This window comes from Pseudophryne corroboree, unplaced genomic scaffold, assembly GCF_028390025.1.
Source record: "Pseudophryne corroboree isolate aPseCor3 unplaced genomic scaffold, aPseCor3.hap2 scaffold_1123, whole genome shotgun sequence".
Lineage (NCBI taxonomy): Eukaryota > Metazoa > Chordata > Amphibia > Anura > Myobatrachidae > Pseudophryne > Pseudophryne corroboree.
Window position 1 is genome coordinate 1 of NW_026967749.1, and position 138,964 is coordinate 138,964.

A 138,964-nucleotide genomic window follows, 5' to 3' on the forward strand; every position below is an offset into this window, starting at 1 on the left:
CTGCTTGGATAACATCACCATATGCAAATCCATCTGCTGCAGGCCTTCCCCAGGAATGCTTGCACTAGTTGTTGCATTTGGTTTGTTGTTTGGGGGTGCTTCAGTATTAGGCAGCCTTCTGCCCTCCCATGTTCATCTGAAAAATATGTGTTCTCCTGCAGTTGTTGTCCCCAGATGAGAGTTCCCTTGTGCTGCCTCAGTTGAATCTCCTTTACTTGACAGAGATGTGCCTGAGCAGCGGCCCTCCCCAGCCCTATCCCAAATCATACTTATTTTGCATAGGAGACACCATGGTCATGAAAATTGTTCACCCAGGGTGAGTTTCATTCATTGCATTCTGGGTATGCTGACCCCTGTGATTTCCCCAAATGTGGAAACTCGCCTGCATTATTTGTGGTAGTGGGGGACTGTGTTTGTGTTTTCCGCTGGTCAGCTCTGGTAAAAGTCAGATTTCTTTGTCTCAGATCTTCCTCTAGCCTTGTTCTTCTTTCGAGAGTTCCATTGTGCTGCCTCAGTTGGATCTCCTTCACTTGACAGGGGGGTGCCCGAGCAGCGACCCTCCCCAGCTCTAGCCCAACTCCTACTTACCTGCCAGGTGAGATACTATGATCTTGAAGGTGCTTCTCCCAGGGCAAGGCTCACCCATTGCACTCTGGGTGTGCTGCCCCTGCGATTTCCCCAAATGTGGGAAACTTGACTGCATAAGTTTGTGTTTCCCCTGGTCGGCTCTCGTATAATTCAGATCTCTTTGTCTCAGGTCTCTCTCCAGCCTAGTTTGCTGTCTGTTTCCACTTCTCTTTTCTTGAGCCGCTCCCTTCTATGCCCTTGCGCACTATCCTGACTTCTCCCGTCTGCTTACTTTGTGCCTTCCAACGCACAATGCGAACTACAGGTAGTGCTGCAGGGCCCACACCCTTTTATTTGCCTTACAGAGCAGCTCTGGAGCTGGTTACAGTGCCCAGCGCTGCTGCAAGAAATCAGCTTGAATGCTTCAGGGGCTGGGGCATAGCCAACATGAGCCCCCACACCGAAGGAGGGTGGAGGTGTTTAATGCGAACTAGGGGTCATCCAAGCGCCGCAAAAGGCCCGCCATGCCCTGACATAACCCTTTTCCTCTTTTCATATGCAGATGAGGGTTCCAGCCAACTTTGGCCCACTGCTTGGATGACATCACCGTATGCAAATTCGTCTCCTGCAGACCTTCCCCCAGGAATGCTTGTACTAGTTATTGCATATGGTTTGATATTTGATGGTGCTTCAGTATTAGGCAGCCTTCCGCCCTCCCATGTTCATCTGAAAAGATGTGGTCTCCCTGCAGTTGTTGTCCCCAGACGAGAGTTCCCTTGTGCTTCCCTCAGTTGAATCTCCTTAACTTGACGGGGGAGGGGCTTGCCCGAGCAGCCACCCTCCCCAGCCCTATCCCAACTCATGCTTATTTTGCATATGAGATCTCTATATCATGAAGATTGTTCTCACAGGGTGAGGTTCATCCATTATATTTTAAAATAGGAAGGTTCAAATTACATATTTGAATTGCATCTATGTGCTGGGATTCAAATGTTCCTCCCCCTTCCTTTCTCAATTGTGCCCGTCAGCAGCTATTCTAAGGTTGCTGCCAATGGGTGTGACACATTAATTTCTTCTGTGGGGTACACTGGACTCCACAACGGATTCACATTGGGGTGTAGAGTAGGATCTTGATCTGAGGCACCAACCGGCTCAAAGCTTTTGACTGTTCCCAAGATGCTCAGCGCATTCTCCTCTATAACCCCGCTTCCATGAACAGGGAGCTCAGTTTTGTAGTTGGTGCCTTCAGTAGCAGGCCACTTAACAGGGGCCTGCCTCAGGCAGCCTATTCTTAGCTATTAATTTTGACAAGAAATAAGAACTTTTTTTATGAGAATCTACAAGGGCTGCAGCAGGCTAGGTCTAATAGACATCTTTACTGCAGCTTCATCACTCCCAGCGGCGCTGTATACTCCCGTGCCCTGGTTGCTGGGTCACTGCAGCGGAGGCTTCCGGTTTCTTCCTAAGGTCAAGTCACACACACACCGCCCTTCCGGATCACGAGGCCGCTGATGAAGGGGAGCGTGGCCGTAGGGGGGGTGGACCGTGTGCGCACTGGCGTGGACACTGATTACTGGGCAGCCGCTCCACAAGCCACCAGGTACAGTTAAGGAGCACAGGTCTGGGGGTTTTTTCTCCCATATTAAACCAATTTTGTACTGCCCGCAGCGCATTGCGATAGGTAATAGGGCCTGATTCAGGTTGGATTGCAATCACAATAAGCGATCCAACTGCAAAAATTGCTAAGAGCATACGCAAGTGCCTGCATTTTCTGCGGCACCCCGCAGAGAATGCGATCGCCTCTGCCTGTCAATCGGGGCAGGGGGGGGAGAGGGGGGTCAGCAAAACTCCAATTCCAAGTCAGGGGATGGAGCGTGCTGCGGCGGGCAAGGCTTCAAAATGGGGTCTGCAACGGAGGAGACACAGGGGGCGTGGTCACAGCGGCTGTATGACATCACATTCAGCCGCTGTGATCACAAAAATGGTGGCGGCTTCCTGCGGCGCACATACAGTCTGCACCAGCAGAAGGCTACACCATTTTTTATGATCACGCTGAACTGCAGTGCGACTGCAATTACAGCATGGTCAAGAAGGGAGGCGTCATGCTGGGGTGGCCATGTCCTGTCACTGTGCAGGAGCCAGCACCGCTCACACACTAGTCCCCGGGTGCAGCCCCCAACCCCCGGGACACCCCGGAGCAACAAAATGTAGATTCAGGCCACCAGGCCACGCCCCTACCTATGAAACCATGCCTCCTTTTTACCATTGCGCTGCTTATCTGCGCGCACTGCATTACAATCTCCTTCGCCACCTCTCTGGGTGTCACCAGTGATAGTGACACCTCTGCCATGCTTGTAGCAGCTGGTCCTAAGATCTACGCCTCAAGCCCTGAGTGTTTGCCCTTGTGACTTGTTGATCATCATAGCGAAGCAGATGCTTACAGAAAACTGCAGGGGCTTAGATTGAAAATAAAAAAAATTATGGGTATAAGGTAGAGAGGAGCGGGTTCGGTTCTCCGAGAACCCGAATTCCCCACGAACTCCACGTGGTTTACACTGGTCCGAGGCAGGCTCGGTTGTTCCCGCCCTGACTCGGAAAACCTGAACAAGGGAAAATGTCATCATCCCGCTGTCGGATTCTCGCGAGATTCGGATTTCATATAAAGAGCTGCGCGTTGCCGCCATTTTTACCTCGTGCATTGAAGAGAGAGCGGAGAGGACGTGGCTATGTTCTCTCAGTGGAAATCCTCAATATCAGTGCTCATTATCAGTGGTTACTTATTGCTGCCTCAGTAATACTAGTAGTGTGTCTCTCCTGCTCAGTGTCAGTTCTCAGTAGTATCCTCATCAGTGCTCAGTATCACTGCTCATTGTCTTGTGCTGCATTGTGGTGCTCAGCATACTACAGTACATTACTAATAGTCCAGTGCTGCATCTTGCTGCTCAGTGTCAGTTCTAGTATCCTCATCAGTGCTCACTATCACTGCTCATTACATTGTGGTGTTCTGTATACTACAGTAACATAGTAATATAGTAACATATAGTAATATAGTTTTTGAGGTTGAAAAGAGGCAAATTGCCCATCGTGTTCAACCTGTTTTAAGTTGTGATGATTCTACATACTTGCTGAATAATGTTTTATGACTGGGAGTTTTTTTAAGGTCAGTGCGCTTAGTCTCGGCGTCCAAATATTCCTTTATAAGCAAAGGGTCGTCAAACAGGTTCTACTGTTTGGATTCAGTCAGTTGTGGATGCTCCGTCAGAAAACACCTCTCCAAACTTCTTTGGTGGCTGCTCAGTTCTTCAGAATATGACTTGGGTATGTTCAGTCATGAAATTCTGTGAAGGCAGGGGAGCAGAAGAACAAGCGCCATATGGTGTAGTATTTTGAATAAATTGGAGTGATAGATAGGTATATACGAAGTAAGTACCGGATAGATTCTTGAGATTAGGCCTGTCTGTCTCACTAAATTCTTTGTGGCTGTTCCCCACCTAGGAGACAAAAGATCATCGCCATATGGTGTAGTAACCTCAGATATATCTTGGGGTACCCTCCCCTCTATTTCATGCGTACCAAAAGGAAAATTCAATATAGCATATAGGATATATTTATATCCAGGTAGATCAAGTCGGTCCAATATGATGTAATGGCTGAATCAGTCGACTGTTGCTGCCTTATATAGTATTATCAATAAAAAAATTTAATCCACAAAATAATAATACAAATTCAGATAAAAAATAAATAAAACAAATCAGAAAATCTTAGCTGATTGGTGTAGGCAGTAGTTAGGTCAGTCTCAACGCGTTTCGCCTCCAGGGCTTCCTCAGGAGAATACATCATATCAAAAGATACACATATTTATAGTGCTTTCAGTTTCGTTTTGGCCAGCACTTCCGGTTCTAACCTAAACCGGAAGTGACGCGGCAGTGGCCGGGACGAGCCGCGTCACTTCCGGTTTCACGGAGCAAACGGACTCTATGTCCGTCTTGCGCTACTTATACAGACTGATCTAAAATTTATATTAACACTGCACCACCAATGCAATCTAATGTTAAATATCAAGCCACATATGCATTTAGTATGTAAATCGGACCGAGCACTTCCGGTTCCGGAAATGACGCGAACCGGAAGTGCTGGCCAAAATGAAACTGAAAGCACTATAAATATGTGTATCTTTTGATATGATGTATTCTCCTGAGGAAGCCCTGGAGGCGAAACGCGTTGAGACTGACCTAACTACTGCCTACACCAATCAGCTAAGATTTTCTGATTTGTTTTATTTATTTTTTATCTGAATTTGTATTATTATTTTGTGGATTAAAATTTTTTATTGATAATACTATATAAGGCAGCAACAGTCGACTGATTCAGCCATTACATCATATTGGACCGACTTGATCTACCTGGATATAAATATATCCTATATGCTATATTGAATTTTCCTTTTGGTACGCATGAAATAGAGGGGAGGGTACCCCAAGATATATCTGAGGTTACTACACCATATGGCGATGATCTTTTGTCTCCTAGGTGGGGAACAGCCACAAAGAATTTAGTGAGACAGACAGGCCTAATCTCAAGAATCTATCCGGTACTTACTTCGTATATACCTATCTATCACTCCAATTTATTCAAAATACTACACCATATGGCGCTTGTTCTTCTCCCCTGCCTTCACAATGTTTTATGACTAGTTAACTACTACAACTCATGTTCCCCCTGGATTAACCATGTTGATATTTTAAGTATTATAACCTTGGATAGCTTTTTCATTCAGAAATGTATCCATTCCTTTTTTAAATCCAATTACAGAGTCCACCATTACCACCTTCCCTGGCAGGGAATTCCACATCCTGATTGCCCTAACAGTGAAGATCATAGTATCTCACCTGGCAGGTAAGTAGGAGTTGGGCTAGAGCTGTGGAGGATTGCTGCTTGGGCACCCCCTGTCAAGTGAAGGAGATCCAACTGAGGCAGCACAAGGGAACTCTCGAAAGAAGAACAAGGCTAGAGGAAGATCTGAGACAAAGAAATCTGACTTTTACCAGAGCTGACCAGAGGAAAGCACAAACACAGTCCCCCACTACCACAAATAATGCAGTCGAGTTTCCCACATTTGGGGAAATCACAGGGGTCAGCATACCCAGAATGCAATGAATGAACCTCACCCTGGGAGAACAATCTTCATGACCATGGTATCTCCGATGCAAAATAAGTATGATTTGGGATAGGGCTGGGGAGGGCCGCTGCTCAGGCACATCTCTGTCAAGTAAAGGAGATTCAACTGAGGCAGCACAAGGGAACTCTCATCTGGGGACAACAACTGCAGGGAGAACACATATTTTCAGATGAACATGGGAGGGCAGAAGGCTGCCTAATACTGAAGCACCCCCAAACAACAAACCAAATGCAACAACTAGTGCAAGCATTCCTGGGGGAAGGCCTGCAGCAGATGGATTTGAATATGGTGATGTCATCCAAGCAGTGGGTCAAAGTTGGCTTCAACCCTCGTCTGCATATGAAAAGAATAAAGGGGTGTGCAGGGCATGGCGGCCTTTTGCAGCGCTTGGATGACCCCTAGTTCGCATTAAACACCTCCACCCTCCTTCGGTGTGGGGCTCATGTTGGCTATGCCCCAGCCCCTGAAGCATTCAAGCTGATTTCTTGCAGCAGCTGGGCACTGTAACAGCTCCAGAGCTGCTCTGTAAAGCAAGTAAAAGGGTGTGGGCCCTGCAGCACTACCTGTAGTTTGCATTGTGCGTTGGAAGGCACAAAGTAAGCAGATGGGAGAAGTCAGGATAGTGCACTAGGGTATAGAAGGGAGGGGCTCAAGAAAAAAGAAGTGGAAACAGACAGCAAACTAGGCTGGAGAGAGACCTGAGACAAAGAGATCTGAATTATATGAGAGCCGACCAGGGGAAACACAAATTATGCAGTCAAGTTTCCCACATTTGGGGAAATCGCAGGGGCAGCACACCCAGAGTGCAATGGGTGAGCCTTGCCCTGGGAGAAGCATCTTCATGATCATAGTATCTCACCTGGCAGGTAAGTAGGAGTTGGGCTAGAGCTGGGGAGGGTCGCTGCTCGGGCACCCCCCTGTCAAGTGAAGGAGATCCAACTGAGGCAGCACAAGGGAACTCTCGAAAGAAGAACAAGGCTAGAGGAAGATCTGAGACAAAGAAATCTGACTTTTACCAGAGCTGACCAGAGGAAAGCACAAACACAGTCCCCCACTACCACAAATAATGCAGTTGAGTTTTCCACATTTGGGGAAATCACAGGGGTCAGCATACCCAGAATGCAATGAATGAACCTAACCCTGGGAGAACAATCTTCATGACCATGGTATATCCTATGCAAAATAAGTATGATTTGGGATAGGGCTGGGGAGGGCCGCTGCTCAGGCACATCTCTGTCAAGTAAAGGAGATTCAACTGAGGCAGCACAAGGGAACTCTCATCTGGGGACAACAACTGCAGGGAGAACACATATTTTCAGATGAACATGGGAGGGCAGAAGGCTGCCTAAAACTGAAGCACCCCCAAACAACAAACCAAATGCAACTACTAGTGCAAGCATTCCTGGGGGAAGGCCTGCAGCAGATGGATTTGCATATGGTGATGTCATCCAAGCAGTGGGTCAAAGTTGGCTTCAACCCTCGTCTGCATATGAAAAGAAAAAAGGGGTGTGCAGGGCATGGCGCCCTTTTGCGGCGCTTGGATGACCCCTAGTTCGCATTAAACACCTCTACCCTCCTTCGGTGTGGGGCTCATGTTGGCTATGCCCCAGCCCCTGAAGCATTTAAGCTGTTTTCTTGCAGCAGCTGGGCACTGTAACAGCTCCAGAGCTGCTATGTAAAGCAAGTAAAAGGGTGTGGGCCCTGCAGCACTACCTGTAGTTTGCATTGTGCGTTGGAAGGCACAAAGTAAGCAGACGGGAGAAGTCAGGATAGTGCACAAGGGTATAGAAGGGAGGGGCTCAAGAAAAAAGAAGTGGAAACAGACAGCAAACTAGGCTGGAGAGAGACCTGAGACAAAGAGATCTGAATTATATGAGAGCCGACCAGGGGAAACACAAATTATGCAGTCAAGTTTCCCACATTTGGGGAAATCGCAGGGGCAGCACACCCAGAGTGCAATGGGTGAGCCTTGCCCTGGGAGAAGCATCTTCATGATCATAGTATCTCACCTGGCAGGTAAGTAGGAGTTGGGCTAGAGCTGGGGAGGGTCGCTGCTCGGGCACCCCCCTGTCAAGTGAAGGAGATCCAACTGAGGCAGCACAAGGGAACTCTCGAAAGAAGAACAAGGCTAGAGGAAGATCTGAGACAAAGAAATCTGACTTTTACCAGAGCTGACCAGAGGAAAGCACAAACACAGTCCCCCACTACCACAAATAATGCAGTTGAGTTTCCCACATTTGGGGAAATCACAGGGGTCAGCATACCCAGAATGCAATGAATGAACCTAACCCTGGGAGAACAATCTTCATGACCATGGTATCTCCTATGCAAAATAAGTATGATTTGGGATAGGGCTGGGGAGGGCCGCTGCTCAGGCACATCTCTGTCAAGTAAAGGAGATTCAACTGAGGCAGCACAAGGGAACTCTCATCTGGGGACAACAACTGCAGGGAGAACACATATTTTCAGATGAACATGGGAGGGCAGAAGGCTGCTTAATACTGAAGCACCCCCAAATAACAAACCAAATGCAACAACTAGTGCAAGTATTCCTGGGGGAAGGCCTGCAGCAGATGGATTTGAATATGGTGATGTCATCCAAGCAGTGGGTCAAAGTTGGCTTCAACCCTCGTCTGCATATGAAAAGAATAAAGGGGTGTGCAGGGCATGGCGGCCTTTTGCGGCGCTTGGATGACCCCTAGTTCGCATTAAACACCTCCACCCTCCTTCGGTGTGGGGCTCATGTTGGCTATGCCCCAGCCCCTGAAGCATTCAAGCTGATTTCTTGCAGCAGCTGGGCACTGTAACAGCTCCAGAGCTGCTCTGTAAAGCAAGTAAAAGGGTGTGGGCCCTGCAGCACTACCTGTAGTTTGCATTGTGCGTTGGAAGGCACAAAGTAAGGAGACGGGAGAAGTCAGGATAGTGCACGAGGGTATAGAAGGGAGGGGCTCAAGAAAAAAGAAGTGGAAACAGACAGCAAACTAGGCTGGAGAGAGACCTGAGACAAAGAGATCTGAATTATATGAGAGACGACCAGGGGAAACACAAATTATGCAGTCAAGTTTCCCACATTTGGGGAAATCGCAGGGGCAGCACACCCAGAGTGCAATGGGTGAGCCTTGCCCTGGGAGAAGCATCTTCATGATCATAGTATCTCACCTGGCAGGTAAGTAGGAGTTGGGCTAGAGCTGGGGAGGGTCGCTGCTCGGGCACCCCCCTGTCAAGTGAAGGAGATCCAACTGAGGCAGCACAAGGGAACTCTCGAAAGAAGAACAAGGCTAGAGGAAGATCTGAGACAAAGAAATCTGACTTTTACCAGAGCTGACCAGAGGAAAGCACAAACACAGTCCCCCACTACCACAAATAATGCAGTTGAGTTTCCCACATTTGGGGAAATCACAGGGGTCAGCATACCCAGAATGCAATGAATGAACCTAACCCTGGGAGAACAATCTTCATGACCATGGTATCTCCTATGCAAAATAAGTATGATTTGGGATAGGGCTGGGGAGGGCCGCTGCTCAGGCACATCTCTGTCAAGTAAAGGAGATTCAACTGAGGCAGCACAAGGGAACTCTCATCTGGGGACAACAACTGCAGGGAGAACACATATTTTCAGATGAACATGGGAGGGCAGAAGGCTGCCTAATACTGAAGCACCCCCAAACAACAAACCAAATGCAACAACTAGTTCAAGCATTCCTGGGGGAAGGCCTGCCGCAGATGGATTTGCATATGGTGATGTCATCCATGCAGTGGGTCAAAGTTGGTTCAAACACCTTTGCAAAGTTCTATAAGTTTGATACCCTGGCTGAGGAGGACCTCCTGTTTGCTCAATCAGTGCTGCAGAGTCATCCGCACTCTCCTGCCCGTTTGGGAGCTTTGGTATAATCCCCATGGTCCTTACGGAGTCCCCAGCATCCTCTAGGACGTAAGAGAAAATAAGATTTTAAACCTACCGGTAAATCTTTTTCTCGTAGTCCGTAGAGGATGCTGGGTGCCCGTCCCAAGTGCGGTCTACTTCTGCAAGACTTGTATATAGTTATTGCTTACATAAGGGTTATATGTTAGTTTTCATCGGTCTTGGACTGATGCTATGTTGTTTTCATACTGTTAACTGGGTAGTATATCACAAGTTATACGGTGTGATTGGTGTGGCTGGTATGAATCTTGACCTTGGATTAACAAAAATCCTTTCCTCGTACTGTCCGTCTCCTCTGGGCACAGTTTCTCTAACTGAGGTATGGAGGAGGGGCATAGAGGGAGGAGCCAGTGCACACCCAGATCAAAAGTCTTTCTTAAAGTGCCCATGTCTGCTGCGGAGCCCGTCTATCCCCCATGGTCCTTACGGAGTCCCCATCATCCTCTACGGACTACGAGAAAAAAAAATTACCGGTAGGTTTAAAATGTTATTTTTTTCTCTGCAACCCACTGCTAAATTGTGCTTCCTAGCTGTTTTTTATAAAATCACTTAATTAAATCTAACTCTGATTACGTCAGAGAAGGCCAGGTACCCTACACCATAAGAGGGGGTATGAAATTTTGACTTGTCTTCTTAAAGATCACCAAAATCTGTTGACAAGGTCAATTACATCCCTGGGTGGGATTGAACCACCAACCTTTTGGTTAATAGCCCATGTAAGTGCAAGAAATCCTGAAACACTCACTCATCATGGGAAAGTACCAATGTGTTTCTTACAAAAATTCTCCAGATTATTGACTTTTTAAAGTTTTTCTAGGAAACGTTCTAGATGAATGCTTATTAGCCTTTGTCAGTATTGACTTTTGCAAGGTGTCTCTGTGGCGCAATCGGTTAGCATGTTTGGCTATTAACCAAAAGGTTGGTGGTTCAATCCCACCCAGGGATGTAATTGACCTTGTAATCAGATTTTGGTGATCTTTAAGTAGACAAGTCAAAATTTCAAAAACCCCCCTTATGGTGTAGGGTACCTGGCCTTCTCTGATGTAATCAGAGTTAGATTTGATTAAGTGATTTTATAAAAAAAACAGCTAGGAAGCACAATTTAGCAGTGGGTTGCAGAGAAAAAAAATTATGCTGGCAGAAAAGTACAATTGAGTGATTAAACAGCTCTTCATTTTCTGATTTTATGTTTATGCTAACAAATTTGCTCTCTGAAAAGTGTCCACAAAGCCAAGTCTCTGATTAACACCTTTGTAGGAATGGTTTTTCACCTATTACTGAATTAAACTTGCTTCATTGGAAAGGCATCAAAGATGCATCCTCATTTCAATGTCTACTGAAATAATACAGGTTGACACCAGGAAACGTCACTGCATCATTGCTGCTTCCTCATGGGGAAGTCTGTTTAATGTGAAAACAAGGTGATATCTAATCAGCACACAGGTAAGGAATTAAGAAAATCTTTCTTTATGGGTGAAGATGTTTCTCACAAATTGTTGTCCCAATGCATCATTGAAATTCAAGATGGAAGATGATTTTCATATATCACTTGTACATTTTGCATTGCTCTTCTGGTGACAATGTAGTTTGTTTTTGTCAATTACCATTTCAGTAATAGGGTAAAGAAAATTAAGTGGATTTTTTAAAGAAAACAATGCTGTCAATATACTATTAAAACAAATTAAAATGATAAAAGTTATTGTACTTTAAGTAAAAATAAAAGAGCCAAAATATCAATCCCAGTTTTTGATTACTTTAATTATAAAAAAAAAAATGCACATAGCAGAGGATAGTTTCGATCAATCGACCTCTGGGGTATGGGCCCAGCATGCTTCCATTGCACTACTCTGCTGCTCATGGAAGTGTAAGAGATCCTGAAGACTAAATTGATTAAAGGCCTAAAAGTACTTGACTATAAGGAAAGACTTACTAGGCTGAATATTTATACACTAGAAAAGAGGTGCCTAAGAGGAGATATTATTAATATCTTCAAATATGTAAAGATACATAACAAAGAGTTATCAGAGGAATTATTTATTAAAAGAACACGTGGTCACTCGCTGCGACTGGAGGAAAGTTCAGAACGCAATGGAGGAAAGGATTCTTCACTGTTAGGGCAATCAGGATGTGGAATTCCCTGCCAGGGAAGGTGGTAATGGCGGACTCTATAATTGGATTTAAAAAAGGAATGGATACATTTCTGAATGAAAAAGCTATCCAAGGTTATAATACTTAAAATATCAACATGGTTAATCCGGGGGTAACATGAGTTATAGTAGCTAACTAGTCATAAAACATTATTCAGCAAGTATGTAGAATCATCACAACTTAAAACAGGTTGAACACGATGGGCAATTTGCCTCTATTCAACCTCAAAAACTATGTTACTATATTACTATGTTATTGTAGTATACAGAACACCACAATGCAATGAGCAGTGATAGTGAGCACTGATGAGGATACTAGAACTGACACTGAGCAGCAAGATGCAGCACTGGACTATTAGTAATGTACTGTAGTATGCTGAGCACCACAATGCAGCACAAGACAATGAGCAGTGATACTGAGCACTGATGAGGATACTACTGAGAACTGACACTGAGCAGGAGAGACACACTACTAGTATTACTGAGCAGCAATAAGTAACCACTGATACTGAGCACTGATATTGAGATTTCCACTGAGAGAACATAGCCACGTCCTCTCCGCTCTCTCTTCAATGCACGAGTAAAAATGGCAGCAACGCGCAGCTCTTTATATGGAATCCGAATCTCGCGAGAATCCGACAGCGGGATGATGACATTTTCCCTTGTTCAGGTTTTCCGAGTCAGGCGGGAACAACCGAGCCTGCCTTGGACCAGTGTAAACCACGTGGAGTTTGTGGGGAATTCGGTTCTCGGAGAACTGAACCCGCTCCTCTCTACCTTATACCCATCAATTTTTTTATTTTCAATCTAAGCCCCTGCAGTTTTCTGTAAGCATCTGCTTCGCTATGATGATCAACAAGTCACAAGGGCAAACACTCAGGGTTTGAGGCGTAGATCTTAGGACCAGCTGCTACAAGCATGGCAGAGGTGTCACTATCACTGGTGACACCCAGAGAGGTGGCGAGGGAGATTGTAATGCAGTGCGCGCAGATAAGCAGCGCAATGGTAAAAAGGAGGCATGGTTTCATAGGTAGGGGCGTGGCCTGGTGGCCTGAATCTACATTTTGTTGCTCCGGGTGTCCCGGGGGTTGGGGGCTGCACCCGGGGACTAGTGTGTGAGCGGTGCTGGCTCCTGCACAGTGACAGGGCATGGCCACCCAGCATGACGCCTCCCTTCTTGACCATGCTGTAATTGCAGTCGCACTGCAGTTCAGCGTGATCATAAAAAATGGTGTAGGCTCCTGCTGGGGCAGACTGTATGTGCGCGCAGGAAGCCGCCACCATTTTTGTGATCACAGCGGCTGAATGTGATGTCATACAGCCGCTGTGACCATGCCTCCTGTGTCTCCTCTGTTGCAGACCCCATTTTGAAGCCTTGCCCCCGCACCGCTCCATCTCTGACTTGGAAATGGAGTGTTGCTGACCCACCTCTCCCCCCCTTCCCCGCCCCGATTGACAGGCAGAGGCGATCACATTCTCTGCGGGGTGCCGCAGAAAATGCAGGCACATGCGTATGCTCTTAGCAATTTTTGCAGTTGGATCGCTTATTGTGATTGCAATCCAACCTGAATCAGGCCCTATTACCTATCACAATGCGCTGCGGGCAGTACAAAATTGGGTTAATATAGGAGAAAAACCCCCAGACCTGTGCTCCTTAACTGTACCTGGTGGCTAGTGGAGCGGCTGCCCAGTAATCAGTATCCACCGCAGTGCGCACACGGCCCACCCCCTACGGCCTCGCTCCCCTTCATCAGCGGCCTCGTGATCCGGAAGGGTGGTGTGTGTGTGACTGACCTTAGGATGAAACCGGAGCCTCCGCTGCAGTGACCCAGCAACCAGGGCACGGGAGTATACAGCGCCGCTGGGAGTGATGAAGCTGCAGTAAAGATGTCTATTAGACCTAGCCTGCTGCAGCCCTTGTAGATTCTCATAAAACAAGTTCTTCTTTTCTTGTCAAAATTAATAGCTAAGAATAGGCTGCCTGAGGCAGGCCCCTGTTAAGCGGCCTGCTACTGAAGGCACCAACTACAAACTGAGCTCCCTGTTCATGGAAGCGGGGTTATAGAGGAGAATGCACTGAGCTTCTTGGGAACAGTCAAAAGCTTTGAGCCGGTTGGTGCCTCAGATCAAGATCCTACTCTACACCCCAATGTGAATCCTTGTGGAGTCCAGTGTACCCCACAGAAGAAATTAATATGTCACACCCATTGGCAGCAACCTTAGAATAGCTGCTGACGGGCACAATTGAGAAAGGAAGGGGGGGGGACATTTGAATCCAGCACATAGATGCAATTCAAATATGTAATTTGTACCTTCCTATTTTAAAATATAATGGATGAACCTCACCCTGTGAGAACAATCTTCATGATCAAGAGATCTCATATGCAAAATAAGGATGAGTTGGGATAGGGCTGGGGAGGGTGGCTGCTCGGGCAGCCCCTCCCCCGTCAAGTTAAGGAGATTCAACTGAGGAAGCACAAGGGAACTCTCGTCTGGGGACAACAACTGCAGGGAGACCACATCTTTTCAGATGAACATGGGAGGGCGGAAGGCTGCCTAATACTGAAGCACCATATGCAACAACTAGTACAAGCATTCCTGGGGGAAGGTCTGCAGCAGACGGATTTGCATACGGTGATGTTATCCAAGCAGTGGGCCAAAGTTGACTGGAACCCTCATCTGCATATGAAAAGAGAAAAGGGGCATGCAGGGCATGGCGGCCTTTTGCAGTGCTTGGATGACCCCTAGTTCACATTAAACACCCCCACCCTCCTTTGGTGTGGGGCTCATGTTGGCCATGCCCCATCCCCTGAAGCATTCAAGCTGATTTCTTGCAGCAGCTGGGCACTGTAACAGCTCCAGAGCTGTTCTGTAAGGCAAGTAAAAGGGTGTGGGCCCTGCAGCACCACCTGTAGTTCGCATTGTGCGTTGGAAGGCACAAAGTAAGCAGACGGGAGGAGAAGTCAGGATAGTGCGCAAGGGCATTCTTTTCTCTTAGTCCGTAGAGGATGCTGGGGTCACATTAAGAACCATGGGGTATAGACGGGATCCGCAAGAGACATGGGCACTTTAAGACTTTCAAAGGGTGTGAACTGGCTCCTCCCTCTATGCCCCTCCTCCAGACTCCAGTTATAGGAACTGTGCCCAGGGAGACGGACATTTCGAGGAAAGGATTTATTGTTAAACTAAGGTGAGCATCTTACCAGCTCACACCTTAAGCATGCCGCAGAAAGTGGCATTCAACAGAACACAAGCCAACGGCATGAACAATTGCAGCAAAAAGCTGACCAGAACCATAACACAACATGTGTATAACCACAAGTAATAACTGCAGACACAGTATGGACTGGGACGGGTGCCCAGCATCCTCTACAGACTAAGAGAAAAGGATTTACCGGTAGGTATTAAAATCCTATTTTCTCATACGACCTAGAGGATGCTGGGGTCACATTAAGAACCATGGGGTTATACCAAAGCTCTTGAACGGGTGGGAGAGTGCGTACGACTCTGCAGCACCGAATGACCCAACTTAAGGTTATCATCAGCCAAGGTATCAAACTTGTAAAACTTAGCAAAAGTGTTTACTAAATAGCTGCTCGGCAAAGTTGCAATGCCGAGACTCCCCGACCAGCTGCCAAGGATGAACCCACCTTTCTAGTAGAATGGGTCTTCACCTACTTCAGTAACGGCAATCCTGCCGTGGAACGAGCATGCTGAATCTTACCACAGATCCAGCGCATAATGGTCTACATGGAAGCAGGACACCCAATCCTGATGGGAGCATACAGGACAAACAGAGCCTCTGTTTTCCTAATCTGAACCGTTCTGGTGACATAAATTTTCAAAGTTCTGACCACAGCCAGAGACTTTGACTCAACGAAGGTGTCAGTGGCCAAAGGCACCATGTGGAAAGATGAACCACCTTCGGCAGAAATTGTTGACGTGTCCTCAATTCTGCTCTATCTTCATGAAAGATCAAATAAAGGCTCTTGTGATACTGCATGGTTTGTACTGTTTTCCATGTGCTCCCAGATCTTTCAAGCAAGTAGCATGGTCAAGAAAGTTCTGTTTGAAAAGAAACAAACATTTACTGTCATTGTTATGCAAATAAACTTACATTAAAGCTAACAAGAAAGCACACTCGTTCTGTCTTTAAACTGATAAAAGAAACCCCAATAATATGGGGCATGCAAAAATTGAGATAAAACTCAGTTTTGCTCCTCTCCACGGAAATCTTTAATAAAAGGCGAAATATTTGTTAGTTCTGAAGAGAAACCAGAGCATGACCAAGATTCCACCTGTCGCCTGAGTGCCATGCCAGCAGTTCTCATTCAGATCAAAGTGAGCACCCAATTTGAATGAAAGAAAGCAGATTTCTCACCAGGCTTCCCCTTGCTATAAACATGGTTTGTACTCTTTTCCATGTGCTCCCAGATCTTTCAAGCAATTAGTATGGTCAAGAAAGTTCTGCTTGAAAAGAAACAGACATTTATAGTCATTGTTATGCAAATAAACTTACATTAAAGCTAACAAGAAAGCACACTCGTTCTGTCTTTAAACTGATAAAAGAAACCCCAATAATATGGGGCATGCAAAAATTGAGATAAAACTCAGTTTTGCTCCTCTCCACAGAAATCTTTAATAAAAGGCGAAAGATTTGTTCGTTCTGAAGAGAAACCAGAGCATGACCAAGATTCCACCTGTCGCCTAAATGCTGTGCCAGCAGTCCTCATTCAGATCAAAGTGAGCGCCCAACTTGAAAGAAAGCAGATTTCTCACCTGGCTTCTCCTTGCTATAAGCATGGTTTGTACTGTATTCCATGTGCTCCCAGATCTTTCAAGCAAGTAGCATGGTCAAGAAAGTTCTGTTTGAAAAGAAACAAACATTTACTGTCATTTCTATGCAAATGAGCTTACATTAAAGCTAACAAGAAAGCACACTCGTTCTGTCTTTAAACTGATAAAAGAAACCCCAATAATATGGGGCAAGCAAAGATTGAGATAAAACTCGGTTTTGCTCCTCTCCACGGAAATCTTTAGTAAAAGGCGAAAGATTTGTTCGTTCTGAAGAGAAACCAGAGCATGACCAAGATTTTCATCTGAAAATATGTGTTCTCCCTGCAGTTGTTGTCCCCAGATGAGAGTTCCCTTGTGCTGCCTCAGTTGAATCTCCTTTACTTGACAGAGATGTGCCTGAGCAGCGGCCCTCCCCAGCCCTATCCCAAATCATACTTATTTTGCATAGGAGATACCATGGTCATGAAGATTGTTCTCCCAGGGTGAGGTTCATTCATTGCATTCTGGGTATGCTGACCCCTGTGATTTTCCCAAATGTGGGAAACTCGCTTTTATACCCTTGTGCACTATCCTGACTTCTCCTCCTGTCTGCTTACTTTGTGCCTTCCAATGCACAATGCAAACTACAGGTAGTGCTGCAGGGCCCACACCCTTTTACTTGCCTTACAGAGCAGCTCTGGAGCTGTTACAGTGCCAAGCTGCTGCAAGAAATCAGCTTGAATGCTTCAGGGGATGGGGCATGGCCAACATGAGCCCCACACCAAAGGAGGGTGGGGGTGTTTAATGCGAACTAAGGGTCATCCAAGCGCCGCAAAAGGCCGCCATGCCCTGCACACCCCTTTTCTCTTTTCATATGCAGATGAGGGTTCCAGCCAACTTTGGCCCACTGCTTGGATGACATCACCGTATGCAAATCCGTCTTCTGCAGAACTGCCCCCAGGAATGCTTGTACTAGTTGTTGCATTTGGTTTGTTGTTTGGGGGTGCTTCAGTATTAGGCAGCCTTCTGCCCTCCCATGTTCATCTGAAAAAATGTGTTCTCCCTGCAGTTGTTGTCCCCAGATGAGAGTTCCCTTGTGCTGCCTCAGTTGAATCTCCTTTACTTGACAGAGATGTGCATGAGCAGCGGCCCTCCCCAGCCCTATCCCAAATCATACTTATTTTGCATAGGAGATACCATGGTCATGAAGATTGTTCTCCCAGGGTGAGGTTCATTCATTGCATTTTGGGTATGCTGACCCCTGTGATTTACCCAAATGTGGGAAACTCAACTGCATTATTTGTGGTAGTGGGGGACTGTGTTTGTGCTTTCCTCTGGTCCGCTCTGGTAAAACTCAGATTTCTTTGTCTCAGATTTTCCTCTAGCCTTGTTCTTCTTTCGAGAGTTCCCTTGTGCTGCCTCAGTTGGATCTCCTTCACTTTACAGGGAAGTACCCGAGCAGCGACCCTCCCCAGCTCTCGCCCAACTCCTACTTACCTGCCAGGTGAGATACTATGATCATGAAGGTGCTTCTCCCAGGGCAAGGCTCACCCATTGCACTCTGGGTGTGCTGCTCCTGCGATTTCCCCAAATGTGGGAAACTTGACTGCATAATTTGTGTTTCCCCTGGTCGGCTCTCGTATAATTCAGATCTCTTTGTCTCAGGTCTCTCTCCAGCCTAGTTTGCTGTCTGTTTCCACTTCTCTTTTCTTGAGCCGCTCCCTTCTATGCCCTTGCGCACTATCCTGACTTCTCCTCCTTTCTGCTTACTTTGTGCCTTCCAACGCACAATGCGAACTATAGGTAGTGCTGCAGGGCCCACACCCTTTTACTTGCCTTACAGAGCAGCTCTGGAGCTGTTACAGTGCCCAGCTGCTGCAAGAAATCAGCTTGAATGCTTCAGGGGCTGGGGCATAGCCAACATGAGCCCCACACCGAAGGAGGGTGGAGGTGTTTAATGCAAACTAGGGGTCATCCAAGTGCCGCAAAAGGCCGCCATGCCCTGCATAACCCTTTTCTCTTTTTATATGCAGATGAGGGTTCCAGCCAACTTTGGCCCACTGCTTGGATGACATCACCGTATGCAAATCCGTCTTCTGCAGACCTTCACCCTGGAATGCTTTTACTAGTTGTTGCATTTGGTTTGTTGTTTGGGGATGCTTCAGTATTAGGCAGCCTTCTGCCCTCCCATGTTCATCTGAAAATATGTGTTCTCCCTGCAGTTGTTGTACCCAGATGAGAGTTCCCTTGTGCTGCCTCAGTTGAATCTCCTTTACTTGACAGAGATGTGCCTGAGCAGCGGCCCTCCCCAGCCCTATCCCAAATCATACTTATTTTGCATAGGAGTTACCATGGTCATGAAGATTGTTCTCCCAGGGTGAGGTTCATTCATTGCATTCTGGGTATGCTGACCCCTGTGATTTCCCCAAATGTGGGAAACTCGACTGCATTATTTGTGGTAGTGGGGGACTGTGTTTGTGCTTTCCTCTGGTCAGCTCTGGTAAAAGTCAGATTTCTTTGTCTCAGATCTTCCTCTAGCCTTGTTCTTCTTTCGAGAGTTTCTTTGTGCTGCCTCAGTTGGATCTCCTTCACTTGACAGGGGGGTGCCCGAGCAGCGACCCTCCCCAGCTCTAGCCCAACTCCTACTTACCTGCCAGGTGAGATACTATGATCAGGAAGTTGCTTCTCCCAGGGCAAGGCTCACCCATTGCACTCTGGGTGTGCTGCTCCTACGATTTCCCCAAATGTGGGACACTTGACTGCATAATTTGTGTTTCCTCTGGTCGGCTCTCGTATAATTCAGATCTCTTTGTCTCAGGTCTTTCTCCAGCCTAGTTTGCTGTCTGTTTCCACTTCTTTTATCTTGAGCCCCTCCCTTCTATACCCTTGTGCACTATCCTGACTTCTCCTCCCGTCTGCTTACTTTGTGCCTTCCAATGCACAATGCAAACTACAGGTAGTGCTGCAGGGCCCACACAATCTTTTACTTGCCTTACAGAGCAGCTCTGGAGCTGTTACAGTGCCCAGCTGCTGCAAGAAATCAGCTTGAATGCTTCAGGGGATGGGGCATGGCCAACATGAGCCCCACACCAAAGGTGGGTGGGGGTGTTTAATGCGAACTAGGGGTCATCCAAGCACCGCAAAAGGCCGCCATGCCCTGCACGCCCCTTTTCTCTTTTCATATGCAGATGAGGGTTGAAGCCAACTTTGACCCACTGCTTGGATGACATCACCATATGCAAATCCATCTGCGGCAGGCCTTCCCCCAGGAATGCTTGCACTAGTTGTTGCATTTGGTTTGTTGTTTGGGGGTGCTTCAGTTTTAGGCAGCCTTCTGCCCTCCCATGTTCATCTGAAAATATGTGTTCTCCCTGCAGTTGTTGTCCCCAGATGAGAGTTCCCTTGTGCTGCCTCAGTTGAATCTCCTTTACTTGACAGAGATGTGCCTGAGCAGCGGCCCTCCCAGCCCTATCCCAAATCATACTTATTTTGCATAGGAGACACCATGGTCATGAAGATTGTTCACCCAGGGTGAGGTTCATTCATTGCATTCTGGGTATGCTGACCCCTGTGATTTCCCCATATGTGGGAAACTCGCCTGCATTTTTTGTGGTAGTGGGGGACTGTGTTTGTGTTTTCCTCTGGTCAGCTCTGGTAAAAGTCAGATTTCTTTGTCTCATATATTCCTCTAGCCTTGTTCTTCTTTCGAGAGTTCCCTTGTGCTGCCTCAGTTGGATCTCCTTCACTTGACAGGGGGGTGCCCGAGCAGTGACCCTCCCCAGCTCTAGCCCAACTCCTACTTACCTGCCAGGTGAGATACTATGATCATGAAGGTGCTTCTCCCAGGGCTAGGCTCACCCATTGCACTCTGGGTGTGCTGCTCCTGCGATTTCCCCAAATGTGGGAAACTTGATTGCATAATTTGTGTTTCCCCTGGTCGGCTCTCGTATAATTCAGATCTCTTTGTCTCAGGTCTCTCTCCAGCCTAGTTTGCTGTCTGTTTCCACTTCTCTTTTCTGGAGCCACTGCCTTCTATGCCCTTGCGCACTATCCTGACTTCTCCCGTCTGCTTACTTTGTGCCTTCCAACACACAATGCGAACTACAGGTAGTGCTGCAGGGCCCACACCCTTTTAGTTGCCTTACAGAGCAGCTCTGGAGCTGTTACAGTGCCCAGCTGCTGCAAGAAATCAGCTTGAATGCTTCAGGGGCTGGGGCATAGCCAACATGAGCCCAACACCAAAGGAGGGTGGGGGTGTTTAATGCGAACTAGGGGTCATCCAAGCACCGCAAAAGGCCGCCATGCCCTGCATGCCCCTTTTCTCTTTTCATATGCAAATGAGGGTTCCAGCCAACTTTGGCCCACTGCTTGGATGACATCACCGTATGCAAATCCGTCTGCTGCAGACCTTCCCCCAGGAATGCTTGTACTAGTTGTTGCATATGGTTTGATATTTGATGGTGCTTCAGTATTAGGCAGCCTTCTGCCCTCCCATGTTCATCTGAAAAGATGTGGTCTCCCTGCAGTTGTTGTCCCCAGACGAGAGTTCCCTTGTGCTTCCTCAGTTGAATCTCCTTAACTTGACGGGGGAGGGGCCGAGCAGCCACCCTCCCCAGCCCTATCCCAACTCATACTTATTTTGCATATGAGATCTCTTGATCATGAAGATTGTTCTCACAGGGTGAAGTTCATCCATTATATTTTAAAATAGGAAGGTACAAATTACATATTTGAATTGCATCTATGTGCTGGATTCAAATGTCCCCCCCCCCCCTTCCTTTCTCAATTGTGCCCATCAGCAGCTATTCTAAGGTTGCTGCCAATGGGTGTGACACATTAATTTCTTCTGTGGGGTACACAGGACTCCACAAGGATTCACATTGGGGTGTAGAGTAGGATCTTGATCTGAGGCACCAACCGGCTCAAAGCTTTTGACTGTTCCCAAGATGCTCAGTGCATCCTCCTCTATAACTCCGCTTCCATGAACAGGGAGCTCAGTTTGTAGTTGGTGCCTTCAGTAGCAGGCCACTTAACAGGGGCCTGCCTCAGGCAGCCTATTCTTAGCTATTCATTTTGACAAGAAAAGAAGAACTTGTTTTATGAGAATCTACAAGGGCTGCAGCAGGCTAGGTCTAATAGACATCTTTACTGCAGCTTCATCACTCCCAGCGGCGCTGTATACTCCCGTGCCCTGGTTGCTGGGTCACTGCAGCGGAGGCTCCGGTTTCTTCCTAAGGTCAGTCACACACACACCGCCCTTCCGGATCACGAGGCCGCTGATGAAGGGGAGCGTGGCCGTAGGGGGTGGACCGTGTGCGCACTGGCGTGGACACTGATTACTGGGCAGCCGCTCCACTAGCCACCAGGTACAGTTAAGGAGCACAGGTCTGGGGGTTTTTCTCCTATATTAAACCAATTTTGTACTGCCCGCAGCGCATTGTGATAGGTAATAGGGCCTGATTCAGGTTGGATTGCAATCACAATAAGTGATCCAACTGCAAAAATTGCTAAGAGCATACGCATGTGCCTGCATTTTCTGCGGCACCCCGCAGAGAATGCGATCGCCTCTGCCTGTCAATCGGGGCAGGGGGGGAGAGGGGGGTCAGCAACACTCCATTTACAAGTCAGGGATGGAGCGGTGCGGGGGCAAGGCTTCAAAATGGGGTCTGCAATGGAGGAGACACAGGGGGCGTGGTCACAGCGGCTGTATGACATCACATTCAGCCGCTGTGATCACAAAAATGGTGGCGGCTTCCTGCGCGCACATACAGTCTGCACCAGCAGGAGGCTACACCATTTTTTATGATCACGCTGAACTGCAGTGCGACTGCAATTACAGCATGGTCAAGAAGGGAGGCGTCATGCTGGGTGGCCATAAGAGATGAGCGGGTTCGGTTCCTCGGAATCCGAACCCGCCCGAACTTCACCCTTTTTTGCACGGGTCCGAGCAGACTCGGATCCTCCCGCCTTGCTCGGTTAACCCGAGCGCGCCCGAACGTCATCATCCCGCTGTCGGATTCTCACGAGACTTGGATTCTATATAAGGAGCCGCGCGTCGCCGCCATTTTCACACGTGCATTGAGATTGATAGGGAGAGGACGTGGCTGGCGTCCTCTCCGTTTAGATTAGAAGATAGAGACGAGTGACATTTGATTTACTACTAATTTGGGGAGCAGTTGAACTTGTCAGGAGTACTCAGTAGTGCAGAGTTTTGCTGATAGTGACCACCAGTTTTATTATTTATAATCCGTTCTCTGCCTGAAAAAAAACGATACACATACCATATCTGTGCTCAGCCTCAGTGTGCTGCATGATATATCATCTATGTATATCTGACTGTGCTGAGTGCTCACTGCTCACACAGCTTAATTGTGGGGGAGACTGGGGAGCAGTTATAGCAGGAGTACAGTGCACACTTTTGCTGCCAGTGTGACCACCAGTATATTGTCTGCCTGAAAAAGTTAAACACTCCTGTGGTGTTTTTTTTTTATTCTATAAACGCATTCTGCTGACAGTGTCCAGCAGGTCCGTCATACATATATTATATAAATATTTATCTGCAGTAGTGTTATATTTTTTTTTTCATCTTTATCATCTCTATATTAGCAGACGCAGTACGGTAGTCCACGGCTGTGGCTATCTCTGTGTCGTCAGTGCTCGTCCATAATTGTATACCTACCTACCTGTGGTGGTTTTTTTTTTTCTATCTTCTTCATACTAGTAGTTTAGGAGTCTACTGACAGTGTCCACCAGGTCCATCATTATATTATATACCTACAGTAGTAATATATTTATTATATTATCTATACTAGCAGACGCAGTATGGTAGTCCACGGCTGTGGCTATCTCTGTGTCGTCAGTGCTCGTCCATAATTGTATACCTACCTACCTGTGGTGGGGTTTTTTTTTTATCTTCTTCATACTAGTAGTTTAGCAGTCTGCTGACAGTGTCCACCAGGTCCGTCATTATATTATATACCTACAGTAGTAATATATTTATTATATTATCTATACTAGCAGACGCAGTACGGTAGTCCACGGCTGTACCTACCTCTGTGTCGTCAGTGCTCGTCCATAATTGTATACCTACCTGTGGTGGGGTTTTTTTTTCTATCTTCTTCATACTAGTAGTTTAGGAGTCTGCTGACAGTGTCCACCAGGTCCGTCATTATATTATATACCTACAGTAGTAATATATTTAGTATATTATCTATACTAGCAGACGCAGTACGGTAGTTCACGGCTGTACCTACCTCTGTGTCGTCACTCGTCCATAATTGTATACCTAACTGTGGTGGGGTTTTTTTTCTATCTTCTTCATACTAGTAGTTTAGCAGTCTGCTGACAGTGTCCACCAGGTCCATCATTATATTATATATACCTACAGTAGTTATATATATATTTTTTTATATCATTAATTATCATCTCTATACTAGCAGACGCAGTACGGTAGGCCACGGCTGTGGCTATCTCTGTGTCGTCAGTGCTCGTCCATAATTGTATACCTACCTACCTGTGGTGGAAGTTTTTTTCTATCTTCTTCATACTAGTAGTTTAGCAGTCTGCTGACAGTGTCCACCAGGTCCGTCATTATATTATATATACCTACAGTAGTTATATATATATTTTTTTATATCATTAATTATCATCTCTATACTAGCAGACGCAGTACGGTAGTCCACGGCTGTAGCTACCTCTGTGTCGTCAGTCACTCGTCATCCATAAGTATACTAGTATCCATCCATCTCCATTGTTTACCTGAGGTGCCTTTTAGTTGTGCCTATTAAAATATGGAGAACAAAAATGTTGAGGTTCCAAAAATAGGGAAAGATCAAGATCCACTTCCACCTCGTGCTGAAGCTGCTGCCACTAGTCATGGCCGAGACGATGAAATTCCATCAACGTCGTCTGCCAAGGCCGATGCCCAATGTCATAGTACAGAGCATGTAAAATCCAAAACACAAAAGATCAGTAAAAAAAGGACTCAAAAATCTAAATAAAAATCGTCGGAGGAGAAGCGTAAACTTGCCAATATGCCATTTACCACACGGAGTGGCAAGGAACGGCTGAGGCCCTGGCCTATGTTCATGGCTAGTGGTTCAGCTTCACATGAGGATGGAAGCACTCAGCCTCTCGCTAGAAAAATGAAAAGACTTAAGCTGGCAAAAGCACAGCAAAGAACTGTGCGTTCTTCAAAATCACAAATCCACAAGGAGAGTCCAATTGTGTCGGTTGCGATGCCTGACCTTCCCAACACTGGACGTGAAGAGCATGCACCTTCCACCATTTGCACGCCCCCTGCAAGTGCTGGAAGGAGCACCCGCAGTCCAGTTCCTGATAGTCAGATTGAAGATGTCAGTGTTGAAGTACACCAGGATGAGGAGGATATGGGTGTTGCTGGCGCTGGGGAGGAAATTGACAAGGAGGATTCTGATGGTGAGGTGGTTTGTTTAAGTCAGGCACCCGGCGAGACACCTGTTGTCCGTGGGAGGAATATGGCCATTGACATGCCTGGTGAAAATACCAAAAAAATCAGCTCTTCGGTGTGGAAGTATTTCAACAGAAATGCGGACAACAGGTGTCAAGCCGTGTGTTGCCTTTGTCAAGCTGTAATAAGTAGGGGTAAGGACGTTAACCACCTCGGAACATCCTCCCTTATACGTCACCTGCAGCGCATTCATCATAAGTCAGTGACAAGTTCAAAAACTTTGGGCGACAGCGGAAGCAGTCCACTGACCAGTAAATCCCTTCCTCTTGTAACCAAGCTCACGCAAACCACCCCACCAACTCCCTCAGTGTCAATTTCCTCCTTCCCCAGGAATGCCAATAGTCCTGCAGGCCATGTCACTGGCAATTCTGACGAGTTCTCTCCTGCCTGGGATTCCTCCGATGCATCCTTGAGTGTAACGCCTACTGCTGCTGGCGCTGCTGTTGTTGCTGCTGGGAGTCGATGGTCATCCCAGAGGGGAAGTCGTAAGACCACTTTTACTACTTCCACCAAGCAATTGACTGTCCAACAGTCCTTTGCAAGGAAGATGAAATATCACAGCAGTCATCCTGCTGCAAAGCGGATAACTGAGGCCTTGGCATCCTGGGCAGTGAGAAACGTGGTTCCGGTATCCATCATTACTTCAGAGCCAACTATAGACTTGATTGAGGTACTGTGTCCCCGGTACCAAATACCATCTAGGTTCCATTTCTCTAGGCAGGCGATACCGAAAATGTACACAGACCTCAGAAAAAGACTCACCAGTGTCCTAAAAAATGCAGTTGTACCCAATGTCCACTTAACCACGGATATGTGGACAAGTGGAGCAGGGCAGACTCAGGACTATATGACTGTGACAGCCCACTGGGTAGATGTATTGACTCCCGCCGCAAGAACAGCAGCGGCGGCACCAGTAGCAGCATCTCGCAAACGCCAACTCTTTCCTAGGCAGGCTACGCTTTGTATCACCGCTTTCCAGAATACGCACACAGCTGAAAACCTCTTACGGCAACTAAGGAAGATCATCACAGAATGGCTTACCCCAATTGGACTCTCCTGTGGATTTGTGGCATCGGACAACGCCAGCAATATTGTGCGTGCATTATATCTGGGCAAATTCCAGCACGTCCCATGTTTTGCACATACCTTGAATTTGGTGGTGCAGAATTATTTAAAAAACGACAGGGGCGTGCAAGAGATGCTGTCGGTGGCCACAAGAATTGCGGGACACTTTCGGCGTACAGGCACCACGTACAGAAGACTGGAGCAACACCAAAAACGCCTGAACCTGCCCTGCCATCATCTGAAGCAAGAAGTGGTAACGAGGTGGAATTCAACCCTCTATATGCTTCAGAGGATGGAGGAGCAGCAAAAGGCCATTCAAGCCTATACATCTGACCACGATATAGGAGGTGGAATGCACCTGTCTCAAGCGCAGTGGAGAATGATTTCAACGTTGTGCAAGGTTCTGCAACCTTTTGAACTTGCCACACGTGAAGTCAGTTCAGACACTGCCAGCCTGAGTCAGGTCATTCCCGTCATCAGGCTTTTGCAGAAGAAGCTGGAGACATTGAAGGAGGAGCTAAGACAGAGCGATTCCGCTAGGCATGTGGGACTTGTGGATGGAGCCCTTCATTCGCTTAACCAGGATTCACGGGTGGTCAATCTGTTGAAATCAGAGCACTACATTTTGGCCACCGTGCTCGATCCTAGATTTAAAACCTACGTTGTATCTCTCTTTCCGGCAGACACAAGTCTGCAGGGGTTCAAAGACCTGCTGGTGAGAAAATTATCAAGTCAAGCGGAACTTGATCGGTCAACAGCTCCTCCTTCACATTCTCCCGCAATTGGGGGTGCGAGGAAAAGGCTCAGAATTCCGAGCCCACCCGCTGGCGGTGATGCAGGGCAGTCTGGAGCGACTGCTGATGCTGACATCTGGTCCGGACTGAAGGACCTGCCAACGATTACGGACATGTCGTCTACTGTCACTGCATATGATTCTCTCACCATTGAAAGAATGGTGGAGGATTATATGAGTGACCGCATCCAAGTAGGCATGTCAGACAGTCCGTACGTATACTGGCAGGAAAAAGAGGCAATTTGGAGGCCCTTGCACAAACTGGCTTTATTCTACCTAAGTTGCCCTCCCACAAGTGTGTACTCCGAAAGAGTGTTTAGTGCCGCCGCTCACCTTGTCAGCAATCGGCGTACGAGGTTACTTCCAGAAAATGTGGAGAAGATGATGTTCATTAAAATGAATTATAATCAATTTCTCCGTGGAGACATTGACCAGCAGCAATTGCCTCCACAAAGTACACAGGAAGCTGAGATGGTGGATTCCAGTGGGGACGAATTGATAATCTGTGAGGAGGGGGATGTACACGGTGATGAATCGGAGGATGATGATGAGGTGGACATCTTGCCTCTATAGAGCCAGTTTGTGCAAGGAGAGATTAATTGCTTCTTTTTTGGTGGGGGTCCAAACCAACCCGTCATTTCAGTCACAGTCGTGTGGCAGACCCTGTCACTGAAATGATGGGTTGGTTAAAGTGTGCATGTCCTGTTTATACAACATAAGGGTGGGTGGGAGGGCCCAAGGCAATTCCACCTTGCACCTCTTTTTTCTTTTATTTTTCTTTGCGTCATGTGCTGTTTGGGGAGTGTTTTTTGGAAGGGCCATCCTGCGTGACACTGCAGTGCCACTCCTAGATGGGCCAGGTGTTTGTGTCGGCCACTTGGGTCGCTGAGCTTAGTCACACAGCTACCTCATTGCGCCTCTTTTTTTCTTTGCGTCATGTGCTGTTTGGGGAGTGTTTTTTGGAAGGGCCATCCTGCGTGACACTGCAGTGACACTCCTAGATGGGCCAGGTGTTTGTGTCGTCCACTTGGGTCGCTGAGCTTAGTCACACAGCTACCTCATTGCGCCTCTTTTTTTCTTTGCGTCATGTGCTGTTTGGGGAGTGTTTTTTGGAAGGGCCATCCTGCGTGACACTGCAGTGCCACTCCTAGATGGGCCAGGTGTTTGTGTCGGCCACTTGGGTCGCTGAGCTTAGTCACACAGCTACCTCATTGCGCCTCTTTTTTTCTTTGCGTCATGTGCTGTTTGGGGAGTGTTTTTGGAAGGGCCATCCTGCGTGACACTGCAGTGCCACTCCTAGATGGGCCAGGTGTTTGTGTCGGCCACTTGGGTCGCTGAGCTTAGTCACACAGCTACCTCATTGCACCTCTTTTTTTCTTTGCGTCATGTGCTGTTTGGGGAGTGTTTTTTGGAAGGGCCATCCTGCGTGACACTGCAGTGCCACTCCTAGATGGGCCAGGTGTTTGTGTCGGCCACTTGGGTCGCTGAGCTTAGTCACACAGCTACCTCATTGCGCCTCTTTTTTTCTTTGCGTCATGTGCTGTTTGGGGAGTGTTTTTTGGAAGGGCCATCATGCGTGACACTGCAGTGCCACTCCTAGATGGGCCAGGTGTTTGTGTCGGCCACTTGGGTCACTGAGCTTAGTCATCCAGCGACCTCGGTGCAAATTTTAGGACTAAAAATAATATTGTGAGGTGTGAGGTGTTAAGAATAGACTGAAAATGAGTGGAAATTATGGTTATTGAGGTTAATAATACTTTGGGATCAAAATGACTCCCAAATTCTATGATTTAAGCTGTTTTTTAGGGTTTTTTGAAAAAAACACCCGAATCCAAAACACACCCGAATCCGACAAAAAAAATTCGGTGAGGTTTAGCCAAAACGCGTTCGAACCCAAAACACGGCCGCGGAACCGAACCCAAAACCAAAACACAAAACCCGAAAAATTTCCGGTGCACATCTCTAGTGGCCATGCCATGTCACTGTGCAGGAGCCAGCACCGCTCAAACACTAGTCTCCGGTGCAGCCCCCAACCCCCGGGACACCCGGAGCAACAAAATGTAGATTCAGGCCACCAGGCCACGCCCCTACCTATGAAACCATGCCTCCTTTTTACCATTGCGCTGCTTATCTGCGCGCACTGCATTACAATCTCCCTCGCCACCTCTCTGGGTGTCACCAGTGATAGTGACACCTCTGCCATGCTTGTAGCAGCTGGTCCTAAGATCTACGCCTCAAGCCCTGAGTGTTTGCCCTTGTGACTTGTTGATCATCATAGCAAAGCAGATGCTTACAGAAAACTGCAGGGGCTTAGATTGAAAATAAAAAAAATTGATGGGTATAAGGTAGAGAGGAGCGGGTTCGGTTCTCCGAGAACCGAATTCCCCACGAACTCCACGTGGTTTACACTGGTACGAGGCAGGCTCGGTTGTTCCCGCCTGACTCGGAAAACCTGAACAAGGGAAAATGTCATCATCCCGCTGTCGGATTCTCGCGAGATTCGGATTCCATATAAAGAGCTGCGCGTTGCCGCCATTTTTACTCGTGCATTGAAGAGAGAGCGGAGAGGACGTGGCTATGTTCTCTCAGTGGAAATCTCAATATCAGTGCTCAGTATCAGTGGATACTTATTGCTGCTCAGTAATACTAGTAGTGTGTCTCTCCTGCTCAGTGTCAGTTCTCAGTAGTATCCTCATCAGTGCTCAGTATCACTGCTCATTGTCTTGTGCTGCATTGTTGTGCTCAGCATACTACAGTACATTACTAATAGTCCAGTGCTGCATCTTGCTGCTCAGTGTCAGTTCTAGTATCCTCATCAGTGCTCACTATCACTGCTCATTGCATTGTGGTGTTCTGTATACTACAGTAACATAGTAATATAGTAACATATAGTAACATAGTTTTTGAGGTTGAATAGAGGCAAATTGCCCATCGTGTTCAACCTGTTTTAAGTTGTGATGATTCTACATACTTGCTGAATAATGTTTTATGACTAGTTAGCTACTACAACTCATGTTACCCCCGGATTAACCATGTTGATATTTTAAGTATTATAACCTTGGATAGCTTTTTCATTCAGAAATGTATCCATTCCTTTTTTAAATCCAATTACAGAGTCCGCCATTACCACCTTCCCTGGCAGGGAATTCCACATCCTGATTGCCCTAACAGTGAAGATCATAGTATCTCACCTGGCAGGTAAGTAGGAGTTGGGCCAGAGCTGTGGAGGATTGCTGCTCGGGCACCCCCTGTCAAGTGAAGGAGATCCAACTGAGGCAGCACAAGGGAACTCTCGAAAGAAGAACAAGGCTAGAGGAAGATCTGAGACAAAGAAATCTGACTTTTACCAGAGCTGACCAGAGGAAAGCACAAACACAGTCCCCCACTACCACAAATAATGCAGTCGAGTTTCCCACATTTGGGGAAATCACAGGGGTCAGCATACCCAGAATGCAATGAATGAACCTCACCCTGGGAGAACAATCTTCATGACCATGGTATCGCCTATGCAAAATAAGTATGATTTGGGATAGGGCTGGGGAGGGCCGCTGCTCAGGCACATCTCTGTCAAGTAAAGGAGATTCAACTGAGGCAGCACAAGGGAACTCTCATCTGGGGACAACAACTGCAGGGAGAACACATATTTTCAGATGAACATGGGAGGGCAGAAGGCTGCCTAATACTGAAGCACCCCCAAACAACAAACCAAATGCAACAACTAGTACAAGCATTCCTGGGGGAAGTTCTGCAGAAGACGGATTTGCATACGGTGATGTCATCCAAGCAGTGGGCCAAAGTTGTCTGGAACCCTCATCTGCATATGAAAAGAGAAAAGGGGTATGCAGGGCATGGCGGCCTTTTGCGGCGCTTGGATGACCCTTAGTTCGCATTAAACACCCCCACCCTCCTTCGGTGTGGGGCTCATGTTGACAATGCCCCAGCCCCTGAAGCATTCAAGCTGATTTCTTACAGCAGCTTGGCACTGTAACAGCTCCAGAGCTGCTCTGTAAGGCAAGTAAAAGGGTGTGTAGTTTGCATTGTGCATTGGAAGGCACAAAGTAAGCAGACAGGAGGAGAAGTCAGGATAGTGCACAAGGGTATAAAAGGGAGGGGCTCAAGAAAAAAGAAGTGGAAACAGACAGCAAACTAGGCTGGAGAGAGACCTGAGACAAAGAGATCTGAATTATACGAGAGCCGACCAGGGGAAACACAAATTATGCAGTCAAGTTTCCCACATTTGGGGAAATCGCAGGGGCAGCACACCCAGAGTGCAATGGGTGAGCCTTGCCCTGGGAGAAGCACCTTCATGATCATAGTATCTCACCTGGCAGGTAAGTAGGAGTTGGGCTTGAGCTGGGGAGGGTCGCTGCTCGGGCACCCCCCTGTCAAGTGAAGGAGATCCAACTGAGGCAGCACAAGGGAACTCTCGAAAGAAGAACAAGGCTAGAGGAAGATCTGAAACAAAGAAATCTGACTTTTACCAGAGCTGACCAGAGGAAAACACAAACACAGTCCCCCACTACCACAAATAATGCAGTCGAGTTACCCACATTTGGGGAAATCACAGGGGTCAGCATACCCAGAATGCAATGAATGAACCTCACCCTGGGAGAATAATCTTCATGACCATGGTATCTCCTATGCAAAATAAGTATGATTTGGGATAGGGCTGGGGAGGGCCGCTGCTCAGGCACATCTCTGTCAAGTAAAGGAGATTCAACTGAGGCAGCACAAGGGAACTCTCATCTGGGGACAACAACTGCAGGGAGAACACATATTTTCAGATGAACATGGGAGGGCAGAAGGCTGCCTAATACTGAAGCACCCCCAAACAACAAACCAAATGCAACAACTAGTGCAAGCATTCCTGGGGGAAGGCCTGCCGCAGATGGATTTGCATATGGTGATGTCATCCAAGCAGTGGGTCAAAGTTGGCTACAACCTTCGTCTGCATATGAAAAGAGAAAAGGGGCGTGCAGGGCATGGCGGCCTTTTGCGGTGCTTGGATGACCCTTAGTTTGCATTAAACACCCCCACCCTCCTTCGGTGTGGGTCTCATGTTGGCCATGCCCCAGCCCCTGAAGCATTCAAGCTGATTTCTTGCAGCAGCATGGCACTGTAACAGCTCCAGAGCTGCTCTGTAAGGCAAGTAAAAGGGTGTGGGCCCTGCAGCACTACCTGTAGTTTGCATTGTGCATTGGAAGGCACAAAGTAAGCAGACAGGAGGAGAAGTCAGGATAGTGCACAAGGGTATAAAAGGGAGGGGCTCAAGAAAAAAGAAGTGGAAACAGACAGCAAACTAGGCTGTAGAGAGACCTGAGACAAAGAGATCTGAATTATACGAGAGCCGACCAGGGGAAACACAAATTCTGCAGTCAAGTTTCCCACATTTGGGGAAATCGCAGGGGCAGCACACCCAGAGTGCAATGGGTGAGCCTTGCCCTGGGAGAAGCACCTTCATGATCATAGTATCTCACCTGGCAGGTAAGTAGGAGTTGGGCTAGAGCTGTGGAGGGTCGCTGCTCGGGCACCCCCCTGTCAAGTGAAGGAGATCCAACTGAGGCAGCACAAGGGAACTCTCGAAAGAAGAACAAGGCTAGAGGAAGATCTGAGACAAAGAAATCTGACTTTTACCAGAGCTGACCAGAGGAAAACACAAACACAGTCCCCCCACTACAACAAATAATGCAGTCGAGTTACCCACATTTGGGGAAATCACAGGGGTCAGCATACCCAGAATGCAATGAATGAACCTCACCCTGGGAGAACAATCTTCATGACCATGGTATCTCCTATGCAAAATAAGTATGATTTGGGATAGGGCTGGGGAGGGCCGCTGCTCAGGCACATCTCTGTCAAGTAAAGGAGATTCAACTGAGGCAGCACAAGGGAACTCTCATCTGGGGACAACAACTGCAGGGAGAACACATATTTTCAGATGAACATGGGAGGGAAGAAGGCTGCCTAATACTGAAGCACCCCCAAACAACAAACCAAATGCAACAACTAGTGCAAGCATTCCTGGGGGAAGGCCTGCAGCAGATGGATTTGCATATGGTGATGTCATCCAAGCAGTGGGTCAAAGTTGGCTTCAACCCTCGTCTGCATATGAAAAGAGAAAAGGGGCGTGCAGGGCATGGCGGCCTTTTGCGGCGCTTGGATGACCCCTAGTTCGCATTAAACACCTCCACCCTCCTTCGGTGTGGGGCTCATGTTGGCTATGCCCCAGCCCCTGAAGCATACAAGCTGATTTCTTGCAGCAGCTGGGCACTGTAACAGCTCTAGAGCTGCTCTGTACGGCAAGTAAAAGGGTGTGGGCCCTGCAGCACTACCTGTAGTTTGCATTGTGCATTGGAAGGCACAAAGTAAGCAGACGGGAGAAGTCAGGATAGTGCGCAAGGGCATAGAAGGGAGCAGCTCAAGAAAAGAGAAGTGGAAACAGACAGCAAACTAGGCTGGAGAGAGACCTGAGACAAAGAGATCTGAATTATACGAGAGCCGACCAGGGGAAACACAAATTATGCAGTCAAGTTTCCCACATTTGGGGAAATCTGTCACCAGAAGAGCAATGCAAAATGTACAAGTGATATATTAAAATCATCTTCCATCTTGAATTTCAATGATGCATTGGGACAACAATTTTGTGAGAAACATCTTCACCCATAAAGAAAGATTTTCTTAATTCCTTATCTGTGTGCTGATTAGATATTACCTTGTTTTCACATTAAACAGACTTCCACATGAGAAAGCAGCAAGGATGCAGTAACGTTTATGTTTCCTGGTGTCAACCTGTATTATTTCAGTAGACATTGAAATGAGGATGCATCTTGCTGCCTTTCCAATGTAGCAAGTTTAATTCAGTAATAGGTGAAAAAACATTCCTACAAAGGTGTTAATCAGAGACTTGGCTTTGTGGACACTTTTCAGAGAGCAAATTTGTTAGCATAAAAATAAAGTCAGAAAATGAAGAGCTGTTTAATCACTCAATTGGACTTTTCTGCCAGCATAATTTTTTTTTCTCTGCAACCCACTGCTAAATTGTGCTTCCTAGCTGTTTTTTATAAAATCACTTAATCAAATCTAACTCTGATTACATCAGAGAAGGCCAGGTACCCTACACCATAAGAGGGGGTTTGAAATTTTGACTTGTCTACTTAAAGATCACCAAAATCTGATCACAAGGTCAATTACATCCCTGGGTGGGATTGAACCACCAACCTTTTGGTTAATAGCCAAACATGCTAACCGATTGCACCACAGAGACACCTCGTAAAAGTCCATTCTGACAAAGGCTAATAAGCATTCATCTAGAACGTTTCCTAGAAAAACTTTAAAAAGTCAATAATCTGGAGAGTTTTTGTAAGAAACACATTGCTACTTTCCCATGATGAGTGAGTGCTTCAGGATCTCTTGCACTTACATGAGCAGCAGAGTACTGCAACGGAAGCATGCTGGGCCCATAACCCAGAGGTAGGCAGATTGAAACTATCTTCTGCTATATGCATTGTTTTTTGTTAATTAAAGTAATCCAAAACTGGGATTGATATTTTGGCTCTTTTATTTTTACTTAAAGTACAATAACTTTTACCATTTTAATTTGTTTTAATAGTATATTGACAGTATTGTTTTCTTTCAAAAATCCACTTAATTTTCTTTACCCTATTATTAAAATGGTAATTGACAAAAACAAACTACATTGTCACCAGAAGAGCAGTACAAAATGTACAAGTGATATATTAAAATCATCATTCCAGCTTGAATTTCAATGATGCTTTGGTGCAACAATTTTGTGAGAAACATCTTCACCCATAAAGAAAGATTTTCTTAATTCCTTACCTGTGTGCTGATTAGATATCACCTTGTTTTCACATTAAACAGACTTCCCCATGAGGAAGCAGCAAGGATGCAGTGACGTTTATGTTTCCTGGTGTCAACCTGTATTATTTCAGTAGACATTGAAATGAGGATGCATCTTGCTGCCTTTCCAATGAAGCAAGTTTAATTCAGTAATAGGTGAAAAACCATTCCTACAAAGGTATTAATCAGAGACTTTACTTTGTGGACACTTTTCAGAGAGCAAATTTGTTAGCATAAACATAAAATCAGAAAATGAAGAGCTGTTTAATCACTCAATTGGACTTTTCTGCCAGCATAGTTTTTTTTCTCTGCAACCCACTGCTAAATTGTGCTTCCTAGCTGTTTTTTATAAAATCACTTAATCAAATCTAACTCTGATTACATCAGAGAAGGCCAGGTACCCTACACCATAAAAGGGAGTTTGACATTTTGACTTGTCTACTTAAAGATTACCAAAATCTAATCACAAGGTCAATTACATCCATGGGTGGGATTGAACCACCAACCTTTTGGTTAATAGCCAAACATGCTAACCGATTGCACCACAGAGACACCTCGTAAAAGTATATACTGACAAAGGCTAATAAGCATTCATCTAGAACGTTTCCTAGAAAAAGTTTAAAAAGTCAATAATCTGGAGAGTTTTTGTAAGAAACACATTGGTACTTTCCCATGATGAGTGAGTGCTTCAGGATCTCTTGCACTTACATGAGCAGCAGAGTACTGCAACGGAAGCATGCTGGGCCCATAACCCAGAGGTAGGCAGATTGAAACTATCCTCTGCTATATGCATTGTTTTTTGTTAATTAAAGTAATCCAAAACTGGGATTGATATTTTGGCTCTTTTATTTTTACTTAAAGTACAATAACTTTTACCATTTTAATTTGTTTTAATAGTATATTGACAGTATTGTTTTCTTTCAAAAATCCACTTAATTTTCTTTACCCTATTATTAAAATGGTAATTGACAAAAACAAACTACATTGTCACCAGAAGAGCAGTACAAAATGTACAAGTGATATATTAAAATCATCTTTCCAGCTTGAATTTCAATGATGCTTTGGTGCAACAATTTTGTGAGAAACATCTTCACCCATACCCAAGACTTACTAGGCTGAATATGTATACACTAGAAAAGAGGTGCCTAAGAGGAGATATTATTAATATCTTCAAATATGTAAAGATACATAACAAAGAGTTATCAGAGGAATTATTTATTAAAAGAACACGTGGTCACTCGCTGCGACTGGAGGAAATTCAGAATGCAATGGAGGAAAGGGTTCTTCACTGTTAGGGCAATCAGGATGTGGAATTCCCTGCCAGGGAAGGTGGTAATGGCGGACTCTGTAATTGGATTTAAAAAAGGAATGGATACATTTCTGAATGAAAAAGCTATCCAAGGTTATAATACTTAAAATATCAACATGGTTAATCCGGGGGTAACATGAGTTATAGTAGTTAACTAGTCATAAAACATTATTCAGCAAGTATGTAGAATCATCACAACTTAAAACAGGTTGAACACGATGGGCAATTTGCCTCTATTCAACCTCAAAAACTATGTTACTATATGTTACTATATTACTGTAGTATACAGAACACCACAATGCAATGAGCAGTGATAGTGAGCACTGATGAGGATACTAGAACTGACACTGAGCAGCAAGATGCAGCACTGGACTATTAGTAATGTACTGTAGTATGCTGAGCACCACAATGCAGCACAAGACAATGAGCAGTGATACTGAGCACTGATGAGGATACTACTGAGAACTGACACTGAGCAGGAGAGACACACTACTAGTATTACTGAGCAGCAATAAGTAACCACTGATACTGAGCACTGATATTGAGATTTCCACTGAGAGAACATAGCCACGTCCTCTCCGCTCTCTCTTCAATGCACGAGTAAAAATGGCGGCAACGCGCAGCTCTATATATAATATCCGAATCTCGCGAGAATCCGACAGCGGGATGATGACATTTTCCCTTGTTCAGGTTTTCCGAGTCAGGCGGGAACAACCGAGCCTGCCTCAGACCAGTGTAAACCACGTGGAGTTCGTGGGGAATTCGGTTCTCGGAGAACCGAACCCGCTCCTCTCTACCTTATACCCATCAATTTTTTTTATTTTCAATCTAAGCCCCTGCAGTTTTCTGTAAGCATCTGCTTCGCTATGATGATCAACAAGTCACAAGGGCAAACACTCAGGGCTTGAGGCATAGATCTTTGGACCAGCTGCTACAAGCATGGCAGAGGTGTCACTATCACTGGTGACACCCAGAGAGGTGGCGAGGGAGATTGTAATGCAGTGCGTGCAAATAAGCAGCGCAATGGTAAAAAGGAGGCATGATTTCATAGGTAGGGGCGTGGCCTGGTGGCCTGAATCTACATTTTGTTGCTCCGGGTGTCCCGGGGGTTGGGGGCTGCACCCGGGGACTAGTGTGTAAGCGGTGCTGGCTCCTGCACAGTGACAGGGCATGGCCACCCAGTATGACACCTCCCTTCTTGACCATGCTGTAATTGCAGTCGCACTGCAGTTCAGCGTGATCATAAACAATGGTGTAGCCTCCTGCTGGTGCAGACTGTATGTGCGTTCAGGAAGCCGCCACCATTTTTGTGATCACAGCGGCTGAATGTGATGTCATACAGCCGCTGTGACCACGCCCCCTGTGTCTCCTCCATTGCAGACCCCATTTTGAAGCCTTGCCCCCGCACTGCTCCATCCCTGACTTGGAAATGGAGTGTTGCTGACCCCACTCTCCCCCCCTGCCCCGATTGACAGGCAGAGGCGATCGCATGCAGGCACATGCGTATGCTCTTAGCAATTTTTGCAGTTGGATTGCTTATTGTGATTGCAATCCAACCTGAATCAGGCCCTATTACCTATCACATAGCGCTGCGAGCAGTACAAAATTGGGTTAATATAGGAGAAAACCCCCCAGACCTGTGCTCCTTAACTGTACCTGGTGGCTAGTGGAGCGGCTGCCCAGTAATCAGTGTCCACCCCAGTGCGCACACGGCCCACCCCCTACGGCCACGCTCCCCTTAATCAGCGGCCTCGTGATCCGGAAGGGCGGTGTGTGTGTGACTGACCTTAGGAAGAAACCGGAGCCTCCGCTGCAGTGACCCAGCAACCAGGGCACGGGAGTATACAGCGCCGCTGGGAGTGATGAAGCTGCAGTAAAGATGTCTATTAGACCTAGCCTGCTGCAGCCCTTGTAGATTCTCATAAAACAAGTTCTTCTTTTCTTGTCAAAATTAATAGCTAAGAATAGGCTGCCTGAGGCAGGCCCCTGTTAAGTGGCCTGCTACTGAAGGCACCAACTACAAACTGAGCTCCCTGTTCATGGAAGCGGGGTTATAGAGGAGGATGCGCTGAGCATCTTGGGAACAGTCAAAAGCTTTGAGCCGGTTGGTGCCTCAGATCAAGATCCTACTCTACACCCCAATGTGAATCCTTGTGGAGTCCAGTGTACCCCACAGAAGAAATTAATGTGTCACACCCATTGGCAGCAACCTTAGAATAGCTGCTGACGGGCACAATTGAGAAAGGAAGGGGGGGGGCATTTGAATCCAGCACATAGATGCAATTCAAATATGTAATTTGTACCTTCCTATTTTAAAATATAATGGATGAACCTCACCCTGTGAGAACAATCTTCATGATCAAGAGATCTAATATGTAAAATAAGTATGAGTTGGGATAGGGCTGGGGAGGGTGGCAGCTCGGGCAGCCCCTCCCCCGTCAAGTTAAGGAGATTCAACTGAGGAAGCACAAGGGAACTCTCGTCTGGGGACAACAACTGCAGGGAGACCACATCTTTTCAGATGAACATGGGAGGGCGGAAGGCTGCCTAATACTGAAGCACCATCAAATATCAAACCATATCCAACAACTAGTACAAGCATTCCTGGGGGAAGGTCTGCAGCAGACGGATTTGCATACGGTGATGTCATCCAAGCAGTGGGCCAAAGTTGGCTGGAACCCTCATCTGCATATAAAAAGAGAAAAGGGGCATGCAGGGCATGGCGGCCTTTTGCAGTGCTTGGATGACCCCTAGTTCGCATTAAACACCCCCACCCTCCTTTGGTGTGGGGCTCATGTTGGCCATGCCCCATCCCCTGAAGCATTCATGCTGATTTCTTGCAGCAGCTGGGCACTGTAACAGCTCCAGAGCTGCTCTGTAAGGCAAGTAAAAGGGTGTGGGCCCTGCAGCACCACCTGTAGTTCGCATTGTGCGTTGGAAGGCACAAAGTAGGCAGACGGGAGGAGAAGTCAGGATAGTACACAAAGGCATCCTTTTCTCTTAGTCCGTAAAGGATGCTGGGGTCACATTAAGAACCATGGGGTATAGACGGGATCCGCAAGAGACATGGGCACTTTAAGACTTTCAAAGGGTGTGAACTGGCTCCTCCCTCTATGCCCCTCCTCCAGACTCCAGTTATAGGAACTGTGCCCAGGGAGACGGACATTTCGAGGAAAGGATTTATTGTTAAACTAAGGTGAGCATCTTACCAGCTCACACCTTAAGCATGCCGCAGAACGTGGCAGAACGTGGCATTCAACAGAACACAAGCCAACGGCATGAACAATTGCAGCAAGAAGGCCAGGTACCCTACACCATAACAGGGGTTTTCGAAATTTTGACTTGTCTACTTAAAGATCACCAAAATCTGATAACAAGGTCAATTACATCCCTGGGTGGGATTGAACCACAAACCTTTTGGTTAATAGCCGTACACACTAACTGATTGCGCCACAGCGACACTTTGCAAAAGTACATACTGACAAAGGCTAATAAGCATTCTCATGCTGCTTTCTCATGTGGAAGTCTGTTTAATGTGAAAACAAGGTGATATCTAATTAGCACACAGGTAAGGAATTAAGAAAATCTTTATTTAAGGGTGAAGATGTTTCTCACAAAATTGTTGCCCCAATGCATCATTGAAATTCAAGCTGGAAAGATGATTTTAATATATCACTTGTACATTTTGTATTGCTCTTCTGGTGACAATGTAGTTTGTTTTTGTCAATTACCATTTTAATAATAGGGTAAAGAAAATTAAGTGGATTTTTGAAAGAAAACAATACTGTCAATATACTATTAAAACAAATTAAAATGGTAAAAGTTATTGTACTTTAAGTAAAAATAAAAGCTAAAATATCAATCCCAGTTTTGGATTACTTTAAATGGACTGCAGATCTCTCTTGGCCTGGACCTATGGGGGTCAAATGCAGGACATTGCATGTCAGCCATGTTGTCACATCTCGGCTGAAAGAATACAAAATTATATATATACAGTCACTTGAAAACATTATTGGTGATTATTCCTGCAGGTAATCACCACACCTTAGATCACATATAATTTGTGATCCTCCTTTCTCTATTCAAACGTGACAGCAAGGCTCACCCATTGCACTCTGGGTGTGCTGCTCCTGCGATTTCCCCAAATGTGGGAAACTTGACTGCATAATTTGTGTTTCCCCTGGTCGGCTCTCGTATAATTCAGATCTCTTTGTCTCAGGTCTCTCTCCAGCCTAGTTTGCTGTCTGTTTCCACTTCTCTTTTCTTGAGCTGCTCCCTTCTATGCCCTTGCGCACTATCCTGACTTCTCCCGTCTGCTTACTTTGTGCCTTCCAATGCACAATGCAAACTACAGGTAGTGCTGCAGGGCCCACACCCTTTTACTTGCCGTACAGAGCAGCTCTGGAGCTGTTACAGAGCCCAGCTACTGCAAGAAATCAGCTTGAATGCTTCAGGGGCTGAGGCATAGCCAACATGAGCCCCACACCGAAGGAGGGTGGAGGTGTTTAATGCGGACTAGGGGTCATCCAAGCGCCGCAAAAGGCCGCCATGCCCTGCACGCCCCTTTTCTCTTTTCACATGCAGACGAGGGTTGAAGCCAACTTTGACCCACTGCTTGGATGACATCACCATATGCAAATCCATCTGCTGCAGGCCTTCCCCCAGGAATGCTTGCACTAGTTGTTGCATTTGGTTTGTTGTTTGGGGGTGCTTCAGTATTAGGCAGCCTTCTTCCCTCCCATGTTCATCTGAAAATATGTGTTCTCCCTGCAGTTGTTGTCCCCAGATGAGAGTTCCCTTGTGCTGCCTCAGTTGAATCTCCTTTACTTGACAGAGATGTGCCTGAGCAGCGGCCCTCCCCAGCCCTATCCCAAATCATACTTATTTTGCATAGGAGATACCATGGTCATGAAGATTGTTCTCCCAGGGTGAGGTTCATTCATTGCATTCTGGGTATGCTGACCCCTGTGATTTCCCCAAATGTGGGTAACTCGACTGCATTATTTGTTGTAGTGGGGGACTGTGTTTGTGTTTTCCTCTGGTCAGCTCTGGTAAAAGTCAGATTTCTTTGTCTCAGATCTTCCTCTAGCCTTGTTCTTCTTTCGAGAGTTCCCTTGTGCTGCCTCAGTTGAATCTCCTTCACTTGACAGGGGGGTGCCCGAGCAGCGACCCTCCCCAGCTCTAGCCCAACTCCTACTTACCTGCCAGGTGAGATACTATGATCATGAAGGTGCTTCTCCCAGGGCAAGGCTCACCCATTGCACTCTGGGTGTGCTGCCCCTGCGATTTCCCCAAATGTGGGAAACTTGACTGCATAATTTGTGTTTCCCCTGGTCGGCTCTCGTATAATTCAGATCTCTTTGTCTCAGGTCTCTCTCCAGCCTAGTTTGCTGTCTGTTTCCACTTCTTTTTTCTTGAGCCCCTCCCTTTTATACCCTTGTGCACTATCCTGACTTCTCCTCCTGTCTGCTTACTTTGTGCCTTCCAATGCACAATGCAAACTACACACCCTTTTACTTGCCTTACAGAGCAGCTCTGGAGCTGTTACAGTGCCAAGCTGCTGTAAGAAATCAGCTTGAATGCTTCAGGGGCTGGGGCATTGGCAACATGAGCCCCACACCGAAGGAGGGTGGGGGTGTTTAATGCGAACTAAGGGTCATCCAAGCGCCGCAAAAGGCCGCCATGCCCTGCATACCCCTTTTCTCTTTTCATATGCAGATGAGGGTTCCAGCCAACTTTGGCCCACTGCTTGGATGACATCACCGTATGCAAATCCGTCTTCTGCAGAACTTCCCCCAGGAATGCTTGTACTAGTTGTTGCATTTGGTTTGTTGTTTGGGGGTGCTTCAGTATTAGGCAGCCTTCTGCCCTCCCATGTTCATCTGAAAATATGTGTTCTCCCTGCAGTTGTTGTCCCCAGATGAGAGTTCCCTTGTGCTGCCTCAGTTGAATCTCCTTTACTTGACAGAGATGTGCCTGAGCAGCGGCCCTCCCCAGCCCTATCCCAAATCATACTTATTTTGCATAGGCGATACCATGGTCATGAAGATTGTTCTCCCAGGGTGAGGTTCATTCATTGCATTCTGGGTATGCTGACCCCTGTGATTTCCCCAAATGTGGGAAACTCGACTGCATTATTTGTGGTAGTGGGGGACTGTGTTTGTGCTTTCCTCTGGTCAGCTCTGGTAAAAGTCAGATTTCTTTGTCTCAGATCTTCCTCTAGCCTTGTTCTTCTTTCGAGAGTTCCCTTGTGCTGCCTCAGTTGGATCTCCTTCACTTGACAGGGGGTGCCCGAGCAGCAATCCTTCACAGCTCTGGCCCAACTCCTACTTACCTGCCAGGTGAGATACTATGATCTTCACTGTTAGGGCAATCAGGATGTGGAATTCCCTGCCAGGGAAGGTGGTAATGGCGGACTCTGTAATTGGATTTAAAAAAGGAATGGATACATTTCTGAATGAAAAAGCTATCCAAGGTTATAATACTTAAAATATCAACATGGTTAATCCGGGGGTAACATGAGTTGTAGTAGCTAACTAGTCATAAAACATTATTCAGCAAGTATGTAGAATCATCACAACTTAAAACAGGTTTAACACGATGGGCAATTTGCCTCTATTCAACCTCAAAAACTATGTTACTATATGTTACTATATTACTATGTTACTGTAGTATACAGAACACCACAATGCAATGAGCAGGGATAGTGAGCACTGATGAGGATACTAGAACTGACACTGAGCAGCAAGATGCAGCACTGGACTATTAGTAATGTACTGTAGTATGCTGAGCACAACAATGCAGCACAAGACAATGAGCAGTGATACTGAGCACTGATGAGGATACTACTGAGAACTGACACTGAGCAGGAGAGACACACTACTAGTATTACTGAGCAGCAATAAGTATCCACTGATACTGAGCACTGATATTGAGATTTCCACTGAGAGAACATAGCCACGTCCTCTCCGCTCTCTCTTCAATGCACGAGTAAAAATGGCGGCAACGCGCAGCTCTTTATATGGAATCCGAATCTCGCGAGAATCCGACAGCGGGATGATGACATTTTCCCTTGTTCAGGTTTTCCGAGTCAGGCGGGAACAACCGAGCCTGCCTTGGACCAGGGCTTGAGGCGTAGATCTTAGGACCAGCTGCTACAAGCATGGCAGAGGTGTCACTATCACTGGTGACACCCAGAGAGGTGGCGAGGGAGATTGTAATGCAGTGCGCGCAGATAAGCAGCGCAATGGTAAAAAGGAGGCATGGTTTCATAGGTAGGGGCGTTGCCTGGTGGCCTGAATCTACATTTTGTTGCTCCGGGTGTCCCGGGGGTTGGGGGCTGCACCGGGGACTAGTGTGTGAGCGGTGCTGGCTCCTGCACAGTGACATGGCATGGCCACTAGAGATGTGCACCGGAAATTTTTCGGGTTTTGTGTTTTGGTTTTGGGTTCGGTTCCGCGGCCGTGTTTTGGGTTCGAACGCGTTTTGGCTAAACCTCACCGAATTTTTTTTGTCGGATTCGGGTGTGTTTTGGATTCGGGTGTTTTTTTCAAAAAACCCTAAAAAACAGCTTAAATCATAGAATTTGGGAGTCATTTTGATCCCAAAGTATTATTAACCTCAATAACCATAATTTCAACTCATTTTCAGTCTATTCTTAACACCTCACACCTCACAATATTATTTTTAGTCCTAAAATTTGCACCGAGGTCGCTGGATGACTAAGCTCAGTGACCCAAGTGGCCGACACAAACACCTGGCCCATCTAGGAGTGGCACTGCAGTGTCACGCATGATGGCCCTTCCAAAAAACACTCCCCAAACAGCACATGACGCAAAGAAAAAAAGAGGCGCAATGAGGTAGCTGTGTGACTAAGCTCAGCGACCCAAGTGGCCGACACAAACACCTGGCCCATCTAGGAGTGGCACTGCAGTGTCACGCAGGATGGCCCTTCCAAAAAACACTCCCCAAACAGCACATGACGCAAAGAAAAAAAGAGGCGCAATGAGGTAGCTGTGTGACTAAGCTCAGCGACCCAAGTGGCCGACACAAACACCTGGCCCATCTAGGAGTGGCACTGCAGTGTCACGCAGGATGGCCCTTCCAAAAACACTCCCCAAACAGCACATGACGCAAAGAAAAAAAGAGGCGCAATGAGGTAGCTGTGTGACTAAGCTCAGCGACCCAAGTGGCCGACACAAACACCTGGCCCATCTAGGAGTGGCACTGCAGTGTCACGCAGGATGGCCCTTCCAAAAACACTCCCCAAACAGCACATGACGCAAAGAAAAAAAGAGGCGCAATGAGGTAGCTGTGTGACTAAGCTCAGCGACCCAAGTGGACGACACAAACACCTGGCCCATCTAGGAGTGTCACTGCAGTGTCACGCAGGATTGCCCTTCCAAAAAACACTCCCCAAACAGCACATGACGCAAAGAAAAAAAGAGGCGCAATGAGGTAGCTGTGTGACTAAGCTCAGCGACCCAAGTGGCCGACACAAACACCTGGCCCATCTAGGAGTGGCACTGCAGTGTCACGCAGGATGGCCCTTCCAAAAAACACTCCCCAAACAGCACATGACGCAAAGAAAAATAAAAGAAAAAAGAGGTGCAAGGTGGAATTGCCTTGGGCCCTCCCACCCACCCTTATGTTGTATAAACAGGACATGCACACTTTAACCAACCCATCATTTCAGTGACAGGGTCTGCCACACGACTGTGACTGAAATGACGGGTTGGTTTGGACCCCCACCAAAAAAGAAGCAATTAATCTCTCCTTGCACAAACTGGCTCTATAGAGGCAAGATGTCCACCTCATCATCATCCTTCGATTCATCACCGTGTACATCCCCCTCCTCACAGATTATCAATTCGTCCCCACTGGAATCCACCATCTCAGCTCCCTGTGTACTTTGTGGAGGCAATTGCTGCTGGTCAATGTCTCCACGGAGAAATTGATTATAATTCATTTTAATGAACATCATCTTCTCCACATTTTCTGGAAGTAACCTCGTACGCCGATTGCTGACAAGGTGAGCGGCGGCACTAAACACTCTTTCGGAGTACACACTTGTGGGAGGGCAACTTAGGTAGAATAAAGCCAGTTTGTGCAAGGGCCTCCAAATTGCCTCTTTTTCCTGCCAGTATACGTACGGACTGTCTGACGTGCCTACTTGGATGCGGTCACTCATATAATCCTCCACCATTCTTTCAATGGTGAGAGAATCATATGCAGTGACAGTAGACGACATGTCCGTAATCGTTGGCAGGTCCTTCAGTCCGGACCAGATGTCAGCATCAGCAGTCGCTCCAGACTGCCCTGCATCACCGCCAGCGGGTGGGCTCGGAATTCTGAGCCTTTTCCTCGCACCCCCAATTGCGGGAGAATGTGAAGGAGGAGCTGTTGACCGATCAAGTTCCGCTTGACTTGATAATTTTCTCACCAGCAGGTCTTTGAACCCCTGCAGACTTGTGTCTGCCGGAAAGAGAGATACAACGTAGGTTTTAAATCTAGGATCGAGCACGGTGGCCAAAATGTAGTGCTCTGATTTCAACAGATTGACCACCCGTGAATCCTGGTTAAGCGAATGAAGGGCTCCATCCACAAGTCCCACATGCCTAGCGGAATCGCTCTGTCTTAGCTCCTCCTTCAATGTCTCCAGCTTCTTCTGCAAAAGCCTGATGACGGGAATGACCTGACTCAGGCTGGCAGTGTCTGAACTGACTTCACGTGTGGCAAGTTCAAAAGGTTGCAGAACCTTGCACAACGTTGAAATCATTCTCCACTGCGCTTGAGACAGGTGCATTCCACCTCCTATATCGTGGTCAGATGTATAGGCTTGAATGGCCTTTTGCTGCTCCTCCATCCTCTGAAGCATATAGAGGGTTGAATTCCACCTCGTTACCACTTCTTGCTTCAGATGATGGCAGGGCAGGTTCAGGCGTTTTTGGTGTTGCTCCAGTCTTCTGTACGTGGTGCCTGTACGCCGAAAGTGTCCCGCAATTCTTGTGGCCACCGACAGCATCTCTTGCACGCCCCTGTCGTTTTTTAAATAATTCTGCACCACCAAATTCAAGGTATGTGCAAAACATGGGACGTGCTGGAATTTGCCCAGATATAATGCACGCACAATATTGCTGGCGTTGTCCGATGCCACAAATCCACAGGAGAGTCCAATTGGGGTAAGCCATTCTGTGATGATCTTCCTCAGTTGCCGTAAGAGGTTTTCAGCTGTGTGCGTATTCTGGAAAGCGGTGATACAAAGCGTAGCCTGCCTAGGAAAGAGTTGGCGTTTGCGAGATGCTGCTACTGGTGCCGCCGCTGTTGTTCTTGCGGCGGGAGTCAATACATCTACCCAGTGGGCTGTCACAGTCATATAGTCCTGAGTCTGCCCTGCTCCACTTGTCCACATGTCCGTGGTTAAGTGGACATTGGGTACAACTGCATTTTTTAGGACACTGGTGAGTCTTTTTCTGAGGTCTGTGTACATTTTCGGTATCGCCTGCCTAGAGAAATGGAACCTAGATGGTATTTGGTACCGGGGACACAGTACCTCAATCAAGTCTATAGTTGGCTCTGAAGTAATGATGGATACCGGAACCACGTTTCTCACTGCCCAGGATGCCAAGGCCTCAGTTATCCGCTTTGCAGCAGGATGACTGCTGTGATATTTCATCTTCCTTGCAAAGGACTGTTGGACAGTCAATTGCTTGGTGGAAGTAGTAAAAGTGGTCTTACGACTTCCCCTCTGGGATGACCATCGACTCCCAGCAGCAACAACAGCAGCGCCAGCAGCAGTAGGCGTTACACTCAAGGATGCATCGGAGGAATCCCAGGCAGGAGAGAACTCGTCAGAATTGCCAGTGACATGGCCTGCAGGACTATTGGCATTCCTGGGGAAGGAGGAAATTGACACTGAGGGAGTTGGTGGGGTGGTTTGCGTGAGCTTGGTTACAAGAGGAAGGGATTTACTGGTCAGTGGACTGCTTCCGCTGTCGCCCAAAGTTTTTGAACTTGTCACTGACTTATGATGAATGCGCTGCAGGTGACGTATAAGGGAGGATGTTCCGAGGTGGTTAACGTCCTTACCCCTACTTATTACAGCTTGACAAAGGCAACACACGGCTTGACACCTGTTGTCCGCATTTCTGTTGAAATACTTCCACACCGAAGAGCTGATTTTTTTGGTATTTTCACCAGGCATGTCAATGGCCATATTCCTCCCACGGACAACAGGTGTCTCGCCAGGTGCCTGACTTAAACAAACCACCTCACCATCAGAATCCTCCTTGTCAATTTCCTCCCCAGCGCCAGCAACACCCATATCCTCCTCATCCTGGTGTACTTCAACACTGACATCTTCAATCTGACTATCAGGAACTGGACTGCGGGTGCTCCTTCCAGCACTTGCAGGGGGCATGCAAATGGTGGAAGGTGCATGCTCTTCACGTCCAGTGTTGGGAAGGTCAGGCATCGCAACCGACACAATTGGACTCTCCTTGTGGATTTGTGATTTTGAAGAACGCACAGTTCTTTGCTGTGCTTTTGCCAGCTTAAGTCTTTTCATTTTTCTAGCGAGAGGCTGAGTGCTTCCATCCTCATGTGAAGCTGAACCACTAGCCATGAACATAGGCCAGGGCCTCAGCCGTTCCTTGCCACTCCGTGTGGTAAATGGCATATTGGCAAGTTTACGCTTCTCCTCCGACGATTTTTATTTAGATTTTTGAGTCCTTTTTTTACTGATCTTTTGTGTTTTGGATTTTACATGCTCTGTACTATGACATTGGGCATCGGCCTTGGCAGACGACGTTGATGGAATTTCATCGTCTCGGCCATGACTAGTGGCAGCAGCTTCAACACGAGGTGGAAGTGGATCTTGATCTTTCCCTATTTTTGGAACCTCAACATTTTTGTTCTCCATATTTTAATAGGCACAACTAAAAGGCACCTCAGGTAAACAATGGAGATGGATGGATACTAGTATACTTATGGATGACGAGTGACTGACGACACAGAGGTAGCTACAGCCGTGGACTACCGTACTGCGTCTGCTAGTATAGAGATGATAATTAATGATATAAAAAAAATATATATATAACTACTGTAGGTATATATAATATAATGACGGACCTGATGGACACTGTCAGCAGACTGCTAAACTACTAGTATGAAGAAGATAGAAAAAAACTTCCACCACAGGTAGGTAGGTATACAATTATGGACGAGCACTGACGACACAGAGATAGCCACAGCCGTGGACTACCGTACTGCGTCTGCTAGTATAGAGATGATAATTAATGATATAAAAAAAAATATATATAACTACTGTAGGTATATATAATATAATGACGGACCTGGTGGACACTGTCAGCAGACTGCTAAACTACTAGTATGAAGAAGATAGAAAAAAAAACCCACCACAGTTAGGTATACAATTATGGACGAGTGACGACACAGAGGTAGGTACAGCCGTGAACTACCGTACTGCGTCTGCTAGTATAGATAATATACTAAATATATTACTACTGTAGGTATATAATATAATGACGGACCTGGTGGACACTGTCAGCAGACTCCTAAACTACTAGTATGAAGAAGATAGAAAAAAAAACCCCACCACAGGTAGGTATACAATTATGGACGAGCACTGACGACACAGAGGTAGGTACAGCCGTGGACTACCGTACTGCGTCTGCTAGTATAGATAATATAATAAATATATTACTACTGTAGGTATATAATATAATGACGGACCTGGTGGACACTGTCAGCAGACTGCTAAACTACTAGTATGAAGAAGATAAAAAAAAACCCACCACAGGTAGGTAGGTATACAATTATGGACGAGCACTGACGACACAGAGATAGCCACAGCCGTGGACTACCGTACTGCGTCTGCTAGTATAGATAATATAATAAATATATTACTACTGTAGGTATATAATATAATGATGGACCTGGTGGACACTGTCAGTAGACTCCTAAACTACTAGTATGAAGAAGATAGAAAAAAAAAACCCACCACAGGTAGGTAGGTATACAATTATGGACGAGCACTGACGACACAGAGATAGCCACAGCCGTGGACTACCGTACTGCGTCTGCTAATATAGAGATGATAAAGATGAAAAAAAAAATATAACACTACTGCAGATAAATATTTATATAATATATGTATGACGGACCTGCTGGACACTGTCAGCAGAATGCGTTTATAGAATAAAAAAAAAACACCACAGGAGTGTTTAACTTTTTCAGGCAGACAATATACTGGTGGTCACACTGGCAGCAAAAGTGTTCACTGTACTCCTGCTATAACTGCTCCCCAGTCTCCCCCACAATTAAGCTGTGTGAGCAGTGAGCACTCAGCACAGTCAGATATACATAGATGATATATCATGCAGCACACTGAGGCTGAGCACAGATATGGTATGTGTATCGTTTTTTTTCAGGCAGAGAACGGATTATAAATAATAAAACTGGTGGTCACTATCAGCAAAACTCTACACTACTGAGTACTCCTGACAAGTTCAACTGCTCCCCAAATTAGTAGTAAATCAAATGTCACTCGTCTCTATCTTCTAATCTAAACGGAGAGGACGCCAGCCACGTCCTCTCCCTATCAATCTCAATGCATGTGTGAAAATGGCGGCGACGCGCGGCTCCTTATATAGAATCCAAGTCTCGTGAGAATCCGACAGCGGGATGATGACGTTCGGGCGCGCTCGGGTTAACCGAGCAAGGCGGGAGGATCCGAGTCTGCTCGGACCCGTGCAAAAAAGGGTGAAGTTCGGGTGGGTTCGGATTCCGAGGAACCGAACCCGCTCATCTCTTATGGCCACCCAGCATGACGCCTCCCTTCTTGACCATGCTGTAATTGCAGTCGCACTGCAGTTCAGCGTGATCATAAAAAATGGTGTAGCCTCCTGCTGGTGCAGACTGTATGTGCGCGCAGGAAGCCGCCACCATTTTTGTGATCACAGCGGCTGAATGTGATGTCATACAGCCGCTGTGACCACGCCCCCTGTGTCTCCTCCATTGCAGACCCCATTTTGAAGCCTTGCCCCCGCACCGCTCCATCCCTGACTTGGAAATGGAGTGTTGCTGACCCCCCTCTCCCCCCCTGCCCCGATTGACAGGCAGAGGCGATCGCATTCTCTGCGGGGTGCCGCAGAAAATGCAGGCACATGCGTATGCTCTTAGCAATTTTTGCAGTTGGATCACTTATTGTGATTGCAATCCAACCTGAATCAGGCCCTATTACCTATCACAATGCGCTGCGGGCAGTACAAAATTGGTTTAATATAGGAGAAAAACCCCCAGACCTGTGCTCCTTAACTGTACCTGGTGGCTAGTGGAGCGGCTGCCCAGTAATCAGTGTCCACGCCAGTGCGCACACGGTCCACCCCCTACGGCCACGCTCCCCTTCATCAGCGGCCTCGTGATCCGGAAGGGCGGTGTGTGTGTGACTGACCTTAGGAAGAAACCGGAGCCTCCGCTGCAGTGACCCAGCAACCAGGGCACGGGAGTATACAGCGCCGCTGGGAGTGATGAAGCTGCAGTAAAGATGTCTATTAGACCTAGCCTGCTGCAGCCCTTGTAGATTCTCATAAAACAAGTTCTTCTTTTCTTGTCAAAATGAATAGCTAAGAATAGGCTGCCTGAGGCAGGCCCCTGTTAAGTGGCCTGCTACTGAAGGCACCAACTACAAACTGAGCTCCCTGTTCATGGAAGCGGGGTTATAGAGGAGGATGCACTGAGCATCTTGGGAACAGTCAAAAGCTTTGAGCCGGTTGGTGCCTCAGATCAAGATCCTACTCTACACCCCAATGTGAATCCTTGTGGAGTCCTGTGTACCCCACAGAAGAAATTAATGTGTCACACCCATTGGCAGCAACCTTAGAATAGCTGCTGATGGGCACAATTGAGAAAGGAAGGGGGGGGGGGGGGGGCATTTGAATCCAGCACATAGATGCAATTCAAATATGTAATTTGTACCTTCCTATTTTAAAATATAATGGATGAACTTCACCCTGTGAGAACAATCTTCATGATCAAGAGATCTCATATGCAAAATAAGTATGAGTTGGGATAGGGCTGGGGAGGGTGGCTGCTCGGCCCCTTCCCCGTCAAGTTAAGGAGATTCAACTGAGGAAGCACAAGGGAACTCTCGTCTGGGGACAACAACTGCAGGGAGACCACATCTTTTCAGATGAACATGGGAGGGCGGAAGGCTGCCTAATACTGAAGCACCATCAAATATCAAACCATATGCAACAACTAGTACAAGCATTCCTGGGGGAAGGTCTGCAGCAGACGGATTTGCATACGGTGATGTCATCCAAGCAGTGGGCCAAAGTTGGCTGGAACCCTCATTTGCATATGAAAAGAGAAAAGGGGCATGCAGGGCATGGCGGCCTTTTGCGGTGCTTGGATGACCCCTAGTTCGCATTAAACACCCCCACCCTCCTTTGGTGTGGGGCTCATGTTGGCTATGCCCCAGCCCCTGAAGCATTCAAGCTGATTTCTTGCAGCAGCTGGGCACTGTAACAGCTCCAGAGCTGCTCTGTAAGGCAACTAAAAGGGTGTGGGCCCTGCAGCACTACCTGTAGTTCGCATTGTGTGTTGGAAGGCACAAAGTAAGCAGACGGGAGAAGTCAGGATAGTGCGCAAGGGCATAGAAGGCAGTGGCTCCAGAAAAGAGAAGTGGAAACAGACAGCAAACTAGGCTGGAGAGAGACCTGAGACAAAGAGATCTGAATTATACGAGAGCCGACCAGGGGAAACAAAAATTATGCAATCAAGTTTCCCACATTTGGGGAAATCGCAGGAGCAGCACACCCAGAGTGCAATGGGTGAGCCTTGCCCTTGGAGAAGCACCTTCATGATCATAGTATCTCACCTGGCAGGTAAGTAGGAGTTGGGCTAGAGCTGGGGAGGGTCACTGCTCGGGCACCCCCCTGTCAAGTGAAGGAGATCCAACTGAGGCAGCACAAGGGTACTCTCGAAAGAAGAACAAGGCTAGAGGAATATATGAGACAAAGAAATCTGACTTTTACCAGAGCTGACCAGAGGAAAACACAAACACAGTCCCCCACTACCACAAAAAATGCAGGCGAGTTTCCCACATTTGGGGAAATCACAGGGGTCAGCATACCCAGAATGCAATGAATGAACCTCACCCTGGGAGAACAATCTTCATGACCATGGTGTCTCCTATGCAAAATAAGTATGATTTTGGATAGGGCTGGGAGGGCCGCTGCTCAGGCACATCTCTGTCAAGTAAAGGAGATTCAACTGAGGCAGCACAAGGGAACTCTCATCTGGGGACAACAACTGCAGGGAGAACACATATTTTCAGATGAACATGGGAGGGCAGAAGGCTGCCTAAAACTGAAGCACCCCCAAACAACAAACCAAATGCAACAACTAGTGCAAGCATTCCTGGGGGAAGGCCTGCAGCAGATGGATTTGCATATGGTGATGTCATCCAAGCAGTGGGTCAAAGTTGGCTTCAACCCTCATCTGCATATGAAAAGAGAAAAGGGGCGTGTAGGGCATGGCGGCCTTTTGCGGTGCTTGGATGACCCCTAGTTCGCATTAAACACCCCCATCCACCTTTGGTGTGGGGCTCATGTTGGCCATGCCCCATCCCCTGAAGCATTCAAGCTGATTTCTTGCAGCAGCTGGGCACTGTAACAGCTCCAGAGCTGCTCTGTAAGGCAAGTAAAAGATTGTGTGGGCCCTGCAGCACTACCTGTAGTTTGCATTGTGCATTGGAAGGCACAAAGTAAGCAGACGGGAGGAGAAGTCAGGATAGTGCACAAGGGTATAGAAGGGAGGGGCTCAAGATAAAAGAAGTGGAAACAGACAGCAAACTAGGCTGGAGAAAGACCTGAGACAAAGAGATCTGAATTATACGAGAGCCGACCAGAGGAAACACAAATTATGCAGTCAAGTGTCCCACATTTGGGGAAATCGTAGGAGCAGCACACCCAGAGTGCAATGGGTGAGCCTTGCCCTGGGAGAAGCAACTTCCTGATCATAGTATCTCACCTGGCAGGTAAGTAGGAGTTGGGCTAGAGCTGGGGAGGGTCGCTGCTCGGGCACCCCCCTGTCAAGTGAAGGAGATCCAACTGAGGCAGCACAAAGAAACTCTCGAAAGAAGAACAAGGCTAGAGGAAGATCTGAGACAAAGAAATCTGACTTTTACCAGAGCTGACCAGAGGAAAGCACAAACACAGTCCCCCACTACCACAAATAATGCAGTCGAGTTTCCCAAATTTGGGGAAATCACAGGGGTCAGCATACCCAGAATGCAATGAATGAACCTCACCCTGGGAGAACAATCTTCATGACCATGGTAACTCCTATGCAAAATAAGTATGATTTGGGATAGGGCTGGGGAGGGCCGCTGCTCAGGCACATCTCTGTCAAGTAAAGGAGATTCAACTGAGGCAGCACAAGGGAACTCTCATCTGGGTACAACAACTGCAGGGAGAACACATATTTTCAGATGAACATGGGAGGGCAGAAGGCTGCCTAATACTGAAGCATCCCCAAACAACAAACCAAATGCAACAACTAGTAAAAGCATTCCAGGGTGAAGGTCTGCAGAAGACGGATTTGCATACGGTGATGTCATCCAAGCAGTGGGCCAAAGTTGGCTGGAACCCTCATCTGCATATAAAAAGAGAAAAGGGTTATGCAGGGCATGGCGGCCTTTTGCGGCGCTTGGATGACCCCTAGTTTGCATTAAACACCTCCACCCTCCTTCGGTGTGGGGCTCATGTTGGCTATGCCCCAGCCCCTGAAGCATTCAAGCTGATTTCTTGCAGCAGCTGGGCACTGTAACAGCTCCAGAGCTGCTCTGTAAGGCAAGTAAAAGGGTGTGGGCCCTGCAGCACTACCTATAGTTCGCATTGTGCGTTGGAAGGCACAAAGTAAGCAGAAAGGAGGAGAAGTCAGGATAGTGCGCAAGGGCATAGAAGGGAGCGGCTCAAGAAAAGAGAAGTGGAAACAGACAGCAAACTAGGCTGGAGAGAGACCTGAGACAAAGAGATCTGAATTATACGAGAGCCGACCAGGGGAAACACAAATTATGCAGTCAAGTTTCCCACATTTGGGGAAATCGCAGGAGCAGCACACCCAGAGTGCAATGGGTGAGCCTTGCCCTGGGAGAAGCACCTTCATGATCATAGTATCTCACCTGGCAGGTAAGTAGGAGTTGGGCGAGAGCTAGGGAGGGTCGCTGCTCGGGTACTTCCCTGTAAAGTGAAGGAGATCCAACTGAGGCAGCACAAGGGAACTCTCGAAAGAAGAACAAGGCTAGAGGAAAATCTGAGACAAAGAAATCTGAGTTTTACCAGAGCTGACCAGAGGAAAGCACAAACACAGTCCCCCACTACCACAAATAATGCAGGCGAGTTTCCCACATTTGGGGAAATCACAGGGTTCAGCATACCCAAAATGCAATGAATGAACCTCACCCTGGGAGAACAATCTTCATGACCATGGTATCTCCTATGCAAAATAAGTATGATTTGGGATAGAGCTGGGGAGGGCCGCTGCTCATGCACATCTCTGTCAAGTAAAGGAGATTCAACTGAGGCAGCACAAGGGAACTCTCATCTGGGGACAACAACTGCAGGGGGAACACATTTTTTCAGATGAACATGGGAGGGCAGAAGGCTGCCTAAAACTGAAGCACCCCCAAACAACAAACCAAATGCAACAACTAGTACAAGCATTCCTGGGGGAAGTTCTGCAGAAGACGGATTTGCATACGGTGATGTCATCCAAGCAGTGGGCCATAGTTGGCTGGAACCCTCATCTGCATATGAAAAGAGAAAAGGGGTATGCAGGGCATGGCGGCCTTTTGCGGTGCTTGGATGACCCTTAGTTCGCATTAAACACCCCCACCCTCCTTCGGTGTGGGGCTCATGTTGGCTATGCCCCAGCCCCTGAAGCATTCAAGCTGATTTCTTGCAGCAGCTGGGCACTGTAACAGCTCCAGAGCTGCTCTGTAAGGCAAGTAAAAGGGTGTGGGCCCTGCAGCACTACCTATAGTTCGCATTGTGCGTTGGAAGGCACAAAGTAAGCAGAAAGGAGGAGAAGTCAGGATAGTGCGCAAGGGCATAGAAGGGAGCGGCTCAAGAAAAGAGAAGTGGAAACAGACAGCAAACTAGGCTGGAGAGAGACCTGAGACAAAGAGATCTGAATTATACGAGAGCCGACCAGGGGAAACACAAATTATGCAGTCAAGTTTCCCACATTTGGGGAAATCGCAGGAGCAGCACACCCAGAGTGCAATGGGTGAGCCTTGCCCTGGGAGAAGCACCTTCATGATCATAGTATCTCACCTGGCAGGTAAGTAGGAGTTGGGCGAGAGCTGGGGAGGGTCGCTGCTCGGGTACTTCCCTGTAAAGTGAAGGAGATCCAACTGAGGCAGCACAAGGGAACTCTCGAAAGAAGAACAAGGCTAGAGGAAAATCTGAGACAAAGAAATCTGAGTTTTACCAGAGCTGACCAGAGGAAAGCACAAACACAGTCCCCCACTACCACAAATAATGCAGGCGAGTTTCCCACATTTGGGTAAATCACAGGGGTCAGCATACCCAAAATGCAATGAATGAACCTCACCCTGGGAGAACAATCTTCATGACCATGGTATCTCCTATGCAAAATAAGTATGATTTGGGATAGAGCTGGGGAGGGCCGCTGCTCATGCACATCTCTGTCAAGTAAAGGAGATTCAACTGAGGCAGCACAAGGGAACTCTCATCTGGGGACAACAACTGCAGGGGGAACACATTTTTTCAGATGAACATGGGAGGGCAGAAGGCTGCCTAAAACTGAAGCACCCCCAAACAACAAACCAAATGCAACAACTAGTACAAGCATTCCTGGGGGAAGTTCTGCAGAAGACGGATTTGCATACGGTGATGTCATCCAAGCAGTGGGCCATAGTTGGCTGGAACCCTCATCTGCATATGAAAAGAGAAAAGGGGTATGCAGGGCATGGCGGCCTTTTGCGGTGCTTGGATGACCCTTAGTTCGCATTAAACACCCCCACCCTCCTTCGGTGTGGGGCTCATGTTGGCCATGCCCCATCCCCTGAAGCATTCAAGCTGATTTCTTGCAGCAGCTTGGCACTGTAACAGCTCCAGAGCTGCTCTGTAAGGCAAGTAAAAGGGTGTGGGCCCTGCAGCACTACCTGTAGTTTGCATTGTGCATTGGAAGGCACAAAGTAAGCAGACAGGAGTAGAAGTCAGGATAGTGCACAAGGGTATAAAAGCGAGTTTCCCACATTTGGGAAAATCACAGGGGTCAGCATACCCAGAATGCAATGAATGAACCTCACCCTGGGAGAACAATCTTCATGACCATGGTATCTCCTATGCAAAATAAGTATGATTTGGGATAGGGCTGGGGAGGGCCGCTGCTCAGGCACATCTCTGTCAAGTAAAGGAGATTCAACTGAGGCAGCACAAGGGAACTCTCATCTGGGGACAACAACTGCAGGGAGAACACATATTTTCAGATGAAAATCTTGGTCATGCTCTGGTTTCTCTTCAGAACGAACAAATCTTTCGCCTTTTACTAAAGATTTCCGTGGAGAGGAGCAAAACCGAGTTTTATCTCAATTTTTGCATGCCCCATCTTTTTGGGGTTTCTTTTATCGGTTTAAAGATAGAATGAGTGTGCTTTAATGTAAGTTCATTTGCATAGAAATGACAGTAAATGTTTGTTTCTTTTCAAACAGAACTTTCTTGACCATGCTACTTGCTTGAAAGATCTGGGAGCACATGGAATGCAGTACAAACCATGCTTATAGCAAGGAGAAGCCAGGTGAGAAATCTGCTTTCTTTCAAGTTGGGCGCTCACTTTGATCTGAATGAGGACTGCTGGCACAGCATTTAGGCGACAGGTGGAATCTTGGTCATGCTCTGGTTTCTCTTCAGAACGAACAAATCTTTCGCCTTTTATTAAAGATTTCTGTGGAGAGGAGCAAAACTGAGTTTTATCTCAATTTTTGCATGCCCCATATTATTGGGGTTTCTTTTATCAGTTTAAAGACAGAACGAGTGTGCTTTCTTGTTAGCTTTAATGTAAGTTTATTTGCATAACAATGACTATAAATGTCTGTTTCTTTTCAAGCAGAACTTTCTTGACCATACTAATTGCTTGAAAGATCTGGGAGCACATGGAAAAGAGTACAAACCATGTTTATAGCAAGGGGAAGCCTGGTGAGAAATCTGCTTTCTTTCATTCAAATTGGGTGCTCACTTTGATCTGAATGAGAACTGCTGGCATGGCACTCAGGCGACAGGTGGAATCTTGGTCATGCTCTGGTTTCTCTTCAGAACTAACAAATATTTCGCCTTTTATTAAAGATTTCCGTGGAGAGGAGCAAAACTGAGTTTTATCTCAATTTTTGCATGCCCCATATTATTGAGGTTTCTTTTATCAGTTTAAAGACAGAACGAGTGTGCTTTCTTGTTAGCTTTAATGTAAGTTTATTTGCATAACAATGACAGTAAATGTTTGTTTCTTTTCAAACAGAACTTTCTTGACCATGCTACTTGCTTGAAAGATCTGGGAGCACATGGAAAACAGTACAAACCAAACAGTATCACAAGAGCCTTTATTTGATCTTTCATGAAGATAGAGCAGAATTGAGGACACGTCAACAATTTCTGCCGAAGGTGGTTCATCTTTCCACATGGTGCCTTTGGCCACTGACACCTTCGTTGAGTCAAAGTCTCTGGCTGTGGTCAGAACTTTGAAAATGTATGTCACCAGAACGGTTCAGATTAGGAAAACAGAGGCTCTGTTTGTCCTGTATGCTCCCAACAGGATTTGGTGTCCTGCTTCCATGCAGACCATTATGCGCTGGATCTGTGGTAAGATTCAGCATGCTCGTTCCACGGCAGGATTGCCGTTACTGAAGTAGGTGAAGACCCATTCTACTAGAAAGGTGGGTTCATCCTTGGCAGCTGGTCGGGGAGTCTCGGCATTGCAACTTTGCCGAGCAGCTATTTAGTAAACACTTTTGCTAAGTTTTACAAGTTTGATACCTTGGCTGATGATAACCTTAAGTTGGATCATTCGGTGCTGCAGAGTCGTACGCACTCTCCCACCCGTTCAAGAGCTTTGGTATAACCCCATGGTTCTTAATGTGACCCCAGCATCCTCTAGGTCGTATGAGAAAATAGGATTTTAATACCTACCGGTAAATCCTTTTCTCTTAGTCTGTAGAGGATGCTGGGCACCCGTCCCAGTCCATACTGTGTCTGCAGTTATTACTTGTGGTTATACACATGTTGTGTTATGGTTCTGGTCAGCTTTTTGCTGCAATTGTTCATGCCATTGGCTTGTGTTCTGTTGAATGCCACTTTCTGCGGCATGCTTAAGGTGTGAGCTGGTAAGATGCTCACCTTAGTTTAACAATAAATCCTTTCCTCGAAATGTCCGTCTCCCTGGGCACAGTTCCTATAACTGGAGTCTGGAGGAGGGGCATAGAGGGAGGAGCCAGTTCACACCCTTTGAAAGTCTTAAAGTGCCCATGTCTCTTGCGGATCCCGTCAATACCCCATGGTTCTTAATGTGACCCCAGCATCCTCTACGGACTAAGAGAAAAGAATGCCCTTGCGCACTATCCTGACTTCTCCTCCCGTCTGCTTACTTTGTGCCTTCCAACGCACAATGCGAACTACAGGTGGTGCTGCAGGGCCCACACCCTTTTACTTGCCTTACAGAACAGCTCTGGAGCTGTTACAGTGCCCAGCTGCTGCAAGAAATCAGCTTGAATGCTTCAGGGGATGGGGCATGGCCAACATGAGCCCCACACCAAAGGAGGGTGGGGGTGTTTAATGTGAACTAGGGGTCATCCAAGTACTGCAAAAGGCCGCCATGCCCTGCATGCCCCTTTTCTCTTTTCATATGCAGAAGAGGGTTCCAGTCAACTTTGGCCCACTGCTTGGATAACATCACCGTATGCAAATCCGTCTGCTGCAGACCTTCCCCCAGGAATGCTTGTACTAGTTGTTGCATATGGTGCTTCAGTATTAGGCAGCCTTCCGCCCTCCCATGTTCATCTGAAAAGATGTGGTCTCCCTGCAGTTGTTGTCCCCAGACGAGAGTTCCCTTGTGCTTCCTCAGTTGAATCTCCTTAACTTGACGGGGGAGGGGCTGCCCGAGCAGCCACCCTCCCCAGCCCTATCCCAACTCATCCTTATTTTGCATATGAGATCTCTTGATCATGAAGATTGTTCTCACAGGGTGAGGTTCATCCATTATATTTTAAAATAGGAAGGTACAAATTACATATTTGAATTGCATCTATGTGCTGGATTCAAATGTCCCCCCCCCTTCCTTTCTCAATTGTGCCCGTCAGCAGCTATTCTAAGGTTGCTGCCAATGGGTGTGACACATTAATTTCTTCTGTGGGGTACACTGGACTCCACAAGGATTCACATTGGGGTGTAGAGTAGGATCTTGATCTGAGGCACCAACCGGCTCAAAGCTTTTGACTGTTCCCAAGAAGCTCAGTGCATTCTCCTCTATAACCCCGCTTCCATGAACAGGGAGCTCAGTTTGTAGTTGGTGCCTTCAGTAGCAGGCCAATTAACAGGGGCCTGCCTCAGGCAGCCTATTCTTAGCTATTAATTTTGACAAGAAAAGAAGAACTTGTTTTATGAGAATCTACAAGGGCTGCAGCAGGCTAGGTCTAATAGACATCTTTACTGCAGCTTCATCACTCCCAGCGGCGCTGTATACTCCCGTGCCCTGGTTGCTGGGTCACTGCAGCGGAGGCTCCGGTTTCATCCTAAGGTCAGTCACACACACACCACCCTTCCGGATCACGAGGCCGCTGATGAAGGGGAGCGAGGCCGTAGGGGGTGGGCCGTGTGCGCACTGCGGTGGACACTGATTACTGGGTAGCCGCTCCACTAGCCACCAGGTACAGTTAAGGAGCACAGGTCTGGGGGTTTTTCTCCTATATTAACCCAATTTTGTACTGCCCGCAGCGCATTGTGATAGGTAATAGGGCCTGATTCAGGTTGGATTGCAATCACAATAAGCGATCCAACTGCAAAAATTGCTAAGAGCATACGCATGTGCCTGCATTTTCTGCGGCACCCCGCAGAGAATGTGATCGCCTCTGCCTGTCAATCGGGGCGGGGAAGGGGGGGAGAGGTGGGTCAGCAACACTCCATTTCCAAGTCAGGGATGGAGCGGTGCGGGGGCAAGGCTTCAAAATGGGGTCTGCAACGGAGGAGACACAGGGGGCGTGGTCACAGCGGCTGTATGACATCACATTCAGCCGCTGTGATCACAAAAATGGTGGCGGCTTCCTGCGCGCACATACAGTCTGCACCAGCAGGAGCCTACACCATTTTTTATGATCACGCTGAACTGCAGTGCGACTGCAATTACAGCATGGTGAAGAAGGGAGGCGTCATGCTGGGTGGCCATGCCCTGTCACTGTGCAGGAGCCAGCACCGCTCACACACTAGTCCCCGGGTGCAGCCCCCAACCCCCGGGACACCCGGAGCAACAAAATGTAGATTCAGGCCACCAGGCCACGCCCCTACCTATGAAACCATGCCTCCTTTTTACCATTGCGCTGCTTATCTGCGCGCACTGCATTACAATCTCCCTCGCCACCTCTCTGGGTGTCACCAGTGATAGTGACACCTCTGCCATGCTTGTAGCAGCTGGTCCTAAGATCTACGCCTCAAACCCTGAGTGTTTGCCCTTGTGACTTGTTGATCATCATAGCGAAGCAGATGCTTACAGAAAACTGCAGGGGCTTAGATTGAAAATAAAAAAATTGATGGGTATAAGGTAGAGAGGAGCGGGTTCGGTTCTCCGAGAACCGAATTCCCCACGAACTCCACGTGGTTTACACTGGTCCAAGGCAGGCTCGGTTGTTCCCGCCTGACTCGGAAAACCTGAACAAGGGAAAATGTCATCATCCCGCTGTCGGATTCTCGCGAGATTCGGATTCCATATAAAGAGCTGCGCGTTGCTGCCATTTTTACTCGTGCATTGAAGAGAGAGCGGAGAGGACGTGGCTATGTTCTCTCAGTGGAAATCTCAATATCAGTGCTCAGTATCAGTGGTTACTTATTGCTGCTCAGTAATACTAGTAGTGTGTCTCTCCTGCTCAGTGTCAGTTCTCAGTAGTATCCTCATCAGTGCTCAGTATCACTGCTCATTGTCTTGTGCTGCATTGTGGTGCTCAGCATACTACAGTACATTACTAATAGTCCAGTGCTGCATCTTGCTGCTCAGTGTCAGTTCTAGTATCCTCATCAGTGCTCACTATCACTGCTCATTGCATTGTGGTGTTCTGTATACTACAATAACATAGTAATATAGTAACATAGTTTTTGAGGTTGAATAGAGGCAAATTGCCCATCGTGTTCAACCTGTTTTAAGTTGTGATGATTCTACATACTTGCTGAATAATGTTTTATGACTAGTTAGCTACTATAACTCATGTTACCCCCGGATTAACCATGTTGATATTTTAAGTATTATAACCTTGGATAGCTTTTTCATTCAGAAATGTATCCATTCCTTTTTTAAATCCAATTACAGAGTCCGCCATTACCACCTTCCCTGGCAGGGAATTCCACATCCTGATTGCCCTAACAGTGAAGAAACCTTTCCTCCATTGCGTTCTGAACTTTCCTCCAGTCGCAGCGAGTGACCACGTGTTCTTTTAATAAATAATTCCTCTGATAACTCTTTGTTATGTATCTTTACATATTTGAAGATATTAATAATATCTCCTCTTAGGCACCTCTTTTCTAGTGTATAAATATTCAGCCTAGTAAGTCTTTCCTTATAGTCCAGTACTTTTAGGCCTTTAATCAATTTAGTCTTCAGGATCTCTTACACTTCCATGAGCAGCAGAGTAGTGCAATGGAAGCATGCTGGGCCCATAACCCAGAGGTCGATTGATCGAAACTATCCTCTGCTATGTGCATTTTTTTTTTTATAATTAAAGTAATCAAAAACTGGGATTGATATTTTGGCTCTTTTATTTTTACTTAAAGTACAATAACTTTTATCATTTTAATTTGTTTTAATAGTATATTGACAGCATTGTTTTCTTTAAAAAATCCACTTAATTTTCTTTACCCTATTACTGAAATGGTAATTGACAAAAACAAACTACATTGTCACCAGAAGAGCAATGCAAAATGTACAAGTGATATATGAAAATCATCTTCCATCTTGAATTTCAATGATGCATTGGGACAACAATTTGTGAGAAACATCTTCACCCATAAAGAAAGATTTTCTTAATTCCTTACCTGTGTGCTGATTAGATATCACCTTGTTTTCACATTAAACAGACTTCCCCATGAGGAAGCAGCAATGATGCAGTGACGTTTCCTGGTGTCAACCTGTATTATTTCAGTAGACATTGAAATGAGAATGCATCTTTGATGCCTTTCCAATGAAGCAAGTTTAATTCAGTAATAGGTGAAAAACCATTCATACAAAGGTGTTAATCAGAGACTTGGCTTTGTGGACACTTTTCAGAGAGCAAATTTGTTAGCATAAACATAAAATCAGAAAATGAAGAGCTGTTTAATCACTCAATTGGACTTTTCTGCCAGCATAATTTTTTTTCTCTGCAACCCACTGCTAAATTGTGCTTCCTAGCTGTTTTTTTATAAAATCACTTAATCAAATCTAACTCTGATTACATCAGAGAAGGCCAGGTACCCTACACCATAAGGGGGGTTTTTGAAATTTTGACTTGTCTACTTAAAGATCACCAAAATCTGATCACAAGGTCAATTACATCCATGGGTGGGATTGAACCACCAACCTTTTGGTTAATAGCCAAACATGCTAACCGATTGTGCCACAGAGACACCTTGCAAAAGTCAATACTGACAAAGGCTAATAAGCATTCATCTAGAACGTTTCCTAGAAAAACTTTAAAAAATCAATAATCTGGAGAATTTTTGTAAGAAACACATTGGTACTTTCCCATGATGAGTGAGTGCTTCAGGATTTCTTGCACTTACATGGGCTATTAACCAAAAGGTTGGTGGTTCAATCGCACCCAGGGATGTAACTGACCTTGTCAACAGATTTTGGTGATCTTTAAGTAGACAAGTCAAAATTTCATACCCCCTCTTATGGTGTAGGGTACCTGGCCTTCTCTGACGTAATCAGAGTTAGATTTAATTAAGTGATTTTATAAAAAACAGCTAGGAAGCACAATTTAGCAGTGGGTTGCAGAGAAAAAAATAACATTTTAAACCTACCGGTAATTTTTTTTTCTCGTAGTCCGTAGAGGATGATGGGGACTCCGTAAGGACCATGGGGGATAGACGGGCTCCGCAGCAGACATGGGCACTTTAAGAAAGACTTTTGATCTGGGTGTGCACTGGCTCCTCCCTCTATGCCCCTCCTCCACACCTCAGTTAGAGAAACTGTGCCCAGAGGAGACGGACAGTACGAGGAAAGGATTTTTGTTAATCCAAGGTCAAGATTCATACCAGCCACACCAATCACACCGTATAACTTGTGATATACTACCCAGTTAACAGTATGAAAACAACATAGCATCAGTCCAAGACCGATGAAAACTAACATATAACCCTTATGTAAGCAATAACTATATACAAGTCTTGCAGAAGTAGACCGCACTTGGGACGGGCACCCAGCATCCTCTACGGACTACGAGAAAAAGATTTACCGGTAGGTTTAAAATCTTATTTTCTCTTACGTCCTAGAGGATGCTGGGGACTCCGTAAGGACCATGGGGATTATACCAAAGCTCCCAAACGGGCAGGAGAGTGCGGATGACTCTGCAGCACCGATTGAGCAAACAGGAGGTCCTCCTCAGCCAGGGTATCAAACTTATAGAACTTTGCAAAGGTGTTTGAACCAACTTTGACCCACTGCTTGGATGACATCACCATATGCAAATCCATCTGCGGCAGGCCTTCCCCCAGGAATGCTTGCACTAGTTGTTGCATTTGGTTTGTTGTTTTGGGGGTGCTTCAGTATTAGGCAGCCTTCTGCCCTCCCATGTTCATCTGAAAATATGTGTTCTCCCTGCAGTTGTTGTCCCCAGATGAGAGTTCCCTTGTGCTGCCTCAGTTGAATCTCCTTTACTTGACAGAGATGTGCCTGAGCAGCGGCCCTCCCCAGCCCTATCCCAAATCATACTTATTTTGCATAGGAGATACCATGGTCATGAAGATTGTTCTCCCAGGGTTAGGTTCATTCATTGCATTCTGGGTATGCTGACCCCTGTGATTTCCCCAAATGTGGGAAACTCAACTGCATTATTTGTGGTAGTGGGGGACTGTGTTTGTGCTTTCCTCTGGTCAGCTCTGGTAAAAGTCAGATTTCTTTGTCTCAGATCTTCCTCTAGCCTTGTTCTTCTTTCGAGAGTTCCCTTGTGCTGCCTCAGTTGGATCTCCTTCACTTGACAGGGGGGTGCCCGAGCAGCGACCCTCCCCAGCTCTAGCCCAACTCCTACTTACCTGCCAGGTGAGATACTATGATCATGAAGATGCTTCTCCCAGGGCAAGGCTCACCCATTGCACTCTGGGTGTGCTGCCCCTGCGATTTCCCCAAATGTGGGAAACTTGACTGCATAATTTGTGTTTCCCCTGGTCGGCTCTCATATAATTCAGATCTCTTTGTCTCAGGTCTCTCTCCAGCCTAGTTTGCTGTCTGTTTCCACTTCTTTTTTCTTGAGCCCCTCCCTTCTATACCCTTGTGCACTATCCTGACTTCTCCCGTCTGCTTACTTTGTGCCTTCCAACGCACAATGCAAACTACAGGTAGTGCTGCAGGGCCCACACCCTTTTACTTGCTTTACAGAGCAGCTCTGGAGCTGTTACAGTGCCCAGCTGCTGCAAGAAATCAGCTTAAATGCTTCAGGGGCTGGGGCATAGCCAACATGAGCCCCACACCGAAGGAGGGTAGAGGTGTTTAATGCGAACTAGGGGTCATCCAAGCGCCGCAAAAGGCCGCCATGCCCTGCACACCCCTTTTTTCTTTTCATATGCAGACGAGGGTTGAAGCCAACTTTGACCCACTGCTTGGATGACATCACCATATGCAAATCCATCTGCTGCAGGCCTTCCCCCAGGAATGCTTGCACTAGTAGTTGCATTTGGTTTGTTGTTTGGGGGTGCTTCAGTTTTAGGCAGCCTTCTGCCCTCCCATGTTCATCTGAAAATATGTGTTCTCCCTGCAGTTGTTGTCCCCAGATGAGAGTTCCCTTGTGCTGCCTCAGTTGAATCTCCTTTACTTGACAGAGATGTGCCTGAGCAGCGGCCCTCCCCAGCCCTATCCCAAATCATACTTATTTTGCATAGGAGATACCATGGTCATGAAGATTGTTCTCCCAGGGTGAGGTTCATTCATTGCATTCTGGGTATGCTGACCCCTGTGATTTCCCCAAATGTGGGAAACTCGACTGCATTATTTGTGGTAGTGGGGGACTGTGTTTGTGCTTTCCTCTGGTCAGCTCTGGTAAAAGTCAGATTTCTTTGTCTCAGATCTTCCTCTAGCCTTGTTCTTCTTTCGAGAGTTCCCTTGTGCTGCCTCAGTTGGATCTCCTTCACTTGACAGGGGGTGCCCAAGCAGCAATCCTCCACAGCTCTAGCTTAACTCCTACTTACCTGCCAGGTGAGATACTATGATCTTCACTGTTAGGGCTATCAGGATGTGGAATTCCCTGCCAGGGAAGGTGGTAATGGTGGACTCTGTAATTGGATTTAAAAAAGGAATGGATACATTTCTGAATGAAAAAGCTATCCAAGGTTATAATACTTAAAATATCAACATGGTTAATCCGGGGGTAACATGAGTTGTAGTAGTTAACTAGTCATAAAACATTATTCAGCAAGTATGTAGAATCATCACAACTTAAAACAGGTTGAACACGATGGGCAATTTGCCTCTTTTCAACCTCAAAAACTATATTACTATATGTTACTATATTACTATGTTACTGTAGTATACAGAACACCACAATGTAATGAGCAGTGATAGTGAGCACTGATGAGGATACTAGAACTGACACTGAGCAGCAAGATGCAGCACTGGACTATTAGTAATGTACTGTAGTATGCTGAGCACCACAATGCAGCACAAGACTATGAGCAGTGATACTGAGCACTGATGAGGATACTACTGAGAACTGACACTGAGCAGGAGAGACACACTACTAGTATTACTGAGCAGCAATAAGTAACCACTGATAATGAGCACTGATATTGAGATTTCCACTGAGAGAACATAGCCACGTCCTCTCCGCTCTCTCTTCAATGCACGAGTAAAAATGGAGGCAACGCGCAGCTCTTTATATGAAATCCGAATCTCGCGAGAATCCGACAGCGGGATGATGACATTTTCCCTTGTTCAGGTTTTCCGAGTCAGGCGGGAACAACCGAGCCTGCCTTGGACCAGTGTAAACCACGTGGAGTTCGTGGGGAATTCGGTTCTCGGAGAACCGAACCCGCTCCTCTCTACCTTATACCCATAATTTTTTTTTTTTTCAATCTAAGCCCCTGCAGTTTTCTGTAAGCATCTGCTTCGCTATGATGATCAACAAGTCACAAGGGCAAACACTCAGGGCTTGAGGCGTAGATCTTAGGACCAGCTGCTACAAGCATGGCAGAGGTGTCACTATCACTGGTGACACCCAGAGAGGTGGCGAAGGAGATTGTAATGCAGTGCGCGCAGATAAGCAGCGCAATGGTAAAAAGGAGGCATGGTTTCATAGGTAGGGGCGTGGCCTGGTGGCCTGAATCTACATTTTGTTGCTCCGGGTGTCCCGGGGGTTGGGGGCTGCACCCGGGGACTAGTGTGTGAGCGGTGCTGGCTCCTGCACAGTGACAGGACATGGCCACCCAGCATGACGCCTCCCTTCTTGACCATGCTGTAATTGCAGTCGCACTGCAGTTCAGCGTGATCATAAAAAATGGTGTAGCCTTCTGCGGGTGCAGACTGTATGTGCGCGCAGGAAGCCGCCACCATTTTTGTGATCACAGCGGCTGAATGTGATGTCATACAGCCGCTGTGACCACGCCCCCTGTGTCTCCTCCGTTGCAGACCCCATTTTGAAGCCTTGCCCCCGCACCGCTCTATCCCTGACTTGGAAATGGAGTTTTGCTGACACCCCTCTCCCCCCCTGCCTGATTGACAGGCAGAGGCGATCGCATTCTCTGCGGGGTGCCGCAGAAAATGCAGGCACTTGCGTATGCTCTTAGCAATTTTTGCATTTGGATCTCTTATTGTGATTGCAATCCAACCTGAATCAGGCCCTATTACCTATCGCAATGCGCTGCGGGCAGTACAAAATTGGTTTAATATGGGAGAAAAACCCCCAGACCTGTGCTCCTTAACTGTACCTGGTGGCTTGTGGAGCGGCTGCCCAGTAATCAGTGTCCACGCCAGTGCACACACGGTCCACCCCCTACGGCCACGCTCCCCTTCATCAGCGGCCTCGTGATCCGGAAGGGCGGTGTGTGTGTGACTGACCTTAGGAAGAAACCGGAGCCTCCGCTGCAGTGACCCAGCAACCAGGGCACGGGAGTATACAGCGCCGCTGGGAGTGATGAAGCTGCAGTAAAGATGTCTATTAGACCTAGCCTGCTGCAGCCCTTGTAGATTCTCATAAAAAAAGTTCTTATTTTCTTGTCAAAATTAATAGCTAAGAATAGGCTGCCTGAGGCAGGCCCCTGTTAAGTGGCCTGCTACTGAAGGCACCAACTACAAACTGAGCTCCCTGTTCATGGAAGCGGGGTTATAGAGGAGAATGCGCTGAGCATCTTGGGAACAGTCAAAAGCTTTGAGCCGGTTGGTGCCTCAGATCAAGATCCTACTCTACACCCCAATGTGAATCCTTGTGGAGTCCAGTGTACCCCACAGAAGAAATTAATGTGTCACACCCATTGGCAGCAACCTTAGAATAGCTGCTGATGGGCACAATTGAGAAAGGAAGGGGGGGGGACATTTGAATCCAGCACATAGATGCAATTCAAATATGTAATTTGAACCTTCCTATTTTAAAATATAATGGATGAACCTCACCCTGTGAGAACAATCTTCATGATATAGAGATCTCATATGCAAAATAAGTATGAGTTGGGATAGGGCTGGGGAGGGTGGCTGCTCGGGCAAGCCCCTCCCCCGTCAAGTTAAGGAGATTCAACTGAGGAAGCACAAGGGAACTCTCGTCTGGGGACAACAACTGCAGGGAGAACACATATTTTCAGATGAACATGGGAGGGCAGAAGGCTGCCTAATACTGAAGCATCCCCAAACAACAAACCAAATGCAACAACTAGTAAAAGCATTCCAGGGTGAAGGTCTGCAGAAGACGGATTTGCAGGGAGACCACATCTTTTCAGATGAACATGGGAGGGCGGAAGGCTGCCTAATACTGAAGCACCATCAAATATCAAACCATATGCAATAACTAGTACAAGCATTCCTGGGGGAAGGTCTGCAGGAGACGAATTTGCATACGGTGATGTCATCCAAGCAGTGGGCCAAAGTTGGCTGGAACCCTCATCTGCATATGAAAAGAGAAAAGGGTTATGCAGGGCATGGCGGCCTTTTGCGGCGCTTGGATGACCCCTAGTTCGCATTAAACACCTCCACCCTCCTTCGGTGTGGGGCTCATGTTGGCTATGCCCCAGCCCCTGAAGCATTCAAGCTGATTTCTTGCAGCAGCTGGGCACTGTAACAGCTCCAGAGCTGCTCTGTAAGGCAAATAAAAGGGTGTGGGCCCTGCAGCACTACCTGTAGTTCGCATTGTGCGTTGGAAGGCACAAAGTAAGCAGACGGGAGAAGTCAGGATAGTGCGCAAGGGCATAGAAGGGAGCGGCTCAAGAAAAGAGAAGTGGAAACAGACAGCAAACTAGGCTGGAGAGAGACCTGAGACAAAGAGATCTGAATTATACGAGAGCCGACCAGGGGAAACACAAATTATGCAGTCAAGTTTCCCACATTTGGGGAAATCGCAGGGGCAGCACATCCAGAGTGCAATGGGTGAGCCTTGCCCTGGGAGAAGCACCTTCAAGATCATAGTATCTCACCTGGCAGGTAAGTAGGAGTTGGGCTAGAGCTGGGGAGGGTCGCTGCTCGGGCACCCCCCTGTCAAGTGAAGGAGATCCAACTGAGGCAGCACAATGGAACTCTCGAAAGAAGAACAAGGCTAGAGGAAGATCTGAGACAAAGAAATCTGACTTTTACCAGAGCTGACCAGCGGAAAACACATACACAGTCCCCCACTACAACAAATAATGCAGGCGAGTTTCCCACATTTGGGGAAATCACAGGGGTCAGCATACCCAGAATGCAATGAATGAACCTAACCCTGGGTGAACAATTTTCATGACCATGGTGTCTCCTATGCAAAATAAGTATGATTTGGGATAGGGCTGGGGAGGGCCGCTGCTCAGGCACATCTCTGTCAAGTAAAGGAGATTCAACTGAGGCAGCACAAGGGAACTCTCATCTGGGGACAACAACTGCAGGGAGAACACATATTTTCAGATGAACATGGGAGGGCAGAAGGCTGCCTAATACTGAAGCACCCCCAAACAACAAACCAAATGCAACAACTAGTGCAAGCATTCCTGGGGGAAGGCCTGCAGCAGATGGATTTGCATATGGTGATGTTATCCAAGCAGTGGGTCAAAGTTGGCTTCAACCCTCATCTGCATATTAAAAGAGAAAAGGGGCGTGCAGGGCATGGCAGCCTTTTGCGGTGCTTGGATGACCCCTAGATCGCATTAAACACCCCCACCCTCCTTTGGTGTGGGGCTCATGTTGGCCATGCCCCATCCCATGAAGCATTCAAGCTGATTTCTTGCAGCAGCTGGGCACTGTAACAGCTCCAGAGCTGCTCTGTAAGGCAAGTAAAAGGGTGTGGGCCCTGCAGCACTACCTGTAGTTTGCATTGTGCATTGGAAGGCACAAAGTAAGCAGACGGGAGGAGAAGTCAGGATAGTGCACAAGGGTATAGAAGGGAGGGGCTCAAGAAAAAAAGAAGTGGAAACAGACAGCAAACTAGGCTGGAGAGAGACCTGAGACAAAGAGATCTGAATTATACGAGAGCTGACCAGAGGAAACACAAATTATGCAGTCAAGTGTCCCACATTTGGGGAAATCGTAGGAGCAGCACACCCAGAGTGCAATGGGTGAGCCTTGCCCTGGGAGAAGCACCGTCCTGATTATAGTATCTCACCTGGGTGTGCTGCCCCTGCGATTTCCCCAAATGTGGGAAACTTGACTGCATAATTTGTGTTTCCCCTGGTCGGCTCTCATATAATTCAGATCTCTTTGTCTCAGGTCTCTCTCCAGCCTAGTTTGCTGTCTGTTTCCACTTCTTTTTTCTTGAGCCCCTCCCTTCTATACCCTTGTGAACTATCCTGACTTCTCCTCCTGTCTGCTTACTTTGTGCCTTCCAATGCACAATGCAAACTACAGGTAGTGCTGCAGGGCCCACACCCTTTTACTTGCCTTACAGAGCAGCTCTGGAGCTGTTACAGTGCCAAGCTGCTGCAAGAAATCAGCTTGAATGCTTCAGGGGCTGGGGCATGGCCAACATGAGCCCCACACCAAAGGAGGGTGGGGGTGTTTAATGCGAACTAAGGGTCATCCAAGCGCCGCAAAAGGCCATGGCGGCGCCCTGCATACCCCTTTTCTCTTTTCATATGCAGATGAGGGTTCCAGCCAACTTTGGCCCACTGCTTGGATGACATCACTGTATGCAAATCCGTCTTCTGCAGACCTTCCCCCAGGAATGCTTGTACTAGTTGTTGCATTTGGTTTGTTGTTTGGGGTGCTTCAGTATTAGGCAGCCTTCTGCCCTCCCATGTTCATCTGAAAATATGTGTTCTCACTGCAGTTGTTGTCCCCAGATGGGAGTTCCCTTGTGCTGCCTCAGTTGAATCTCCTTTACTCTAAAACTTTTAAAACTTAGCAAAAGTGTTTACTAAATAGCTGCTCGGCAAAGTTGCAATGCCGAGACTCCCCGACCAGCTGCCCAGGATGAACCCACCTTTCTAGTAGAATGGGTCTTCACCTAATTCAGTAACGGCAATCCTGCCGTGGAATGAGCATGCTGAATCTTACCACAGATCCAGCGCATAATGGTCTACATGGAAGCAGGACACCCAATCCTGTTGGGAGCATACAGGACAAACAGAGCCTCTGTTTTCCTAATCTGAACCGTTCTGGTGACATAAATTTTCAAAGTTCTGACCACAGCCAGAGACTTTGACTCAACGAAGGTGTCAGTGGCCAAAGGCGCCATGTGGAAAGATGAACCACCTTCGGCAGAAATTGTTGACGTGTCCTCAATTCTGCTCTATCTTCATGAAAGATCAAATAAAGGCTCTTGTGATACTGCATGGTTTGTACTGTTTTCCATGTGCTCCCAGATCTTTCAAAAAAGAAGCATGGTCAAGAAAGTTCTGTTTGAAAAGAAACAACATTTACTGTCATTGTTATAGAATTTGGGAGAAAAAACAAGAAGAAATCTGCACTGTTGACGCACTGGACAGAATGAATGAAACATAAAATATAACCTTTATTAAGTATGTATTAGAATTGGATAAATATTAATATTATTATCCCAAACTGCAGTGAAACATAAAGGTTAAAATCACAGAACTAACATACATGTGCATAAGAAGAATAAAGAGATGTGAAAAAAAGGTTTAAAAAGCGTGTCCGTGTGTGATTATTTTTGAAGGCACAACCCTGGCGGGGTTGTTTATATAGATATATATGTTGCTAATAATCACTTTCTAGCATAATGTTATTAAATAGCTGTTAGTATCTATGTCGTCAGGTACCACTGGGTCGTATCCTATATACTCCTGTGGGAAACTTGACTGCATAATTTGTGTTTCCCCTGGTCGGCTCTCGTATAATTCAGATCTCTTTGTCTCAGGTCTCTCTCCAGCCTAGTTTGCTGTTTGTTTCCACTTCTCTTTTCTTGAGCCGCTGCCTTCTATGCCCTTGTGCACTCTCCTGACTTCTCCTGTCTGCTTACTTTGTGCCTTCCAACGCACAATGCAAACTACAGTTAGTGCTGCACGGCCCACACCCTTTTACTTGCCTTACAGAGCAGCTCTGGAGCTGTTACAGTGCCCAGCTGCAGCAAGAAATCAGCTTGAATGCTTCAGGTGCTGGGGCATAGCCAACAAGAGCCCCACACCGACGGAGGGTGGAGGTGTTTAATGCAAACTAGGGGTCAGCCAAGCGCCGCAAAAGGCCGCCATGCCCTGCATGCCCCTTTTCTCTTTTCATAATCAAATCCATCAAATCCATCTGTGGCAGGCCTTCCCCCAGGAATGCTTGCACTAGTTGTTGCATTTGGTTTGTTGTTTGGGGGTGCTTCAGTATTAGGCAGCCTTCTGCCCTCCCATGTTCATCTGAAAATATATGTTCTCCCTGCAGTTGTTGTCCCAAGATGAGAGTTCCCTTGTGCTGCCTCAGTTGAATCTCCTTAACTTGACAGAGATGTGCCTGAGCAGTGGCCCTCCCCAGCTCTATCCCAAATCATACTTATTTTGCATAGGAGATACCATGGTCATGAAGATTATTCTCCCAGGGTGAGGTTCATTCACTGCATTCTGGGTATGCTGACCCCTGTGATTTCCCCAAATGTAACCCCTAGAGTAACCCTGGGAGAAAAATCTTCATGACCATGGTATCTCCTATGCAAAATAAGTATGATTTGGAATAGGGCTGGGGAGGGCCGCTGCTCATGCACATCTCTGTCAAGTAAAGGAGATTCAACTGAGGCAGCACAAGGGAACTCTCATCTTGGGACAACAACTGCAGGGAGAACATATATTTTCAGATGAACATGGGAGGGCAGAAGGCTGCCTAATACTGAAGCACCCCCAAACAACAAACCAAATGCAACAACTAGTGCAAGCATTCCTGGGGGAAGGCCTGCCACAGATGGATTTGCATATGGTGATGTCATCCAAGCAGTGGGTCAAAGTTGGCTTCAACCCTCGTCTGCATATGAAAATAAAAAAGGGGTGTGCAGGGCATGGCAGCCTTTTGCGGCGCTTGGATGACCCCTAGTTCGCATTAAACACCTCCACCCTCCTTCGGTGTGGGGCTCATGTTGGCTATGCCCCAGCCCCTGAAGCATTCAAGCTGATTTCTTGCAGCAGCTGGGCACTGTAACAGCTCCAGAGCTGCTCTGTAAAGCAAGTAAAAGGGTGTGGGCCCTGCAGCACTACCTGTAGTGTGCATTGTGCGTTGGAAGGCACAAAGTAAGCAGACGGGGAAGTCAGGATAGTGCACAAGGGCATAGAAGGGAGCGGCTCAAGAAAAGAGAAGTGGAAACAGACAGCAAACTAGGCTGGAGAGAGACCTGAGACAAAGAGATCTGAATTATACGAGAGCCGACCAGAGGAAACACAAATTATGTAATCAAGTGTCCCACATTTGGGGAAATCGTAGGAGCAGCACACCCAGAGTGCTTTTAAAGCCTCCTGTTAGTGCTTCATCTACACGTTATAGCCCTGAATTTTCCAATGCCTATCTCTTTGCAAAAGAGAGATATCGGCAAGGAAAAACTGTATTGTACCTTTGCATTTTTCTCCCAAACGAAAGACACTAGAATGAAAATTTTAAAGCCTCCTGTTAGTGCTTCATCTACACGTTATAGCCCTGAATTTTCCAATGCCTATCTCTTTGCAAAAGAGAGATATTGGCAAGGAAAAGCTGTATTGTACCTTTGCATTTTTCTCCCAAACGAAGGACACTAGAATGAAATTTTTTAAGCCTCCTGTTAGTGCTTCATCTACACGTTATAGCCCTGAATTTTCCAATGCCTATCTCTTTGCAAAAGAGAGATATCGGCAAGGAAAAGCTGTATTGTACCTTTGCATTTTTCTCCCAAACGAAAGACACTAGAATGAAAGTTTTAAAGCCTCCTGTTAGTGCTTCATCTACACGTTATAGCCCTGCATTTTCCAATGCCTATCTCTTTGCAAAAGAGAGATATCGGCAAGGAAAAGCAGCATTGTACCTTTGCATTTTTCTCCCAAACGAAAGACACTAGAATGAAAATTGTAAAGCCTCCTGTTAGTGCTTCATCTACACGTTATAGCCCTGCATTTTCCAATGCCTAGCTCTTTGCAAAAGAGAGATATTGGCAAGGAAAAGCTGTATTGTACCTTTGCATTTTTCTCCCAAACGAAAGACACTAGAATGAAAATTTTAAAGCCTCCTGTTAGTGCTTCATCTACACGTTATAGCCCTGAATTTTCCAATGCTTATCTCTTTGCAAAAGAGAGATATCGGCAAGGAAAAGCAGCATTGTACTTTTGCATTTTTCTCCCAAACGAAAGACACTAGAATGAAAATTTTAAAGCCTCCTGTTAGTGCTTCATCTACACGTTATAGCCCTGAATTTTCCAATGCCTAGCTCTTTGCAAAAGAGAGATATTGGCAAGGAAAAGCTGTATTGTACCTTTGCATTTTTCTCCCAAACGAAGGACACTAGATTGAAAATTTTAAAGCCTCCTATTAGTGCTTCATCTACACGTTATAGCCCTGAATTTTCCAATGCCTAGCTCTTTGCAAAAGAGAGATATCGGCAAGGAAAAGCGGTATTGTACCTTTGCATTTTTCTCCCAAACGAAATACACTAGAATAAAAATTTTAAAGCCTCCTGTTAGTGCTTCATCTACACGTTATAGCCCTGAATTTTCCAATGCCTATCTCTTTGCAAAAGAGAGATATCGGCAAGGAAAAGCTGTATTGTACCTTTGCATTTTTCTCCCAAACGAAGGACACTAGAATGAAAATTTTAAAGCCTCCTATTAGTGCTTCATCTACACGTTATAGGCCTGAATTTTCCAATGCCTATCTCTTTGCAAAAGAGAGATATCGGCAAGGAAAAGCTGTATTGTACCTTTGCAGTTTTCTCCCAAACGAAGGACACTAGAATGAAAATTTTAAAGCCTCCTGTTAGTGCTTCATCTACACGTTATAGCCCTGAATTTTCCAATGCCTATCTCTTTGCAAAAGAGAGATATCGGCAAGGAAAAGCTGTATTGTACCTTTGCATTTTTCTCCCAAACGAAAGACACTAGAATGAAAATTTTAAAGCCTCCTGTTAGTGCTTCATCTACACGTTATAGCCCTGAATTTTCCAATGCCTATCTCTTTACAAAAGAGAGATATCGGCAAGGAAAAGCTGTATTGTACCTTTGCATTTTTCTCCCAAACGAAGGACACTAGAATAAAAATTTTAAAGCCTCCTATTAGTGCTTCATCTACACGTTATAGCCCTGAATTTTCCAATGCCTATCTCTTTGCAAAAGAGAGATATCGGCAAGGAGAAGCTGTATTGTACCTTTGCATTTTTCTCCCAAACGAAGGACACTAGAATGAAAATTTGAAAGCCTCCTGTTAGTGCTTCATCTACACGTTATAGCCCTGAATTTTCCAATGCCTATCTCTTTGCAAAAGAGAGATATCGGCAAGGAAAAGCTGTATTGTACCTTTGCATTTTTCTCCCAAACGAAAGACACTAGAATGAAAATTTGAAAGCCTCCTGTTAGTGCTTCATCTACACGTTATAGCCCTGAATTTTCCAATGCCTATCTCTTTGCAAAAGAGAGATATCGGCAAGGAAAAGCGGTATTGTACCTTTGCATTTTTCTCCCAAACGAAAGACACTAGAATGAAAATTTTAAAGCCTCCTGTTAGTGCTTCATCTACACGTTATAGCCCTGAATTTTCCAATGCCTATCTCTTTGCAAAAGAGAGATATCGGCAAGGAAAAGCTGTATTGTACCTTTGCATTTTTCTCCCAAACGAAGGACACTAGAATGAAAATTTTAAAGCCTACTATTAGTGCTTCATCTACACGTTATAGCCCTGAATTTTCCAATGCCTATCTCTTTGCAAAAGAGAGATATCGGCAAGGAAAAGCTGTATTGTACCTTTGCATTTTTCTCCCAAACGAAGGACACTAGAATGAAAATTTTAAAGCCTCCTGTTAGTGCTTCATCTACACGTTATAGCCCTGAATTTTCCAATGCCTATCTCTTTGCAAAAGAGAGATATCGGCAAGGAAAAGCTGTATTGTACCTTTGCATTTTTCTCCCAAACGAAAGACACTAGAATGAAAATTTTAAAGCCTCCTGTTAGTGCTTCATCTACACGTTATAGCCCTGAATTTTCCAATGCCTATCTCTGTGCAAAAGAGAGATATCGGCAAGGAAATGCTGTATTGTACCTTTGCATTTTTCTCCCAAACGAAAGACACTAGAATGAAAATTGTAAAGCCTCCTGTTAGTGCTTCATCTACACGTTATAGCCCTGCATTTTCCAATGCCTAGCTCTTTGCAAAAGAGAGATATTGGCAAGGAAAAGCTGTATTGTACCTTTGCATTTTTCTCCCAAACGAAAGACACTAGAATGAAAATTTTAAAGCCTCCTGTTAGTGCTTCATCTACACGTTATAGCCCTGAATTTTCCAATGCTTATCTCTTTGCAAAAGAGAGATATCGGCAAGGAAAAGCAGCATTGTACTTTTGCATTTTTCTCCCAAACGAAAGACACTAGAATGAAAATTTTAAAGCCTCCTGTTAGTGCTTCATCTACACGTTATAGCCCTGAATTTTCCAATGCCTAGCTCTTTGCAAAAGAGAGATATTGGCAAGGAAAAGCTGTATTGTACCTTTGCATTTTTCTCCCAAACGAAGGACACTAGATTGAAAATTTTAAAGCCTCCTATTAGTGCTTCATCTACACGTTATAGCCCTGAATTTTCCAATGCCTAGCTCTTTGCAAAAGAGAGATATCGGCAAGGAAAAGCGGTATTGTACCTTTGCATTTTTCTCCCAAACGAAATACACTAGAATAAAAATTTTAAAGCCTCCTGTTAGTGCTTCATCTACACGTTATAGCCCTGAATTTTCCAATGCCTATCTCTTTGCAAAAGAGAGATATCGGCAAGGAAAAGCTGTATTGTACCTTTGCATTTTTCTCCCAAACGAAGGACACTAGAATGAAAATTTTAAAGCCTCCTATTAGTGCTTCATCTACACGTTATAGGCCTGAATTTTCCAATGCCTATCTCTTTGCAAAAGAGAGATATCGGCAAGGAAAAGCTGTATTGTACCTTTGCAGTTTTCTCCCAAACGAAGGACACTAGAATGAAAATTTTAAAGCCTCCTGTTAGTGCTTCATCTACACGTTATAGCCCTGAATTTTCCAATGCCTATCTCTTTGCAAAAGAGAGATATCGGCAAGGAAAAGCTGTATTGTACCTTTGCATTTTTCTCCCAAACGAAAGACACTAGAATGAAAATTTTAAAGCCTCCTGTTAGTGCTTCATCTACACGTTATAGCCCTGAATTTTCCAATGCCTATCTCTTTACAAAAGAGAGATATCGGCAAGGAAAAGCTGTATTGTACCTTTGCATTTTTCTCCCAAACGAAGGACACTAGAATAAAAATTTTAAAGCCTCCTATTAGTGCTTCATCTACACGTTATAGCCCTGAATTTTCCAATGCCTATCTCTTTGCAAAAGAGAGATATCGGCAAGGAGAAGCTGTATTGTACCTTTGCATTTTTCTCCCAAACGAAGGACACTAGAATGAAAATTTGAAAGCCTCCTGTTAGTGCTTCATCTACACGTTATAGCCCTGAATTTTCCAATGCCTATCTCTTTGCAAAAGAGAGATATCGGCAAGGAAAAGCTGTATTGTACCTTTGCATTTTTCTCCCAAACGAAAGACACTAGAATGAAAATTTGAAAGCCTCCTGTTAGTGCTTCATCTACACGTTATAGCCCTGAATTTTCCAATGCCTATCTCTTTGCAAAAGAGAGATATCGGCAAGGAAAAGCGGTATTGTACCTTTGCATTTTTCTCCCAAACGAAAGACACTAGAATGAAAATTTTAAAGCCTCCTGTTAGTGCTTCATCTACACGTTATAGCCCTGAATTTTCCAATGCCTATCTCTTTGCAAAAGAGAGATATCGGCAAGGAAAAGCTGTATTGTACCTTTGCATTTTTCTCCCAAACGAAGGACACTAGAATGAAAATTTTAAAGCCTACTATTAGTGCTTCATCTACACGTTATAGCCCTGAATTTTCCAATGCCTATCTCTTTGCAAAAGAGAGATATCGGCAAGGAAAAGCTGTATTGTACCTTTGCATTTTTCTCCCAAACGAAGGACACTAGAATGAAAATTTTAAAGCCTCCTGTTAGTGCTTCATCTACACGTTATAGCCCTGCATTTTCCAATGCCTATCTCTTTGCAAAAGAGAGATATCGGCAAGGAAAAGCTGCATTGTACCTTTGCATTTTTCTCACAAACAAAAGACACTAGAATGAAAATTGTAAAGCCTCCTGTTAGTGCTTCATCTACACGTTATAGCCCTGCATTTTCCAATGCCTAGCTCTTTGCAAAAGAGAGATATTGGCAAGGAAAAGCTGTATTGTACCTTTGCATTTTTCTCCCAAACGAAGGACACTAGATTGAAAATTTTAAAGCCTCCTATTAGTGCTTCATCTACACGTTATAGCCCTGAATTTTCCAATGCCTATCTCTTTGCAAAAGAGAGATATCGGCAAGGAAAAGCTGCATTGTACTTTTGCATTTTTCTCCCAAACGAAAGACACTAGAATGAAAATTTTAAAGCCTCCTGTTAGTGCTTCATCTACACGTTATAGCCCTGCATTTTCCAATGCCTAGCTCTTTGCAAAAGAGAGATATTGGCAAGGAAAAGCTGTATTGTACCTTTGCATTTTTCTCCCAAACGAAGGACACTAGATTGAAAATTTTAAAGCCTCCTATTAGTGCTTCATCTACACGTTATAGCCCTGAATTTTCCAATGCCTATCTCTTTGCAAAAGAGAGATATCGGCAAGGAAAAGCTGCATTGTACTTTTGCATTTTTCTCCCAAACGAAAGACACTAGAATGAAAATTTTAAAGCCTCCTTTTAGTGCTTCATCTACACGTAATAGCCCTGAATTTTCCAATGCCTATCTCTTTGCAAAAGAGAGATATCGGCAAGGAAATGCTGTATTGTACCTTTGCATTTTTCTCCCAAACGAAGGACACTAGAATGAAAATTTTAAAGCCTCCTGTTAGTGCTTCATCTACACGTTATAGCCCTGAATTTTCCAATGCCTATCTCTTTGCAAAAGAGAGATATCGGCAAGGAAATGCTGTATTGTACCTTTGCATTTTTCTCCCAAACGAAAGACACTAGATTGAAAATTTTAAAGCCTCCTATTAGTGCTTCATCTACACGTTATAGCCCTGAATTTTCCAATGCCTATCTCTTTGCAAAAGAGAGATATCGGCAAGGAAAAGCTGTATTGTACCTTTGCATTTTTCTCCCAAACGAAAGACACTAGAATGAAAATTTTAAAGCCTCCTGTTAGTGCTTCATCTACACGTTATAGCCCTGCATTTTCCAATGCCTATCTCTTTGCAAAAGAGAGATATCGGCAAGGAAAAGCAGCATTGTACCTTTGCATTTTTCTCCCAAACGAAAGACACTAGAATGAAAATTGTAAAGCTTCCTGTTAGTGCTTCATCTACACGTTATAGCCCTGAATTTTCCAATGCCTAGCTCTTTGCAAAAGAGAGATATCGGCAAGGAAAAGCTGTATTGTACCTTTGCATTTTTCTCCCAAACGAAAGACACTAGAATGAAAATTTTAAAGCCTCCTGTTAGTGCTTCATCTACACGTTATAGCCCTGAATTTTCCAATGCTTATCTCTTTGCAAAAGAGAGATATCGGCAAGGAAAAGCGGCATTGTACTTTTGCATTTTTCTCCCAAACGAAAGACACTAGAATGAAAATTGTAAAGCCTCCTGTTAGTGCTTCATCTACACGTTATAGCCCTGAATTTTCCAATGCCTAGCTCTTTGCAAAAGAGAGATATTGGCAATGAAAAGCTGTATTGTACCTTTGCATTTTTCTCCTAAACGAAGGACACTAGATTGAAAATTTTAAAGCCTCCTATTAGTGCTTCATCTACACGTTATAGCCCTGAATTTTCCAATGCCTAGCTCTTTGCAAAAGAGAGATATCGGCAAGGAAAAGCGGTATTGTACCTTTGCATTTTTCTCCCAAACGAAAGACACTAGAATGAAAATTTTAAAGCCTCCTGTTAGTGCTTCATCTACACGTTATAGCCCTGAATTTTCCAATGCCTATCTCTTTGCAAAAGAGAGATATCGGCAAGGAAAAGCTGTATTGTACCTTTGCATTTTTCTCCCAAACGAAGGACACTAGAATGAAAATTTAAAAGCCTCCTGTTAGTGCTTCATCTACACGGTATAGCCCTGAATTTTCCAATGCCTAGCTCTTTGCAAAAGAGAGATATTGGCAAGGAAAAGCTGTATTGTACCTTTGCTTTTTTCTCCCAAACGAAGGACACTAGAATGAAAATTGTAAAGCCTCCTGTTAGTGCTTCATCTACACGTTATAGCCCTGAATTTTCCAATGCCTATCTCTTTGCAAAAGAGAGATATCGGCAAGGAAAAGCTGTATTGTACCTTTGCATTTTTCTCCCAAACGAAGGACACTAGAATGAAAATTTTAAAGCCTCCTGTTAGTGCTTCATCTACACGTTATAGCCCTGCATTTTCCAATGCCTATCTCTTTGCAAAAGAGAGATATCGGCAAGGAAAAGCTGCATTGTACTTTTGCATTTTTCTCCCAAACGAAGGACACTAGAATGAAAATTTTAAAGCCTCCTTTTAGTGCTTCATCTACACGTAATAGCCCTGAATTTTCCAATGCCTATCTCTTTGCAAAAGAGAGATATCGGCAAGGAAATGCTGTATTGTACCTTTGCATTTTTCTCCCAAACGAAAGACACTAGAATGAAAATTTTAAAGCCTACTGTTAGTGCTTCATCTACACGTTATAGCCCTGCATTTTCCAATGCCTATCTCTTTGCAAAAGAGAGATATCGGCAAGGAAAAGCTGCATTGTACTTTTGCATTTTTCATCCAAACGAAAGACACTAGAATGAAAATTTTAAAGCCTCCTGTTAGTGCTTCATCTACACGTTATAGCCCTGCATTTTCCAATGCCTATCTCTTTGCAAAAGAGAGATATCGGCAAGGAAAAGCTGCATTGTACTTTTGCATTTTTCTCCCAAACGAAAGACACTAGAATGAAAATTTTAAAGCCTCCTGTTAGTGCTTCATCTACACGTTATAGCCCTGAATTTTCCAATGCCTAGCTCTTTGCAAAAGAGAGATATTGGCAAGGAAAAGCTGTATTGTACCTTTGCATTTTTCTCCCAAACGAAAGACACTAGAATGAAAATTTTAAAGCCTCCTGTTAGTGCTTCATCTACACGTTATAGCCCTGAATTTTCCAATGCCTATCTCTTTGTAAAAGAGAGATATCGGCAAGGAAAAACTGTATTGTACCTTTGCATTTTTCTCCCAAACGAAAGACACTAGAATGAAAATTTTAAAGCCTCCTGTTAGTGCTTCATCTACACGTTATAGCCCTGAATTTTCCAATGCCTAGCTCTTTGCAAAAGAGAGATATTGGCAAGGAAAAGCTGTATTGTACCTTTGCATTTTTCTCCCAAACTAAAGACACTAGAATGAAAATTTTAAAGCCTCCTGTTAGTGCTTCATCTACACGTTATAGCCCTGAATTTTCCAATGCCTATCTCTTTGCAAAAGAGAGATATCGGCAAGGAAAAGCTTTATTGTACCTTTGCATTTTTCTCCCAAACGAAGGACACTAGAATGAAAATTTTAAAGCCTCCTATTAGTGCTTCATCTACACGTTATAGCACTGAATTTTCCAATGCCTATCTCTTTGCAAAAGAGAGATATCGGCAAGGAAAAGCTGTATTGTACCTTTGCATTTTTCTCCCAAACGAAGGACACTAGAATGAAAATTTTAAAGCCTCCTGTTAGTGCTTCATCTACGTGTTATAGCCCAGAATTTTCCAATGCCTATCTCTTTGCAAAAGAGAGATATCGGCACGGAAAAGCTGTATTGTAACTTTGCATTTTTCTCCCAAACGAAAGACACTAGAATGAAAATTTTAAAGCCTCCTGTTAGTGCTTCATCTACACGTTATAGCCCTGAATTTTCCAATGCCTATCTCTTTGCAAAAGAGAGATATCGGCAAGGAAAAGCTGTATTGTACCTTTGCATTTTTCTACCAAACGAAGGACACTAGAATGAAAATTTTAAAGCCTCCTGTTAGTGCGTCATCTACACGGTATAGCCCTGAATTTTCCAATGCCTAGCTCTTTGCAAAAGAGAGATATTGGCAAGGAAAAGCTGTATTGTACCTTTGCATTTTTCTCCCAAACGAAGGACACTAGAATGAAAATTTTAAAGCCTCCTGTTAGTGCTTCATATACACGTTATAGCCCTGAATTTTCCAATGCCTATCTCTTTGCAAAAGAGAGATATCGGCAAGGAAAAACTGTATTGTACCTTTGCATTTTTCTCCCAAACGAAAGACACTAGAATGAAAATTTTAAAGCCTCCTGTTAGTGCTTCATCTACACGTTATAGCCCTGAATTTTCCAATGCTTATCTCTTTGCAAAAGAGAGATATCGGCAAGGAAAAGCAGCATTGTACTTTTGCATTTTTCTCCCAAACGAAAGACACTAGAATGAAAATTTTAAAGCCTCCTGTTAGTGCTTCATCTACACGTTATAGCCCTGAATTTTCCATTGCCTAGCTCTTTGCAAAAGAGAGATATTGGCAAGGAAAAGCTGTATTGTACCTTTGCATTTTTCTCCCAAACGAAGGACACTAGATTGAAAATTTTAAAGCCTCCTATTAGTGCTTCATCTACACGTTATAGCCCTGAATTTTCCAATGCCTAGCTCTTTGCAAAAGAGAGATATCGGCAAGGAAAAGCGGTATTGTACCTTTGCATTTTTTCCCAAACGAAATACACTAGAATGAAAATTGTAAAGCCTCCTGTTAGTGCTTCATCTACACGTTATAGCCCTGCATTTTCCAATGCCTAGCTCTTTGCAAAAGAGAGATATTGGCAAGGAAAAGCTGTATTGTACCTTTGCATTTTTCTCCCAAACGAAGGACACTAGATTGAAAATTTTAAAGCCTCCTATTAGTGCTTCATCTACACGTTATAGCCCTGAATTTTCCAATGCCTATCTCTTTGCAAAAGAGAGATATCGGCAAGGAAAAGCTGCATTGTACTTTTGCATTTTTCTCCCAAACGAAAGACACTAGAATGAAAATTTTAAAGCCTCCTGTTAGTGCTTCATCTACACGTTATAGCCCTGCATTTTCCAATGCCTAGCTCTTTGCAAAAGAGAGATATTGGCAAGGAAAAGCTGTATTGTACCATTGCATTTTTCTCCCAAACGAAGGACACTAGATTGAAAATGTTAAAGCCTCCTATTAGTGCTTCATCTACACGTTATAGCCCTGAATTTTCCAATGCCTATCTCTTTGCAAAAGAGAGATATCGGCAAGGAAAAGCTGCATTGTACTTTTGCATTTTTCTCCCAAACGAAAGACACTAGAATGAAAATTTTAAAGCCTCCTTTTAGTGCTTCATCTACACGTAATAGCCCTGAATTTTCCAATGCCTATCTCTTTGCAAAAGAGAGATATCGGCAAGGAAATGCTGTATTGTACCTTTGCATTTTTCTCCCAAACGAAGGACACTAGAATGAAAATTTAAAAGCCTCCTGTTAGTGCTTCATCTACACGTTATAGCCCTGAATTTTCCAATGCCTATCTCTTTGCAAAAGAGAGATATCGGCAAGGAAATGCTGTATTGTACCTTTGCATTTTTCTCCCAAACGAAAGACACTAGATTGAAAATTTTAAAGCCTCCTATTAGTGCTTCATCTACACGTTATAGCCCTGAATTTTCCAATGCCTATCTCTTTGCAAAAGAGAGATATCGGCAAGGAAAAGCTGTATTGTACCTTTGCATTTTTCTCCCAAACGAAAGACACTAGAATGAAAATTTTAAAGCCTCCTGTTAGTGCTTCATCTACACGTTATAGCCCTGCATTTTCCAATGCCTATCTCTTTGCAAAAGAGAGATATCGGCAAGGAAAAGCAGCATTGTACCTTTGCATTTTTCTCCCAAACGAAAGACACTAGAATGAAAATTGTAAAGCTTCCTGTTAGTGCTTCATCTACACGTTATAGCCCTGAATTTTCCAATGCCTAGCTCTTTGCAAAAGAGAGATATCGGCAAGGAAAAGCTGTATTGTACCTTTGCATTTTTCTCCCAAACGAAAGACACTAGAATGAAAATTTTAAAGCCTCCTGTTAGTGCTTCATCTACACGTTATAGCCCTGAATTTTCCAATGCTTATCTCTTTGCAAAAGAGAGATATCGGCAAGGAAAAGCAGCATTGTACTTTTGCATTTTTCATCCAAACGAAAGACACTAGAATGAAAATTTTAAAGCCTCCTGTTAGTGCTTCATCTACACGTTATAGCCCTGCATTTTCCAATGCCTATCTCTTTGCAAAAGAGAGATATCGGCAAGGAAATGCTGTATTGTACCTTTGCATTTTTCTCCCAAACGAAAGACACTAGAATGAAAATTTTAAAGCCTACTGTTAGAGCTTCATCTACACGTTATAGCCCTGCATTTTCCAATGCCTATCTCTTTGCAAAAGAGAGATATCGGCAAGGAAAAGCTGCATTGTACTTTTGCATTTTTCTCCCAAACGAAAGACACTAGAATGAAAATTTTAAAGCCTCCTGTTAGTGCTTCATCTACACGTTATAGCCCTGAATTTTCCAATGCCTAGCTCTTTGCAAAAGAGAGATATTGGCAAGGAAAAGCTGTATTGTACCTTTGCATTTTTCTCCCAAACGAAAGACACTAGAATGAAAATTTTAAAGCCTCCTGTTAGTGCTTCATCTACACGTTATAGCCCTGAATTTTCCAATGCCTATCTCTTTGTAAAAGAGAGATATCGGCAAGGAAAAACTGTATTGTACCTTTGCATTTTTCTCCCAAACGAAAGACACTAGAATGAAAATTTTAAAGCCTCCTGTTAGTGCTTCATCTACACGTTATAGCCCTGAATTTTCCAATGCCTAGCTCTTTGCAAAAGAGAGATATTGGCAAGGAAAAGCTGTATTGTACCTTTGCATTTTTCTCCCAAACTAAAGACACTAGAATGAAAATTTTAAAGCCTACTGTTAGTGCTTCATCTACACGTTATAGCCCTGAATTTTCCAATGCCTAGCTCTTTGCAAAAGAGAGATATCGGCAAGGAAAAGCTGTATTGTACCTTTGCATTTTTCTCCCAAACGAAAGACACTAGAATGAAAATTTTAAAGCCTCCTGTTAGTGCTTCATCTACACGTTATAGCCCTGAATTTTCCAATGCCTATCTCTTTGCAAAAGAGAGATATCGGCAAGGAAAAGCTTTATTGTACCTTTGCATTTTTCTCCCAAACGAATGACACTAGAATGAAAATTTTAAAGCCTCCTATTAGTGCTTCATCTACACGTTATAGCACTGAATTTTCCAATGCCTATCTCTTTGCAAAAGAGAGATATCGGCAAGGAAAAGCTGTATTGTACCTTTGCATTTTTCTCCCAAACGAAGGACACTAGAATGAAAATTTTAAAGCCTCCTGTTAGTGCTTCATCTACGTGTTATAGCCCAGAATTTTCCAATGCCTATCTCTTTGCAAAAGAGAGATATCGGCACGGAAAAGCTGTATTGTACCTTTGCATTTTTCTCCCAAACGAAAGACACTAGAATGAAAATTTTAAAGCCTCCTGTTAGTGCTTCATCTACACGTTATAGCCCTGAATTTTCCAATGCCTATCTCTTTGCAAAAGAGAGATATCGGCAAGGAAAAGCTGTATTGTACCTTTGCATTTTTCTACCAAACGAAGGACACTCGAATGAAAATTTTAAAGCCTCCTGTTAGTGCGTCATCTACACGGTATAGCCCTGAATTTTCCAATGCCTAGCTCTTTGCAAAAGAGAGATATTGGCAAGGAAAAGCTGTATTGTACCTTTGCATTTTTCTCCCAAACGAAGGACACTAGAATGAAAATTTTAAAGCCTCCTGTTAGTGCTTCATATACACGTTATAGCCCTGAATTTTCCAATGCCTATCTCTTTGCAAAAGAGAGATATCGGCAAGGAAAAACTGTATTGTACCTTTGCATTTTTCTCCCAAACGAAAGACACTAGAATGAAAATTGTAAAGCCTCCTGTTAGTGCTTCATCTACACGTTATAGCCCTGCATTTTCCAATGCCTAGCTCTTTGCAAAAGAGAGATATTGGCAAGGAAAAGCTGTATTGTACCTTTGCATTTTTCTCCCAAACGAAAGACACTAGAATGAAAATTTTAAAGCCTCCTGTTAGTGCTTCATCTACACGTTATAGCCCTGAATTTTCCAATGCTTATCTCTTTGCAAAAGAGAGATATCGGCAAGGAAAAGCAGCATTGTACTTTTGCATTTTTCTCCCAAACGAAAGACACTAGAATGAAAATGTTAAAGCCTCCTGTTAGTGCTTCATCTACACGTTATAGCCCTGAATTTTCCATTGCCTAGCTCTTTGCAAAAGAGAGATATTGGCAAGGAAAAGCTGTATTGTACCTTTGCATTTTTCTCCCAAACGAAGGACACTAGATTGAAAATTTTAAAGCCTCCTATTAGTGCTTCATCTACACGTTATAGCCCTGAATTTTCCAATGCCTAGCTCTTTGCAAAAGAGAGATATCGGCAAGGAAAAGCGGTATTGTACCTTTGCATTTTTTCACAAACGAAATACACTAGAATGAAAATTTTAAAGCCTCCTGTTAGTGCTTCATCTACACGTTATAGCCCTGAATTTTCCAATGCCTATCTCTTTGCAAAAGAGAGATATCGGCAAGGAAAACCTGTATTGTACCTTTGCATTTTTCTCCCAAACGAAGGACACTAGAATGAAAATTTTAAAGCCTCCTATTAGTGCTTCATCTACACGTTATAGCCCTGAATTTTCCAATGCCTATCTCTTTGCAAAAGAGAGATATCGGCAAGGAAAAGCTGTATTGTACCTTTGCATTTTTCTCCCAAACGAAGGACACTAGAATGAAAATTTTAAAGCCTCCTGTTAGTGCTTCATCTACGTGTTATAGCCCAGAATTTTCCAATGCCTATCTCTTTGCAAAAGAGAGATATCGGCACGGAAAAGCTGTATTGTACCTTTGCATTTTTCTCCCAAACGAAAGACACTAGAATGAAAATTTTAAAGCCTCCTGTTAGTGCTTCATCTACACGTTATAGCCCTGAATTTTCCAATGCCTATCTCTTTGCAAAAGAGAGATATCGGCAAGGAAAAGCTGTATTGTACCTTTGCATTTTTCTACCAAACGAAGGACACTCGAATGAAAATTTTAAAGCCTCCTGTTAGTGCGTCATCTACACGGTATAGCCCTGAATTTTCCAATGCCTAGCTCTTTGCAAAAGAGAGATATTGGCAAGGAAAAGCTGTATTGTACCTTTGCATTTTTCTCCCAAACGAAGGACACTAGAATGAAAATTTTAAAGCCTCCTGTTAGTGCTTCATATACACGTTATAGCCCTGAATTTTCCAATGCCTATCTCTTTGCAAAAGAGAGATATCGGCAAGGAAAAACTGTATTGTACCTTTGCATTTTTCTCCCAAACGAAAGACACTAGAATGAAAATTGTAAAGCCTCCTGTTAGTGCTTCATCTACACGTTATAGCCCTGCATTTTCCAATGCCTAGCTCTTTGCAAAAGAGAGATATTGGCAAGGAAAAGCTGTATTGTACCTTTGCATTTTTCTCCCAAACGAAAGACACTAGAATGAAAATTTTAAAGCCTCCTGTTAGTGCTTCATCTACACGTTATAGCCCTGAATTTTCCAATGCTTATCTCTTTGCAAAAGAGAGATATCGGCAAGGAAAAGCAGCATTGTACTTTTGCATTTTTCTCCCAAACGAAAGACACTAGAATGAAAATTTTAAAGCCTCCTGTTAGTGCTTCATCTACACGTTATAGCCCTGAATTTTCCATTGCCTAGCTCTTTGCAAAAGAGAGATATTGGCAAGGAAAAGCTGTATTGTACCTTTGCATTTTTCTCCCAAACGAAGGACACTAGATTGAAAATTTTAAAGCCTCCTATTAGTGCTTCATCTACACGTTATAGCCCTGAATTTTCCAATGCCTAGCTCTTTGCAAAAGAGAGATATCGGCAAGGAAAAGCGGTATTGTACCTTTGCATTTTTTCCCAAACGAAATACACTAGAATGAAAATTTTAAAGCCTCCTGTTAGTGCTTCATCTACACGTTATAGCCCTGAATTTTCCAATGCCTATCTCTTTGCAAAAGAGAGATATCGGCAAGGAAAAGCTGTATTGTACCTTTGCATTTTTCTCCCAAACGAAGGACACTAGAATGAAAATTGTAAAGCCTCCTGTTAGTGCTTCATCTACACGTTCTAGCCCTGAATTTTCCAATGCCTATCTCTTTGCAAAAGAGAGATATCGGCAAGGAAAAACTGTATTGTACCTTTGCATTTTTCTCCCAAACGAAAGACACTAGAATGAAAATTTTAAAGCCTCCTGTTAGTGCTTCATCTACACGTTATAGCCCTGAATTTTCCAATGCCTAGCTCTTTGCAAAAGAGAGATATCGGCAAGGAAAAGCTGTATTGTACCTTTGCATTTTTCTCCCAAACGAACGACACTAGAATGAAAATTTTAAAGCCTCCTATTAGTGCTTCATCTACACGTTATAGCCCTGAATTTTCCAATGCCTATCTCTTTGCAAAAGAGAGATATCGGCAAGGAAAAGCTGTATTGTACCTTTGCATTTTTCTCCCAAACGAAAGACACTAGAATGAAAATTTTAAAGCCTCCTGTTAGTGCTTCATCTACACGTTATAGCCCTGCATTTTCCAATGCCTATCTCTTTGCAAAAGAGAGATATCGGCAAGGAAAAGCTGCATTGTACTTTTGCATTTTTCTCCCAAACGAAAGACACTAGAATGAAAATTTTAAAGCCTCCTTTTAGTGCTTCATCTACACGTAATAGCCCTGAATTTTCCAATGCCTATCTCTTTGCAAAAGAGAGATATCGGCAAGGAAATGCTGTATTGTACCTTTGCATTTTTCTCCCAAACGAAAGACACTAGAATGAAAATTTTAAAGCCTCCTGTTAGTGCTTCATCTACACGTTATAGCCCTGAACTTTCCAATGCCTATCTCTTTGCAAAAGAGAGATATCGGCAAGGAAATGCTGTATTGTACCTTTGCATTTTTCTCCCAAACGAAAGACACTAGAATGAAAATTTTAAAGCCTCCTGTTAGTGCTTCATCTACACGTTATAGCCCTGCATTTTCCAATGCCTATCTCTTTGCAAAAGAGAGATATCGGCAAGGAAAAGCTGCATTGTACCTTTGCATTTTTCTCCCAAACGAAAGACACTAGAATGAAAATTGTAAAGCCTCCTGTTAGTGCTTCATCTACACGTTATAGCCCTGCATTTTCCAATGCCTAGCTCTTTGCAAAAGAGAGATATTGGCAAGGAAAAGCTGTATTGTACCTTTGCATTTTTCTCCCAAACGAAAGACACTAGAATGAAAATTTTAAAGCCTCCTGTTAGTGCTTCATCTACACGTTATAGCCCTGAATTTTCCAATGCCTATCTCTTTGCAAAAGAGAGATATCGGCAAGGAAAAGCAGCATTGTACTTTTGCATTTTTCTCCCAAACGAAAGACACTAGAATGAAAATTTTAAAGCCTCCTGTTAGTGCTTCATCTACACGTTATAGCCCTGAATTTTCCAATGCCTAGCTCTTTGCAAAAGAGAGATATTGGCAAGGAAAAGCTGTATTGTACCTTTGCATTTTTCTCCCAAACGAAGGACACTAGATTGAAAATTTTAAAGCCTCCTATTAGTGCTTCATCTACACGTTATAGCCCTGAATTTTCCAATGCCTAGCTCTTTGCAAAAGAGAGATATCGGCAAGGAAAAGCTGTATTGTACCTTTGCATTTTTCTCCCAAACGAAAGACACTAGAATGAAAATTTTAAAGCCTCCTGTTAGTGCTTCATCTACACGTTATAGCCCTGAATTTTCCAATGCCTATCTCTTTGCAAAAGAGAGATATCGGCAAGGAAAAGCTTTATTGTACCTTTGCATTTTTCTCCCAAACGAAGGACACTAGAATGAAAATTTTAAAGCCTCCTATTAGTGCTTCATCTACACGTTATAGCCCTGAATTTTCCAATGCCTATCTCTTTGCAAAAGAGAGATATCGTCAAGGAAAAGCTGTATTGTACCTTTGCATTTTTCTCCCAAACGAAGGACACTAGAATGAAAATTTTAAAGCCTCCTGTTAGTGCTTCATCTACACGTTGTAGCCCTGAATTTTCCAATGCCTATCTCTTTGCAAAAGAGAGATATCGGCAAGGAAAAGCTGTATTGTACCTTTGCATTTTTCTCCCAAACGAAAGACACTAAAATGAAAATTTTAAAGCCTCCTGTTAGTGCTTCATCTACACGTTATAGCCCTGAATTTTCCAATGCCTATCTCTTTGCAAAAGAGAGATATCGGCAAGGAAAAGCTGTATTGTACCTTTGCATTTTTCTCCCAAACGAAGGACACTAGAATGAACATTTTAAAGCCTCCTGTTAGTGCTTCATCTACACGTTATAGCCCTGAATTTTCCAATGCCTAGCTCTTTGCAAAAGAGAGATATTGGCAAGGAAAAGCTGTATTGTACCTTTGCATTTTTCTCCCAAACGAAAGACAATAGAATGAAAATTTTAAAGCCTCCTGTTAGTGCTTCATCTACACGTTATAGCCCTGAATTTTCCAATGCCTATCTCTTTGCAAAAGAGAGATATCGGCAAGGAAAAGCTGTATTGTACCTTTGCATTTTTCTCCCAAACGAAGGACACTAGAATGAAAATGTTAAAGCCTCCTATTAGTGCTTCATCTACACGTTATAGCCCTGAATTTTCCAATGCCTATCTCTTTGCAAAAGAGAGATATCGGCAAGGAAAAGCTGTATTGTACCTTTGCATTTTTCTCCCAAACGAAGGACACTAGAATGAAAATTTTAAAGCCTCCTGTTAGTGCTTCATCTACACGTTATAGCCCTGCATTTTCCAATGCCTATCTCTTTGCAAAAGAGAGATATCGGCAAGGAAAAGCTGTATTGTACCTTTGAATTTTTCTCCCAAACGAAAGACACTAGAATGAAAATTTTAAAGCCTCCTGTTACTGCTTCATCTACACGTTATAGCCCTGAATTTTCCAATGCCTATCTCTTTGCAAAAGAGAGATATCGGCAAGGAAATGCTGTATTGTACCTTTGCATTTTTCTCCCAAACGAAAGACACTAGAATGAAAATTTTAAAGCCTCCTGTTAGTGCTTCATCTACACGTTATAGCCCTGCATTTTCCAATGCCTATCTCTTTGCAAAAGAGAGATATCGGCAAGGAAAAGCTGCATTGTACTTTTGCATTTTTCTCCCAAACGAAAGACACTAGAATGAAAATTTTAAAGCCTCCTTTTAGTGCTTCATCTACACGTAATAGCCCTGAATTTTCCAATGCCTATCTCTTTGCAAAAGAGAGATATCGGCAAGGAAATGCTGTATTGTACCTTTGCATTTTTCTCCCAAACGAAAGACACTAGAATGAAAATTTTAAAGCCTCCTGTTAGTGCTTCATCTACACGTTATAGCCCTGCATTTTCCAATGCCTATCTCTTTGCAAAAGAGAGATATCGGCAAGGAAAAGCTGCATTGTACTTTTGCATTTTTCTCCCAAACGAAAGACACTAGAATGAAAATTTTAAAGCCTCCTTTTAGTGCTTCATCTACACGTAATAGCCCTGAATTTTCCAATGCCTATCTCTTTGCAAAAGAGAGATATCGGCAAGGAAATGCTGTATTGTACCTTTACATTTTTCTCCCAAACGAAAGACACTAGAATGAAAATTTTAAAGCCTCCTGTTAGTGCTTCATCTACACGTTATAGCCCTGCATTTTCCAATGCCTATCTCTTTGCAAAAGAGAGATATCGGCAAGGAAAAGCTGCATTGTACTTTTGCATTTTTCTCCCAAACGAAAGACACTAGAATGAAAATTTTAAAGCCTCCTGTTAGTGCTTCATCTACACGTTATAGCCCTGAATTTTCCAATGCCTAGCTCTTTGCAAAAGAGAGATATTGTCAAGGAAAAGCTGTATTGTACCTTTGCATTTTTCTCCCAAACGAAAGACACTAAAATGAAAATTTTAAAGCCTCCTGTTAGTGCTTCATCTACACGTTATAGCCCTGAATTTTCCAATGCCTAGCTCTTTGCAAAAGAGAGATATCGGCAAGGAAATGCTGTATTGTACCTTTGCATTTTTCTCCCAAACGAAGGACACTAGAATGAAAATTTTAAAGCCTCCTATTAGTGCTTCATCTACACGTTATAGCCCTGAATTTTCCAATGCTTAGCTCTTTGCAAAAGAGAGATATTGGCAAGGAAAAGCTGCATTGTACTTTTGCATTTTTCTCCCAAACGAAAGACACTAGAATGAAAATTTTAAAGCCTCCTTTTAGTGCTTCATCTACACGTAATAGCCCTGAATTTTCCAATGCCTATCTCTTTGCAAAAGAGAGATATCGGCAAGGAAATGCTGTATTGTACCTTTGCATTTTTCTCCCAAACGAAGGACACTAGAATGAAAATTTTAAAGCCTCCTATTAGTGCTTCATCTACACGTTATAGCCCTGAATTTTCCAATGCCTAGCTCTTTGCAAAAGAGAGATATTGTCAAGGAAAAGCTGTATTGTACCTTTGCATTTTTCTCCCAAACGAAAGACACTAAAATGAAAATTTTAAAGCCTCCTGTTAGTGCTTCATCTACACGTTATAGCCCTGAATTTTCCAATGCCTAGCTCTTTGCAAAAGAGAGATATCGGCAAGGAAATGCTGTATTGTACCTTTGCATTTTTCTCCCAAACGAAGGACACTAGAATGAAAATTTTAAAGCCTCCTATTAGTGCTTCATCTACACGTTATAGCCCTGAATTTTCCAATGCTTAGCTCTTTGCAAAAGAGAGATATTGGCAAGGAAAAGCTGCATTGTACTTTTGCATTTTTCTCCCAAACGAAAGACACTAGAATGAAAATTTTAAAGCCTCCTTTTAGTGCTTCATCTACACGTAATAGCCCTGAATTTTCCAATGCCTATCTCTTTGCAAAAGAGAGATATCGGCAAGGAAATGCTGTATTGTACCTTTGCATTTTTCTCCCAAACGAAGGACACTAGAATGAAAATTTTAAAGCCTCCTATTAGTGCTTCATCTACACGTTATAGCCCTGAATTTTCCAATGCTTAGCTCTTTGCAAAAGAGAGATATTGGCAAGGAAAAGCTGTATTGTACCTTTGCATTTTTCTCCCAAACGAAAGACACTAGAATGAAAATTTTAAAGTCTACTGTTAGTGCTTCATCTACACGTTATAGCCCTGCATTTTCCAATGCCTATCTCTTTGCAAAAGAGAGATATCGGCAAGGAAAAACTGCAATGTACCTTTGCATTTTTCTCCCAAACGAAAGACACTAGAATGAAAATTTTAAAGCCTCCTGTTAGTGCTTCATCTACACGTTATAGCCTTGAATTTTCCAATGCCTAGCTCTTTGCAAAAGAGAGATATTGGCAAGGAAAAGCTGTATTGTACCTTTGCATTTTTCTCCCAAACGAAAGACACTAGAATGAAAATTTTAAAGCCTACTGTTAGTGCTTCATCTACACGTTATAGCCCTGAATTTTCCAATGCCTATCTCTTTGCAAAAGAGAGATATCGGCAAGGAAATGCTGTATTGTACCTTTGCATTTTTCTCCCAAACGAAAGACACTAGAATGAAAATTTTAAAGCCTCCTGTTAGTGCTTCATCTACACGTTATAGCCCTGAACTTTCCAATGCCTATCTCTTTGCAAAAGAGAGATATCGGCAAGGAAATGCTGTATTGTACCTTTGCATTTTTCTCCCAAACGAAAGACACTAGAATGAAAATTTTAAAGCCTCCTGTTAGTGCTTCATCTACACGTTATAGCCCTGCATTTTCCAATGCCTATCTCTTTGCAAAAGAGAGATATCGGCAAGGAAAAGCTGCATTGTACCTTTGCATTTTTCTCCCAAACGAAAGACACTAGAATGAAAATTGTAAAGCCTCCTGTTAGTGCTTCATCTACACGTTATAGCCCTGCATTTTCCAATGCCTAGCTCTTTGCAAAAGAGAGATATTGGCAAGGAAAAGCTGTATTGTACCTTTGCATTTTTCTCCCAAACGAAAGACACTAGAATGAAAATTTTAAAGCCTCCTGTTAGTGCTTCATCTACACGTTATAGCCCTGAATTTTCCAATGCCTATCTCTTTGCAAAAGAGAGATATCGGCAAGGAAAAGCAGCATTGTACTTTTGCATTTTTCTCCCAAACGAAAGACACTAGAATGAAAATTTTAAAGCCTCCTGTTAGTGCTTCATCTACACGTTATAGCCCTGAATTTTCCAATGCCTAGCTCTTTGCAAAAGAGAGATATTGGCAAGGAAAAGCTGTATTGTACCTTTGCATTTTTCTCCCAAACGAAGGACACTAGATTGTAAATTTTAAAGCCTCCTATTAGTGCTTCATCTACACGTTATAGCCCTGAATTTTCCAATGCCTAGCTCTTTGCAAAAGAGAGATATCGGCAAGGAAAAGCTGTATTGTACCTTTGCATTTTTCTCCCAAACGAAAGACACTAGAATGAAAATTTTAAAGCCTCCTGTTAGTGCTTCATCTACACGTTATAGCCCTGAATTTTCCAATGCCTATCTCTTTGCAAAAGAGAGATATCGGCAAGGAAAAGCTTTATTGTACCTTTGCATTTTTCTCCCAAACGAAGGACACTAGAATGAAAATTTTAAAGCCTCCTATTAGTGCTTCATCTACACGTTATAGCCCTGAATTTTCCAATGCCTATCTCTTTGCAAAAGAGAGATATCGTCAAGGAAAAGCTGTATTGTACCTTTGCATTTTTCTCCCAAACGAAGGACACTAGAATGAAAATTTTAAAGCCTCCTGTTAGTGCTTCATCTACACGTTGTAGCCCTGAATTTTCCAATGCCTATCTCTTTGCAAAAGAGAGATATCGGCAAGGAAAAGCTGTATTGTACCTTTGCATTTTTCTCCCAAACGAAAGACACTAAAATGAAAATTTTAAAGCCTCCTGTTAGTGCTTCATCTACACGTTATAGCCCTGAATTTTCCAATGCCTATCTCTTTGCAAAAGAGAGATATCGGCAAGGAAAAGCTGTATTGTACCTTTGCATTTTTCTCCCAAACGAAGGACACTAGAATGAAAATTTTAAAGCCTCCTGTTAGTGCTTCATCTACACGTTATAGCCCTGAATTTTCCAATGCCTAGCTCTTTGCAAAAGAGAGATATTGGCAAGGAAAAGCTGTATTGTACCTTTGCATTTTTCTCCCAAACGAAAGACACTAGAATGAAAATTTTAAAGCCTCCTGTTAGTGCTTCATCTACACGTTATAGCCCTGAATTTTCCAATGCCTATCTCTTTGCAAAAGAGAGATATCGGCAAGGAAAAGCTGTATTGTACCTTTGCATTTTTCTCCCAAACGAAGGACACTAGAATGAAAATTTTAAAGCCTCCTATTAGTGCTTCATCTACACGTTATAGCCCTGAATTTTCCAATGCCTATCTCTTTGCAAAAGAGAGATATCGGCAAGGAAAAGCTGTATTGTACCTTTGCATTTTTCTCCCAAACGAAGGACACTAGAATGAAAATTTTAAAGCCTCCTGTTAGTGCTTCATCTACACGTTATAGCCCTGCATTTTCCAATGCCTATCTCTTTGCAAAAGAGAGATATCGGCAAGGAAAAGCTGTATTGTACCTTTGAATTTTTCTCCCAAACGAAAGACACTAGAATGAAAATTTTAAAGCCTCCTGTTACTGCTTCATCTACACGTTATAGCCCTGAATTTTCCAATGCCTATCTCTTTGCAAAAGAGAGATATCGGCAAGGAAATGCTGTATTGTACCTTTGCATTTTTCTCCCAAACGAAAGACACTAGAATGAAAATTTTAAAGCCTCCTGTTAGTGCTTCATCTACACGTTATAGCCCTGCATTTTCCAATGCCTATCTCTTTGCAAAAGAGAGATATCGGCAAGGAAAAGCTGCATTGTACTTTTGCATTTTTCTCCCAAACGAAAGACACTAGAATGAAAATTTTAAAGCCTCCTTTTAGTGCTTCATCTACACGTAATAGCCCTGAATTTTCCAATGCCTATCTCTTTGCAAAAGAGAGATATCGGCAAGGAAATGCTGTATTGTACCTTTGCATTTTTCTCCCAAACGAAAGACACTAGAATGAAAATTTTAAAGCCTCCTGTTAGTGCTTCATCTACACGTTATAGCCCTGCATTTTCCAATGCCTATCTCTTTGCAAAAGAGAGATATCGGCAAGGAAAAGCTGCATTGTACTTTTGCATTTTTCTCCCAAACGAAAGACACTAGAATGAAAATTTTAAAGCCTCCTTTTAGTGCTTCATCTACACGTAATAGCCCTGAATTTTCCAATGCCTATCTCTTTGCAAAAGAGAGATATCGGCAAGGAAATGCTGTATTGTACCTTTACATTTTTCTCCCAAACGAAAGACACTAGAATGAAAATTTTAAAGCCTCCTGTTAGTGCTTCATCTACACGTTATAGCCCTGCATTTTCCAATGCCTATCTCTTTGCAAAAGAGAGATATCGGCAAGGAAAAGCTGCATTGTACTTTTGCATTTTTCTCCCAAACGAAAGACACTAGAATGAAAATTTTAAAGCCTCCTGTTAGTGCTTCATCTACACGTTATAGCCCTGAATTTTCCAATGCCTAGCTCTTTGCAAAAGAGAGATATTGTCAAGGAAAAGCTGTATTGTACCTTTGCATTTTTCTCCCAAACGAAAGACACTAAAATGAAAATTTAAAGACTCCTGTTAGTGCTTCATCTACACGTTATAGCCCTGAATTTTCCAATGCCTAGCTCTTTGCAAAAGAGAGATATCGGCAAGGAAATGCTGTATTGTACCTTTGCATTTTTCTCCCAAACGAAGGACACTAGAATGAAAATTTTAAAGCCTCCTATTAGTGCTTCATCTACACGTTATAGCCCTGAATTTTCCAATGCTTAGCTCTTTGCAAAAGAGAGATATTGGCAAGGAAAAGCTGCATTGTACTTTTGCATTTTTCTCCCAAACGAAAGACACTAGAATGAAAATTTTAAAGCCTCCTTTTAGTGCTTCATCTACACGTAATAGCCCTGAATTTTCCAATGCCTATCTCTTTGCAAAAGAGAGATATCGGCAAGGAAATGCTGTATTGTACCTTTGCATTTTTCTCCCAAACGAAGGACACTAGAATGAAAATTTTAAAGCCTCCTATTAGTGCTTCATCTACACGTTATAGCCCTGAATTTTCCAATGCTTAGCTCTTTGCAAAAGAGAGATATTGGCAAGGAAAAGCTGTATTGTACCTTTGCATTTTTCTCCCAAACGAAAGACACTAGAATGAAAATTTTAAAGTCTACTGTTAGTGCTTCATCTACACGTTATAGCCCTGCATTTTCCAATGCCTATCTCTTTGCAAAAGAGAGATATCGGCAAGGAAAAACTGCAATGTACCTTTGCATTTTTCTCCCAAACGAAAGACACTAGAATGAAAATTTTAAAGCCTCCTGTTAGTGCTTCATCTACACGTTATAGCCTTGAATTTTCCAATGCCTAGCTCTTTGCAAAAGAGAGATATCGGCAAGGAAAAGCTGTATTGTACCTTTGCATTTTTCTCCCAAACGAAAGACACTAGAATGAAAATTTTAAAGCCTACTGTTAGTGCTTCATCTACACGTTATAGCCCTGAATTTTCCAATGCCTGTCTCTTTGCAAAAGAGAGATATCGGCAAGGAAATGCTGCATTGTACTTTTGCATTTTTCTCCCAAACGAAAGACACTAGAATGAAAATTTTAAAGCCTCCTTTTAGTGCTTCATATACACGTAATAGCCCTGAATTTTCCAATGCCTATCTCTTTGCAAAAGAGAGATATCGGCAAGGAAAAGCTGTATTGTACCTTTGCATTTTTCTCCCAAACGAAAGACACTAGAATGAAAATTTTAAAGCCTCCTGTTAGTGCTTCATCTACACGTTATAGCCCTGCATTTTCCAATGCCTATCTCTTTGCAAAAGAGAGATATCGGCAAGGAAAAGCTGCATTGTACTTTTGCATTTTTCTCCCAAACGAAAGACACTAGAATGAAAATTTTAAAGCCTCCTGTTAGTGCTTCATCTACACGTTATAGCCCTGAATTTTCCAATGCCTAGCTCTTTGCAAAAGAGAGATATTGTCAAGGAAAAGCTGTATTGTACCTTTGCATTTTTCTCCCAAACGAAAGACACTAAAATGAAAATTTTAAAGACTCCTGTTAGTGCTTCATCTACACGTTATAGCCCTGAATTTTCCAATGCCTAGCTCTTTGCAAAAGAGAGATATCGGCAAGGAAATGCTGTATTGTACCTTTGCATTTTTCTCCCAAACGAAGGACACTAGAATGAAAATTTTAAAGCCTCCTATTAGTGCTTCATCTACACGTTATAGCCCTGAATTTTCCAATGCTTAGCTCTTTGCAAAAGAGAGATATTGGCAAGGAAAAGCTGCATTGTACTTTTGCATTTTTCTCCCAAACGAAAGACACTAGAATGAAAATTTTAAAGCCTCCTTTTAGTGCTTCATCTACACGTAATAGCCCTGAATTTTCCAATGCCTATCTCTTTGCAAAAGAGAGATATCGGCAAGGAAATGCTGTATTGTACCTTTGCATTTTTCTCCCAAACGAAGGACACTAGAATGAAAATTTTAAAGCCTCCTATTAGTGCTTCATCTACACGTTATAGCCCTGAATTTTCCAATGCTTAGCTCTTTGCAAAAGAGAGATATTGGCAAGGAAAAGCTGTATTGTACCTTTGCATTTTTCTCCCAAACGAAAGACACTAGAATGAAAATTTTAAAGTCTACTGTTAGTGCTTCATCTACACGTTATAGCCCTGCATTTTCCAATGCCTATCTCTTTGCAAAAGAGAGATATCGGCAAGGAAAAACTGCAATGTACCTTTGCATTTTTCTCCCAAACGAAAGACACTAGAATGAAAATTTTAAAGCCTCCTGTTAGTGCTTCATCTACACGTTATAGCCTTGAATTTTCCAATGCCTAGCTCTTTGCAAAAGAGAGATATCGGCAAGGAAAAGCTGTATTGTACCTTTGCATTTTTCTCCCAAACGAAAGACACTAGAATGAAAATTTTAAAGCCTACTGTTAGTGCTTCATCTACACGTTATAGCCCTGAATTTTCCAATGCCTGTCTCTTTGCAAAAGAGAGATATCGGCAAGGAAATGCTGCATTGTACTTTTGCATTTTTCTCCCAAACGAAAGACACTAGAATGAAAATTTTAAAGCCTCCTTTTAGTGCTTCATATACACGTAATAGCCCTGAATTTTCCAATGCCTATCTCTTTGCAAAAGAGAGATATCGGCAAGGAAAAGCTGTATTGTACCTTTGCATTTTTCTCCCAAACGAAAGACACTAGAATGAAAATTTTAAAGCCTCCTGTTAGTGCTTCATCTACACGTTATAGCCCTGCATTTTCCAATGCCTATCTCTTTGCAAAAGAGAGATATCGGCAAGGAAAAGCTGCATTGTACTTTTGCATTTTTCTCCCAAACGAAAGACACTAGAATGAAAATTTTAAAGCCTCCTTTTAGTGCTTCATCTACACGTAATAGCCCTGAATTTTCCAATGCCTATCTCTTTGCAAAAGAGAGATATCGGCAAGGAAAAGCTTTATTGTACCTTTGCATTTTTCTCCCAAACGAAGGACACTAGAATGAAAATTTTAAAGCCTCCTGTTAGTGCTTCATCTACACGTTATAGCACTGAATTTTCCAATGCCTATCTCTTTGCAAAAGAGAGATATCGGCAAGGAAAAGCTGTATTGTACCTTTGCATTTTTCTCCCAAACGAAAGACACTAGAATGAAAATTTTAAAGCCTCCTGTTAGTGCTTCATCTACACGTTATAGCCCTGAATTTTCCAATGCCTATCTCTTTGCAAAAGAGAGATATCGGCAAGGAAAAGCTGTATTGTACCTTTGCATTTTTCTACCAAACGAAGGACACTAGAATGAAAATTTAAAAGCCTCCTGTTAGTGCGTCATCTACACGGTATAGCCCTGAATTTTCCAATGCCTAGCTCTTTGCAAAAGAGAGATATTGGCAAGGAAAAGCTGTATTGTACCTTTGCATTTTTCTCCCAAACGAAGGACACTAGAATGAAAATTTTAAAGCCTCCTGTTAGTGCTTCATATACACGTTATAGCCCTGAATTTTCCAATGCCTATCTCTTTGCAAAAGAGAGATATCGGCAAGGAAAAACTGTATTGTACCTTTGCATTTTTCTCCCAAACGAAAGACACTAGAATGAAAATTGTAAAGCCTCCTGTTAGTGCTTCATCTACACGTTATAGCCCTGCATTTTCCAATGCCTAGCTCTTTGCAAAAGAGAGATATTGGCAAGGAAAAGCTGTATTGTACCTTTGCATTTTTCTCCCAAACGAAAGACACTAGAATGAAAATTTTAAAGCCTCCTGTTAGTGCTTCATCTACACGTTATAGCCCTGAATTTTCCAATGCTTATCTCTTTGCAAAAGAGAGATATCGGCAAGGAAAAGCAGCATTGTACTTTTGCATTTTTCTCCCAAACGAAAGACACTAGAAAGAAAATTTTAAAGCCTCCTGTTAGTGCTTCATCTACACGTTATAGCCCTGAATTTTCCATTGCCTAGCTCTTTGCAAAAGAGAGATATTGGCAAGGAAAAGCTGTATTGTACCTTTGCATTTTTCTCCCAAACGAAGGACACTAGATTGAAAATTTTAAAGCCTCCTATTAGTGCTTCATCTACACGTTATAGCCCTGAATTTTCCAATGCCTAGCTCTTTGCAAAAGAGAGATATCGGCAAGGAAAAGCGGTATTGTACCTTTGCATTTTTTCCCAAACGAAATACACTAGAATGAAAATTTTAAAGCCTCCTGTTAGTGCTTCATCTACACGTTATAGCCCTGAATTTTCCAATGCCTATCTCTTTGCAAAAGAGAGATATCGGCAAGGAAAACCTGTATTGTACCTTTGCATTTTTCTCCCAAACGAAGGACACTAGAATGAAAATTTTAAAGCCTCCTATTAGTGCTTCATCTACACGTTATAGCCCTGAATTTTCCAATGCCTATCTCTTTGCAAAAGAGAGATATCGGCAAGGAAAAGCTGTATTGTACCTTTGCAGTTTTCTCCCAAACGAAGGACACTAGAATGAAAATTTTAAAGCCTCCTGTTAGTGCTTCATCTACACGTTATAGCCCTGAATTTTCCAATGCCTATCTCTTTGCAAAAAAGAGATATCGGCAAGGAAAAGCTGTATTGTACCTTTGCATTTTTCTCCCAAACGAAGGACACTAGAATGAAAATTGTAAAGCCTCCTGTTAGTGCTTCATCTACACGTTATAGCCCTGAATTTTCCAATGCCTAGCTCTTTGCAAAAGAGAGATATCGGCAAGGAAAAGCTGTATTGTACCTTTGCAGTTTTCTCCCAAACGAAGGACACTAGAATGAAAATTTTAAAGCCTCCTGTTAGTGCTTCATCTACACGTTATAGCCCTGAATTTTCCAATGCCTATCTCTTTGCAAAAGAGAGATATCGGCAAGGAAAAGCTGTATTGTACCTTTGCATTTTTCTCCCAAACGAAGGACACTAGAATGAAAATTGTAAAGCCTCCTGTTAGTGCTTCATCTACACGTTATAGCCCTGAATTTTCCAATGCCTATCTCTTTGCAAAAGAGAGATATCGGCAAGGAAAAACTGTATTGTACCTTTGCATTTTTCTCCCAAACGAAAGACACTAGAATGAAAATTTTAAAGCCTCCTGTTAGTGCTTCATCTACACGTTATAGCCCTGAATTTTCCAATGCCTAGCTCTTTGCAAAAGAGAGATATCGGCAAGGAAAAGCTGTATTGTACCTTTGCATTTTTCTCCCAAACGAACGACACTAGAATGAAAATTTTAAAGCCTCCTATTAGTGCTTCATCTACACGTTATAGCCCTGAATTTTCCAATGCCTATCTCTTTGCAAAAGAGAGATATCGGCAAGGAAAAGCTGTATTGTACCTTTGCATTTTTCTCCCAAACGAAAGACACTAGAATGAAAATTTTAAAGCCTCCTGTTAGTGCTTCATCTACACGTTATAGCCCTGCATTTTCCAATGCCTATCTCTTTGCAAAAGAGAGATATCGGCAAGGAAAAGCTGCATTGTACTTTTGCATTTTTCTCCCAAACGAAAGACACTAGAATGAAAATTTTAAAGCCTCCTTTTAGTGCTTCATCTACACGTAATAGCCCTGAATTTTCCAATGCCTATCTCTTTGCAAAAGAGAGATATCGGCAAGGAAATGCTGTATTGTACCTTTGCATTTTTCTCCCAAACGAAAGACACTAGAATGAAAATTTTAAAGCCTCCTGTTAGTGCTTCATCTACACGTTATAGCCCTGCATTTTCCAATGCCTATCTCTTTGCAAAAGAGAGATATCGGCAAGGAAAAGCTGCATTGTACTTTTGCATTTTTCTCCCAAACGAAAGACACTAGAATGAAAATTTTAAAGCCTCCTTTTAGTGCTTCATCTACACGTAATAGCCCTGAATTTTCCAATGCCTATCTCTTTGCAAAAGAGAGATATCGGCAAGGAAATGCTGTATTGTACCTTTGCATTTTTCTCCCAAACGAAAGACACTAGAATGAAAATTTTAAAGCCTCCTGTTAGTGCTTCATCTACACGTTATAGCCCTGAACTTTCCAATGCCTATCTCTTTGCAAAAGAGAGATATCGGCAAGGAAATGCTGTATTGTACCTTTGCATTTTTCTCCCAAACGAAAGACACTAGAATGAAAATTTTAAAGCCTCCTGTTAGTGCTTCATCTACACGTTATAGCCCTGCATTTTCCAATGCCTATCTCTTTGCAAAAGAGAGATATTGGCAAGGAAAAGCTGCATTGTACCTTTGCATTTTTCTCCCAAACGAAAGACACTAGAATGAAAATTGTAAAGCCTCCTGTTAGTGCTTCATCTACACGTTATAGCCCTGCATTTTCCAATGCCTAGCTCTTTGCAAAAGAGAGATATTGGCAAGGAAAAGCTGTATTGTACCTTTGCATTTTTCTCCCAAACGAAAGACACTAGAATGAAAATTTTAAAGCCTCCTGTTAGTGCTTCATCTACACGTTATAGCCCTGAATTTTCCAATGCCTATCTCTTTGCAAAAGAGAGATATCGGCAAGGAAAAGCAGCATTGTACTTTTGCATTTTTCTCCCAAACGAAAGACACTAGAATGAAAATTTTAAAGCCTCCTGTTAGTGCTTCATCTACACGTTATAGCCCTGAATTTTCCAATGCCTAGCTCTTTGCAAAAGAGAGATATTGGCAAGGAAAAGCTGTATTGTACCTTTGCATTTTTCTCCCAAACGAAGGACACTAGATTGAAAATTTTAAAGCCTCCTATTAGTGCTTCATCTACACGTTATAGCCCTGAATTTTCCAATGCCTAGCTCTTTGCAAAAGAGAGATATCGGCAAGGAAAAGCTGTATTGTACCTTTGCATTTTTCTCCCAAACGAAAGACACTAGAATGAAAATTTTAAAGCCTCCTGTTAGTGCTTCATCTACACGTTATAGCCCTGAATTTTCCAATGCCTATCTCTTTGCAAAAGAGAGATATCGGCAAGGAAAAGCTTTATTGTACCTTTGCATTTTTCTCCCAAACGAAGGACACTAGAATGAAAATTTTAAAGCCTCCTATTAGTGCTTCATCTACACGTTATAGCCCTGAATTTTCCAATGCCTATCTCTTTGCAAAAGAGAGATATCGTCAAGGAAAAGCTGTATTGTACCTTTGCATTTTTCTCCCAAACGAAGGACACTAGAATGAAAATTTTAAAGCCTCCTGTTAGTGCTTCATCTACACGTTGTAGCCCTGAATTTTCCAATGCCTATCTCTTTGCAAAAGAGAGATATCGGCAAGGAAAAGCTGTATTGTACCTTTGCATTTTTCTCCCAAACGAAAGACACTAAAATGAAAATTTTAAAGCCTCCTGTTAGTGCTTCATCTACACGTTATAGCCCTGAATTTTCCAATGCCTATCTCTTTGCAAAAGAGAGATATCGGCAAGGAAAAGCTGTATTGTACCTTTGCATTTTTCTCCCAAACGAAGGACACTAGAATGAAAATTTAAAAGCCTCCTGTTAGTGCTTCATCTACACGGTATAGCCCTGAATTTTCCAATGCCTAGCTCTTTGCAAAAGAGAGATATCGGCAAGGAAAAACTGTATTGTACCTTTGCATTTTTCTCCCAAACGAAAACACTAGAATGAAAATTTTAAAGCCTCCTGTTAGTGCTTCATCTACACGTTATAGCCCTGAATTTTCCAATGCCTAGCTCTTTGCAAAAGAGAGATATTGGCAAGGAAAAGCTGTATTGTACCTTTGCATTTTTCTCCCAAACGAAAGACACTAGAATGAAAATTTTAAAGCCTCCTGTTAGTGCTTCATCTACACGTTATAGCCCTGAATTTTCCAATGCCTATCTCTTTGCAAAAGAGAGATATCGGCAAGGAAAAGCTGTATTGTACCTTTGCATTTTTCTCCCAAACGAAGGACACTAGAATGAAAATTTTAAAGCCTCCTATTAGTGCTTCATCTACACGTTATAGCCCTGAATTTTCCAATGCCTATCTCTTTGCAAAAGAGAGATATCGGCAAGGAAAAGCTGTATTGTACCTTTGCATTTTTCTCCCAAACGAAGGACACTAGAATGAAAATTTTAAAGCCTCCTGTTAGTGCTTCATCTACACGTTATAGCCCTGCATTTTCCAATGCCTATCTCTTTGCAAAAGAGAGATATCGGCAAGGAAAAGCTGTATTGTACCTTTGAATTTTTCTCCCAAACGAAAGACACTAGAATGAAAATTTTAAAGCCTCCTGTTACTGCTTCATCTACACGTTATAGCCCTGAACTTTCCAATGCCTATCTCTTTGCAAAAGAGAGATATCGGCAAGGAAATGCTGTATTGTACCTTTGCATTTTTCTCCCAAACGAAAGACACTAGAATGAAAATTTTAAAGCCTCCTGTTAGTGCTTCATCTACACGTTATAGCCCTGCATTTTCCAATGCCTATCTCTTTGCAAAAGAGAGATATCGGCAAGGAAAAGCTGCATTGTACTTTTGCATTTTTCTCCCAAACGAAAGACACTAGAATGAAAATTTTAAAGCCTCCTTTTAGTGCTTCATCTACACGTAATAGCCCTGAATTTTCCAATGCCTATCTCTTTGCAAAAGAGAGATATCGGCAAGGAAATGCTGTATTGTACCTTTGCATTTTTCTCCCAAACGAAAGACACTAGAATGAAAATTTTAAAGCCTCCTGTTAGTGCTTCATCTACACGTTATAGCCCTGCATTTTCCAATACCTATCTCTTTGCAAAAGAGAGATATCGGCAAGGAAAAGCTGCATTGTACTTTTGCATTTTTCTCCCAAACGAAAGACACTAGAATGAAAATTTTAAAGCCTCCTTTTAGTGCTTCATCTACACGTAATAGCCCTGAATTTTCCAATGCCTATCTCTTTGCAAAAGAGAGATATCTGCAAGGAAATGCTGTATTGTACCTTTACATTTTTCTCCCAAACGAAAGACACTAGAATGAAAATTTTAAAGCCTCCTGTTAGTGCTTCATCTACACGTTATAGCCCTGCATTTTCCAATGCCTATCTCTTTGCAAAAGAGAGATATCGTCAAGGAAAAGCTGTATTGTACCTTTGCATTTTTCTCCCAAACGAAGGACACTAGAATGAAAATTTTAAAGCCTCCTGTTAGTGCTTCATCTACACGTTGTAGCCCTGAATTTTCCAATGCCTATCTCTTTGCAAAAGAGAGATATCGGCAAGGAAAAGCTGTATTGTACCTTTGCATTTTTCTCCCAAACGAAAGACACTAAAATGAAAATTTTAAAGCCTCCTGTTAGTGCTTCATCTACACGTTATAGCCCTGAATTTTCCAATGCCTATCTCTTTGCAAAAGAGAGATATCGGCAAGGAAAAGCTGTATTGTACCTTTGCATTTTTCTCCCAAACGAAGGAAACTAGAATGAAAATTTAAAAGCCTCCTGTTAGTGCTTCATCTACACGGTATAGCCCTGAATTTTCCAATGCCTAGCTCTTTGCAAAAGAGAGATATCGGCAAGGAAAAACTGTATTGTACCTTTGCATTTTTCTCCCAAACGAAAACACTAGAATGAACATTTTAAAGCCTCCTGTTAGTGCTTCATCTACACGTTATAGCCCTGAATTTTCCAATGCCTAGCTCTTTGCAAAAGAGAGATATTGGCAAGGAAAAGCTGTATTGTACCTTTGCATTTTTCTCCCAAACGAAAGACACTAGAATGAAAATTTTAAAGCCTTCTGTTAGTGCTTCATCTACACGTTATAGCCCTGAATTTTCCAATGCCTATCTCTTTGCAAAAGAGAGATATCGGCAAGGAAAAGCTGTATTGTACCTTTGCATTTTTCTCCCAAACGAAGGACACTAGAATGAAAATTTTAAAGCCTCCTATTAGTGCTTCATCTACACGTTATAGCCCTGAATTTTCCAATGCCTATCTCTTTGCAAAAGAGAGATATCGGCAAGGAAAAGCTGTATTGTACCTTTGCATTTTTCTCCCAAACGAAGGACACTAGAATGAAAATTTTAAAGCCTCCTGTTAGTGCTTCATCTACACGTTATAGCCCTGCATTTTCCAATGCCTATCTCTTTGCAAAAGAGAGATATCGGCAAGGAAAAGCTGTATTGTACCTTTGAATTTTTCTCCCAAACGAAAGACACTAGAATGAAAATTTTAAAGCCTCCTGTTACTGCTTCATCTACACGTTATAGCCCTGAATTTTCCAATGCCTATCTCTTTGCAAAAGAGAGATATCGGCAAGGAAATGCTGTATTGTACCTTTGCATTTTTCTCCCAAACGAAAGACACTAGAATGAAAATTTTAAAGCCTCCTGTTAGTGCTTCATCTACACGTTATAGCCCTGCATTTTCCAATGCCTATCTCTTTGCAAAAGAGAGATATCGGCAAGGAAAAGCTGCATTGTACTTTTGCATTTTTCTCCCAAACGAAAGACACTAGAATGAAAATTTTAAAGCCTCCTTTTAGTGCTTCATCTACACGTAATAGCCCTGAATTTTCCAATGCCTATCTCTTTGCAAAAAAGAGATATCGGCAAGGAAATGCTGTATTGTACCTTTGCATTTTTCTCCCAAACGAAAGACACTAGAATGAAAATTTTAAAGCCTCCTGTTAGTGCTTCATCTACACGTTATAGCCCTGCATTTTCCAATACCTATCTCTTTGCAAAAGAGAGATATCGGCAAGGAAAAGCTGCATTGTACTTTTGCATTTTTCTCCCAAACGAAAGACACTAGAATGAAAATTTTAAAGCCTCCTTTTAGTGCTTCATCTACACGTAATAGCCCTGAATTTTCCAATGCCTATCTCTTTGCAAAAGAGAGATATCGGCAAGGAAATGCTGTATTGTACCTTTACATTTTTCTCCCAAACGAAAGACACTAGAATGAAAATTTTAAAGCCTCCTGTTAGTGCTTCATCTACACGTTATAGCCCTGCATTTTCCAATGCCTATCTCTTTGCAAAAGAGAGATATCGTCAAGGAAAAGCTGTATTGTACCTTTGCATTTTTCTCCCAAACGAAGGACACTAGAATGAAAATTTTAAAGCCTCCTGTTAGTGCTTCATCTACACGTTGTAGCCCTGAATTTTCCAATGCCTATCTCTTTGCAAAAGAGAGATATCGGCAAGGAAAAGCTGTATTGTACCTTTGCATTTTTCTCCCAAACGAAAGACACTAAAATGAAAATTTTAAAGCCTCCTGTTAGTGCTTCATCTACACGTTATAGCCCTGAATTTTCCAATGCCTATCTCTTTGCAAAAGAGAGATATCGGCAAGGAAAAGCTGTATTGTACCTTTGCATTTTTCTCCCAAACGAAGGAAACTAGAATGAAAATTTAAAAGCCTCCTGTTAGTGCTTCATCTACACGGTATAGCCCTGAATTTTCCAATGCCTAGCTCTTTGCAAAAGAGAGATATCGGCAAGGAAAAACTGTATTGTACCTTTGCATTTTTCTCCCAAACGAAAACACTAGAATGAAAATTTTAAAGCCTCCTGTTAGTGCTTCATCTACACGTTATAGCCCTGAATTTTCCAATGCCTAGCTCTTTGCAAAAGAGAGATATCGGCAAGGAAAAACTGTATTGTACCTTTGCATTTTTCTCCCAAACGAAAACACTAGAATGAAAATTTTAAAGCCTCCTGTTAGTGCTTCATCTACACGTTATAGCCCTGAATTTTCCAATGCCTAGCTCTTTGCAAAAGAGAGATATTGGCAAGGAAAAGCTGTATTGTACCTTTGCATTTTTCTCCCAAACGAAAGACACTAGAATGAAAATTTTAAAGCCTCCTGTTAGTGCTTCATCTACACGTTATAGCCCTGAATTTTCCAATGCCTATCTCTTTGCAAAAGAGAGATATCGGCAAGGAAAAGCTGTATTGTACCTTTGCATTTTTCTCCCAAACGAAGGACACTAGAATGAAAATTTTAAAGCCTCCTATTAGTGCTTCATCTACACGTTATAGCCCTGAATTTTCCAATGCCTATCTCTTTGCAAAAGAGAGATATCGGCAAGGAAAAGCTGTATTGTACCTTTGCATTTTTCTCCCAAACGAAGGACACTAGAATGAAAATTTTAAAGCCTCCTGTTAGTGCTTCATCTACACGTTATAGCCCTGCATTTTCCAATGCCTATCTCTTTGCAAAAGAGAGATATCGGCAAGGAAAAGCTGTATTGTACCTTTGAATTTTTCTCCCAAACGAAAGACACTAGAATGAAAATTTTAAAGCCTCCTGTTACTGCTTCATCTACACGTTATAGCCCTGAACTTTCCAATGCCTATCTCTTTGCAAAAGAGAGATATCGGCAAGGAAATGCTGTATTGTACCTTTGCATTTTTCTCCCAAACGAAAGACACTAGAATGAAAATTTTAAAGCCTCCTGTTAGTGCTTCATCTACACGTTATAGCCCTGCATTTTCCAATGCCTATCTCTTTGCAAAAGAGAGATATCGGCAAGGAAAAGCTGCATTGTACTTTTGCATTTTTCTCCCAAACGAAAGACACTAGAATGAAAATTTTAAAGCCTCCTTTTAGTGCTTCATCTACACGTAATAGCCCTGAATTTTCCAATGCCTATCTCTTTGCAAAAGAGAGATATCGGCAAGGAAATGCTGTATTGTACCTTTGCATTTTTCTCCCAAACGAAAGACACTAGAATGAAAATTTTAAAGCCTCCTGTTAGTGCTTCATCTACACGTTATAGCCCTGCATTTTCCAATACCTATCTCTTTGCAAAAGAGAGATATCGGCAAGGAAAAGCTGCATTGTACTTTTGCATTTTTCTCCCAAACGAAAGACACTAGAATGAAAATTTTAAAGCCTCCTTTTAGTGCTTCATCTACACGTAATAGCCCTGAATTTTCCAATGCCTATCTCTTTGCAAAAGAGAGATATCTGCAAGGAAATGCTGTATTGTACCTTTACATTTTTCTCCCAAACGAAAGACACTAGAATGAAAATTTTAAAGCCTCCTGTTAGTGCTTCATCTACACGTTATAGCCCTGCATTTTCCAATGCCTATCTCTTTGCAAAAGAGAGATATCGTCAAGGAAAAGCTGTATTGTACCTTTGCATTTTTCTCCCAAACGAAGGACACTAGAATGAAAATTTTAAAGCCTCCTGTTAGTGCTTCATCTACACGTTGTAGCCCTGAATTTTCCAATGCCTATCTCTTTGCAAAAGAGAGATATCGGCAAGGAAAAGCTGTATTGTACCTTTGCATTTTTCTCCCAAACGAAAGACACTAAAATGAAAATTTTAAAGCCTCCTGTTAGTGCTTCATCTACACGTTATAGCCCTGAATTTTCCAATGCCTATCTCTTTGCAAAAGAGAGATATCGGCAAGGAAAAGCTGTATTGTACCTTTGCATTTTTCTCCCAAACGAAGGAAACTAGAATGAAAATTTAAAAGCCTCCTGTTAGTGCTTCATCTACACGGTATAGCCCTGAATTTTCCAATGCCTAGCTCTTTGCAAAAGAGAGATATCGGCAAGGAAAAACTGTATTGTACCTTTGCATTTTTCTCCCAAACGAAAACACTAGAATGAACATTTTAAAGCCTCCTGTTAGTGCTTCATCTACACGTTATAGCCCTGAATTTTCCAATGCCTAGCTCTTTGCAAAAGAGAGATATTGGCAAGGAAAAGCTGTATTGTACCTTTGCATTTTTCTCCCAAACGAAAGACACTAGAATGAAAATTTTAAAGCCTTCTGTTAGTGCTTCATCTACACGTTATAGCCCTGAATTTTCCAATGCCTATCTCTTTGCAAAAGAGAGATATCGGCAAGGAAAAGCTGTATTGTACCTTTGCATTTTTCTCCCAAACGAAGGACACTAGAATGAAAATTTTAAAGCCTCCTATTAGTGCTTCATCTACACGTTATAGCCCTGAATTTTCCAATGCCTATCTCTTTGCAAAAGAGAGATATCGGCAAGGAAAAGCTGTATTGTACCTTTGCATTTTTCTCCCAAACGAAGGACACTAGAATGAAAATTTTAAAGCCTTCTGTTAGTGCTTCATCTACACGTTATAGCCCTGCATTTTCCAATGCCTATCTCTTTGCAAAAGAGAGATATCGGCAAGGAAAAGCTGTATTGTACCTTTGAATTTTTCTCCCAAACGAAAGACACTAGAATGAAAATTTTAAAGCCTCCTGTTACTGCTTCATCTACACGTTATAGCCCTGAATTTTCCAATGCCTATCTCTTTGCAAAAGAGAGATATCGGCAAGGAAATGCTGTATTGTACCTTTGCATTTTTCTCCCAAACGAAAGACACTAGAATGAAAATTTTAAAGCCTCCTGTTAGTGCTTCATCTACACGTTATAGCCCTGCATTTTCCAATGCCTATCTCTTTGCAAAAGAGAGATATCGGCAAGGAAAAGCTGCATTGTACTTTTGCATTTTTCTCCCAAACGAAAGACACTAGAATGAAAATTTTAAAGCCTCCTTTTAGTGCTTCATCTACACGTAATAGCCCTGAATTTTCCAATGCCTATCTCTTTGCAAAAAAGAGATATCGGCAAGGAAATGCTGTATTGTACCTTTGCATTTTTCTCCCAAACGAAAGACACTAGAATGAAAATTTTAAAGCCTCCTGTTAGTGCTTCATCTACACGTTATAGCCCTGCATTTTCCAATACCTATCTCTTTGCAAAAGAGAGATATCGGCAAGGAAAAGCTGCATTGTACTTTTGCATTTTTCTCCCAAACGAAAGACACTAGAATGAAAATTTTAAAGCCTCCTTTTAGTGCTTCATCTACACGTAATAGCCCTGAATTTTCCAATGCCTATCTCTTTGCAAAAGAGAGATATCGGCAAGGAAATGCTGTATTGTACCTTTACATTTTTCTCCCAAACGAAAGACACTAGAATGAAAATTTTAAAGCCTCCTGTTAGTGCTTCATCTACACGTTATAGCCCTGCATTTTCCAATGCCTATCTCTTTGCAAAAGAGAGATATCGTCAAGGAAAAGCTGTATTGTACCTTTGCATTTTTCTCCCAAACGAAGGACACTAGAATGAAAATTTTAAAGCCTCCTGTTAGTGCTTCATCTACACGTTGTAGCCCTGAATTTTCCAATGCCTATCTCTTTGCAAAAGAGAGATATCGGCAAGGAAAAGCTGTATTGTACCTTTGCATTTTTCTCCCAAACGAAAGACACTAAAATGAAAATTTTAAAGCCTCCTGTTAGTGCTTCATCTACACGTTATAGCCCTGAATTTTCCAATGCCTATCTCTTTGCAAAAGAGAGATATCGGCAAGGAAAAGCTGTATTGTACCTTTGCATTTTTCTCCCAAACGAAGGAAACTAGAATGAAAATTTAAAAGCCTCCTGTTAGTGCTTCATCTACACGGTATAGCCCTGAATTTTCCAATGCCTAGCTCTTTGCAAAAGAGAGATATCGGCAAGGAAAAACTGTATTGTACCTTTGCATTTTTCTCCCAAACGAAAACACTAGAATGAAAATTTTAAAGCCTCCTGTTAGTGCTTCATCTACACGTTATAGCCCTGAATTTTCCAATGCCTAGCTCTTTGCAAAAGAGAGATATTGGCAAGGAAAAGCTGTATTGTACCTTTGCATTTTTCTCCCAAACGAAAGACACTAGAATGAAAATTTTAAAGCCTTCTGTTAGTGCTTCATCTACACGTTTATAGCCCTGAATTTTCCAATGCCTATCTCTTTGCAAAAGAGAGATATCGGCAAGGAAAAGCTGTATTGTACCTTTGCATTTTTCTCCCAAACGAAGGACACTAGAATGAAAATTTTAAAGCCTCCTATTAGTGCTTCATCTACACGTTATAGCCCTGAATTTTCCAATGCCTATCTCTTTGCAAAAGAGAGATATCGGCAAGGAAAAGCTGTATTGTACCTTTGCATTTTTCTCCCAAACGAAGGACACTAGAATGAAAATTTTAAAGCCTCCTGTTAGTGCTTCATCTACACGTTATAGCCCTGCATTTTCCAATGCCTATCTCTTTGCAAAAGAGAGATATCGGCAAGGAAAAGCTGTATTGTACCTTTGAATTTTTCTCCCAAACGAAAGACACTAGAATGAAAATTTTAAAGCCTCCTGTTACTGCTTCATCTACACGTTATAGCCCTGAATTTTCCAATGCCTATCTCTTTGCAAAAGAGAGATATCGGCAAGGAAATGCTGTATTGTACCTTTGCATTTTTCTCCCAAACGAAAGACACTAGAATGAAAATTTTAAAGCCTCCTGTTAGTGCTTCATCTACACGTTATAGCCCTGCATTTTCCAATGCCTATCTCTTTGCAAAAGAGAGATATCGGCAAGGAAAAGCTGCATTGTACTTTTGCATTTTTCTCCCAAACGAAAGACACTAGAATGAAAATTTTAAAGCCTCCTTTTAGTGCTTCATCTACACGTAATAGCCCTGAATTTTCCAATGCCTATCTCTTTGCAAAAGAGAGATATCGGCAAGGAAATGCTGTATTGTACCTTTGCATTTTTCTCCCAAACGAAAGACACTAGAATGAAAATTTTAAAGCCTCCTGTTAGTGCTTCATCTACACGTTATAGCCCTGCATTTTCCAATGCCTATCTCTTTGCAAAAGAGAGATATCGGCAAGGAAAAGCTGCATTGTACTTTTGCATTTTTCTCCCAAACGAAAGACACTAGAATGAAAATTTTAAAGCCTCCTGTTAGTGCTTCATCTACACGTTATAGCCCTGAATTTTCCAATGCCTAGCTCTTTGCAAAAGAGAGATATTGTTAAGGAAAAGCTGTATTGTACCTTTGCATTTTTCTCCCAAACGAAAGACACTAAAATGAAAATTTTAAAGCCTCCTGTTAGTGCTTCATCTACACGGTATAGCCCTGAATTTTCCAATGCCTATCTCTTTGCAAAAGAGAGATATCGGCAAGGAAAAACTGTATTGTACCTTTGCATTTTTCTCCCAAACGAAAGACACTAGAATGAAAATTTTAAAGCCTCCTGTTAGTGCTTCATCTACACGTTATAGCCCTGAATTTTCCAATGCCTATCTCTTTGCAAAAGAGAGATATCGGCAAGGAAAAGCTGTATTGTACCTTTGCATTTTTCTCCCAAACGAAGGACACTAGAATGAAAATTTAAAAGCCTCCTGTTAGTGCTTCATCTACACGGTATAGCCCTGAATTTTCCAATGCCTAACTCTTTGCAAAAGAGAGATATCGGCAAGGAAAAGCTGTATTGTACCTTTGCATTTTTCTCCCAAACGAAGGACACTAGAATGAAAATTTTAAAGCCTCCTGTTAGTGCTTCATCTACACGGTATAGCCCTGAATTTTCCAATGCCTAGCTCTTTGCAAAAGAGAGATATCGGCAAGGAAAAACTGTATTGTACCTTTGCATTTTTCTCCCAAACGAAAACACTAGAATGAAAATTTTAAAGCCTCCTGTTAGTGCTTCATCTACACGTTATAGCCCTGAATTTTCCAATGCCTAGCTCTTTGCAAAAGAGAGATATTGGCAAGGAAAAGCTGTATTGTACCTTTGCATTTTTCTCCCAAACGAAAGACACTAGAATGAAAATTTTAAAGCCTCCTGTTAGTGCTTCATCTACACGTTATAGCCCTGAATTTTCCAATGCCTATCTCTTTGCAAAAGAGAGATATCGGCAAGGAAAAGCTGTATTGTACCTTTGCATTTTTCTCCCAAACGAAGGACACTAGAATGAAAATTTTAAAGCCTCCTATTAGTGCTTCATCTACACGTTATAGCCCTGAATTTTCCAATGCCTATCTCTTTGCAAAAGAGAGATATCGGCAAGGAAAAGCTGTATTGTACCTTTGCATTTTTCTCCCAAACGAAGGACACTAGAATGAAAATTTTAAAGCCTCCTGTTAGTGCTTCATCTACACGTTATAGCCCTGCATTTTCCAATGCCTATCTCTTTGCAAAAGAGAGATATCGGCAAGGAAAAGCTGTATTGTACCTTTGAATTTTTCTCCCAAACGAAAGACACTAGAATGAAAATTTTAAAGCCTCCTGTTACTGCTTCATCTACACGTTATAGCCCTGAATTTTCCAATGCCTATCTCTTTGCAAAAGAGAGATATCGGCAAGGAAATGCTGTATTGTACCTTTGCATTTTTCTCCCAAACGAAAGACACTAGAATGAAAATTTTAAAGCCTCCTGTTAGTGCTTCATCTACACGTTATAGCCCTGCATTTTCCAATGCCTATCTCTTTGCAAAAGAGAGATATCGGCAAGGAAAAGCTGCATTGTACTTTTGCATTTTTCTCCCAAACGAAAGACACTAGAATGAAAATTTTAAAGCCTCCTTTTAGTGCTTCATCTACACGTAATAGCCCTGAATTTTCCAATGCCTATCTCTTTGCAAAAGAGAGATATCGGCAAGGAAATGCTGTATTGTACCTTTGCATTTTTCTCCCAAACGAAAGACACTAGAATGAAAATTTTAAAGCCTCCTGTTAGTGCTTCATCTACACGTTATAGCCCTGCATTTTCCAATACCTATCTCTTTGCAAAAGAGAGATATCGGCAAGGAAAAGCTGCATTGTACTTTTGCATTTTTCTCCCAAACGAAAGACACTAGAATGAAAATTTTAAAGCCTCCTTTTAGTGCTTCATCTACACGTAATAGCCCTGAATTTTCCAATGCCTATCTCTTTGCAAAAGAGAGATATCGGCAAGGAAATGCTGTATTGTACCTTTACATTTTTCTCCCAAACGAAAGACACTAGAATGAAAATTTTAAAGCCTCCTGTTAGTGCTTCATCTACACGTTATAGCCCTGAATTTTCCAATGCCTAGCTCTTTGCAAAAGAGAGATATTGTCAAGGAAAAGCTGTATTGTACCTTTGCATTTTTCTCCCAAACGAAAGACACTAAAATGAAAATTTTAAAGCCTCCTGTTAGTGCTTCATCTACACGGTATAGCCCTGAATTTTCCAATGCCTATCTCTTTGCAAAAGAGAGATATCGGCAAGGAAAAACTCTATTGTACCTTTGCATTTTTCTCCCAAACGAAAGACACTAGAATGAAAATTTTAAAGCCTCCTGTTAGTGCTTCATCTACACGTTATAGCCCTGAATTTTCCAATGCCTATCTCTTTGCAAAAGAGAGATATCGGCAAGGAAAAGCTGTATTGTACCTTTGCATTTTTCTCCCAAACGAAGGACACTAGAATGAAAATTTAAAAGCCTCCTGTTAGTGCTTCATCTACACGGTATAGCCCTGAATTTTCCAATGCCTAGCTCTTTGCAAAAGAGAGATATCGGCAAGGAAAAGCTGTATTGTACCTTTGCATTTTTCTCCCAAACGAAGGACACTAGAATGAAAATTTTAAAGCCTCCTGTTAGTGCTTCATCTACACGGTATAGCCCTGAATTTTCCAATGCCTAGCTCTTTGCAAAAGAGAGATATCGGCAAGGAAAAACTGTATTGTACCTTTGCATTTTTCTCCCAAACGAAAGACACTAGAATGAAAATTTTAAAGCCTCCTGTTAGTGCTTCATCTACACGTTATAGCCCTGAATTTTCCAATGCCTAGCTCTTTGCAAAAGAGAGATATTGGCAAGGAAAAGCTGTATTGTACCTTTGCATTTTTCTCCCAAACGAAAGACACTAGAATGAAAATTTTAAAGCCTCCTGTTAGTGCTTCATCTACACGTTATAGCCCTGAATTTTCCAATGCCTATCTCTTTGCAAAAGAGAGATATCGGCAAGGAAAAGCTGTATTGTACCTTTGCATTTTTCTCCCAAACGAAGGACACTAGAATGAAAATTTTAAAGCCTCCTATTAGTGCTTCATCTACACGTTATAGCCCTGAATTTTCCAATGCCTATCTCTTTGCAAAAGAGAGATATCGGCAAGGAAAAGCTGTATTGTACCTTTGCATTTTTCTCCCAAACGAAGGACACTAGAATGAAAATTTTAAAGCCTCCTGTTAGTGCTTCATCTACACGTTATAGCCCTGCATTTTCCAATGCCTATCTCTTTGCAAAAGAGAGATATCGGCAAGGAAAAGCTGTATTGTACCTTTGAATTTTTCTCCCAAACGAAAGACACTAGAATGAAAATTTTAAAGCCTCCTGTTAGTGCTTCATCTACACGTTATAGCCCTGAATTTTCCAATGCCTATCTCTTTGCAAAAGAGAGATATCGGCAAGGAAATGCTGTATTGTACCTTTGCATTTTTCTCCCAAACGAAAGACACTAGAATGAAAATTTTAAAGCCTCCTGTTAGTGCTTCATCTACACGTTATAGCCCTGCATTTTCCAATGCCTATCTCTTTGCAAAAGAGAGATATCGGCAAGGAAAAGCTGCATTGTACTTTTGCATTTTTCTCCCAAACGAAAGACACTAGAATGAAAATTTTAAAGCCTCCTTTTAGTGCTTCATCTACACGTAATAGCCCTGAATTTTCCAATGCCTATCTCTTTGCAAAAGAGAGATATCGGCAAGGAAATGCTGTATTGTACCTTTGCATTTTTCTCCCAAACGAAAGACACTAGAATGAAAATTTTAAAGCCTCCTGTTATTGCTTCATCTACACGTTATAGCCCTGCATTTTCCAATGCCTATCTCTTTGCAAAAGAGAGATATCGGCAAGGAAAAGCTGCATTGTACTTTTGCATTTTTCTCCCAAACGAAAGACACTAGAATGAAAATTTTAAAGCCTCCTTTTAGTGCTTCATCTACACGTAATAGCCCTGAATTTTCCAATGCCTATCTCTTTGCAAAAGAGAGATATCGGCAAGGAAATGCTGTATTGTACCTTTACATTTTTCTCCCAAACGAAAGACACTAGAATGAAAATTTTAAAGCCTCCTGTTAGTGCTTCATCTACACGTTATAGCCCTGCATTTTCCAATGCCTATCTCTTTGCAAAAGAGAGATATCGGCAAGGAAAAACTGTATTGTACCTTTGCATTTTTCTCCCAAACGAAGGACACTAGAATGAAAATTTTAAAGCCTCCTATTAGTGCTTCATCTACACGTTATAGCCCTGAATTTTCCAATGCCTAGCTCTTTGCAAAAGAGAGATATTGGCAAGGAAAAGCTGTATTGTACCTTTGCATTTTTCTCCCAAACGAAAACACTAGAATGAAAATTTTAAAGCCTCCTGTTAGTGCTTCATCTACACGTTATAGCCCTGAATTTTCCAATGCCTAGCTCTTTGCAAAAGAGAGATATTGGCAAGGAAAAGCTGTATTGTACCTTTGCATTTTTCTCCCAAACGAAAGACACTAGAATGAAAATTTTAAAGCCTTCTGTTAGTGCTTCATCTACACGTTTATAGCCCTGAATTTTCCAATGCCTATCTCTTTGCAAAAGAGAGATATCGGCAAGGAAAAGCTGTATTGTACCTTTGCATTTTTCTCCCAAACGAAGGACACTAGAATGAAAATTTTAAAGCCTCCTATTAGTGCTTCATCTACACGTTATAGCCCTGAATTTTCCAATGCCTATCTCTTTGCAAAAGAGAGATATCGGCAAGGAAAAGCTGTATTGTACCTTTGCATTTTTCTCCCAAACGAAGGACACTAGAATGAAAATTTTAAAGCCTCCTGTTAGTGCTTCATCTACACGTTATAGCCCTGCATTTTCCAATGCCTATCTCTTTGCAAAAGAGAGATATCGGCAAGGAAAAGCTGTATTGTACCTTTGAATTTTTCTCCCAAACGAAAGACACTAGAATGAAAATTTTAAAGCCTCCTGTTACTGCTTCATCTACACGTTATAGCCCTGAATTTTCCAATGCCTATCTCTTTGCAAAAGAGAGATATCGGCAAGGAAATGCTGTATTGTACCTTTGCATTTTTCTCCCAAACGAAAGACACTAGAATGAAAATTTTAAAGCCTCCTGTTAGTGCTTCATCTACACGTTATAGCCCTGCATTTTCCAATGCCTATCTCTTTGCAAAAGAGAGATATCGGCAAGGAAAAGCTGCATTGTACTTTTGCATTTTTCTCCCAAACGAAAGACACTAGAATGAAAATTTTAAAGCCTCCTTTTAGTGCTTCATCTACACGTAATAGCCCTGAATTTTCCAATGCCTATCTCTTTGCAAAAGAGAGATATCGGCAAGGAAATGCTGTATTGTACCTTTGCATTTTTCTCCCAAACGAAAGACACTAGAATGAAAATTTTAAAGCCTCCTGTTAGTGCTTCATCTACACGTTATAGCCCTGCATTTTCCAATGCCTATCTCTTTGCAAAAGAGAGATATCGGCAAGGAAAAGCTGCATTGTACTTTTGCATTTTTCTCCCAAACGAAAGACACTAGAATGAAAATTTTAAAGCCTCCTGTTAGTGCTTCATCTACACGTTATAGCCCTGAATTTTCCAATGCCTAGCTCTTTGCAAAAGAGAGATATTGTTAAGGAAAAGCTGTATTGTACCTTTGCATTTTTCTCCCAAACGAAAGACACTAAAATGAAAATTTTAAAGCCTCCTGTTAGTGCTTCATCTACACGGTATAGCCCTGAATTTTCCAATGCCTATCTCTTTGCAAAAGAGAGATATCGGCAAGGAAAAACTGTATTGTACCTTTGCATTTTTCTCCCAAACGAAAGACACTAGAATGAAAATTTTAAAGCCTCCTGTTAGTGCTTCATCTACACGTTATAGCCCTGAATTTTCCAATGCCTATCTCTTTGCAAAAGAGAGATATCGGCAAGGAAAAGCTGTATTGTACCTTTGCATTTTTCTCCCAAACGAAGGACACTAGAATGAAAATTTAAAAGCCTCCTGTTAGTGCTTCATCTACACGGTATAGCCCTGAATTTTCCAATGCCTAGCTCTTTGCAAAAGAGAGATATCGGCAAGGAAAAGCTGTATTGTACCTTTGCATTTTTCTCCCAAACGAAGGACACTAGAATGAAAATTTTAAAGCCTCCTGTTAGTGCTTCATCTACACGGTATAGCCCTGAATTTTCCAATGCCTAGCTCTTTGCAAAAGAGAGATATCGGCAAGGAAAAACTGTATTGTACCTTTGCATTTTTCTCCCAAACGAAAACACTAGAATGAAAATTTTAAAGCCTCCTGTTAGTGCTTCATCTACACGTTATAGCCCTGAATTTTCCAATGCCTAGCTCTTTGCAAAAGAGAGATATTGGCAAGGAAAAGCTGTATTGTACCTTTGCATTTTTCTCCCAAACGAAAGACACTAGAATGAAAATTTTAAAGCCTCCTGTTAGTGCTTCATCTACACGTTATAGCCCTGAATTTTCCAATGCCTATCTCTTTGCAAAAGAGAGATATCGGCAAGGAAAAGCTGTATTGTACCTTTGCATTTTTCTCCCAAACGAAGGACACTAGAATGAAAATTTTAAAGCCTCCTATTAGTGCTTCATCTACACGTTATAGCCCTGAATTTTCCAATGCCTATCTCTTTGCAAAAGAGAGATATCGGCAAGGAAAAGCTGTATTGTACCTTTGCATTTTTCTCCCAAACGAAGGACACTAGAATGAAAATTTTAAAGCCTCCTGTTAGTGCTTCATCTACACGTTATAGCCCTGCATTTTCCAATGCCTATCTCTTTGCAAAAGAGAGATATCGGCAAGGAAAAGCTGTATTGTACCTTTGAATTTTTCTCCCAAACGAAAGACACTAGAATGAAAATTTTAAAGCCTCCTGTTACTGCTTCATCTACACGTTATAGCCCTGAATTTTCCAATGCCTATCTCTTTGCAAAAGAGAGATATCGGCAAGGAAATGCTGTATTGTACCTTTGCATTTTTCTCCCAAACGAAAGACACTAGAATGAAAATTTTAAAGCCTCCTGTTAGTGCTTCATCTACACGTTATAGCCCTGCATTTTCCAATGCCTATCTCTTTGCAAAAGAGAGATATCGGCAAGGAAAAGCTGCATTGTACTTTTGCATTTTTCTCCCAAACGAAAGACACTAGAATGAAAATTTTAAAGCCTCCTTTTAGTGCTTCATCTACACGTAATAGCCCTGAATTTTCCAATGCCTATCTCTTTGCAAAAGAGAGATATCGGCAAGGAAATGCTGTATTGTACCTTTGCATTTTTCTCCCAAACGAAAGACACTAGAATGAAAATTTTAAAGCCTCCTGTTAGTGCTTCATCTACACGTTATAGCCCTGCATTTTCCAATACCTATCTCTTTGCAAAAGAGAGATATCGGCAAGGAAAAGCTGCATTGTACTTTTGCATTTTTCTCCCAAACGAAAGACACTAGAATGAAAATTTTAAAGCCTCCTTTTAGTGCTTCATCTACACGTAATAGCCCTGAATTTTCCAATGCCTATCTCTTTGCAAAAGAGAGATATCGGCAAGGAAATGCTGTATTGTACCTTTACATTTTTCTCCCAAACGAAAGACACTAGAATGAAAATTTTAAAGCCTCCTGTTAGTGCTTCATCTACACGTTATAGCCCTGAATTTTCCAATGCCTAGCTCTTTGCAAAAGAGAGATATTGTCAAGGAAAAGCTGTATTGTACCTTTGCATTTTTCTCCCAAACGAAAGACACTAAAATGAAAATTTTAAAGCCTCCTGTTAGTGCTTCATCTACACGGTATAGCCCTGAATTTTCCAATGCCTATCTCTTTGCAAAAGAGAGATATCGGCAAGGAAAAACTCTATTGTACCTTTGCATTTTTCTCCCAAACGAAAGACACTAGAATGAAAATTTTAAAGCCTCCTGTTAGTGCTTCATCTACACGTTATAGCCCTGAATTTTCCAATGCCTATCTCTTTGCAAAAGAGAGATATCGGCAAGGAAAAGCTGTATTGTACCTTTGCATTTTTCTCCCAAACGAAGGACACTAGAATGAAAATTTAAAAGCCTCCTGTTAGTGCTTCATCTACACGGTATAGCCCTGAATTTTCCAATGCCTAGCTCTTTGCAAAAGAGAGATATCGGCAAGGAAAAGCTGTATTGTACCTTTGCATTTTTCTCCCAAACGAAGGACACTAGAATGAAAATTTTAAAGCCTCCTGTTAGTGCTTCATCTACACGGTATAGCCCTGAATTTTCCAATGCCTAGCTCTTTGCAAAAGAGAGATATCGGCAAGGAAAAACTGTATTGTACCTTTGCATTTTTCTCCCAAACGAAAGACACTAGAATGAAAATTTTAAAGCCTCCTGTTAGTGCTTCATCTACACGTTATAGCCCTGAATTTTCCAATGCCTAGCTCTTTGCAAAAGAGAGATATTGGCAAGGAAAAGCTGTATTGTACCTTTGCATTTTTCTCCCAAACGAAAGACACTAGAATGAAAATTTTAAAGCCTCCTGTTAGTGCTTCATCTACACGTTATAGCCCTGAATTTTCCAATGCCTATCTCTTTGCAAAAGAGAGATATCGGCAAGGAAAAGCTGTATTGTACCTTTGCATTTTTCTCCCAAACGAAGGACACTAGAATGAAAATTTTAAAGCCTCCTATTAGTGCTTCATCTACACGTTATAGCCCTGAATTTTCCAATGCCTATCTCTTTGCAAAAGAGAGATATCGGCAAGGAAAAGCTGTATTGTACCTTTGCATTTTTCTCCCAAACGAAGGACACTAGAATGAAAATTTTAAAGCCTCCTGTTAGTGCTTCATCTACACGTTATAGCCCTGCATTTTCCAATGCCTATCTCTTTGCAAAAGAGAGATATCGGCAAGGAAAAGCTGTATTGTACCTTTGAATTTTTCTCCCAAACGAAAGACACTAGAATGAAAATTTTAAAGCCTCCTGTTAGTGCTTCATCTACACGTTATAGCCCTGAATTTTCCAATGCCTATCTCTTTGCAAAAGAGAGATATCGGCAAGGAAATGCTGTATTGTACCTTTGCATTTTTCTCCCAAACGAAAGACACTAGAATGAAAATTTTAAAGCCTCCTGTTAGTGCTTCATCTACACGTTATAGCCCTGCATTTTCCAATGCCTATCTCTTTGCAAAAGAGAGATATCGGCAAGGAAAAGCTGCATTGTACTTTTGCATTTTTCTCCCAAACGAAAGACACTAGAATGAAAATTTTAAAGCCTCCTTTTAGTGCTTCATCTACACGTAATAGCCCTGAATTTTCCAATGCCTATCTCTTTGCAAAAGAGAGATATCGGCAAGGAAATGCTGTATTGTACCTTTGCATTTTTCTCCCAAACGAAAGACACTAGAATGAAAATTTTAAAGCCTCCTGTTATTGCTTCATCTACACGTTATAGCCCTGCATTTTCCAATGCCTATCTCTTTGCAAAAGAGAGATATCGGCAAGGAAAAGCTGCATTGTACTTTTGCATTTTTCTCCCAAACGAAAGACACTAGAATGAAAATTTTAAAGCCTCCTTTTAGTGCTTCATCTACACGTAATAGCCCTGAATTTTCCAATGCCTATCTCTTTGCAAAAGAGAGATATCGGCAAGGAAATGCTGTATTGTACCTTTACATTTTTCTCCCAAACGAAAGACACTAGAATGAAAATTTTAAAGCCTCCTGTTAGTGCTTCATCTACACGTTATAGCCCTGCATTTTCCAATGCCTATCTCTTTGCAAAAGAGAGATATCGGCAAGGAAAAGCTGCATTGTACTTTTGCATTTTTCTCCCAAACGAAAGACACTAGAATGAAAATTTTAAAGCCTCCTGTTAGTGCTTCATCTACACGTTATAGCCCTGAATTTTCCAATGCCTAGCTCTTTGCAAAAGAGAGATATTGTCAAGGAAACGCTGTATTGTACCTTTGCATTTTTCTCCCAAACGAAAGAAACTAAAATGAAAATTTTAAAGCCTCCTGTTAGTGCTTCATCTACACGGTATAGCCCTGAATTTTCCAATGCCTATCTCTTTGCAAAAGAGAGATATCGGCAAGGAAAAACTGTATTGTACCTTTGCATTTTTCTCCCAAACGAAAGACACTAGAATGAAAATTTTAAAGCCTCCTGTTAGTGCTTCATCTACACGTTATAGCCCTGAATTTTCCAATGCCTATCTCTTTGCAAAAGAGAGATATCGGCAAGGAAAAGCTGTATTGTACCTTTGCATTTTTCTCCCAAACGAAGGACACTAGAATGAAAATTTAAAAGCCTCCTGTTAGTGCTTCATCTACACGGTATAGCCCTGAATTTTCCAATGCCTAGCTCTTTGCAAAAGAGAGATATCGGCAAGGAAAAGCTGTATTGTACCTTTGCATTTTTCTCCCAAACGAAGGACACTAGAATGAAAATTTTAAAGCCTCCTGTTAGTGCTTCATCTACACGGTATAGCCCTGAATTTTCCAATGCCTAGCTCTTTGCAAAAGAGAGATATCGGCAAGGAAAAACTGTATTGTACCTTTGCATTTTTCTCCCAAACGAAAGACACTAGAATGAAAATTTTAATGCCTCCTGTTAGTGCTTCATCTACACGTTATAGCCCTGAATTTTCCAATGCCTAGCTCTTTGCAAAAGAGAGATATTGGCAAGGAAAAGCTGTATTGTACCTTTGCATTTTTCTCCCAAACGAAAGACACTAGAATGAAAATTTTAAAGCCTCCTGTTAGTGCTTCATCTACACGTTATAGCCCTGAATTTTCCAATGCCTATCTCTTTGCAAAAGAGAGATATCGGCAAGGAAAAGCTGTATTGTACCTTTGCATTTTTCTCCCAAACGAAGGACACTAGAATGAAAATTTTAAAGCCTCCTATTAGTGCTTCATCTACACGTTATAGCCCTGAATTTTCCAATGCCTATCTCTTTGCAAAAGAGAGATATCGGCAAGGAAAAGCTGTATTGTACCTTTGCATTTTTCTCCCAAACGAAGGACACTAGAATGAAAATTTTAAAGCCTCCTGTTAGTGCTTCATCTACACGTTATAGCCCTGCATTTTCCAATGCCTATCTCTTTGCAAAAGAGAGATATCGGCAAGGAAAAGCTGTATTGTACCTTTGAATTTTTCTCCCAAACGAAAGACACTAGAATGAAAATTTTAAAGCCTCCTGTTAGTGCTTCATCTACACGTTATAGCCCTGAATTTTCCAATGCCTATCTCTTTGCAAAAGAGAGATATCGGCAAGGAAATGCTGTATTGTACCTTTGCATTTTTCTCCCAAACGAAAGACACTAGAATGAAAATTTTAAAGCCTCCTGTTAGTGCTTCATCTACACGTTATAGCCCTGCATTTTCCAATGCCTATCTCTTTGCAAAAGAGAGATATCGGCAAGGAAAAGCTGCATTGTACTTTTGCATTTTTCTCCCAAACGAAAGACACTAGAATGAAAATTTTAAAGCCTCCTTTTAGTGCTTCATCTACACGTAATAGCCCTGAATTTTCCAATGCCTATCTCTTTGCAAAAGAGAGATATCGGCAAGGAAATGCTGTATTGTACCTTTGCATTTTTCTCCCAAACGAAAGACACTAGAATGAAAATTTTAAAGCCTCCTGTTAGTGCTTCATCTACACGTTATAGCCCTGCATTTTTCAATGCCTATCTCTTTGCAAAAGAGAGATATCGGCAAGGAAAAGCTGCATTGTACTTTTGCATTTTTCTCCCAAACGAAAGACACTAGAATGAAAATTTTAAAGCCTCCTTTTAGTGCTTCATCTACACGTAATAGCCCTGAATTTTCCAATGCCTATCTCTTTGCAAAAGAGAGATATCGGCAAGGAAATGCTGTATTGTACCTTTACATTTTTCTCCCAAACGAAAGACACTAGAATGAAAATTTTAAAGCCTCCTGTTAGTGCTTCATCTACACGTTATAGCCCTGCATTTTCCAATGCCTATCTCTTTGCAAAAGAGAGATATCGGCAAGGAAAAGCTGCATTGTACTTTTGCATTTTTCTCCCAAACGAAAGACACTAGAATGAAAATTTTAAAGCCTCCTGTTAGTGCTTCATCTACACGTTATAGCCCTGAATTTTCCAATGCCTAGCTCTTTGCAAAAGAGAGATATTGGCCCTCATTCCGAGTTGATCGGTCGCAAGGCGATTTTAGCAGAGTTACACACGCTAAGCCGCCGCCTACTGGGAGTGAATCTTAGCTTCATAAAATTGCGACCGATGTATTCGCAATAATGCGATTACTAACTACTTAGCAGTTTCAGAGTAGCTCCAGACTTACTCTGCCTGTGCGATCATTTCAGTGCTTGTCGTTCCTGGTTGACGTCACAAACACACCCAGCGTTCGCCCAGGCACTCCCACCGTTTCCCCGGCCACTCCTGCGTTTTTTCCGGAAACGGTAGCGTTTTCAGCCACACGCCCCTGAAACGCTGTGTTTCCGCCCAGTAACACCCATTTCCTGTCAATCACATTACGTTCGCCGGAGCGAAGAAAAAGCCGTGAGTAAAAATACTTTCTTCATAGTAAAGTTACTTGGCGCAGTCGCAGTGCGAACATTGCGCATGCGTACTAAGCGGATTTTCACTGCGATGCGATGAAAAATACCGAGCGAACAACTCGGAATGAGGGCCATTGTCAAGGAAAAGCTGTATTGTACCTTTGCATTTTTCTCCCAAACGAAAGACACTAAAATGAAAATTTTAAAGCCTCCTGTTAGTGCTTCATCTACACGGTATAGCCCTGAATTTTCCAATGCCTATCTCTTTGCAAAAGAGAGATATCGGCAAGGAAAAACTGTATTGTACCTTTGCATTTTTCTCCCAAACGAAAGACACTAGAATGAAAATTGTAAAGCCTCCTGTTAGTGCTTCATCTACACGGTATAGCCCTGAATTTTCCAATGCCTAGCTCTTTGCAAAAGAGAGATATCGGCAAGGAAAAACTGTATTGTACCTTTGCATTTTTCTCCCAAACGAAAACACTAGAATGAAAATTTTAAAGCCTCCTGTTAGTGCTTCATCTAGACGTTATAGCCCTGAATTTTCCAATGCCTAGCTCTTTGCAAAAGAGAGATATTGGCAAGGAAAAGCTGTATTGTACCTTTGCATTTTTCTCCCAAACGAAAGACACTAGAATGAAAATTTTAAAGCCTCCTGTTAGTGCTTCATCTACACGTTATAGCCCTGAATTTTCCAATGCCTATCTCTTTGCAAAAGAGAGATATCGGCAAGGAAAAGCTGTATTGTACCTTTGCATTTTTCTCCCAAACGAAGGACACTAGAATGAAAATTTTAAAGCCTCCTATTAGTGCTTCATCTACACGTTATAGCCCTGAATTTTCCAATGCCTATCTCTTTGCAAAAGAGAGATATCGGCAAGGAAAAGCTGTATTGTACCTTTGCATTTTTCTCCCAAACGAAGGACACTAGAATGAAAATTTTAAAGCCTCCTGTTAGTGCTTCATCTACACGTTATAGCCCTGCATTTTCCAATGCCTATCTCTTTGCAAAAGAGAGATATCGGCAAGGAAAAGCTGTATTGTACCTTTGAATTTTTCTCCCAAACGAAAGACACTAGAATGAAAATTTTAAAGCCTCCTGTTACTGCTTCATCTACACGTTATAGCCCTGAATTTTCCAATGCCTATCTCTTTGCAAAAGAGAGATATCGGCAAGGAAATGCTGTATTGTACCTTTGCATTTTTCTCCCAAACGAAAGACACTAGAATGAAAATTTTAAAGCCTCCTGTTAGTGCTTCATCTACACGTTATAGCCCTGCATTTTCCAATGCCTATCTCTTTGCAAAAGAGAGATATCGGCAAGGAAAAGCTGCATTGTACTTTTGCATTTTTCTCCCAAACGAAAGACACTAGAATGAAAATTTTAAAGCCTCCTTTTAGTGCTTCATCTACACGTAATAGCCCTGAATTTTCCAATGCCTATCTCTTTGCAAAAGAGAGATATCGGCAAGGAAATGCTGTATTGTACCTTTGCATTTTTCTCCCAAACGAAAGACACTAGAATGAAAATTTTAAAGCCTCCTGTTAGTGCTTCATCTACACGTTATAGCCCTGCATTTTCCAATACCTATCTCTTTGCAAAAGAGAGATATCGGCAAGGAAAAGCTGCATTGTACTTTTGCATTTTTCTCCCAAACGAAAGACACTAGAATGAAAATTTTAAAGCCTCCTTTTAGTGCTTCATCTACACGTAATAGCCCTGAATTTTCCAATGCCTATCTCTTTGCAAAAGAGAGATATCGGCAAGGAAATGCTGTATTGTACCTTTACATTTTTCTCCCAAACGAAAGACACTAGAATGAAAATTTTAAAGCCTCCTGTTAGTGCTTCATCTACACGTTATAGCCCTGAATTTTCCAATGCCTAGCTCTTTGCAAAAGAGAGATATTGTCAAGGAAAAGCTGTATTGTACCTTTGCATTTTTCTCCCAAACGAAAGACACTAAAATGAAAATTTTAAAGCCTCCTGTTAGTCCTTCATCTACACGGTATAGCCCTGAATTTTCCAATGCCTATCTCTTTGCAAAAGAGAGATATCGGCAAGGAAAAACTTTATTGTACCTTTGCATTTTTCTCCCAAACGAAAGACACTAGAATGAAAATTTTAAAGCCTCCTGTTAGTGCTTCATCTACACGTTATAGCCCTGAATTTTCCAATGCCTATCTCTTTGCAAAAGAGAGATATCGGCAAGGAAAAGCTGTATTGTACCTTTGCATTTTTCTCCCAAACGAAGGACACTAGAATGAAAATTTAAAAGCCTCCTGTTAGTGCTTCATCTACACGGTATAGCCCTGAATTTTCCAATGCCTAGCTCTTTGCAAAAGAGAGATATCGGCAAGGAAAAGCTGTATTGTACCTTTGCATTTTTCTCCCAAACGAAGGACACTAGAATGAAAATTTTAAAGCCTCCTGTTAGTGCTTCATCTACACGGTATAGCCCTGAATTTTCCAATGCCTAGCTCTTTGCAAAAGAGAGATATCGGCAAGGAAAAGCTGCATTGTACTTTTGCATTTTTCTCCCAAACGAAAGACACTAGAATGAAAATTTTAAAGCCTCCTTTTAGTGCTTCATCTACACGTAATAGCCCTGAATTTTCCAATGCCTATCTCTTTGCAAAAGAGAGATATCGGCAAGGAAATGCTGTATTGTACCTTTGCATTTTTCTCCCAAACGAAAGACACTAGAATGAAAATTTTAAAGCCTCCTGTTAGTGCTTCATCTACACGTTATAGCCCTGCATTTTTCAATGCCTATCTCTTTGCAAAAGAGAGATATCGGCAAGGAAAAGCTGCATTGTACTTTTGCATTTTTCTCCCAAACGAAAGACACTAGAATGAAAATTTTAAAGCCTCCTGTTAGTGCTTCATCTACACGTTATAGCCCTGCATTTTCCAATGCCTATCTCTTTGCAAAAGAGAGATATCGGCAAGGAAAAGCTGCATTGTACTTTTGCATTTTTCTCCCAAACGAAAGACACTAGAATGAAAATTTTAAAGCCTCCTGTTAGTGCTTCATCTACACGTTATAGCCCTGAATTTTCCAATGCCTAGCTCTTTGCAAAAGAGAGATATTGGCCCTCATTCCGAGTTGATCGGTCGCAAGGCGATTTTAGCAGAGTTACACACGCTAAGCCGCCGCCTACTGGGAGTGAATCTTAGCTTCATAAAATTGCGACCGATGTATTCGCAATAATGCGATTACTAACTACTTAGCAGTTTCAGAGTAGCTCCAGACTTACTCTGCCTGTGCGATCATTTCAGTGCTTGTCGTTCCTGGTTGACGTCACAAACACACCCAGCGTTCGCCCAGGCACTCCCACCGTTTCCCCGGCCACTCCTGCGTTTTTTCCGGAAACGGTAGCGTTTTCAGCCACACGCCCCTGAAACGCTGTGTTTCCGCCCAGTAACACCCATTTCCTGTCAATCACATTACGTTCGCCGGAGCGAAGAAAAAGCCGTGAGTAAAAATACTTTCTTCATAGTAAAGTTACTTGGCGCAGTCGCAGTGCGAACATTGCGCATGCGTACTAAGCGGATTTTCACTGCGATGCGATGAAAAATACCGAGCGAACAACTCGGAATGAGGGCCATTGTCAAGGAAAAGCTGTATTGTACCTTTGCATTTTTCTCCCAAACGAAAGACACTAAAATGAAAATTTTAAAGCCTCCTGTTAGTGCTTCATCTACACGGTATAGCCCTGAATTTTCCAATGCCTATCTCTTTGCAAAAGAGAGATATCGGCAAGGAAAAACTGTATTGTACCTTTGCATTTTTCTCCCAAACGAAAGACACTAGAATGAAAATTGTAAAGCCTCCTGTTAGTGCTTCATCTACACGGTATAGCCCTGAATTTTCCAATGCCTAGCTCTTTGCAAAAGAGAGATATCGGCAAGGAAAAACTGTATTGTACCTTTGCATTTTTCTCCCAAACGAAAACACTAGAATGAAAATTTTAAAGCCTCCTGTTAGTGCTTCATCTAGACGTTATAGCCCTGAATTTTCCAATGCCTAGCTCTTTGCAAAAGAGAGATATTGGCAAGGAAAAGCTGTATTGTACCTTTGCATTTTTCTCCCAAACGAAAGACACTAGAATGAAAATTTTAAAGCCTCCTGTTAGTGCTTCATCTACACGTTATAGCCCTGAATTTTCCAATGCCTATCTCTTTGCAAAAGAGAGATATCGGCAAGGAAAAGCTGTATTGTACCTTTGCATTTTTCTCCCAAACGAAGGACACTAGAATGAAAATTTTAAAGCCTCCTATTAGTGCTTCATCTACACGTTATAGCCCTGAATTTTCCAATGCCTATCTCTTTGCAAAAGAGAGATATCGGCAAGGAAAAGCTGTATTGTACCTTTGCATTTTTCTCCCAAACGAAGGACACTAGAATGAAAATTTTAAAGCCTCCTGTTAGTGCTTCATCTACACGTTATAGCCCTGCATTTTCCAATGCCTATCTCTTTGCAAAAGAGAGATATCGGCAAGGAAAAGCTGTATTGTACCTTTGAATTTTTCTCCCAAACGAAAGACACTAGAATGAAAATTTTAAAGCCTCCTGTTACTGCTTCATCTACACGTTATAGCCCTGAATTTTCCAATGCCTATCTCTTTGCAAAAGAGAGATATCGGCAAGGAAATGCTGTATTGTACCTTTGCATTTTTCTCCCAAACGAAAGACACTAGAATGAAAATTTTAAAGCCTCCTGTTAGTGCTTCATCTACACGTTATAGCCCTGCATTTTCCAATGCCTATCTCTTTGCAAAAGAGAGATATCGGCAAGGAAAAGCTGCATTGTACTTTTGCATTTTTCTCCCAAACGAAAGACACTAGAATGAAAATTTTAAAGCCTCCTTTTAGTGCTTCATCTACACGTAATAGCCCTGAATTTTCCAATGCCTATCTCTTTGCAAAAGAGAGATATCGGCAAGGAAATGCTGTATTGTACCTTTGCATTTTTCTCCCAAACGAAAGACACTAGAATGAAAATTTTAAAGCCTCCTGTTAGTGCTTCATCTACACGTTATAGCCCTGCATTTTCCAATACCTATCTCTTTGCAAAAGAGAGATATCGGCAAGGAAAAGCTGCATTGTACTTTTGCATTTTTCTCCCAAACGAAAGACACTAGAATGAAAATTTTAAAGCCTCCTTTTAGTGCTTCATCTACACGTAATAGCCCTGAATTTTCCAATGCCTATCTCTTTGCAAAAGAGAGATATCGGCAAGGAAATGCTGTATTGTACCTTTACATTTTTCTCCCAAACGAAAGACACTAGAATGAAAATTTTAAAGCCTCCTGTTAGTGCTTCATCTACACGTTATAGCCCTGAATTTTCCAATGCCTAGCTCTTTGCAAAAGAGAGATATTGTCAAGGAAAAGCTGTATTGTACCTTTGCATTTTTCTCCCAAACGAAAGACACTAAAATGAAAATTTTAAAGCCTCCTGTTAGTCCTTCATCTACACGGTATAGCCCTGAATTTTCCAATGCCTATCTCTTTGCAAAAGAGAGATATCGGCAAGGAAAAACTTTATTGTACCTTTGCATTTTTCTCCCAAACGAAAGACACTAGAATGAAAATTTTAAAGCCTCCTGTTAGTGCTTCATCTACACGTTATAGCCCTGAATTTTCCAATGCCTATCTCTTTGCAAAAGAGAGATATCGGCAAGGAAAAGCTGTATTGTACCTTTGCATTTTTCTCCCAAACGAAGGACACTAGAATGAAAATTTAAAAGCCTCCTGTTAGTGCTTCATCTACACGGTATAGCCCTGAATTTTCCAATGCCTAGCTCTTTGCAAAAGAGAGATATCGGCAAGGAAAAGCTGTATTGTACCTTTGCATTTTTCTCCCAAACGAAGGACACTAGAATGAAAATTTTAAAGCCTCCTGTTAGTGCTTCATCTACACGGTATAGCCCTGAATTTTCCAATGCCTAGCTCTTTGCAAAAGAGAGATATCGGCAAGGAAAAACTGTATTGTACCTTTGCATTTTTCTCCCAAACGAAAGACACTAGAATGAAAATTTTAAAGCCTCCTGTTAGTGCTTCATCTACACGTTATAGCCCTGAATTTTCCAATGCCTAGCTCTTTGCAAAAGAGAGATATTGGCAAGGAAAAGCTGTATTGTACCTTTGCATTTTTCTCCCAAACGAAAGACACTAGAATGAAAATTTTAAAGCCTCCTGTTAGTGCTTCATCTACACGTTATAGCCCTGAATTTTCCAATGCCTATCTCTTTGCAAAAGAGAGATATCGGCAAGGAAAAGCTGTATTGTACCTTTGCATTTTTCTCCCAAACGAAGGACACTAGAATGAAAATTTTAAAGCCTCCTATTAGTGCTTCATCTACACGTTATAGCCCTGAATTTTCCAATGCCTATCTCTTTGCAAAAGAGAGATATCGGCAAGGAAAAGCTGTATTGTACCTTTGCATTTTTCTCCCAAACGAAGGACACTAGAATGAAAATTTTAAAGCCTCCTGTTAGTGCTTCATCTACACGTTATAGCCCTGCATTTTCCAATGCCTATCTCTTTGCAAAAGAGAGATATCGGCAAGGAAAAGCTGTATTGTACCTTTGAATTTTTCTCCCAAACGAAAGACACTAGAATGAAAATTTTAAAGCCTCCTGTTAGTGCTTCATCTACACGTTATAGCCCTGAATTTTCCAATGCCTATCTCTTTGCAAAAGAGAGATATCGGCAAGGAAATGCTGTATTGTACCTTTGCATTTTTCTCCCAAACGAAAGACACTAGAATGAAAATTTTAAAGCCTCCTGTTAGTGCTTCATCTACACGTTATAGCCCTGCATTTTCCAATGCCTATCTCTTTGCAAAAGAGAGATATCGGCAAGGAAAAGCTGCATTGTACTTTTGCATTTTTCTCCCAAACGAAAGACACTAGAATGAAAATTTTAAAGCCTCCTTTTAGTGCTTCATCTACACGTAATAGCCCTGAATTTTCCAATGCCTATCTCTTTGCAAAAGAGAGATATCGGCAAGGAAATGCTGTATTGTACCTTTACATTTTTCTCCCAAACGAAAGACACTAGAATGAAAATTTTAAAGCCTCCTGTTAGTGCTTCATCTACACGTTATAGCCCTGCATTTTCCAATGCCTATCTCTTTGCAAAAGAGAGATATCGGCAAGGAAAAGCTGCATTGTACTTTTGCATTTTTCTCCCAAACGAAAGACACTAGAATGAAAATTTTAAAGCCTCCTGTTAGTGCTTCATCTACACGTTATAGCCCTGAATTTTCCAATGCCTAGCTCTTTGCAAAAGAGAGATATTGTCAAGGAAACGCTGTATTGTACCTTTGCATTTTTCTCCCAAACGAAAGAAACTAAAATGAAAATTTTAAAGCCTCCTGTTAGTGCTTCATCTACACGGTATAGCCCTGAATTTTCCAATGCCTATCTCTTTGCAAAAGAGAGATATCGGCAAGGAAAAACTGTATTGTACCTTTGCATTTTTCTCCCAAACGAAAGACACTAGAATGAAAATTTTAAAGCCTCCTGTTAGTGCTTCATCTACACGTTATAGCCCTGAATTTTCCAATGCCTATCTCTTTGCAAAAGAGAGATATCGGCAAGGAAAAGCTGTATTGTACCTTTGCATTTTTCTCCCAAACGAAGGACACTAGAATGAAAATTTAAAAGCCTCCTGTTAGTGCTTCATCTACACGGTATAGCCCTGAATTTTCCAATGCCTAGCTCTTTGCAAAAGAGAGATATCGGCAAGGAAAAGCTGTATTGTACCTTTGCATTTTTCTCCCAAACGAAGGACACTAGAATGAAAATTTTAAAGCCTCCTGTTAGTGCTTCATCTACACGGTATAGCCCTGAATTTTCCAATGCCTAGCTCTTTGCAAAAGAGAGATATCGGCAAGGAAAAACTGTATTGTACCTTTGCATTTTTCTCCCAAACGAAAGACACTAGAATGAAAATTTTAATGCCTCCTGTTAGTGCTTCATCTACACGTTATAGCCCTGAATTTTCCAATGCCTAGCTCTTTGCAAAAGAGAGATATTGGCAAGGAAAAGCTGTATTGTACCTTTGCATTTTTCTCCCAAACGAAAGACACTAGAATGAAAATTTTAAAGCCTCCTGTTAGTGCTTCATCTACACGTTATAGCCCTGAATTTTCCAATGCCTATCTCTTTGCAAAAGAGAGATATCGGCAAGGAAAAGCTGTATTGTACCTTTGCATTTTTCTCCCAAACGAAGGACACTAGAATGAAAATTTTAAAGCCTCCTATTAGTGCTTCATCTACACGTTATAGCCCTGAATTTTCCAATGCCTATCTCTTTGCAAAAGAGAGATATCGGCAAGGAAAAGCTGTATTGTACCTTTGCATTTTTCTCCCAAACGAAGGACACTAGAATGAAAATTTTAAAGCCTCCTGTTAGTGCTTCATCTACACGTTATAGCCCTGCATTTTCCAATGCCTATCTCTTTGCAAAAGAGAGATATCGGCAAGGAAAAGCTGTATTGTACCTTTGAATTTTTCTCCCAAACGAAAGACACTAGAATGAAAATTTTAAAGCCTCCTGTTAGTGCTTCATCTACACGTTATAGCCCTGAATTTTCCAATGCCTATCTCTTTGCAAAAGAGAGATATCGGCAAGGAAATGCTGTATTGTACCTTTGCATTTTTCTCCCAAACGAAAGACACTAGAATGAAAATTTTAAAGCCTCCTGTTAGTGCTTCATCTACACGTTATAGCCCTGCATTTTCCAATGCCTATCTCTTTGCAAAAGAGAGATATCGGCAAGGAAAAGCTGCATTGTACTTTTGCATTTTTCTCCCAAACGAAAGACACTAGAATGAAAATTTTAAAGCCTCCTTTTAGTGCTTCATCTACACGTAATAGCCCTGAATTTTCCAATGCCTATCTCTTTGCAAAAGAGAGATATCGGCAAGGAAATGCTGTATTGTACCTTTGCATTTTTCTCCCAAACGAAAGACACTAGAATGAAAATTTTAAAGCCTCCTGTTAGTGCTTCATCTACACGTTATAGCCCTGCATTTTTCAATGCCTATCTCTTTGCAAAAGAGAGATATCGGCAAGGAAAAGCTGCATTGTACTTTTGCATTTTTCTCCCAAACGAAAGACACTAGAATGAAAATTTTAAAGCCTCCTGTTAGTGCTTCATCTACACGTTATAGCCCTGCATTTTCCAATGCCTATCTCTTTGCAAAAGAGAGATATCGGCAAGGAAAAGCTGCATTGTACTTTTGCATTTTTCTCCCAAACGAAAGACACTAGAATGAAAATTTTAAAGCCTCCTGTTAGTGCTTCATCTACACGTTATAGCCCTGAATTTTCCAATGCCTAGCTCTTTGCAAAAGAGAGATATTGGCCCTCATTCCGAGTTGATCGGTCGCAAGGCGATTTTAGCAGAGTTACACACGCTAAGCCGCCGCCTACTGGGAGTGAATCTTAGCTTCATAAAATTGCGACCGATGTATTCGCAATAATGCGATTACTAACTACTTAGCAGTTTCAGAGTAGCTCCAGACTTACTCTGCCTGTGCGATCATTTCAGTGCTTGTCGTTCCTGGTTGACGTCACAAACACACCCAGCGTTCGCCCAGGCACTCCCACCGTTTCCCCGGCCACTCCTGCGTTTTTTCCGGAAACGGTAGCGTTTTCAGCCACACGCCCCTGAAACGCTGTGTTTCCGCCCAGTAACACCCATTTCCTGTCAATCACATTACGTTCGCCGGAGCGAAGAAAAAGCCGCGAGTAAAAATACTTTCTTCATAGTAAAGTTACTTGGCGCAGTCGCAGTGCGAACATTGCGCATGCGTACTAAGCGGATTTTCACTGCGATGCGATGAAAAATACCGAGCGAACAACTCGGAATGAGGGCCATTGTCAAGGAAAAGCTGTATTGTACCTTTGCATTTTTCTCCCAAACGAAAGACACTAAAATGAAAATTTTAAAGCCTCCTGTTAGTGCTTCATCTACACGGTATAGCCCTGAATTTTCCAATGCCTATCTCTTTGCAAAAGAGAGATATCGGCAAGGAAAAACTGTATTGTACCTTTGCATTTTTCTCCCAAACGAAAGACACTAGAATGAAAATTGTAAAGCCTCCTGTTAGTGCTTCATCTACACGTTATAGCCCTGCATTTTCCAATGCCTAGCTCTTTGCAAAAGAGAGATATTGGCAAGGAAAAGCTGTATTGTACCTTTGCATTTTTCTCCCAAACGAAAGACACTAGAATGAAAATTTTAAAGCCTCCTGTTAGTGCTTCATCTACACGTTATAGCCCTGAATGTTCCATTGCCTAGCTCTTTGCAAAAGAGAGATATTGGCAAGGAAAAGCTGTATTGTACCTTTGCATTTTTCTCCCAAACGAAGGACACTAGATTGAAAATTTTAAAGCCTCCTATTAGTGCTTCATCTACACGTTATAGCCCTGAATTTTCCAATGCCTAGCTCTTTGCAAAAGAGAGATATCGGCAAGGAAAAGCGGTATTGTACCTTTGCATTTTTTCCCAAACGAAATACACTAGAATGAAAATTTTAAAGCCTCCTGTTAGTGCTTCATCTACACGTTATAGCCCTGAATTTTCCAATGCCTATCTCTTTGCAAAAGAGAGATATCGGCAAGGAAAACCTGTATTGTACCTTTGCATTTTTCTCCCAAACGAAAAATGCTGCCTCAGTTGAATCTCCTTTACTTGACAGAGATGTGCCTGAGCAGCGGCCCTCCCCAGCCCTATCCCAAATCATACTTATTTTGCATAGGCGATACCATGGTCATTGTTTTCCCAGGGTGAGGTTCATTCATTGCATTCTGGGTATGCTGACCCCTGTGATTTCCCCAAATGTGGGAAACTCGACTGCATTATTTGTGGTAGTGGGGGACTGTGTTTGTGCTTTCCTCTGGTCAGCTCTGGTAAAAGTCAGATTTCTTTGTCTCAGATCTTCCTCTAGCCTTGTTCTTCTTTCGAGAGTTCCCTTGTGCTGCCTCAGTTGGATCTCCTTCACTTGACAGGGGGGTACCCGAGCAGCGACCCTCCCCAGCTCTAGCCCAAATCCTACTTACCTGCCAGGTGAGATACTATGATCATGAAGGTGCTTCTCCCAGGGCAAGGCTCACCCATTGCACTCTGGGTGTGCTGCTCCTGCGATTTCCCCAAATGTGGGAAACTTGACTGCATAATTTGTGTTTCCCCTGGTCGGCTCTCGTATAATTCAGATCTCTTTGTCTCAGGTCTCTCTCCAGCCTAGTTTGCTGTCTGTTTCCACTTCTCTTTTCTTGAGCTGCTCCCTTCTATGCCCTTGCGCACTATCCTGACTTCTCCCGTCTGCTTACTTTGTGCCTTCCAATGCACAATGCAAACTACAGGTAGTGCTGCAGGGCCCACACCCTTTTACTTGCCGTACAGAGCAGCTCTAGAGCTGTTACAGTGCCCAGCTGCTGCAAGAAATCAGCTTGTATGCTTCAGGGGCTGGGGCATAGCCAACATGAGCCCCACACCGAAGGAGGGTGGAGGTGTTTAATGCGAACTAGGGGTCATCCAAGCGCCGCAAAAGGCCGCCATGCCCTGCACGCCCATTTTCTCTTTTCATATGCAGACGAGGGTTGAAGCCAACTTTGACCCACTGCTTGGATGACATCACCATATGCAAATCCATCTGCTGCAGGCCTTCCCCCAGGAATGCTTGCACTAGTTGTTGCATTTGGTTTGTTGTTTGGGGGTGCTTCAGTATTAGGCAGCCTTCTTCCCTCCCATGTTCATCTGAAAATATGTGTTCTCCCTGCAGTTGTTGTCCCCAGATGAGAGTTCCCTTGTGCTGCCTCAGTTGAATCTCCTTTACTTGACAGAGATGTGCCTGAGCAGCGGCCCTCCCCAGCCCTATCCCAAATCATACTTATTTTGCATAGGAGATACCATGGTCATGAAGATTGTTCTCCCAGGGTGAGGTTCATTCATTGCATTCTGGGTATGCTGACCCCTGTGATTTCCCCAAATGTGGGTAACTCGACTGCATTATTTGTTGTAGTGGGGGACTGTGTTTGTGTTTTCCTCTGGTCAGCTCTGGTAAAAGTCAGATTTCTTTGTCTCAGATCTTCCTCTAGCCTTGTTCTTCTTTCGAGAGTTCCCTTGTGCTGCCTCAGTTGGATCTCCTTCACTTGACAGGGGGGTGCCCGAGCAGCGACCCTCCCCAGCTCTAGCCCAACTCCTACTTACCTGCCAGGTGAGATACTATGATCATGAAGGTGCTTCTCCCAGGGCAAGGCTCACCCATTGCACTCTGGGTGTGCTGCCCCTGCGATTTCCCCAAATGTGGGAAACTTGACTGCAGAATTTGTGTTTCCCCTGGTCGGCTCTCGTATAATTCAGATCTCTTTGTATCAGGTCTCTCTACAGCCTAGTTTGCTGTCTGTTTCCACTTCTTTTTTCTTGAGCCCCTCCCTTTTATACCCTTGTGCACTATCCTGACTTCTCCTCCTGTCTGCTTACTTTGTGCCTTCCAATGCACAATGCAAACTACAGGTAGTGCTGCAGGGCCCACACCCTTTTACTTGCCTTACAGAGCAGCTCTGGAGCTGTTACAGTGCCAAGCTGCTGCAAGAAATCAGCTTGAAT

The 138,964-nt window shown here is 43.0% G+C and overlaps 44 non-coding genes and 6 pseudogenes across 44 annotated transcripts; 22 read left to right on the forward strand and 28 right to left on the reverse strand.

The window, feature by feature from the left end:
- Positions 1–265: 265 nt before the first annotated feature.
- Positions 266–428, forward strand: LOC134989763 (U1 spliceosomal RNA). Its single transcript, XR_010194854.1, has one exon. It is a non-coding gene; the product is annotated as a U1 spliceosomal RNA (small nuclear RNA).
- A 152-nt stretch (positions 429–580) lies between these two features.
- LOC134989718 (U1 spliceosomal RNA) lies at positions 581–744 on the forward strand. Its single transcript, XR_010194815.1, has one exon. It is a non-coding gene; the product is annotated as a U1 spliceosomal RNA (small nuclear RNA).
- Positions 745–5,622: 4,878 nt separating this feature from the next.
- Positions 5,623–5,786, reverse strand: LOC134989725 (U1 spliceosomal RNA). Its single transcript, XR_010194818.1, has one exon. It is a non-coding gene; the product is annotated as a U1 spliceosomal RNA (small nuclear RNA).
- A 692-nt stretch (positions 5,787–6,478) lies between these two features.
- LOC134989775 (U1 spliceosomal RNA) lies at positions 6,479–6,620 on the reverse strand (annotated as a pseudogene).
- A 152-nt stretch (positions 6,621–6,772) lies between these two features.
- On the reverse strand, positions 6,773–6,936 carry LOC134989748 (U1 spliceosomal RNA). The gene has a single exon (XR_010194840.1). It is a non-coding gene; the product is annotated as a U1 spliceosomal RNA (small nuclear RNA).
- Positions 6,937–7,628: 692 nt separating this feature from the next.
- On the reverse strand, positions 7,629–7,770 carry LOC134989776 (U1 spliceosomal RNA; annotated as a pseudogene).
- A 152-nt stretch (positions 7,771–7,922) lies between these two features.
- On the reverse strand, positions 7,923–8,086 carry LOC134989756 (U1 spliceosomal RNA). Its single transcript, XR_010194847.1, has one exon. It is a non-coding gene; the product is annotated as a U1 spliceosomal RNA (small nuclear RNA).
- Positions 8,087–8,778: 692 nt separating this feature from the next.
- Positions 8,779–8,920, reverse strand: LOC134989774 (U1 spliceosomal RNA; annotated as a pseudogene).
- A 152-nt stretch (positions 8,921–9,072) lies between these two features.
- LOC134989767 (U1 spliceosomal RNA) lies at positions 9,073–9,236 on the reverse strand. The gene has a single exon (XR_010194858.1). It is a non-coding gene; the product is annotated as a U1 spliceosomal RNA (small nuclear RNA).
- A 6,747-nt stretch (positions 9,237–15,983) lies between these two features.
- LOC134989732 (U5 spliceosomal RNA) lies at positions 15,984–16,099 on the reverse strand. Its single transcript, XR_010194825.1, has one exon. It is a non-coding gene; the product is annotated as a U5 spliceosomal RNA (small nuclear RNA).
- A 286-nt stretch (positions 16,100–16,385) lies between these two features.
- LOC134989729 (U5 spliceosomal RNA) lies at positions 16,386–16,501 on the reverse strand. The gene has a single exon (XR_010194822.1). It is a non-coding gene; the product is annotated as a U5 spliceosomal RNA (small nuclear RNA).
- Positions 16,502–16,783: 282 nt separating this feature from the next.
- Positions 16,784–16,899, reverse strand: LOC134989728 (U5 spliceosomal RNA). The gene has a single exon (XR_010194821.1). It is a non-coding gene; the product is annotated as a U5 spliceosomal RNA (small nuclear RNA).
- Positions 16,900–17,043: 144 nt separating this feature from the next.
- On the forward strand, positions 17,044–17,171 carry LOC134989719 (U1 spliceosomal RNA; annotated as a pseudogene).
- Positions 17,172–17,764: 593 nt separating this feature from the next.
- LOC134989707 (U1 spliceosomal RNA) lies at positions 17,765–17,928 on the forward strand. The gene has a single exon (XR_010194804.1). It is a non-coding gene; the product is annotated as a U1 spliceosomal RNA (small nuclear RNA).
- A 152-nt stretch (positions 17,929–18,080) lies between these two features.
- Positions 18,081–18,243, forward strand: LOC134989766 (U1 spliceosomal RNA). Its single transcript, XR_010194857.1, has one exon. It is a non-coding gene; the product is annotated as a U1 spliceosomal RNA (small nuclear RNA).
- Positions 18,244–18,917: 674 nt separating this feature from the next.
- Positions 18,918–19,081, forward strand: LOC134989735 (U1 spliceosomal RNA). The gene has a single exon (XR_010194828.1). It is a non-coding gene; the product is annotated as a U1 spliceosomal RNA (small nuclear RNA).
- Positions 19,082–19,233: 152 nt separating this feature from the next.
- On the forward strand, positions 19,234–19,396 carry LOC134989709 (U1 spliceosomal RNA). The gene has a single exon (XR_010194806.1). It is a non-coding gene; the product is annotated as a U1 spliceosomal RNA (small nuclear RNA).
- A 675-nt stretch (positions 19,397–20,071) lies between these two features.
- Positions 20,072–20,235, forward strand: LOC134989761 (U1 spliceosomal RNA). Its single transcript, XR_010194852.1, has one exon. It is a non-coding gene; the product is annotated as a U1 spliceosomal RNA (small nuclear RNA).
- Positions 20,236–20,387: 152 nt separating this feature from the next.
- LOC134989708 (U1 spliceosomal RNA) lies at positions 20,388–20,550 on the forward strand. Its single transcript, XR_010194805.1, has one exon. It is a non-coding gene; the product is annotated as a U1 spliceosomal RNA (small nuclear RNA).
- Positions 20,551–30,294: 9,744 nt separating this feature from the next.
- Positions 30,295–30,458, reverse strand: LOC134989742 (U1 spliceosomal RNA). The gene has a single exon (XR_010194834.1). It is a non-coding gene; the product is annotated as a U1 spliceosomal RNA (small nuclear RNA).
- Positions 30,459–31,113: 655 nt separating this feature from the next.
- Positions 31,114–31,276, reverse strand: LOC134989764 (U1 spliceosomal RNA). The gene has a single exon (XR_010194855.1). It is a non-coding gene; the product is annotated as a U1 spliceosomal RNA (small nuclear RNA).
- Positions 31,277–31,428: 152 nt separating this feature from the next.
- LOC134989757 (U1 spliceosomal RNA) lies at positions 31,429–31,592 on the reverse strand. The gene has a single exon (XR_010194848.1). It is a non-coding gene; the product is annotated as a U1 spliceosomal RNA (small nuclear RNA).
- A 674-nt stretch (positions 31,593–32,266) lies between these two features.
- Positions 32,267–32,429, reverse strand: LOC134989780 (U1 spliceosomal RNA). Its single transcript, XR_010194865.1, has one exon. It is a non-coding gene; the product is annotated as a U1 spliceosomal RNA (small nuclear RNA).
- A 152-nt stretch (positions 32,430–32,581) lies between these two features.
- LOC134989751 (U1 spliceosomal RNA) lies at positions 32,582–32,746 on the reverse strand. Its single transcript, XR_010194843.1, has one exon. It is a non-coding gene; the product is annotated as a U1 spliceosomal RNA (small nuclear RNA).
- A 1,381-nt stretch (positions 32,747–34,127) lies between these two features.
- On the reverse strand, positions 34,128–34,201 carry TRNAN-AUU (transfer RNA asparagine (anticodon AUU)). The gene has a single exon. It is a non-coding gene; the product is annotated as a tRNA-Asn (tRNA).
- Positions 34,202–40,980: 6,779 nt separating this feature from the next.
- On the forward strand, positions 40,981–41,144 carry LOC134989752 (U1 spliceosomal RNA). The gene has a single exon (XR_010194844.1). It is a non-coding gene; the product is annotated as a U1 spliceosomal RNA (small nuclear RNA).
- Positions 41,145–41,296: 152 nt separating this feature from the next.
- On the forward strand, positions 41,297–41,459 carry LOC134989765 (U1 spliceosomal RNA). The gene has a single exon (XR_010194856.1). It is a non-coding gene; the product is annotated as a U1 spliceosomal RNA (small nuclear RNA).
- A 655-nt stretch (positions 41,460–42,114) lies between these two features.
- LOC134989743 (U1 spliceosomal RNA) lies at positions 42,115–42,278 on the forward strand. The gene has a single exon (XR_010194835.1). It is a non-coding gene; the product is annotated as a U1 spliceosomal RNA (small nuclear RNA).
- Positions 42,279–51,856: 9,578 nt separating this feature from the next.
- Positions 51,857–52,019, reverse strand: LOC134989716 (U1 spliceosomal RNA). Its single transcript, XR_010194813.1, has one exon. It is a non-coding gene; the product is annotated as a U1 spliceosomal RNA (small nuclear RNA).
- Positions 52,020–52,171: 152 nt separating this feature from the next.
- Positions 52,172–52,335, reverse strand: LOC134989755 (U1 spliceosomal RNA). The gene has a single exon (XR_010194846.1). It is a non-coding gene; the product is annotated as a U1 spliceosomal RNA (small nuclear RNA).
- Positions 52,336–53,010: 675 nt separating this feature from the next.
- LOC134989710 (U1 spliceosomal RNA) lies at positions 53,011–53,173 on the reverse strand. Its single transcript, XR_010194807.1, has one exon. It is a non-coding gene; the product is annotated as a U1 spliceosomal RNA (small nuclear RNA).
- A 152-nt stretch (positions 53,174–53,325) lies between these two features.
- On the reverse strand, positions 53,326–53,489 carry LOC134989741 (U1 spliceosomal RNA). Its single transcript, XR_010194833.1, has one exon. It is a non-coding gene; the product is annotated as a U1 spliceosomal RNA (small nuclear RNA).
- Positions 53,490–54,163: 674 nt separating this feature from the next.
- Positions 54,164–54,326, reverse strand: LOC134989768 (U1 spliceosomal RNA). The gene has a single exon (XR_010194859.1). It is a non-coding gene; the product is annotated as a U1 spliceosomal RNA (small nuclear RNA).
- Positions 54,327–54,478: 152 nt separating this feature from the next.
- Positions 54,479–54,642, reverse strand: LOC134989747 (U1 spliceosomal RNA). The gene has a single exon (XR_010194839.1). It is a non-coding gene; the product is annotated as a U1 spliceosomal RNA (small nuclear RNA).
- A 674-nt stretch (positions 54,643–55,316) lies between these two features.
- LOC134989770 (U1 spliceosomal RNA) lies at positions 55,317–55,479 on the reverse strand. Its single transcript, XR_010194860.1, has one exon. It is a non-coding gene; the product is annotated as a U1 spliceosomal RNA (small nuclear RNA).
- Positions 55,480–55,631: 152 nt separating this feature from the next.
- Positions 55,632–55,795, reverse strand: LOC134989736 (U1 spliceosomal RNA). Its single transcript, XR_010194829.1, has one exon. It is a non-coding gene; the product is annotated as a U1 spliceosomal RNA (small nuclear RNA).
- Positions 55,796–56,388: 593 nt separating this feature from the next.
- LOC134989720 (U1 spliceosomal RNA) lies at positions 56,389–56,516 on the reverse strand (annotated as a pseudogene).
- A 144-nt stretch (positions 56,517–56,660) lies between these two features.
- On the forward strand, positions 56,661–56,776 carry LOC134989726 (U5 spliceosomal RNA). Its single transcript, XR_010194819.1, has one exon. It is a non-coding gene; the product is annotated as a U5 spliceosomal RNA (small nuclear RNA).
- Positions 56,777–57,046: 270 nt separating this feature from the next.
- On the forward strand, positions 57,047–57,162 carry LOC134989730 (U5 spliceosomal RNA). The gene has a single exon (XR_010194823.1). It is a non-coding gene; the product is annotated as a U5 spliceosomal RNA (small nuclear RNA).
- A 286-nt stretch (positions 57,163–57,448) lies between these two features.
- On the forward strand, positions 57,449–57,564 carry LOC134989734 (U5 spliceosomal RNA). Its single transcript, XR_010194827.1, has one exon. It is a non-coding gene; the product is annotated as a U5 spliceosomal RNA (small nuclear RNA).
- Positions 57,565–64,311: 6,747 nt separating this feature from the next.
- LOC134989779 (U1 spliceosomal RNA) lies at positions 64,312–64,475 on the forward strand. The gene has a single exon (XR_010194864.1). It is a non-coding gene; the product is annotated as a U1 spliceosomal RNA (small nuclear RNA).
- A 152-nt stretch (positions 64,476–64,627) lies between these two features.
- On the forward strand, positions 64,628–64,769 carry LOC134989777 (U1 spliceosomal RNA; annotated as a pseudogene).
- A 692-nt stretch (positions 64,770–65,461) lies between these two features.
- On the forward strand, positions 65,462–65,625 carry LOC134989744 (U1 spliceosomal RNA). The gene has a single exon (XR_010194836.1). It is a non-coding gene; the product is annotated as a U1 spliceosomal RNA (small nuclear RNA).
- Positions 65,626–69,062: 3,437 nt separating this feature from the next.
- LOC134989714 (U1 spliceosomal RNA) lies at positions 69,063–69,225 on the reverse strand. Its single transcript, XR_010194811.1, has one exon. It is a non-coding gene; the product is annotated as a U1 spliceosomal RNA (small nuclear RNA).
- Positions 69,226–69,377: 152 nt separating this feature from the next.
- Positions 69,378–69,541, reverse strand: LOC134989773 (U1 spliceosomal RNA). The gene has a single exon (XR_010194863.1). It is a non-coding gene; the product is annotated as a U1 spliceosomal RNA (small nuclear RNA).
- A 675-nt stretch (positions 69,542–70,216) lies between these two features.
- Positions 70,217–70,372, reverse strand: LOC134989723 (U1 spliceosomal RNA). The gene has a single exon (XR_010194816.1). It is a non-coding gene; the product is annotated as a U1 spliceosomal RNA (small nuclear RNA).
- Positions 70,373–137,097: 66,725 nt separating this feature from the next.
- LOC134989762 (U1 spliceosomal RNA) lies at positions 137,098–137,255 on the forward strand. The gene has a single exon (XR_010194853.1). It is a non-coding gene; the product is annotated as a U1 spliceosomal RNA (small nuclear RNA).
- Positions 137,256–137,407: 152 nt separating this feature from the next.
- Positions 137,408–137,570, forward strand: LOC134989771 (U1 spliceosomal RNA). The gene has a single exon (XR_010194861.1). It is a non-coding gene; the product is annotated as a U1 spliceosomal RNA (small nuclear RNA).
- Positions 137,571–138,241: 671 nt separating this feature from the next.
- LOC134989754 (U1 spliceosomal RNA) lies at positions 138,242–138,405 on the forward strand. The gene has a single exon (XR_010194845.1). It is a non-coding gene; the product is annotated as a U1 spliceosomal RNA (small nuclear RNA).
- Positions 138,406–138,557: 152 nt separating this feature from the next.
- LOC134989781 (U1 spliceosomal RNA) lies at positions 138,558–138,720 on the forward strand. The gene has a single exon (XR_010194866.1). It is a non-coding gene; the product is annotated as a U1 spliceosomal RNA (small nuclear RNA).
- The last annotated feature ends 244 nt before the right edge of the window (positions 138,721–138,964 follow it).